Source organism: Centruroides vittatus, unplaced genomic scaffold, assembly GCF_030686945.1.
Source record: "Centruroides vittatus isolate TY-2023 unplaced genomic scaffold, ASM3068694v2 contig_18, whole genome shotgun sequence".
Lineage (NCBI taxonomy): Eukaryota > Metazoa > Arthropoda > Arachnida > Scorpiones > Buthidae > Centruroides > Centruroides vittatus.
The window spans coordinates 2,165,812-2,277,570 of NW_027121101.1; the positions used below are offsets into that span (position 1 = coordinate 2,165,812).

Here is a 111,759-nt window from a genome sequence, read left to right on the forward strand (position 1 = left end):
GATTTGTACAGATTTTTAATTTCTAAAACACTGAAATTTCAATAACTTGTAGGCCTTAATAGCCAATTGTATTTAATTAATCTTAATATAAGTGAAACACGGATAATCGATCTCGAAAGCAATAAATATTAAATTTGTGAAGATAAAAGTCACATTATTTAAATAAATAAGGTTTATTTAAAAATAAATAAAAATTCTTATGTTGTGATTATTATATAGGCCTATGTACTATTATAGATTTTTTTTATATCTGTAAGTGTTCTAGAAACGTGCAAAATACAATTCATGAACAAAAGAACTTTTTATAGAGTAAAATATTTAGTGATTGGCCATATAATAGAAATTTATCATTAATAAACCAATTTATTTCTAATTTAAATGCGTTTTTTAATATATATACCCGCTTATATACGTACTATAAAAGTGAATTAAAGTTTTAATTACGAGACAAAATGAAAAATTTCAAAAATATAAGCTCGTTCTTTTATTTCTTTTTAAGCAGATACATATATTAATTGCACTGATATTTTTTAAAAAAATAATTAGAAAAAATGTTATAAATTTCATTTTATTACAGTTATATAAAACTAGAATAGTCTACGTAAGTATAGAATTGTGAACATTTATTACTGTATTAAAATTTTATACATATGCTTTTTGTTCTTTAATTAATCATTTATTAAGTAATTAATAGAAAAAAAATCCCTATTTATATTATTTGTATTTTTTAATCTAATTTAATTAGCAATTAAGTCATTATTGATACTAAGAAAGCTTAGTTGATTTCGAGTTATGGACAAATACAATTGAACAGCCTGAAGGTTTTCTTATAACAAGTAATTGATGTAAAATGTAAATTATTATCAAAATTATTAATCTTTTCTCTGAGTTGTAAACTAGTTTTCTACTCAATATTTAATATATTGAGTTGTACAATATTAGATTACTTTCATACGCGAAGAACTTCATTAAACTAATTATAATAAGAATTATTATTTAAAGAATATTTTAAAGAAATAATTAACTTTTTAAAGATTTTCTCGCTGTAAGAATATTATTACAAGATAAAACATATTCAATAGTCTATTCTGAAGAAAGGGAGAGAGTGAGGGGATGAGAAACAGGATAAGAAAGAGGAGAGAATGTCTCATTATTGTACTGATTGCTGTAAGAAAATAATAATTAAGATATTGAGTTAATTCTTACAGATTTCTCGAGACGAACTGTATTAACAACAATATATACTCTGAATTTCTATTAAATTCTATTAAATTTTATTAAAAAGGCGTTACAGAATAATAGATTAATAAAATATGTATGCATTTAATAAACTCACTCGGACTGGAATAACATTTAAGTCTGTATCTATAACGCGACATCAATTACAATGAAAATGTTGCATTTTAATTGATAATCAAGCGACCAATTAATGTAAAAATGTAGAGAATTTAAAGCATTTGCGTAATAAAACTGCAGAAAGAATTTTAGAATTTGCGCCTAACTTGTGTAAGTGAATTACGTAACGAACGAAGAAAAATTGCTGATTAATAGATGCAGTTAATCAATTCTCTTAATTAGGCTAAGTTTCGGCAACCGTTTGGTTAAAACTAGTAAAAAAGGAAGAAAAAAAATTCGGTAGTAGCAGTTTCTTTGTAAACATTTTGGCAATGGTAGAGGAAAGAAATGATTTCCTTTTCTTAGTTGGGAGCAACAGTAAGGAAAATATTTGGAAAAGGTATTTGGGGCTATCTTTCCAAACGAAATCTTGAAAAATCACCCGAAAGACTCTTTCTAATCGCCATAAATTCCTCGCGGGCATAAAAGAAAGAGAAAAAAGCATGGTTCTGCAAACATAAATCAGATAAAAGTAGTCAAACGGGCAGAAGGCGACATCAGACAGAAAGATAAATCCAAAAATGAGATGCAAATATGTTTGAAACTCTTCTGTCGAATTACATTCGAAAGGTTCGATTAAAGAAAAATGTGTATATACAAGAATTAGGTAAAATTAACAGAAAGACATGGAAATTTCGCTACATTTACAAGAATATTTTTCTTGGCACCGTCGGATGCGGGTCGAGCACGGCTCTACCGCGAAGACTGCATCGAAATTTATTCTATAGAAGATTTTGATTGTAAGTTACGAGCGAATTATGATGACTAGAAGCCGTTTAGAATCAAAAACGGAGGCATCGGTGGGTGGACGAGCTTGTCCGGTGATTGGTTGTGGCAGAAGCAGGTTGGTCCGTTCTGCGGGACACATCACACCGTTCGGTGATGTGCACGCGAATAGTTTGGTGGCCAGCACGTCCATCCATCAATCGCTCTGCACCCGAACAAATTTCACGCTTGCCTCCGTTTTGTTAACCACAGTCCAATTATCCAATTAGAGGGCGAAAGGTAAGCCGCTTCTACTTTTAATTTTGCTTCGGTGCTACTACTTAAATGCTGCACTCATTTAGATGGACCGTTCTCTCGTATCATCACGCGATTCTCTTCAACTTCTAAGAAATTAATCTTAACTCTCTCCTTACTTCTTACGTACCAAACAAAGGAATTAAGAGAATTTATTTATTCATTTAATATTTAAACAATTGCGGAACGTTGATAACGGCATTTGACGTTAACTTTAATGTAAAAATGAGCTCTTTTCAAAGGAAAATTATCTTATTTTGTACACGTTAATAAATTTTTTCAACTTTTTATAACCGGGATTGTTAAGCTTATTTAAATTGCAGTTGTTTCTCTTTTATAAATGGGGTTAAAAAGTCGTTGTTGATAAAGTTTTGCTAATTATCAATCCAAACTCGTAAACCTCTTAGCGTTATAAATTACAGATGAAGCGCAAAGAAGATAATGAGAAAATAATGTTTCCAGTTACAATATTTGACGGAATGGCGATTCAAATAATCTTTAAAAGATTTCTTTTGCTTAATTTACAGATTTGTAGCCAGTAATGAGAAAAATCTACTCAGTCTTAAGTGTTTTTTTATCTGTCTTTTTTTCGCACATTTCTCATCCCTTCATGAATATTACATTGACGGTTTATACCAGCGGGCGTGATATTTCTGCCAATGGACTTCCCCTTCACTATTGTGAGTGAGTGGACGCGTGGCAAGACAGCTCCTGGTTACAACCTTTATATAGGCCTACATGTGGCCCCCTATACGTTCGAGACCTTCTAAATAAGAAAACTTTCCTGAATTTGGTCTCTAAGATAAGACACGATCTACAGAAAGCTTCGTCTCATTAACGATTCAACTGCACACCACCTAATTATGTGAAGTTTGTCTGGAAAAATAAAAATAGAATGTCGCTTTTAATAGCTTTAATATATATATATATTTATTGCTGAGATTGTATAACAAAAGTTCTCATTTAATGTTTATGAAAATTATTTACATTAGTTAAACTGAATAATTTATTTTTATGTTATTTGCTTTTAAAAGACATTAAATTATCCAGGCACTAGGAGGCACGAACTAAATTAGGGATCACAATAGAAATTTACTGAATCATTATCATTCTATTGCCTATTCGAAGACAGTTCTTGACAACTCTCATTGTACTCTCTACAAACAAAGTCCAACATCCAGACAAATGCTGATGCAGTAATAATGGGCTATGAATATGTATAGGTTAAATGCATACACACTTCTAGCTATTAATCGCCGGCACTTCTATCTTTCTTCTTTTTCTTTTTTTTCCTTCAACAGGACAATAGAATAACTAGGGAAGTGAGGAATTCGCAAGTTTCCTATGGTCAAAATTTGCAGATTTATTCATCTGGAAAGGTTATCACATGATAAATCTGGCAGGCTATTGAAGTAAAGACAAAATAATCATCAATTAAATATATTTACCTACCACGTTTTTTTTACGTTAAAATGTCATCTATCATCCGAACAATCGAATGGGTATAGATATTAAAAAAAGAAACCAGTGGGATAATTCCCCTCTTTTTTCGGGGTCTTAATATCTTTGTTTTCGTAAGGACGGCATTCATAAGAGTCAGAAAGAGCTCAAAAAATAGTTAGAATCTAACGGAAAAGAATAAAAGACAATTAACTACTTTCAGTTTCTGCGAGACTTTTCCATAACAAGATCATCAAACATATAAAAATGCAGTTGAGACAAGCGTGTTGCATACAGATTTGCTCGCTCTTTGTTAAGAGGAACCGGTATGGTAGATGACCCCGAGCTATAGCCTGTGAAATATAATCTGAAGATCGTAGAGGTGCTTTCTTCAGCTCTATAAATAGGCATTATTTCAGTCAAATTACCAAAAACTTACTTTTAATAAATACAACTAATGGAGCAAGTAGCATCCATCTCAGAAACGCCGACTACTGCAATATCACTTAGAATCTAGCATCCGTTAAAGTGTGATATTTAAACAGAAAATGGTTAATTTTAAGCACCCAATTTAACTTTCTTCGGAGAAGATGAAGAAGAAACGTTTTATTATCTTCAATTTATCGTGTTTTTATACCATACTTTTATCACAGACTTGAAATTTGGACACGTACGCCATTCCAGAAAAAAAAGAGAGGTGAATAACTTTTTATATATTTTTAAAAAGCAAAAAAATCATGTTTTGTTTAGAAAAGGAATAAGTGACAGACTCTGACAGGTAGTTGTGATGAAGGAAGTCACGTAAAACAGGCGCTGAGGAAAAAAAAAATGTGTAAAAAATAAATCAAAATAAATTCATTGGGATTTAACAGGATTTATTTCTATTTCTTACGTTTTAAGATAAAAATATTCCTAAAAAAATTCGGATTTCTCCGGAAACGTATCAAAATTATTACATTTAACGGCTTGGCAGATCTAATTTAAAAGAGAAAAATATCAAAATATAACAACTGTTATCATATCGTTTGAAAACGTAGAAAAACCTGTTTAGATATTTTATTTACTATACGACTTATCTCTTTCGCATAACATATTTATTAAACTATGCAAAGGTTACAGTTATCGAAGGATCGAATTGTTATTTTAAGATTAAGATACGAACTTAAGTGGTAAAACTTAGTAATGAGAACTTGCAAAATAAGCAATTCGGCTCTTAATACACTTTTCACAACTTAAAGCGTGTCTACTGATAATCAGTAACCTTTCGTTCTTTTGAATTTACTACGATTTAACACCGTATGAAAATATCCTCTCCCTAAAGATAAACATCATTTCGGTTTTTGTACCTCTTCTAATGTTGGTCAATGCCGTTTCTCGTTAACCTTACAATTCTTTTTTCTTTTCTTTTTTTTGCCATTCTCATATGTATTCTAGAGCATGAAATGTGCTACGCGAGTTTACAATCACTACCCCGACCGGAGCGTTAAAGGTAATGTTATTATCACCTTCCCCACCGAGAACTCAAGTGATATATAATGGTCCTCTTCCACTTCATCTCTTCCAGCAATTCTAGGCTCGTCGAGTCGAATCTATGGATAAATTATCTTCTATTAAGTATATTATACCTTATAACACAAACCCCCATTTTAATCCTTCATTTAGAATATTGAGAATCTCTCAACTCTGTTTTTTATCCATTCTTATCCCCAGCTGCACTTCTCAGCGGGATGGGTAATAACGTTTATCATACAACAGTGACTGTATAGTTTTCGGGATTTATACGACGTTTCGAAGTATTGAAGGCCTACTAGTAGGTATTTGGTATTTAACATAAACCCCGCCTTTTGTATACTCTACAGTATAGCGTTATTCTTACCCCGAACGAAGTAAAGAACAACAATGAAGGATTAATAAGGCTCGTAACGAATTTAAGAAAGTAGAAGATTATATGAAATGATCATTTTCAGGTAGTAACAAGTAACGCGCCTACATATACTAGCCATATTAAGCATTCGTTACGTTTAATATCAGCTTTGTACTGTACTGTACACTCGTATGCGAATGTATAAAAGCGAAGCCAAATAATTACATTTTCTGAATTTATTAATTGAAATTAATGAAAGAAAACGGACATTTTGAAAATAACAAAAACGGATTTAACGATAGAAATATTTTATTTCATAATTGCTTAATTAAAAATATTTTTAACGTTAATTTAATTAACTGTACTTAATTATTTGGTGAAATGGTAATCGGGAATTTCATTCTTGGCAAAGAAATCCTACTTTGAATTATGGTTAATTTGATTATGTTTACTCGATAATTAAATGCCTAACTAACAAACAAATAACATTTAAAGTATGAAAAAAACCTAGATTCAATTTATAATCTGATAAATTTTCTATTTAGATTTTGATATACAGTCCCGTACATAAATTATATAGGCCCTATACAATATATGCATATATACCTATATAGGCATATTTTTCTTTATATTTTTGATGATACTTGTTTATTACCTCTACAATTCTTGTAATAATAAAAGAAAAATAATTACAAATAAAATTTTTAATGTATAGCCTGCAGGTTTAAGATACGTTGTCATTTGACTAATTATAGACTTATTGATTTTGAAGGTGTTCTATAAACCTATAAATTTTAAGAAAAAAGTATAAATTTCCTTAATTTTAGAATAAACACATTGAATTAAACGTATTTAAATATATTAAGAAGCAGAGAAGTTTTAGTATTAATTTTGAAAATACTCAACTGATAGAATAGACTCAGTTGACTCTACGTTCTTTATAAGTCGAAATTAGACGTTATATTTAATAGTTAAATTTGACAATTCTTAATTTAGTCAGTTGTTTTACGATTTTTGTACAAATAAAACGTAGCCTAAATGTTGTTCGTACTATATTCAATCTCGATTTACATCTGTTTATAATCTAGGTCTACACAGACCAATATATGGCCTAATTTAGACCCTAAATTGGCTTAAACAAATAATAAGTCTAATACAGAAAATATCAACTCGAGTTCACATTATAATACTTAACTTTCGTTGCAAATTTAAAGTTATTTGTATTTAAAACAAGCGTGCTAACTTGTAATAACTTTCGTAACTATCTTGATTACAGAGAAGGTTGATGATGTTATTCCAAATAACATATTTGATGTTCCGTTTTTTAAAACATGACATTGAAAATTTAATAACGTAATATGAATAATTCAAGAGAAGAATTAACAAAATGATTTTTTTTAAAACTGCTTTGAATTTAATTAATTTCAAAGAAGCAGAACACATTTTCATAAATGTAGCTTAAGTGCAGCTGAATATTTCAAGAGGAAACAAAGTTCTACAATTAATTCTCATGCTAAGAAATTACAAAACTCATCCGGATATTTTTGAATAATTTTAAAAATTAATATTAAGTTTTTAATTTAGTTAATATGATTAATGTTTTAAGACTGAAAATATCTCTTATATAAGCTACGTTATAGCCTTGAAAGTAAAGGACAGTCGAAACATCAGTACGGAAAACATTCAAAATATTTCTTTATACTGAATTAATTCATATGCAATAACCATTTAAACTATATTATATATATTATATGCAACTTCTGAACTAATAATTCACCTAATATATAAAATTTATATCTAAAATAATCTTAGTCTTCTTGTAATAGATTGTAAGTTTCGTTTATAATATTTTAAGTTATATTAATATCTGGCACTGTCAAAATCTGTATGCAATCAAATTTACGATAAACCTAAAAATTACTTTATAATTAGTTAATAAATGCCCATAAATGTGTGGTTTATACACTGCGAAAGATTTAAAAATACAAAACTTATCAATTCGTTGGGTTACTTTAATATAGTCTAACTTAATTCAGTCAAAGCTTAAGATTTAACTGATTGATTAATAAAAATAACAATAAATCAGCAGAGTCGATGGTTATAAAACAAAATTAACTTTGTGACATAGCTTAATGGTCAAATTCAGTCTGAAATTTAAAAAAAATAATTAATTTTCACCTGTTCTTTAGGTAAAATTCTTAATTTGATGCATTATCCACTCAATTTTACACTGAAATTTTAATATAGATTATACAATTTTTATTGATGTTACATATTATATATTAAATTATAAAAATGTATTAAATTTTATATTATTACAAAAACGTGACGCCATCTTTTGAGCAGAAATTTAATAGAAATTACAAATTTTGAGCCTTAAACTCTATATTACACGTACTGTACAATAAAATTAACTATTAACATTAAAAATGTTAAATATATAAATAATAAACAAATTAATTTATTTTCAACTGACTTATATAAATTAACGACATATTTAATTATATAGCAGTTTAATATTAAACATAAGAACATGATGTAAAGTTAAGTCTAAAAAAAAAAATTTTAATTTTGAAATAAAGAAGTATTATAGCTTATATATTAAAAGTTGATTTGAATTTAAATATTTGTTACTGTTAGAAAGTTAATTTTAAAATGTTAAGAGCATAATTTCTTCTATACTAAACCAGCTCGATACTTAAAAACTAATGTTCGATTCCATTATAAAAGGTTCAACCATAATACAAACCATTTTAATAAAATTAATAATTTCTCTGTCAGTTGTATTGTTTGGTGTCACATAAACACTGTCCTTTTGCATTCTTATCTTTCTTTCCCTAGGCGATGTTTTACATTACATTGAGTTTTAAAAAATATCGTTTTCTCACGAGAAAAATAAATAAATAATCGTTTGATAAAATTATTAATTATTTTTTTTAATTAAAGAACACATCGATTATTACGTCATACCAAATAACGCATCATGGAGGAAACGGTACCACCCCCGAAGCTAACATAGGTCAATTTATAACACCTCTAGCACGCAATTGGTCAGAAACGCGTCGTCCTGTTTATACCCGGCGGTTCTATTGGTCGATGAGAAGACGGGCGGGATGGAGCGGAAAAAACGGGAAAGGGAGTGACCGTGTTTAGATGTTTTTTTTTTTCCTTGCAGCTGGAGAGAAGGTGGCCCACCGTGGATGAGTACCAGGGCCCTGGGGCCAGCGGGGACCCTTGCGCTCCCTCTCTGACATATCGGCTGTGTGCGGTGTCTTCTTCCGACTATCAAGTATCACCTCAATCTGGCTGCATGTCTTATCTGAAGTCACCTTATCAGATGAATGGACTCAGTCTGCCATCTCCTCCTATCGATTTAATTCATCCCTCGGCTGCTTATCCGGGTAAGTAATTCAAATCTTTAAACTATTCGCGAAAAGAAAATTAACATTTTCATTTACCTATTAATTAACAATAAGTTCGATTAAAGTAACCGGGTCCTGTAACCTTTGACATTGTAAGTAAAATTTTTGATATTAAAGTTTTAATAATATAACTGCATAATTTACTACAGAATTAATTAAGTCTATCGCCGTCGTAAATATAAAATTTTAAGCGTATTTTTTCCTAATGATAAATTTTGCTTGCACTCTCAAAACTTTTACCTAAAACTTATTCTTATTTTACACTTTAATCCTGTAAGATATAAACTTAACTATATTTATACAAAATTATAAAAATAAGTAAGCATTGACGTATAAGAGATTTAAATTTTATTTAGCAAACAAACAAACAAACAGAAACGAAATTATAAAAATTAAACAATTATAGACTGTGCAATTTAAACTACATAAATTACTCAGCTACATTTATTTTATTTTACAGTATTTTTGATTAATTCTAAACTTGCACACGCAACTTACAGAAAATGACAGAACCAATTAGATCATTCCTTTTAAATTTAAAATCAGTCAACGGCAAATATACTGAAATTACCATTTAAATCTTTTTATTAGTTAATTAAAAATTAAGTAGTTTTGTTTGTTACGTCTACGGTTTTCAATTTGTCAGGCATTGATTTGAATTAACCAATCTCCAATCAACCAATCTAATTCTGGAGATATCTTGTTGACATTTACTTAATCATTTCTACGTAAATCTTAACATTATAGATTTAATTAAATTAGTTATTGTAATGATATCAAGTTAATTTTTTACACAAATTATTTACAGATGCTAAGTACATTTTGTTTTTTTTTATTGTGATGAATTAAATAGGAATTAATTTACACTTGTTACTAACTTCTTCAAAGTTTTTTGCTTTATCTGGGCTTTGTATAGTTTCTCAATTAATGGAAGCCTACTGGTTTTGGGATAAGACTTTTGAAGTTAGAAAAGGCCTTAAATATTTACACGACATAAAAGATTTAGTATTTTTATACGGTTCTTAAAAGGTATTATGATGATATTATAACATGATGATAACATGGAAAGAACAGCCTCGTTAAAGAGATAAGGTTAATAATAAAAATGCTATTTAAAGGTAAATTAAGTGATATAAAATAATTTTAAAGGACGAAATTATGTAGAAATTTTATTCTAAAAACTATAACTTAAATCGTTACTAATATTAGTTAAATTATATAATTTTTTATGCAATTAATTTTTAATAAAATTTCTAATTCATAACGCTGCAGTAAACATTTGTTTATTTATTCACTTATTTTAAAAACGTTTTTATCGCCAATTAGGATCTATTAAGTCTAAACCTTAACGAAGATATTTAAAACAATGTATTTAATAAGAGAATACTTTTTATATTAATCCAAAAACTTGCTTTTTCAGAAATACATAAATCTATCCACACAAAGTACAACTGCATGACTATAAGCCTATCGTTTAAAGGCCATTAGGGAATGGAAAATCTTGGTATTTTAATACGTGGCTTCTATTCAATTTAGTCTCAAATCAACCATACAATTTGACTGCAGGAGGCTGTCTTCCAGTTGGCCTTCTATACATCTTTGCCTTCAAATGACCTTAGAGTAAAAATTACAGGATATAAGATCAAAAGGGAATGATATTTTAACAATCACCAGCCGAATCTTGACTGTGAATTATGATAAATACTTAAATGATATAGGCCTACAAATGTAGTAAAAGACTTTTTGACTTAAATTTTTTTAAATATTAGAATTTTTTTTATTCCAGAGCACTTAATAGTTATAATGAGTTTTATGTAAATCTTAATTAAATGCGTTTAAATTAAATCAATTTTAACAGATTATTTACTAGTTATTAAATATTATATTACTTAAATATATTAGTTTATAGGTTTTTATTTATATATCAATTTAAACAGGATTACAAGTCATAAATTATTTTTATTTATTTACGAGTTGGTCTATTGTAGTCAACGTTGTAAACAAAGAAAAAGTTAACTTATTTAGATTTACAAATATATTATGGTATTTAAATTAGTGTTCTTGATCCAAACATAGCTTCTATATGATAAATATGTTTATAGGCCTCACACAGGGGTTAGCGAAAGTGAAAAAATAGCTGACTATGTTGTCATTTTGAATGCATATAAAACGGGCTTACTGCTTTTCTCATGCTAAGAATTTATGAGCTTTTCCAATAAAAATATTGCTTGCAGACACGCGATTTGCAATTTTACTCCAAACAATAAAATGATTTGAAGTTTTTGTTTTGACAAACGAATATATTTTACGACGGCATTAGTTTCTGAATTTCGCACAGTCACCTCGATAAGAGTGCAACAATTCTCACCGAAATTTGACCTTAATCTGTTTTTATCTTTGTATTTTTATTATATTTCATTAAATGATAGAGACAGACTATAAAAGCATTCATATAGCTTTATTCATATCTATATCTTTTTATTACCGTAGATAAGAAGATTATCTTTCCAGCGTGCTTCTCTAGATTAAATCTCTTTAATATCTTATCAATATCCACTCTGTCAATCATTAATTACAAAATTAATGATAGACAGAAGAGCTGTTATTTTTATTGTTTTATATTAAACTACAAAATACCGAAAACAATGATAAAAACATAAATTAATAGACTTCTAATAGCCTAAAACTTCAAATTTTATGAATATAGATCGCATATCAAAGCTTACATTCATTCTAGACTATCATCTGTCATTATATAATTTATGCATAAAGTTTAGGCTATATATGCAGACAATATATTTAGAAATTTGAATTTTAAAATAATCATTATAAAATCGAATAAATTTTAATACAGTATAAAATTTATAGCTTAAGAAATGTAACGCTTCTCGAAAAGATGTTGCATCATCCGAAGGTGAGATCAGCGTTATAGTATAATTTATATTCTACCTTTTGAAAGTGTTTAATGAGTAAATTTAATAAATGATTAAATGAATTTTTTAATTTTTGAAACTTTAATAACGCATAAATTCGAATATTACACTTATTCTTCTTATCTTACCGCTATATTCTCTAATTGTAAGCTTAAACATGATATCAATGTAAACCAAATTGTTAATATCAACACCTATTTAGGCCTGCTACATGATTGACTTAATGTATCTTTTTAATAACGTTATTATAATTTTTAATCGAATATTGATATTCAAGTAGACAACGCAGTGACACTTTCAATGATGTTTAGAATATTCTAATAAGGCTATTCTTATAGGCCAAACACTTATATCAACAGCGGCAGTTTGCATATTTAGTGCCTAAATATGTCATAGGATACCATCAAAAATGATGTGCAAAGACAATGAATCGTTATACAACCAATTTACATTAAGTTTATGTATAATTATTATTATTTTTTTCCTAAGCCTGTTTAATATTATTTATAAATATAAAATTTTTATTAAGGAGTGATTAATATATTAATTCTTAATGGTTAAATATTTTTAATACACATTATTACAACTATCAATTAAAATTTATTCCAAATAATCTTATTATTAAAAATTTTATATAACACGTTTTTTATTTTTATATTTTGCTATATATTTTTAAATATTTTCTATTATATAATGGAATTTAATATATAAAAAGATAGTGAAATATTTACCAGGAGTCGAGGATTACACGGTCGAATAAATGAAGTGATTACAATAAATATTATACATTTATATTTAAAATTTTCTTTTATTTTTGAAAATAAATAATAATTTTCATTAAATATTTTTATAATATCAATTTTTACATAAAAACTTAATTTACTAATACAGTCGAACTTCCAATAACAAACGGCCATTCTTTTATTCCCGTGAATGGCCGCTATTCACAGGTTTGTTTTGTATTAGAAAATATTTAATATTTGGTATAGCTTTATTATTGCACTGCTGAAGTATCTAACAAGATATTTCAGGCAGTGAAACTCCGTACAAAGAGAAGGCCACACTAATGCGTTGAAATCTATAATTCGAGATCAAAGTGAAGCGAATCTTTTTGCTTAGAAGTTCAATACCAGTTCTATGTATCAAATAAAAATAAATAAACAAATAAATAACCTCCAGTAGTGTAGTAGAGTCCAGACGTAATGGCTCCAATTCCAAGTTCTTTTATATATGGATACATTCATAGAAGAACATGTAACCACTTGACTAGTAGACTACTTAGAAATCATTCTATAAAGCGATGTAAGTAAGGTAATTATAAATTCTTATCAGGAAAACAGTAAGTTATGGTAAGAAAATTCCAAGTCTGCGGATATATCTTTAGTCTAGGTGGAATTTGCAGTATTTGACATTGATGCGCTGAAAAATGTTTCCTTGAAAACCTATTAATATAGCCTAAGTAGATACCTTTACAAAAGGCCTAAAGTCTAAGAGTAAAGAGAAAGGCATTGTCTCTCATTATAGTACGAATGAAATTCGTAGGCCTGTCAAAATAAGAAGTATAGGCTCACATCTAGGACCAGAAAGTTATTTGCTTAATTGTAGTGAATTAAGAATATTTCTTTGTCAAAACTAAAAGTAGAATAATGAAGATTGTTGCTATTTTTATAATTTAAAGAGCACGACAGTGTTTCTTTCTAGTAAATAAATTATTTATACACCTGAAGATTTTCTACTGAAATTCTTGTTAATTAAACTTCTTTTCTGACTAGGAATTTCCGAAAAGTATTTATAAATTTATTACGCGACGACCAACGACAGATTTATGGTGACATTTTTTTCCAGATTATTTTGTCTTTTTCGAGATAGAACACAATTAACAATGACAATCACTAACAAAACATGATAAACTACTTAGAAATTTCTATTTTAAAACATTATTTTTACATTAAGATATTTTTATTTAATAAAACAAAGCAGGCAATAGTAACTTAATAGTAATTACTACTGTTAATTGAGAATTTCCAAAAAATTACGCTATAAATATTGATAAACACAATAGATTAAATTTACAGAAGAAATCACTCCAATTTTCTATTATTTTCTGTTATAATAATAATAATAAAATAAAATAAAATAAAAAACACTTAAAGCGTTTCTATGATACTAATCGCGTAATATTTAAACCATTGTTGATGCTATTTTTTCCTGTGTAAAAGAACGACAATCGACTTATCTGTAACTCAGCGTTAATACTGATTTAAATTAAGCTATACAATAGAACCATTTTTAAGCTTTCACATCCAGTATAATCGCATCACAATAAATATAAGCTTAAATGTTTACAACAATATCATGGATAACAATTTCGAAATAATTAGTTTCTTATATTTTTCCCTTGTAAACTTCAAATAAACAAATTCAAATTTTTAAATATTAATGTGTAACTTTTAATCCAAATTTTGCGTTAATTAATGCCATTTTTAAAATCATTATCGGTATAAAACTAACTTATAAATTAGCATATTCTCTCACTTGATAAATTAACGAAAAAATTTCATGTTTTATTAGTTTTAATCTAATTTATCTCTATTAAAGCTATGTTATACGATTCATTTTACGCATAAATTTACAGATTAACTCCTTCTTTTATTGTTTAGTTAAATTATATTGAAGGTGAAAAACTGGATTTACGAAATAAACTATTTAATATTTACGCTCATCATTTTTCAATGTCAATCTTTCATATTAGGAAAAAAAAAACAATAAATCTAAATCTAGCCTATTGTTTATATTTTAATTTATTTTAAAAATACTTATTGGAGGTTAAAGTATAAATTGTAACACATTGTTTATTAGATGGATCATGATAAATAGTATTAAATAGTTTATTGTTTCGATTATCCTTAAAGAAATAAAATCAATTACATTCGGAGCCTGAGAGCCTCCAGGCCTTTACATTAGTCTCCGCAGCACTTTAAAGAATGGCATATTTTTAAAAGTAACACATTTTACCGCATTATATAAGTTAAGATAAAATGAAAAATTTCATTAGCAGTGTCATAAATATTGTTTTAATCAATAAATTCACTACTTATACTAAAAGACTTTTAAAAATAATAATTATTGTATCTTTCCAAATGTAAAATGTTTATAATTTCTGTAATATAATATAGCCTACTTAAAATGTCATAAAAAAAAGTAATTTTATATTCTCTCCTAGAAACTTACTATACAGCTCAATTACTTTTGCAATGTTTCATCGTAAATATAATAAAATATTTCTGGATTAATCAATGTTATAACCCGATCTACAATAGTGAGATTTAAATAAATGTTTATTAACAATTCTACATTTAAAGATATGTTTAAGGCTCTTTGAAACATGAAAAATGATGGCAGCGTTGTTGCTGGACTTTTCCGGTATTCTTTATCTGTTTTCATCTCTAATAATTGTTACCATTACCTTTAAGTCTTCAGATTGGTTCGGGAGATATTAAAGGGCTGAGGGCCATATCTCCCGAACCAACGGTCCGATTTTTATGAAAATATCTAGAAGCATTTCCCCCTAACACACAAACCACCCTGCAAAATTTCAGAAATTTCCGACAAAAGGCACAAGAGTTTTTAAGCTTCAAAGTGGATGAAAAAAATCGTGCTCCCACATACACTAACATTCATACAAACAGAAAACAAGCATCCAATTTTTTATTTTTGAATTTCTCAACGTCTCAAAGTTCCCAAGAGTCCAAAAAATATATAAATCTTGGAGGAATAATTTTTTGACCGATCGCCATACTTTTCCTGTGTTGTTTTATAAGAGGGAAAGTAAACTGGAGTATTATTGAAAGAAATTTAAAAATAATTCGTAAATGCTACTGTTTTATATGTGATATAGTCTGGTTGAGTGTTATACAAATAGATTACAAGGGAGTAGAATTAAGAGGCTAAACAATGACAGGAAAACATTTAAATAAGGACGGGATAGATGTTAACTCTAGAGACTTTATGGAAGATAATGCTTTTTATTCCATACTTCAGTCACAAAGTAGTAGAAATATTAGTATAGTGGAGCTTTAACTAGAATATTTAGCGAAAAAAGTTTATAAAAAATAGCCCCAAATTCAAATTAAGCCGTTCAAATTCATAGATAGAACAGTCGTTTACTATTCGATGACTGGTTTCAATTCTTTCAGTTGTACAGTACTGTAAAAGAGCTTTATAAGTTTAAATAACGCGAAAATGTAAATTTGTAAAGGGCAAAAACTAATAAAAAGAGGTGGAAAAACTAGCGAAATAAATTATTATCTGGTACAGTACATACTGTACATAAGCTTATGAAATAAGATTTTACTCGTGTCAATATATTAATAGTAATGTATGAAAACGTATAGAAAGGCATCGATTCGAATGATCCTTCCAATTATTTTCAGATTTTTAAACGGTAGTCATTCACACGTACTGTACTGCGCTATACACTACAGTACATAGCAAAAAATCGATCCAGTTAAATTATTCATTAAAAACACCTCATGAATAAAACATTAGTCAAGCTTATTCTGTCTACATCTAATAAATATCTTTTCATCCCTTCTATACAATTATTATTGTTAAGAAATCCCTTTTAAAATCTAATTTCACTCATGCTTTTAATTTGAAATTATACAAGCTTATAAATAACGGAGATGAAAACAATATATATATATATATATATTCTTATTAAAAAGGCACTTACAAAGTTGATCAGCTCTACGTGAATATAATTATAAATATTTGAAACTATGTAAATTTAAACGAATTCTGTAAATTTAAGATGATGAAAGTTTACGAATAACACAGATTACGATCGATGAACGAGACAGAAAACAATTATAATCATGAATAGAAAATGGAGGTGTTTTTAATGAGATTTTAGGTTATAAAATGTTTTATTTAACAGTAAAAGTATCAAAAAATCTCATCGTAACTGTGCATTATTTATGCAAATAAAATGTTTATTTTCATCCAAATAATATACGCACCCTTCCCATATTTTCATGCTTAAATTTGCAACCTCCGTAAAGAATATATATATATATACAAACCTCGATACAGCGCTGCTTTGATAAAGAATCGGTGAATGCTTGTAAGCGAATCACATTGTAACCGTGCACTATTTATACAAACGAATGTTATTTTCATTCAGATAATAGTCTCACCTTTTGAAGAAAATTTGCAGCTTAAGAATAAGAACATACAAACCTCGATACAGCGCTACTCTGGTAAAGAGTCAGTGAAGGCTTGTAAGCGGATCTTTCGCATAAATATTAAGTAGAAAAATCTTCAGTGGTAAATTACTTAACGTACGATTTTGAATTGCAAACGACATTATATGCCTTCCAAATTCTCTAATTCAAAGTTGCGTAGAGACTTCTTTAACATATATAATTTGCATTATTCGAGATACTTCTGTTTAACGCTGCACTCGATTCAGCGCCCATTTCATAGCCTTTTAGTGATTGAGTTATATCGATGTAACCAATAGTTTCACTACTACAATTCAATTAATTGTAAGTAAATTAAGTTAATCGACTACTTTAATTAATTACCGTAGATTGAGTTTTCTTTTCGGATCATTGAATATTGCTTGGATTTCTATGACGAAAATCTATTTTACTGAATTATTATTCATTTTAAAATATTAATTAATATATTTAGATCACTTTTGATTTTCGTTTTAGCGAAATTAAAGTTAAATAAAGGCAGGTACAAGTCATAAATTTAGAATATCTCGTAAGTTTAGCGTGTATTATATCCTTTGTGTATCGATTTCATGCATAGAATCTAAATAACACGTGAGATGATTATTAAATGGCGTTAGAAATCTAATGCTAAAGCTGAAATCTCATCGAAAATGTTTAAAACTAAGCTTCAATTCGACTGAACTTTCAATTTTTTTAACCGTTTACGATGGGTTTTAGAGTCTCTGCTTCTTTAACGATGATTTTCGTATACGGTGGTCCAAAAGTAGGTAAAAGTAGGTTTTAGATACGGTTGCGAATATAAATGATAAATTGAATACAAAACAGCGTGTTTTTTTCAATCGATAAAAATATCGATTAAAATGTAATTGTATTTTTAGTTAGTTACATTAATTACAATTTAATATTTTTCCCCAAAAATAATTTCATATATGCAGGGCCAGCAAAGGGGTGAGCTAGCGATTTTTCCTCGGATCCGTAGTGGTTTCTACCCCTATAATTAATGTTACTTTTACTTAAAAAAAATTAAAATCTTTAAGACTTCTATTTATTAATAAAACAAATATTCTAAGTGTTTCATTTCTTGAAAAGAAGACAAAAGGGGCACCGTACCAAACTTTCGACGAACCTTTCTGTCTGGAAATATAGGATTTATGTAGATTTTTATTTATTCTTTTACGTATAAAGCATGACACTGAGGGAGGAGGAACAAAGTTAGTTATTTTAGTGGAGAGACCGCAATCAGCGAGAAGTGACAGAAGAATTTAACAGGCTACATCCAGACTCCAGTGTGGGAAGTCTATACGTAGCCTGTTAAATTCTTCTGCCACTTCTCGGCCCCATTAAAATAACTAAATTTGTTTCTCCTTCCTCATTGCCATGCTTTACACGTAAATAATAAACAAAAATCAACGTAACTCTTATGGGATATCCTGTGTTTAGTTCTAATCGTTATGATTTAAATATTTTAGCATGCAACATTAGTCGTTTTGCATCTTCTACGAAATGAAGACTCGTATCAATTGAGTTTGCTTCATAGATTTTTCATGTAAAAAAATGGCTTAAATTATTCGCTTTTATATATAATTAAATATAATTCTACACGTATACGCTTGTATTTTAGAAAATAAGTGAGTATTTACTATATCTTATGAATATTGAAAAGAACCAGCGACATTCTAGAAATCTATCATTTAGATTTACTTCCTTCACATTCTATTTCTATTCTACAGTATTTCATATAGGACCTATATTAAATTCGGAAATTTTTACTTCAGCATTAAACGTTGATTCATTCTGATACTAAGGAATAAAAATTGTTTAATTAATTATAAAAATATTATGTTATCTAAATTTAATTTATTTAATTGGATAAGGAATAAATTAAAACATTTAAAATATTAAATCAGTTGTATCAGTTCTTTGTAATGTGAATACATTTATTATAGTATAATTGGAATTCCTATACAATATAATTCTACATAAAGTAACATTTTACAGTATTTCTATTCTGTAGATATATATTAATATCAGGAAATATAATTTATTTTAATAAAATATTTAGGAATAAAAATAACAATGTGACACGTGTTTATCACTGTCCAAATAATGATTTATTTTATCTTTCAATTCATAATTTTTTTCTGTATTTCAATGTTTGACCCGTAAAATATGAAATATATTTATTTAGTACTTTGTCAAGGTTTTTAAACCGTTTTTTTGGCAGTTCCTACGCATTGACGTACTCATTCATGGTCGTTTGCCTTGAATTTTTAAAGGCCTTACGTCTCATTATCGATATTTTTGTTCTATTTCTGTATCTGTGTAATGCCTCTTAAGAAATTGTGGGGTCTCATAGGTGTTTAACGTGGTTCTACAAGTGCTACTTCCAAATCTGAAACTTTCGACGTACTACTGCTTAATTGCTCACTTAATTGTATTGAGAACTAATGATTATTAACCCTGATGATACCCAATTTAATCGGAAGTAGAATTTTGGACAAAATTATATTTAAAATACTTAATTTGTAAATCTTTTTTAAATGCCCAATCCGTATTTGATGGAAAATCTATTGAATGTGAATATATTCCTCGTACCGCACATGTACCGCAAAGAGGTACGCAGATTACAATTTAAAAACCAAGCTTGTAATTAATGAGCTCGTGGAAAGTAAAATTAAATAATTATATTAGTATAATTCTATTATAACTTATTAAAGTACGATTTTTAATATAGGCCTATCTTATATTTTAGATATGTTAGTTAATTCGGATATGTTAATATATGTTACTAACATATATTAACATATCCGAAAGAAATTGTATCATTTTAATATATAAATCCATACAAAAACATGTTAAAATCTTGATTTTTTCATTTAAAATGTTCAAGACTTAACCTGATTTAGTTGCTCTCTGATCCATTTCGTGCTTACTTAATTAAATACGATGTAATAAATCAAAATCTTGCCAACAGTAGTGATCAAAAAGGATCAGATTACACAGAATTTTACGATTTAATTAATATATATATATATATAATACACAAAAATGATAAATTTAATGCTGTAAACCTACGAGAAGAAGTAAATTACGTTTATCTCTTCTCATAATTTGTAACTAGAGCTATGTAATTTAAAAATATTGAAGTCAATTTAAAAGTTAAGTTTAAATTTTAAAAATTTCGATTTTTTAAAAGATTTTTGTAAAATTAGTTCGATTAATGTTCGAATTCACAGAAAATATTGCGAGAAAACACGAATTAAAAAGGACAAATTCTCCGAAAGAAGTAACTTAGTTAAGAAAAAAATAAACGAATTTCGTTCCAGAATTTGTAAATTCGGACTGGATTAAAGAATTTCCAGAAGAATTTAACTTCATTATAATTAAATACTGCCGTTCATTAATTATAATTCTATATAATTAGGTTTAGATAGAGCCTATAACCAAGAAAAAAGAGTCCTATCATCAAGAAAAAAGTTCAAAGAAAACAGTCTATGGGGAAATTAAAAATTGAAGTTTAAATATAATAGATATTAATTATTTTTCTTTAAAAGGTTTTTATAATTATCAACAAAATATTATTAATTTAATTAATAATAAATTAACAAAATGCTAAGGTATTACAATAGATCGGTACGACGAGAGGTGCTGATACAATACATTTTAATTTATTAAACAGTGTAAACCTTTCTAGTATAAATTTAAAGTTTAAATTTTGATAGAAATGAAAACTGTAATGATTAAAGCACATTTTTTAAATTTAAAAATCCCAAATATTTTTATATCCGAAGTGGAATTTGACTTCACTAGATTAACGCCTTTATAAGTGTTGTAGACAAATTAAAAATTGTTTAATTTTGATAAGTAATTTATTAATATATAAGCTTGTATTGATTATCATCTAAATATATTATCAAATTAATTAAATTATGACGAAATCAATTTAAAAAACTATCCGTAATATTTATTTCTATACACGTCGAACCAAGTTCGGTCGGACTATCAAACGTTTCGGAGGTAAAAAAATGATAAAAATAGGGATTTTTTAGTCTTTTATTCGGGATATTCTAATGTCTAAGGTATTAAATAAAACGATTTAAATATAAATATTACTTATTCTAGCAGAAATTTTGTAAAATATATTAATTAACTTCTCGAATTCGATTCTGTTCGGTCGTTAGCTGCTCTCATAAGTTGTAAAATTAATATTTTTATTTTTAAAATAATTATATTTATTATAAATATTTACATTTAATGTTTTTCTAAAATTTATTATTTTATAAAAAACGTTAAAATTAAATGTTTTATCATGTATTTACGCATACAAAACACGAGAAAATATGTTTGTTATGTTAGGCCTAAAGTCGAGCCTTCTGTAGTCCTATATAAAATAACTAATTAAAATCTAATATCTGATGTCGGTTCATTATTAAATTTGATACGAATCTAAGCGATATTTGACTTTCTGTATCAAGATCATTGCTTAAGGAGAGAAAAATTTATATAATTTTCTGTAAATAAGACAGTAGATTCGATCAGGATTTTTCTTTTTATTTACTTTTGCAAATTTCTGAATTTTCAGGGATAATGCCAAGCTGTTCTAAAAATATTAGACTTAAAAACACAAATTAATACTTTGAGATGATAAAATATAAAATAAAGTACATTTCTAATTATTTTTTAAAGAATTCGAGATGCTAAATTTGAGGAAAACGTCTATTTTTGTAAAGGAAAAAGACGTTTAAGCTACCCAATTCTTCGGTGTACCAGCTGCTTTCTGTCCTATTTCTGTCCGAAAAATAACATATATCCTAGTGGAACATTATATTAAATCATTTAAAATTACTTTATTTAACTGCTATATATCTCGAAAAACAGGCCTACGTAGAAATGATAATGCAATAATTCATTTGGACCATACAATATCTTTTTTTCTCAATATATCATACATCTAACCCCATTTATTGGATTATTAATAGACTCATATTTACTATAAAAAAAATACAACGACATAATATACAATTATCGCACATTAATATTTTATTGTAAAACCTTTTTTAAATTGATTATTTCCCGTAAATAATTAGATTAGATTTTATTTAACTTGTTTTTTCTTCGAGTAGCATCGGGGAAGTTGGAATTTAGAGCAAAAAAAATGATCTGTTTGGACAGTGTTTTAGAAGTTGCCATTAGTTTTTATGCATATTTATAGTTCTAATTTACAAATATTTTCTATTGTATCGTAATTAATATATTTAAGAAAGGTCGAGAGAGTTAAGCACCATTGCGCTCGGCCTTTTAACTATTTTTCAATATTGTAGCATCTTAACATAACAAGTAAAAGAAGTTAATGATATATTGGATTAAGGCTATTTAAAACTTGATATACCATTTACTTCTAATTAATTTGTATATTAAAAGGAACGTTTATAGAATTTCTCATGTGCTTAGAATTAATTGGTTAGAGCTAATAAATGAAAAAAATTTTGCAACAATCTGTCAAATATATTCTACAGAAACAAGAATTCTTCTTATCTTAATCGTTAAATTATCAATTTTAAAGGTTTAATACAGTTACATTTTTCAAAACAAATGATAAAACTTCATCTATAATAAATTCAGGGTATACATAAGTCCATATACTTTTTATTATTTATAGACTAAAAGTCAAGAAGTAAGCAATTGTTAAACGTTAAAGGAATAAACTTTATTATTTCTTTATACCGGCATTTAAAGAACATTTAGAATATTAGAGATTTATGTGTAAAATAAGTTTTAAAACCGAGCACACAAAACAGCTTACATGCGGTTTTTTTTATACAAGTTCTAGGCTATTTTGAAAAATATATAAGTTTAGAATTTAGAATTCCGTGTATTTACACAGAGAATTATAGTTTAGCATTTAAGTTAACGATACGCTAAACAGAGCTATTGAATCTTCTGTTATTTTTTATCCACTGGCCAATATAAGGTTTCGTATGGAAACTATTTTTATATTTTAAAAAAGCTTGCAGGCGATATATTATTGGTTTCTATCTTAATACACCCTTCGTGAATAATTTCTGAAGTAATAAAGTACAACTCTATCAATTTGTCATTGTAAAACTTCAGTAAAATAGCTAAAATACGATACAGTTTAAGCAAAGAAAAAGACTGGCACACCTACCGTGTCATACTTTCTGTATTGTTTAAATAATTCCTTTTAAAGAGTTACGCTCACCCACGATTTTTGTGCTCTTAATCCTTTTCTATATTCTTTATACCATTCTAATGGTAATGAATAGACAATATATATATAATACTTTATCGAGAATTTCATTTTAATTTAGTCTTGGGTTTCGAAACCCACGTTGATACTTTAGTACTTTATATTTACGCCATTTTCTTAAATTTATACGCATACTTTAGTTAAAAATAATAATTAAATTACACACAATGCAACAATTATAAGCTGTGAATACCGAATTATTAATCAAGCATTAAAAAGTCGAGTTCACAAACAAGATATAGAATCCACAGCGTTGTTTTTCGTGCATAGACCTAGAAATGTCTTGTCAAAAAATTAAATTTGCGTTTTCTCTAACTAATCATTTCATAAGCCCATAAACTTCTATCATTATTATGAACCTCTCCGCATGCAGCGGGTCACCGAACTCCGCCTAATTCTCTTTAAAATCAAGAACTCCACCCAAATTCTCGCCTCGTCATCATCTTTGATGGCTCAACTCCGATTTTTTTCTTTTTCTTTTTTTTTTTATTTTAATGCAAAGGTTACGACTTCTTCATCTGACAAAGTCGTGGTATCGATTTATATCGGATAACAGTAATGGACTGAGTTGGTTTAACAAGAATTTCTCTTTTTGTAGCTCAGACCCCAAGAAAACAAAGGAGAGAAAGAACGACCTTTACAAGATCCCAATTAGACGTTCTAGAAGCTCTTTTCAGCAAAACGAGATATCCAGATATCTTCATGAGGGAGGAAGTTGCTGTCAAAATTAATTTGCCCGAATCTAGAGTACAGGTGAGATAATAAATTTTCAAATTATTTTTTACCTATTTATAATCCAGTAATGAATATATATATATATATATATATGCAGTATAATATATTTTTTTAAGTGAAAAAATTATCTAATTTTAGAAAATTTAATGAATTTTCTTTTCTTGAAGTCACGCTGTATAATTAATTAATTAGTTAATATATTGATTATAATTGTTAATTCTAAAATATTATATTAATTTCAAAGCTAGATAAAAATATATGTTCGTGGAGTTATTATTTGAAAATTTCACTTGTGATGAAGTTACGCGTGTTATAATCAATCAAATTTATTTTTAAATTTTATAAAATATAAATAAAACTAGAAATGAATTATGTAGAATTTGGTTATTAAAATAGTCACACCTTTCGTTTTCTATGCTTTATGTTATAATTTAAATAGTAAATCTTATAACTGATAGAAGCTTCCGTGTATAAATTCGTAGTCGAACATTTATATAAATAAGAAAGTAAATATTAAAATTCCAAAATGTGTAGGCCATATTCATAAATCTAGATTAAGACGACTTCAATACAAACATCTCAAAAATTACATTTATTACTTTGTTACAAGTTAAGTATTATCTATCACAATAACGGGATTTCTCGGCAGAAATTTCCACAAAGTGCAAAATTGACAAGAGATCAGACCGGCCTTGACATCCTTTAAAGATTTAATTGCTTCTTAGTGGAAATGATTAATGAAGGGTCTAGTCATTCGGAGATTTTATCCCATTTTATTCGTTATCTAGCACTGAGTGGTTTTCCAGATTTTCAACTAATTCTATTGTATTTATTTATTTTTTTTTACTAAACCCATTTTGATGACGAAATTGCGTATTATCATTTTTTCCTCCTACTAGATTCGTCTTAAATTCTTAGCTTCCTTGCTAGATATACTGTAGGCCAAATATGAAATTTTATAATTCGATAATAATACGTTTCAGTATAATATTTAATGATAAAAAAAAATGATTATTTAAAGGTATGGTTCAAAAATAGAAGGGCAAAGTGCCGACAGCAGCAGCACCAACAGAATGCAGGATCCACATCCAAATCGAGACCTAGAAAGACGAAAAGTCCGGATGAGAAGACATCTTGCTGTGACAACCAATTCAAAACCGTCCCTAATCCATCAATCTGCAACAATGCAACTATATGGAGTCCGGCAATGTCCGAGCTCATGGCTAGCAACAGTTGTATGCAAAGATCCAGTTATCCCAGTCCGACTCCTCCATCTTATTCCAGCTACGGCACCACGACATATTATAGCAACATGGAATACCTACCACCCGGTATGGGTGCCACTCACAGCAACATGCCAACATCACCCCCCATGAATGCCATGACTACGTCGCCTTCACCAGCTACGGATTGTAATGACTATACCTGTGATAGAACATCTTCGTGGAGATTTCAAGTACTATGATTTATTTTAATCGAAGAAATTGCCTTTTTTTTTTTTCCTTTGTTGAGTCTATTAAGACTTTTGTGTGAGTGACATTTTTGTTTTATTTATGTTTGTATTATATCAGGCCAGTTTCTGTCTATCTTGTAACATAGCCTCATGAATAAAGTGTTTCCATTGAAATGGGATGTCGTGTTTGTTTGTTTTTTTTTTAATTGATAAATAAACTCAGTAAAAATCGATATTTTTGTCTCAGAATTATTTATTTAAAACACAATTACGTTCTTTTACTCGGTTATCAACAAATAAATTTAATAATTATTCAATGTTGAGCAGAATGAATCTATACTCATTGGTATAATAATGGCCTTACAGAATAATGATTTAAGAATGATGTTATTATAAGATTTAAAATTTTATCCAAAACCTAGTCTATACATTTTGGGTCTAAGACAGAAGAGTTAAAATGGATTCATCTCTAAACATTTTGATAACAAAAATATATTTATTTAGATTTGCCAGATACCCCGATTTTCCGGGACTCTCCCGGATTTTTCTGACTCCCATGTAATGACAGGAGGACTTTATTCTAAAAACTGTCCCTACAACGAAGTATCTGTTTATTTTTCCACATTTTAAATGTATTTCACTTACCGGCGGAATGAAATTACACGCCCTGGAATTGAAGCATCCCACTGTCTTTCGGTAAGAACTCTTCACAAATAATTTTGTTAAATAGTCACATTCAAAATTGAAATGTTGTATTCATAAATACACTTTTGTCTTTGCTTTCCGACTTGCTGACTGTATATGTAAAAAAAAAAAAAAAAAGAAAGAAAGAAAAACAGTAGCTAGTGTCTGAAAAATAGGGCCTCTTTATAAGTGATGTCTGAAGCAAACCCGCTTCATCCGTTTTATAATATATTCGGCCCTAATTTCGCTTATATTATTAGTAACATTTTTAACCTTTAATACTCAATATTGATCTACATTTATATATTCTATGTAAATTAATACTTATTTATTATTATTTTTTTAAATTAAATAATTATTATAATTAGTGTAAGAGCTGATAAGATAATAAAATGGGTTAATCTCTAGATAAAAAAAGCCCATACTTTTTAATCTAAAAAATTTATATTGATAAATATTTTGAAGTTTAGAATTTATTTAAGCTTAATATAAATTCATACGAGTTCATGCACAATTTTCGTATTAACCAAGTGGCCGGGTCTATATAAAAGTTGATACATCAACATCATAAATAAACCTCATGCACTTTTATAACTCTCAATAGGCCCCTTCGTAAATCATGAAAACTGATTTTTATCACGCTACAATGTAGAAAAAAAGGGATATAATTTATAATATTTTGAATTTTTTTCCCCGTTTAAAAAACGAGCACAAAATTCGGTAATGATAAGTTATTAAGGAAAGAGTACAAATAAATTTCTATTAAGTCAACTTTTAAAGCGATTAAGCGACTTAAACAAAAAGAAATTGAATTAAAAAGTATCGTCGATTTGGTAACATTTAAGTTTCTTACATTTAAATATGCAATATTTAATACATTGTTTGGCATTTTTAATGGCTTTCTAGATACAAATCTCGTGTACAAAGGGGATTTTTTAAAAAAGTTTTCTGTGTTAAAATATATTACTCTTTATGGCGCTTATTCTTAAATCCTCTCATACTATTTATGAGGATTTGTTTAGTAAATGTTTAATAATTAAAATACTATAGAAGTTATAGAGTGAAATATGTATTATTAATTTAATAATGTGAAGTATTATTCTCTTTATTATCCGATTTATAAAGGGATTAGAGGTATGCTGTAAAGCGCCATCTACCAGAAAGAGATGCTCTTAATTAATTTCTTTTGCTTAAAAAAAAAATAATAAATTTGTCAACATTTTTATAATATTCGCTTCGAAAAAAATAATTAAAAAAAATATCAAACAATTTAATTTATATACTTTTAAATAAAAAGCATTTTATTAAGAAAAATATAAATATAATTAAAAAAAACACGAGTAATTAATTAATAACATTTAAAATTATATCTAATTATATTAAATAGGATTATTTTACACTGTTAATTCGTAAAAATTCGAAATAACTTATATACATAATAAAAAATATTTTAAGATTATTTACGAATAACCATCTGCCATCTGTTGTTTAACACAAACACTAATCCGTTATATTGCGTAGAATTCGCGTGTTTGAATTAAACTTCATCAGGTAATAAAATATATAACGTTAATATGTAGTTTCGTGTAACGAAAATGGTGTAATATTTTAGAACCGATTTAAATAAAAATCATAGAGAAAGAAGACCGCCGAGGGTGGCGCCTACAAGCGGCGGTATTACGGTCGCCATAGTAACCGGCAATATAGCGTAAAAAAAAGGAAAAAAAAAACACGACTAGAAACTAAAATATTTTCATTAAAAATGGAGAATGGTGGTGAGTCAAATAATTAAAATACTTTCGTATTTGTTGTCTGGAATTACTGTAGAAACAATTAGAGTAAATACGCATTCGGATATTTTTGTGTATAAACGCGATGCGATTCGATATGGAGAATTCGTTCTGCAAATCGAATTTAGGGTGAGACTATGCAAACGCAAGCGAGAATATGTGGCGCGAAGAGGCGAGACGCGATAAATATCAAACCCTGTCAGATATGTGCGAGAACAAGAAATTCGCTCTCGCCAGCGAGATTTCTCGCTTCTCGCTTGTGCATGGTTTTCCTTTGCGAGAACTATATCGCTCGCTACTAAATTCGCGTCTGCATAGTTAGGTTGAGACTATGCAGACGCGAATTTAGTAGCTGGAGAAACGAGAATCTGACAGGGTTTAATATTTATCGCGTCTCGCCTCTTCTCGCCACATATTCTCGCTCTCTCGCATCTGCACAGTCGCCTCCTTAGTGTATGAAATATCCTGACAACAAATTCCGCGTTTCTCACTTTAAATCGTTATTTTTATAAACCTTATCGATTGCAAAAAATAATCATTTCGATCTACAAGATCATGGATTTGATACAGTTTAATCCTTAGAACCGTCAACTTGTAAACTGGTAACACAAGATCTGCTACATCCCATAATAGGCACACATTCTACAAGGGATTTCAATACAAATCCTATAAATACACGCTAAAAATATACAAAAAAAATAAATAAATAAACAAATATTTTTATTTATGAGATACATATCTAATATCCTTTCTTGAAGACATATTTGAATATAAATGTTATATTAGGAATGATCTTATATATTTATAAATATCCTGGTATTAAGGTTCAACGAAATCAATAGAAAATGGGAAAATATGTTAGCTTCTGTGACATACAAATACAGTGAAACCTCCATTAACGGAAACCTCTATTTAACACGAGCATTTTTACAATCTCCATAATTACCTCTAAATAGCGGACAGACTTCTCGATGTTCGCTTTCGGAGGTTATACTGTAATATAATATATTTTTATAGAGTCATGTTTGATTTATTATTATTAATTTTGTTATAAAATAGTTTATATTGTATAAAGAGAAAGATAAATATTTGCCTTCTATAGGCTATATTTGAAGTAAATTTTACTTATGGAGATTTTTACATGCTGAGTGACTACTTTTATAATTTTATAAATAATAAAATAGTGGAATACAAGATTAATAAAATATAAATCAAAAACAATTACCTCTCTGTAGTTACAATCAGTAACATTGTAAATTTTAATACTGAAGCAATCAATGATATGGTAGAAAGTAGGTACTGTAACATATTTAACTAATTTAGTTGCATAGGCGTTTCGTACATTTGAAATACTCTTAAGAACAACATATTTAATTAATATTGTAATAAACTTTTTAAAAATGTAATTAAGCAGTTTTAATTTTGCTCTAGAAACTTTAGAAAGTTTGTCAGCTGTAAGCCAACAGGATGCAATATTCAGAGGAAGTCAGAATTTGGCTATATGCTCGGTTCTTTCGTTGCCATCGACATTGGCTGAATCATTAGAGGAATTGGAAAAACCAGATGAACTTAAGATCGGTGAATTAGTTAATGCAGAAGATCAAGAAGATGTGGAAGAGAGTGAAGAATACGAAGAACTGTGTACGCCTGTAATAGTTGAAAGTGCTATTAAATCGTTGTCCTATCTTGCTAAAGAAGTTATCATTGCAGATTTTATCAGTATGTTATTATGAGCTTGATTTACTTTACTTTGTTTATTTCAGTATATAATTTATTATTTTTTTTTTTACATAGGAATTGTAAGGATAAAATCTTTGTTCGATAGTTTGAAAGTAGCCGATCGAGAAATGATTTTATCAAATATTGAAGAACTTCCATTGAAGTTGACTTTACAGCTAATTTCAGATGACATTTATTGGAAACGTTGCTGTTTAAACAATTATGCAGTAGACGATAGATTTCAGTATAAATCATCTTGGAAAAATATATATGTAGAACATTATATAAAAGAAAAGATTCAAAATTTTGATCCGTCAAAGGATAGTTACGATGAACTTTCAGATTATTTGAAATTGTGCTCTGACTTTATGAAGCGTCTTAAAATATCACAACTTAAATCAATAGAAAAAGATTTAACAATAAAGAATATAGAAAACTTTGATGATGACATTATTGCGGAAAGACTGAATTGGAGTATTTTAGCACCATACATGTCAAATTTACAAGAATTGGAGATTTCGTATGATATGAAAAGTTCCAGCAGTAAATACGACATGGATATACTTAAAACTGTTAGTAGCGATTGTATGTGTTTGGGACAATGCCTAAAAACATTAACTTCTTTAAAAATTCTCTGTTTGAAAGACTGTAACTTGGATGACGATAACGTTCTGTATTTAGTATCACAGTTAATCAATCATAAGTGTTTACAGTCGTTAGACTTAAGACATAATTACGTAAATAATGAGAGTTGCCAGGCTCTAGCTCGTCTTCTCTTATCGGACTGTCCTATTAATAAATTAATTTTAGCTAATAATCGTATAGGAAGCGAAGGCGCGAAGTACTTGTCCACTGGACTTAGATGTAACAATAAGCTACAGCATCTCAATCTGACTTTAAATAAGATAGAGGATGATGGAGGAGTTAGCTTATGCAAAGCTCTTGTTAATAATTCGACTTTGAAGAGACTAAGCGTCGCTGGAAATAGACTAAATCAAAGAGCAGGAGAAGCATTTGCTTACATTGTTAAAACTACATCATCATTAACACATTTGGATTTATCTGCTAATGATTTAGGAATCGTAAGTCATATTTTTCTTTTAATGCATATATGCCTATATTTAAATTAGTTCTTAGAGTTGGTAAGCATTATTCAGCTTCAATTCAATATTGGCTTTCGTAGATTAACATGGTTTAAACTCTAAGAGAACTGATCCAGCTGACTCGAATTAGATAACTAGAAGACCTAATTTTAGAACTCTTATTATTTTTTTCCCCATAGAAAGTCGGATTTCGGATGGAGAAAGCTATTAAATTAAATAAGAATCTCAGAGTTCTCGACGTAAGACTTTGCGGATTCGATATGAAAACGGAGAATATAATTAAGGATATAATTTTGGAAAGAATGGAAGACTGTGACGGATTTGTCATTTTATAAAAATGTTTCCTTACTCGTCTTCAAAATAAAACATGTTATAAATTAATTTTACAAAGTATTCTGGACTCGAAAATCGATATTTTTATTCATTCCACTTTTGTCTCAGAAATTTTAAAATGAAATTTTAATAATGCCGGACTTATTAGCATATAAATGAAAATTTTGTCGATTATTAATTTCCTCCCATTATTCATTTAAAATATCGAAAAGTACTAAAAAGGCATTTTTAATGCCATATTTTCTCGATATCATCGAAGATCGGTAGATGAGCGATGAGAGGAAACGTCCACTGATTTGGTGACGTCACACCGGAATGGTGCATTTGACCTTTCCTCTTCTACTTGATGGTTACCATAACAACCGACTGCACATGTGACAGGTGGCGTTAGTGTCACGTCCAATATCTGTTCGGGGTTGGTTATAGGCAGGAATCATTTCCAATAATTCCTATGTAAGTGAACCGTATTACGACGATTAATTTCGTTTACAGGCAAATTAATAAATTACAGAGCGAAATGTATAGGCATACAGTTTATTTATAAATGTACGGTACAGTACCTCTACACTACGACACCGGAGGCATTCGCTGGATACGGTTAGGCACCTGCGGCATTTACTTAAAGATTGTGTACACAATAGTATACTTACTCGAAACAATTGTACAGCAGCTACCTTTGTTTAAAAGTGTTTATACAGCGTATAGGTGTAACTTTTATGCGCTTCTGTAAATTCTGTATGGAGTATTGAGAATAACTTGTTTTATGGGTTTAATACTCTTGATTTTTTATACTAGAATGAACTTTGTTATTATAGCGCATCTGTTGTGTGTGGAATCATTACACTCCATTAAATAATGGCACACGGTCTTTGTTTGCGGAGTGATTTACATTTTAAAATAAGATTTTGCTCGAATATCCGAGTGATAACTAGTTTATTCCATACAAGTTTAACAGATGAAATAACTTGGTTTAATGTATTTTTAAAAATACAGCAATTGAGACGACTGATAGAGGTCTTCCTTTAGTGATATAATATTAACAATATTACACAACTGTATGGATATGTCCAAAAGGTTCATAACATCTGTCTTATGTTTGAGACATTACAGTCACACTGCTCATACAAGCTTAATTTTTTGAAATAATATATATGATAATATCGGTTATTTACTTGTAGAATTTATGTAAATGTGGCAATAATTTTACTTCACTAAATATAGAATGCATAATACATTATTAATACAATATACAAATAATAATAATAATAATAGCAAAAATATTTCTTGAATATAACTGCAATGACTTTATTTGAGTTGATCGGATATATTTACATCAATACTTTGCTTTTATGCACCTTAATTTTATAGCATATAGAAAGAGCATACATTTAAAATAGACGTTATCGATATTTAAAGTTTATTAATATTTTCCTTTTTTAAATGAAATTAATATTTAATTACTTTTTACAAAATTCACTTAGAATTTTTAATTTTCTGAGATTTTTATATGAGTAGATATCTTGTCTATATATTGTAAAGTTATGCTTACTTGCGAGAGACAATATATGTAATTATTTTGGAATGTTTATTCATTAAAGCGATTTGAATCTGGATGCATAGATTGATGATATCACTATTTAAGTATTATAGCAAGCATTTTTTTTCTTTTATATTTAAACATCTTATGAATTTATGACATTGACGCTGTAATATTTCATTATTATCCGTTCGTTTTCTATTTTAAAATAAATTTCAATTATATAGGCCTATACATATAAAAAATGACTTTTATTCAGTTTTCAAAATTAAAAAAAGTTAACAATTTAAATTTGAAAAAAAAATGGTTTTTGATGGATTTTATTTGAATAGAATATTTTAAATATTTGATTGAGTTCAAGTTATATTAGAGTGGAATTGATTTGGTAGAATAGAAGCTAACAGTTGTGTAAGTTCACTTTTATTGCTTTATTTGGTGAATCGTTTCCATACATTTTGGTATCTCGGCTGGAATGTGAAGTGCGCAAGCCAAAAATATAAAGAAGTAATAATAATAATCAACTGAATTGTTTTAATTCGAAAAACCTGTGCATATTGTGCCAGAGATAGGAACCATATCCGGTGTGCGTACAGAAAAAGATACAAACGTGGATGTCATAAAACTGTTTCTAAAGTAATAGGAAGATGTTGACGATTAGCTCTCTCCACTGCCACCAAATCCCTATCAGTTAGAGACCGTCTTAGCGACGTAGCTAAAGGTCGACTAACTCTGAGAGCTTCTTCGTAGGCTGGAGGTTCTCCACAGGGTGACAGAGGTGCAACAAAGTACAATAACCGACCGCCATGTAACGAAGAACGACTGGCAGATACGGGAAGACTCATGCAAGTGAAATGGTTCTGACCGGTCATGCAAACACCATTAGGAATGTTTCCATTATCATCTGTTTGTATTCTGTCAATCAAAAGAGCTTCCGAATAACTGGGAGCCAGAGAAAAGTTGTTTGTAATGTGATGCTCGAGTTCCCAACTGTCGATGGTGCTGCCACGTGATAATCTTCCCGCTCCGCTAGAAGGTGTCATATAATTAACCCCGAATAGTTTATTAACCTGATAGTGGACGTAAGCTGTTTTGAATTCGATGAGAATTCTGAGAGGCCACGATAGTAAAATTAAAGAAAAAAACCAAAACACCAAATGGGAAACGTACCAAGGGAGCTTTTCGGGATCGGCAAAAGCCACCATATACTCTTGAAAATTAACCCCCACCAGATCTAAACCTTCTCTCATTTCCATGTAATCGTCGATTCTTTCGTTTTCTTGAAAAAATCTTCTTCTTTGTTCGTCGAACTCGTTAGCCGCTTCTAGATTGGCGAAGGCAAAACCTTTGGTAAATCGAATCTTAGTGGCTGGAAATTTACCCAGATCGACCAGATTCTTTGATATATCTTTAACGCCGCATCGACTGTAAACAAAGCTCGATCCCGAAGCGTGAGAGTTAATTCTCTCGTAGTATACTTGGGTAGTGGTATAGGCATCGCCGTTTCTGTATCTGGTCACGTGTCTCGTTCTTCGCACATAATGATAACATATGGATTTCCACCAAACAATCGGTTGAGATTCTCTCATGTGTTGAATGTAATTGTAAACTGCATTAGTGTCAACTTTATACATTAATTCCAGCCGTGTACTGCAATGCCAACATTCGACTATATACACAAAATACAGCATGACTACAAAAGCGATTGGGATATAGATGTAGCCTTCGTCACAAGGGCTTACTCTTCTTCTGGTTGTGATGGGGAAGCTTTGAAAATTGAGAACTAGACGCGTCACCTCCGCTATACGACACCAGATAATGACAGCGAGACATCCGATGATAAGAATGGTGAGAAGGAAGCATTTAACATGACCGGTGCGTTTTAGACATTCTATGAATGTCTGCTTCTGAGGCCTTTGCTGAAAAAATAAAAAAATATATCAAATAAATTATCTCTTTCATGTCCGAAAAGTTTAATAATTATTAAACGTGATAAACTTTAAAAGCTATTAAAAGTGTCGACGTATATCGTCGAATAAACTCGATATTATGTGACTAAATGTTGACTTGCGAAATATCTTTTAATGTGCTGTTAAAAATTATTTTCATTAAAGTTTTATATATGTTTTTTTTTTTTTTTTAAAGTTAAAATGTTAATTATTTAAATATTGAGGGAGTAAATAAAATTTATAATCGAATAAGTCTATTTTAGTTTCCAGTCAAGTAAATTGTAGAAAGAATCCATTATAAACAATAGATTTTTTTGAAAAAGTTGAATGTATGATAAACGTAGATTAGAATCGCGTAATTTGTAGCATTTTCGAGATAGAGTGTAGCTTAAAAATAAAGCAGTGTTCCTCCATTAACATCAGTTCAATTACTTTCCTAAACTTCTATCCATTTGTTGTCATCTGCCCGGTCACGTGTTGCGCTAATCTTGTTACACCTAATCTTGTTTTAGAGTTAAAGTAAGTTTTTCAAAAAAGAAAAAAAGATGGAAAAAATTAAGTATCTTTAATGCGTTTTTAAGTTCAGAATTAATTTTTTCTTCATCGAAAATTTATTCAAAAAAAAAAAAAAAATTTATAAAGTTATTCTGCTAATTTTTTTCCCTCCTCGGCATTAATGTTTACAAATTACACTAATGGAAAAATTTTTATTTTTAATATTTTGGAAAATTTTAAAAATTACCCTCGCGTTCTAAGAACGTTTTAAAGATTCGTTAATTACATAAACAGATTGAGATTGGCACTCTCTGGAGATTTGTAAAGGAAAAAATAAATTCACACCTTGGTCGCCCATTCAACAATATTAAACAATCGATTAAAGTAAAATAAAATAAGAAATAAATCCATTTTGTCGTCATTTTCTCCAGAGACCGAATAGGTCTATTTTCTAGATGAAAATCGATTGGTTGTTGTGGATCATCAGACCGTGGTATCTCTTCGCACGTCCAATTATGCATTTACAGAATGTAAATATTTCTAATTCGTTATTAGTCTTTTGCCCGTAAACAAAGAACTGAGAATGTAAGTAATCATTTTCAATGATCACAACCAGAAGTGAATATTCTGGAGCGTTTAAATCTGCAATAAAGAAAGCGAAGAATGTGACGGATACCCGGAAAATGTACAATATATATATATATATATATAGTAATCTATTAAGGTAGTTGGAACGTATCCGAGAATGAAATACACAAGAAAACACGATTGTACAGGTAGTACTAGAAGACATTCTCACGAACGAGCGTGCCACAAGCTACTGTACCTTGCAGTAGTTCGGATCCGGGGCAAATTCTCTCAAACCCTATGACAAATTATAGTCATAAAGACGATAATGCGAATGGTTCGTGTATTTCCTTAAGATAAAAAATACTAACATTTCTATGGTCGATAGCTTGTCTCTAACTTCCTGTTCAATGGATTGTAGGCGTATAGTAAAGGTAGTAATCATTCTTTTACATAGAAAAGGGGGGAAACGTTTCAGCTTTTGTCAGAATCTGTCTGCATACAGTTAACGCCACTGTTTGTATATTTTAGTGAATAATATAAATTATTGGAAGACGATGCGACCGCATTCCATTGCCTCAAAGCAAATGTTTGTAATGACCTAGTTTCATCGCTGATTCCGTACTTTCTTATTCAAGCTACGTTTCGGAGATACAACCATGTTTAAATTTAAGTTTTAATTCTTTCGATAGGTTATCTTTTGCAGATATTAATCGTCGAAGATACTTAAAGTATCTTAAAAGATGTTAATCTCGAGATATAAAGCTAGCTGCTGCATTAATTAACATAGAGATTGCAAAAGTAAATTATAATTACTGATATTAGAAGCATTAAGATCGTAAAGATAATTTCTCTATAAGTTTTAAGTTAACAAAATATGTCAGATTAATCGATCTTCAACATTTTAAGACTATAATCTTTGTAGCTCAGTAAAGTCTAAAGATATTAAAGAATTTAAAGAATTAGCTACTAGCAGGGTTTTAACGTCTCGAATACTTTAAGTCGTTAACCCCTCAAAAAAGGATTTATGTGATTATATTTTAAGAAGTAACCTGAATATAAAAGTTTTTTCATAGCTGGTGTGTGAGGGCTTTAAAGTTACCACATTTTTTATTAAGTCTCCAAAAATCCAGTTTGAAAAAAATGATAATTACACAAGGAAAAATAACATTAAACGTAACAGAAGAACGCAAAATAAGTCTATGTATTATTCAGAACTACTTTTACACGTTGGGATGAGAGTTTTGCATTAGTTTTCTGGCCAAGTCAATTATCTACGCGACGTAATCGCGGTATATATTTTTCAGAGAAAAGCTTTCATGTTAATGAACACGAGGAGGAATAAACATTTTGTCGTCAGGAGGCTCATAACACGGTTTTGTTTCCGAGCGTACAAAAATAATTCCGTTTCGTGTCTTTCAATATTTTATATCATTTTTCTAATGGTGTTTTGACAGAATTGATAAAAACAGTTAGTGTTTTTCGAAACGAAACGTATGAAAATCGAAGAAATAATGGTTTTAAACGTGTTTTAATTTTCCATATCTCGAAAATTTATAATAGAAAAGGAATAAATTTGAAATCTTTCCTACACTCGGCAAGTGCATTTTCTATTGTAAGACCTGGCTAGGAATATATTCCGCTAAGTTTAGCTTATTCGAAAGTTATTGTTAGAGAAGGAGACTTACTTCCGTCAGATCTTCGTTGTCGACTGCACTCATGTCTTCGACAGCCACACTCAATGGACATTGTCATCATCGATATATCTGCGGTCACGATGATTTTTCTCCTTATTATCTCGAAGGAAAGTACGTTTATCTTCGCTTATTATCTCGATTCGTTCCATCCATCGCTGACAGTAAAAACAACCCCGCTAACGGCCGCTCGGGCCGAACGTATGCGGTTACTGCCAAACTCCCTCTGACGGTAACTGGTAATATTATGGCGGTCACGTGATGCGACTGAACCTGCACATCCTCACCCACTTTTAAGCAAAGTAGATCGGCCGAGAGAATTTCTCCTGTCAAAATTCAAATGTATGTGTCTTTGTTATTTCTTTAAATAATTATTTAAATAACGAAGCTGTAAAGGTAATATAACAAAATATAAATCGAATCGTGTATTTTCTCGTCGTTTTTCTCCTGTTTTGACTTGTCAGTTACCAAAATTTAAATGTAAATAAGCTTCTTTGCTCTTTCTAGTTTTACATAATTATAGGCCTATATATATATATATATAAGAGCAATGGAAAATAATAAAGGAAAAATTCCCAAATTTCTCTCTATAGTACCGCATTCTATCGAGGATACAGGATGTTTTTAGAGTTAAAATATACAGATTTGAAATTAGAATGTACTGTAAAAATATAATATAAAATCATATATTTTTCTGTTAGTTTTCGATACATCTACTCGGTATAAGTAGTGTAATGGGTGGCCCAAAGGGCATTCAACCTAGCTGGGATTATTTATGAGGATTTCATTACATCACCACTCTTTCCGCATCTTTGGATGCTCTCGGATATCTCCGGATATTTATGAAAGTTTCGGCTAACCGAAACGACTAAAAATGTTTAATTTTATCCATCTCATATTAAGCGTAATTACGGCATTGCATTCATTTAAGATTTGCATCATAAATTACAACATTATTAAAATTTCTTCCCTCGTGAAAAGTAATAAACACTTTAATAAATTCGATCTTTGTTAAATTTACTTCGATAAATTTTATTTTGACAATCTCTAACACTCCGAGTACTAATATTGATTTTCAGGATGAGGGAATTTCTTTATAAAAATCGTTTTTCTCTCCCCCTCCTCCTTTCGCTCTTACTATTGGATTTATTTTTAATACTCTTTCTTCGGATTCGAAATATTTCCGATAATAATGATACCGACACAAATTACAAAGTAATTATTTATAAATATATTAATAAGGGACGTATAGGAAAAAAACTCTCACATCAGCAGATAGCCCGCAACTGTTGCCGCTCTTCTAGGCATTATTATTAATGTATTTTGAGTGATTGATTGGGTGACACTAATTGTGCTGCTGGCAAACTCGAACCGTAACAGTTTGTACCGTACTTGGGAATAATCAATGTTGCACGGGGAAAAAAGCTTGCAGTTAAAAATGCAATAAAGTAAGATATTTCGTGAGTTACATGCAGATAGATAAGCTTTCGTCTTTGTTTATTTTCATGCCTACGCGGTCCACTTTAACTACGCTTTTATTTATTCAGATAAGGTATAAATATATATTTAAATCTTTCTTTTCCTAAGAATTTTTCTCTTATTTATTTTATTATATTACTCGAGGAAGCAATTCTTTGGCAGATTGCAATGTCGTATCGTCTTTAACGTCGCTCGGATATCGTAACAGTCAAAGAACGGTTTAAAATATAAACAATAAGCAATAAAAGTAATAATAATAACGGCAGTTTTATTATCATTTCATATTTTTTTTTTTTTAGTTCTGTTGTAAAAATTTTAAGTGCAGATTACATCAATTCTTATTTGTCTACATTAAAACACGTGAAACTGCTTCAAAAAACAATTTTAAACGCTTACTTTACAAATTATTCGATGTCTTTTATGTAAAATAATTAAGTGATTTTATTTGTAAGATCTAAATTTACGTACTAATTCATTAATTTGATTTGAAAAGTTACTCAAAATGTTTTTTTTTTCACAACTTTGTTGAAGTGCATATAGGCTTACACCAACAAACGATGTAATTATTTGAATAAAAATCAATTTAAAAAGAATTAAACAAAACTTTAAAAATTGAATTAGATGTAAAAGAGTTATTTTTTTTTCTTTAAGAACAAATATTTACTATCTTCTAATTAAAACGCAAATTTTCAAAGATTAAAACCATTCAATTCATTCGATATTTTAAACAACTCTCCACTCACTGAACTCCTTATCATATATAAACTAAGGACTATTTAAATACGAAATGAAAGAGCTAATCTTTGAGGATTTAATATATATATACAAAAAATATTATACTAACTCTCCTTCGATCTAGTCGCTTCTAGAATTACAATTCTCTCTCGTACCGTATATTTACTTGTGACGTGTATTATGTCAAGAGGTTGACGCTTGGTTTCGGTCGATATTCTTTTAAATAAATTGTTTGCAGATGATATTGATATAGCAATGTTTGTTTCAAAATTCGTTTATGAAAGTTCTCTTGTTACGAAATAAGACATTTCTCATATTCAATGGAACTTAAGTGAAAGGCCCGTCCAATATACTGTACGCTTTAGTAAGGTGACAGCGTGGAGGAGTACAGTATTCGACTGGTAACATGTGAAGTTATCGATCATAATTGAATTTGTCAATAAATCTTAATTAATATACGCTAAAAAATTAATAATCGATACATTCAAAGTGAGTGTATATGTACTGTATTTTACTATTTAGCAGCGCAATAATTTTAATGGAATTATGAATAATATTTTATTCAATGCACTTAAAGATTCTGGCTGTGAATGATTATCTTCAGCCCCGTTTCTTCTTAATTTAATATTTTAATTTTAATAAAGCCAAGTGTCTTTTTATGATAGCGTGGCTTTCAGTGTGTTGTGTGCAATTTTTGATCGTCAAAACTTTCAAAGGAAGTAAAGAAGTCATCTTCAAAAGATTGTGGTGAATATAAAAATATTTAAAAGAATAATATTGAATTTGATTAAAAATCCCCAATATTATTTTTAAAATAAAGTAAGAAATTACATAAGTTGAATTTTAACGAAATTTAAGTTACATAACACACAAAACCTAGTTAAGGTGTTGGAGAACGACTATCAAGATTGAAGTTATTAAAATCTTTCAAATTATTTTCCATATTTTGCATGGTTTTATATAAATTAAAAATGGTCAAAATTGTTCTGAGATATTTCTAAAATCATATTAATGACGTTCTCAGATGTAGTATGGATCAAAAACATGGTATAAAGCATGCCATAGATTTATTGAATTATAGATCCGGAAGACTTTTTTTAGGATGAGCAATGGTTTCTATGTAATTCCACTTTAAACTCTTAAGAATATCCTTTGAAATTCGGTTCAAACTTCATTGATTTCTTGCTTTTTCTTCTGTTAAATTTATCCATCGGCATGTAAGCTTTGTAGATTGTTATCCACATTTTTCTATTCTGCAAACAAATCACGCAACTTCATTAAATAAACAATGGGAAAATTGTTTTCTGTCCTACTTACACTATTAATCTATTTATGAAATTCTTATTTTATTCGTGTAATAAAGCATGAATAAAACTCTCTCTTCCTTCACCTAGAAATTTTTGATCGATTCTTCTCGGTCTAAATTTGATTGTCCTGTAGATAATTCGATTAATCAAGAAACCGCTTAATGATGTAAACATTATTGTTTTATTATTAATCCCGTAGGTGCATTTTTTCTTCCTACGGTTTATAATGCTGTTTAATTAACCGTACACATAATTTATCATAATTTCAACTTGTTTAAATGCGCAAAACGGCTTTTCCTATTTTCCATTTAAGTAAAAAAATAAAAAGCTGACTTTATTTATTTTATTATTTATGCATAAATTTCGCATAAATATTTTTCTCTTTCTGGTTTATAAACTTTTCACGTTGATTGCGCCTTATCTACGAGTGCTACGTACATTGTTTATATAGGAATACCGAAGAAAACTTCTTATATAATAATTATTAATTATCAAAAGAATATTTAAATAGTAATTTATAGAAAAAATTTCTATTTGTAACTTAAAGATTATAATTTAATAACGATTTATGATGACGCAAACGATGACATTAAACTGCAGCTGTTTGACGTCGATAAGTTAGAAATCTAAAAATTAAAATTCAAATACAGAATTCTGTTTTTTTCTTTTTTAATATATATATTTACATAAGATACATTTACTTTTATTATTTATTAATGCGAATAAATCGTGTTTATAGAACTGACAGCAAATTTTATGAGATTAAAAGAATAAAAACAGAGGAAGGAACAATTAAGCGAAACTTAAATACGAAGAAAACAATTTAATCTTTAAATTTACAAAAACCCGAAAATATTTCTTTGTTAAATGTGCTTTTTTCCCTTTCTTTAAAACATTTTAAACTGCATTCTATTGGATTTATACATATTTTTTGGAGAAGTTCAACTTCACGTCTTTATCAAAGCTTAATGTTTCACTTGGGTTTTGACGCATTAAATTTACACTGATATATTTACGTTTTAATAACGTGTAAACATAGATTGCATTAACTATTAAAGCAAATTTATTGATGAATAATTAATCCTACGTCGTTACTAGTTTTAAACGTTTAAAATAGGAAATTAGAAACATGGTATCGACCTTTAATATGAAATGGTCCTTCAAATGAAAAATATAGTAGTCGTTCATTACTATATTTATTAATTTAAATAATAATAATAACAATAATAATAGATACATTTTAAAACTTTCCAATGAGTTATAAGCTTAATTAGGTTCACACGAATGCTTGAATATAAATAAGTAGAATTTCTTTTGAAAAATAAAGCTCATGTTAATCACCATTCAAAATATGAGCTTTATTGTTGGATTTGAATAATCCGAATTAATTGTGAATATTTTTCTACATTTATCCACGAAAATTGCGAAAAGAGGAGGACTTTAAATGGAATTTTACGGTATCTTTTTAAAATCAATAATGATATAAAAGAGAGAAAGACGAGTGAAAAATTTGAAAAATCATTAGAACTTTAAATTCTCATTAAGTATATATTAATAAATATCACACTACATAAATATTAATTAGCCTTAAGAGCGGTCTATAAATATAGTTGTTGTATAACTTTATAATAATTGATCGCCTTACATTTAAACTTTTTAAAAATTATAAGTAAATTCACGCTCTTCACTTATTAATTCCTTAGTTATTTACGCTTATCCAATTTATTTAAACGAGATAACGGTTGCTACGTTTAATTGTTAACTTTAGAGCGGTTCATTTGAAAAAAAATTAAATATAAAATTACACAAAATTTATGAATTTTAATACAGAAAATTCGATTTTATAATTTCTATATAATTTGATTTTGTGTAAGTTGTAAACAATTATGCGTTTAGGCAGTTAAAAGCAGCGTACATTCTCGAATTCAAGTTTTCTAAACCTGTTTCTTAGATGATTAAAAACGGTCTTCTATAGCTTTTACGTAAAGCAGGCAACATTGACAGAAAAGCCAACATTAGGAAGTAAACGTGACCCACATTCACTACTGTTACACTTTGTATTGCAGTTAAGGTTCGTTGCGCTTACACTTTAGTATTCGTTTCTCTAACAGTGTTGCCTGCTGTACTGCACGTAAAACATGCAGAACACTTTTTTTAAAATCTTGTCTTAAAAATAAAGTTTGGACAAGATTTATGAAAAATGTCCTACAGTTTTTTATGCTAATATACGAAAAATTACAACTTTCGCATTGACACAAAACAAAAGTCAGTTTTATTATAAGAAATTTTAAGAAGTACTGTACCATACCGAGACATTTTTATTTATTTAAATTTTAAATATTCTAAATTTTTACGAAATTTTATATAAACATTTTCGAAACAAACCTCTATAAATTTTTAAAACAAGCGAAATGACAGCTGTTGCATTTTAAATGAAATAGTCTTTATATCAAATTTCAAACTACTTTCCGTAAATTAAGAGAAAAAATGGATTTTGTAAAAATAATTTCCAAACAATTCCTGTTAAAAATGAGAATTTAATATATGTATATAAGGAAAACAATGCTTGTGATTTTCATTATCAAAGACAAATTAATATAGATTTAGAACACGGATGAACAACTTAAGTGTCGTCTTACAGTTACATTAAATAAATATTTGTACGCAAATCCAACTATACAAAACGATGTTAAATTCAAATATATTGTGTGGATTTAATGCTAATACAGTACATTCATAAAAATATTGTTACCAAAATTAAGCAGCGGGTCTTTGTCGGATTAATCATTATGCAAGATACGCAACTGCGTAGGGCCACCTTCCTTTTTCATTTTAAAAATATTAATAACTAATTTTATTTTATCGTATTATAAATAAACGTTTTTCCTGCAAGACTTTTAAATTCTTGAAAAGTAAGTATCTATTATGCAGGAGCCTACGAATCTTGATTGTGTTGGCCCTACGAGTCATACAAGTGCATTCATGATTTGTACATTCTTGACAACATGCATTACTGATTTATTATATATTACACAAACTTACTTATCTGTAAAGATGAGTTAACAGTTTTACAATATATTTCAAATTAGGTTTGCAATCAAGCAATATTAAGCAATATTATATATACTACTAACTTACTTTATGAACGTGATTTAACTGATGAATTAAATGGAAGACATTGAAAAATCAAACCTAAACTAAGCTCAGATGATTTATTTTGAATCATTTCGGGTTCACAACTTTGAGATCAGTTTCATTACACAACTAGCAGCTAGCGTACTTTAAAATAGTAAAAAAGTCTCTCATTATAGCTATAAGTAAAAGTAGCTACTTCAATTAATTACTTGAAAACAAATGTTAATTCTAAGTTAGCTGAATTTTAATTTCTTACCATCAATAAAATTTCTGGTACAGGTAGGCCTCTTACAACGCGGTACCATTACAACGCGTTTTCGCTCCAACGCGGTTGGAAAAACGCGGAAATTTTCTTACAACGCGGTTTAGAGTATTTAGAAACGAATTATCTTTCACATAACAGAAAAATCGCAACTGATCACATAAGTGCAGTGGAACTTGATGAAACAAGCTCAGATCTTGAAATAAGGCCAGTCAAACATTCTCGAACAACTATAAGTGACGATGAGGACTGAATTTGTGGGCATAACATTATGTTTCTTTTTGATTTTGACTTGAAATCGTAATGTTTTTAGTTTTTATATGACGTTGAATTTTATTTAAGCTTTTTATGTACATAAATTTAAAAAACGATGAAAATGTTACACTATAAAAGGCAGTTTTTCTCTTTTTAGAACTGAATCCCAGTTTTTGTATTAAGTTGGTGTCTCCTATAACGCGATTTCCCACAACGCGGTATTTTCAAGGAACGTATCTACCGCGTTGTAGGATGCCTACCTGTATTATTTCCTAGAGGTCCTAGCAATTTTATAAATGTAATTTTTATCTAGAAAACCAATGATATAGCGTATATAACGTCACTAATATTACTTCAACTAGATTCATGAGCAATGGAATTCCGTATCCGTTGTAAATGAACGATTCTTGAAAACCATCGTAGAAGACATCATACTTGGATATAACAGAGATGACATTATTCCGCAAATAGCATATAGTAAACGTGTTTAGCTGCAGTAATAAATTATGGTTTAGCAAATACTGTATAACTTTTGGATCTATTGCCTCTATGGATTAGCTTTTGAGCCAGAGATATAAAGACGAGTCCCGAATCAACATGTCTGTTTTTAAAAATACCGAAAAGCATTCTCGTCCTTAAATCGATTGATAATGAATGTCTCAACAGAATTCTAGCCTGATTTAATGGGTCCAATACTAGCTCGTATATAGAAACTTCAATACTTTTTAGGTGACGGCATTGGATAAATTTGAAAGGAACATAGTCTCGATAACTTATCAAAATAAGTTAATTTCCCATATAATCCTTTAACAATATAAACTTTAGACATTTTATTAAATAAGTTCATTGTATAGTTTAGTTATATTATGAATATATTAGTAAGCCAAAAATTTTAACGATGGTTTTTAAATGATTAAAATCGAAATATTTCCATAAATCACCGAGATTCAAGTCATTTTGAAATTGATAAGAATATCATCAGTTCTATCTTGAGGAAACCGTGTTTTGTATTTTCGTTTCTTTTCTTTTCTTTCGAAGACACAATGTAGTGACGTAAACTTAAACACTGGGCGAATTTTTCATCCTTTTTATTCGGTTGGTTTTTATTCGCCAACCGAATAAAAAGGATGAAAAATTCGCCCAGTGTTTAAGTTTACGTCACTACATTGTGTCTTCGAAAGAAAAGAAAAGAAGAATATCATCATTTAGCAATAATTGAGACATTTTATCTGTACGAAGTGGCAAGATTGGTTGAACCGTCTTGAGACGAACGGCATTTTTAGCCATAAAGAATGGCTTATCCTTGGTTCTTAATCCTATTGACAGGTCTTAACACTTTACAAGAACGTGTTGCTATTCTTAAACTTTCTCCTCAATCTCGTAAGAATTTAAAAGTTTTCTTTAGTGATTCAGTAGACATATTTGCTAAGAAAGCCACTAGACAGTTCATAAAAATGATCACCAGTGGCCAAAAGATAAAACCATTGAACGCTGGTAGTTGGTGGCAGGTTTGGGCCTGGCCAGCGGATTGGCCGCATGAAGTTTTCTTCAAGCGTCTAACACCTAAATAGGAGCCAATTTTCCATAGAAAGTCCTCCTGGGAGGCACCCGCAGATGGGTAAGGACCCATCAATCTAATCCAGTTCGTAAAAATGATACACCAAATTTATAATTATATTGTCCGAAGTGACAATATTCCTCATTTGATTCATTTTTATAATGACATTTTAAACGTTTCTTTGCAGGTTTGATAATTTTGTTTGAGAAATTGATAGAGTTAGGAGCACAATACTAGATAAATTGCCTATTAATTGTAGAGACGAATGCATAAGATGAATTATTGAAAAAATGATTAATTCTTTCGAACATTTTCAAAAGAAGCTTCATGTAACAACTAACTGTACATCATGAATTATTGAAATATTCTAATGTAGTTTGTTCTAATGTGTACAGTACAGACTATAAATAATACTCGTGATATGTAATTAATCCATATTTTAGAAATTTCAGTTTGAAAACTTTAAGACGATTTTCAATATAATTCTGAATTAAATTTCGATTTAGAAAACTTATAATTTCTTTTCTTACATGCTGTAATCTATATATATAATACTGCTTCATAATAACAGAGTATATTACATGATTTACCGAACAGATGCTGTATAAAGTAATGAACATCGTTATGGTATCTTTTAATCTTTTTACGCTGTTTAGATCTTTATGACTTCAGAAATTCAACTCTCTTTTTAAAAATGTCTGAGTTTTTATCTCTGCCTTTTGTACTTATACCTTTTTGCAGTTCTTCGAGTTTTTCTACATCATTTTAAATCTCTATTTTTTCCCTCCCGAAATTAATTTTTAAAGATCTTCTAACTAAAACAAAGCGGCTATAAACCGATGTTTTATTTTCGTTTTTTACTTATAAGATACAATCAGTTTAATATATCTGAAAATTGAATGTTCTAATGGATGTTTTTAGTTAATTTGAAAGAGCAAGAAAGGCGTAAAAATGGAATTAAAAAGAATTTTTTAAATGTAGATTCTGTTTTCTTAATTGATAAAATTACGTAAAAACTTAAAAGATGATGATGTTCTACATTTATGTAATGTAATAAATATCCCGCATTTATTAATCTTTAAATAATAAAAAAAATTCTCTTTTAAGAATTCCGAAAATTCCAAAATAATTATGATGCTAAGAAGTAATTGAAAAACATATTTTTATTTTTTTTTTCCTTTGTGATATTTACTTTTACTTTTTATTCTGGTTTTTTAAGTGTTCTTTTGAAAATAATGAAGCAATACGTTTTATGTAAGTAACTTTAATTGAAATAAACATTTTTGTAATTTAAAAGAAACAAAAAAATATATATATATATTAATATTATGAATTTTTAAATTAATTAATATCATAAAATTGAGTAAATGTTTATTTAAAATTCTGTGGTAAAGAAAGAATGGATAAGTTTTTAATTAATATTAAAACAATCGAGATATTACTTTAAAAAAATATATATTTGTATAACAGATTGTAGTGGTTCTTCGGAGTATTGGTGTGCTACAAACTTCTCATAAGAATGCCACAAAATCATTATAAAATATTATTTTTTTTTTTGTCTACTTATAAGTGTTATTTGTATATTTATTTATATAAAAAAGTAGATTTTCAACGCTTTTTCTTTCTATATATAAGAGCATCTCTGATGCGACACTGGTTTGTCGGTGTGCCACTAAGAATTCTGAATGTGCCTCGATCTCGAAATAGTATAGAACCACTGATCTAATGGAAAATAATATTCGTTTCAGGAAATGAAGTAATTTATATAAATAAAAAATGTGAATATATTTGCGCATATATTTTCTGAATTTGTATATGAATATAGGCATACATAAGTTTGTTCTTCTATCAATTATAGAGTGGTGCAATGTTATCTTCACTTTCATGATTTTTATGTTAGTCTGCAAGATTTATTTCGGAATTTATAAGAAAATTAATGTTTTTATGATATTTTTCTAATTGTTAAATGGAGTGTTAAGAGGAATTTTTGAGAGTTATTTTTATTTGGAAGTTTTGTTTATTTTCAGAATTCTTTACATAACATAAATTCTATGAATTCCAATGGAATTGAATAAATTTTACAAACTATATTCTAAAATATATTTTATTTTAAGCCATAGAAACAAAATGGCGACGGTCTGAATTTTTAATGTAGAAATAAATTTTGTATAAAGTCACTTCCAACTCAGGAATTTGGAACAGATTTATATAAAATATATATTATATATAAATTAATTATTGTACTATAAATATGTTATTTATTTTCGTGTAGTTTAAATCCATCTTTTATCACAATTATTTTAGTTTAATGAAAGAAAATGGCGTCCGATTAAAATTTATTATAATCAATTTCTGAAAATTATCTATATAAATTTTTAAAAATTAATTTTTTTATTATTAGGTTTGTAATTGAAAAATGCTTATTGGATATTTTTTTCTTTCTTCATTTTACATGTTTAGAAACTAAAATCAATTTTAAGTAATTTAAATTGACTTTATTTAAATAAAATTATTTAAAAGTAATTGTGGGAATGACATATATATTAGTAAAAAAAAATTAAAGATAACCGAAACGAACAAATTTATTAAATTATAAAATTTATAAAGCTTTTTCTTTTGATGTTCTTATCGATTTTCTATTCATAAAAAGCTCCATTTAAGAAATTAGAAAAAAAAATTTTTAAATAAATTTTAATCGTTTACCTTTTATTATCTGTATAAAGAACAATTCGACTTTATCCAACATTGGATCAATAAGAAAACAGTTATGTCGGATTTCGATCAAAAATCCGACCTACCTTGGTATTGTAATAGTTAGATTTCAGATTGCTGTTTTTCTATATTTGTCCTGTAAAATGTCTTCAAATAACAACCAAACTGATTGCTATACGAGACAAGAGGAAACTCTATACCGAATTTATTACTACTCTTTTTTTATCGTTTACGAATAGATCTTGAACGAATTTTATAAAAACATATAAGTTCAATAAGATACGAATGAATATAACACTATAATAAAACATATGAAAACTGATTCTATAACAAGATTCTACCGTTCTTACAAAGCAATTTATTTTATTATTTTTTTAAAAATAAATCTATAATTTCAAAATTTAATAAAATATAAAAATAAATAAATAATTTTCCCTGCCGGATTCACTTATAAACCGTATATTAAATTTTATATACATAAAATCTAAACATTAAGTAGACTATACATACATAATATATTATAATAATATATAATACTATAATTCAATTATAAACAATTTGATCTATGGTGTCTGCCTACTCGCTCTGGGTGATCCAGGAATGAATCCCGATGGGCAGGAATTTTTCAGGAACTCCAGAATAAAAGGAAATCTCAGGAAAATTTCCTAGGCTTCTCCTGGGTCTGCCCTTCCCGCTTCGTTGTGGGTCCGGCTGAACCCACAAGTGTGAAAAAAAGGCCCACTTAGTTCCCACAGGGCGGAAAGAATAAAAATCAAAGAGAAATTGATTGATTTTTATATCATACGAAAATTTAATTTGATAGTAAAATTTCTATTTTATGAATACGAAGGATTATATCTACAAAAATATATTACAGAATACAGTAGAGCGTCGATAAGTGGAACGTCGGTAAGTGGAATGGCCGGAAAGTGGAACGATTTTCAGTCGGACTGTGTCGTGCTGAATCGAATGTTTTTGATACTAAATTTACTTCTAAAGTATAATTTTCATGTTTTTTTATATTCTTTAATATATTTATTTTGTTTGTACAAAATGCAGAAATAATTTTTAACGATACGATAGCCTCGATGATTATTATAAACATTTTCGTTAGGCTTAAAATCGACGAAAATTCAACACGAAGCGACACGCAACGGAGAAAAATTTGAACATCGGACAGGTTAATGTATTTTTTCGTACAAAGTCGGAAACTGGAACAAATCATTAACTGGAAGGACCCCAGTCCCCAATTGGTTCCACTTATCGACGCTCTACTGTACTAAAAACAAACGTTATATAAAAATATATTGATTATATAAAAGTGACCTCTTATAAAAAAAAAATATTTTGTCATTTTCTGGAGATGTTTTATATTTTTCAAATGATCCTTAATTCATATAAAATTTAATTCCATTGTGTATCTATGACTAATGTTATCGATTTGCGGCCATTCGGGTTATACAGAAGAAATCTGATCCTAATTATTTTTAATAAGTCGAATCTTGAGATCATTATTGAAATATTATATTCTTCTTTCTGGTTTAATAACAAGAGAAATACAAAAAGATATGACTCAAGAAAGAGATTTTTCTCTAAGGAATTTCGCTCGAAATTAATTCAAGAATACCTGTAGTTATCGATATATTTGATTAAATTTAAATCTACTGAAATTTCTCGTAATTCAGATAAGGTAAGATATATTACTAACATAAACAAAATAGTATTAAAGTTTTATTAAACATTTGATCGTTTATCTAATCTTTTAAAATATATTTCAGGTTTCTGCAAAGGGTCCCAATATCCATATGAGGTTTTATCGCATGCAAATTTGTGAATTTGGAATTAAAATGGATTTTCCTTGATCGTAAATGTTTTTCGCCTAATATTCTGCAAGTAATAAAAGCTATTTTCGTTCAAACTTTCTTTTTTTCCTTTTAAATTAAGAAAGATTTTTCGATAGATAAGTTAAAATTGAAATTCCTTAAGAGTTCGTGCCGATATGTAATTTCCAAGACGTAAACTACTTTTGGCTTTTATAAAATAATATATTTTTAATTTGCATATTTAAAAATAAGCCCCGAAATATTTATATTATCTCGAATTTTATTTTATAAATACCGTTAAATGGATCGATAATAGATGCTTCTTTAAACTAACACGAGATGTCGCTCTGTTCTAAAAACAAATATATAGTATATATATATTTTTTGTTTGATGCCGTTACTACTGGCAACTGTTCTGTTATTGCCTGAACTAGAAACGGTAATGGCGGAACAGTTAGTAGGAAAAAATAAGCTCCGTACGGATTTCGGATGTATTAACAGAGCCACTGAGTTTGTCGCAAAATTTAAATCCACTACTCACTCTAAATGACATCGTGCGTACGTGCTATGGACCACGTGGTCGTTTGAAATTGATCCAAAACAAAGATGGAGGAACGGTTGTTATCACGTCGTCTTCATCTATTTTATTTCATAGAATATCGCCTTCTAACCCATTTGTCCGACTTATCTTTGCCTGTGTCAAGTCTCACTTAAGCAAGCTTAATGATTTTGGTTTATTAACAGCATTGACTATAACGACGCTTTTATTAAGTTCTTTGCGCCTAAATGTGCCTAAAATTTTGGTTGCTGACGTAAACGATTACATCGTAAAGCTGTGTTTTGAATATTTCAATTCGGAGCGGTGTCCCTGTAAGGTGAGGCTTCGATTGGATGATGTTTCGCAGCTGCTATCTGCGATAAGAACTGTGATAAATTCAAAACCTGGTTGTGTGTTGAGTAAAGATGAGAAAAATCATCTCGCTTTGTTGTTACTGAAAGCATTCTTAAATGTCGTGCCGAATATGGGCAAAATTTTGGGTAGAATTGAAATTATCACTCAGGAAGGAGTAAATGTATTAAATTCGGATGTATTTTGTGGTCTCTTGATACCTTGTCAATCAAATACCAAAGCAATCTGTGATAAAAATGGGAAAAGAAATTTAAAATTGCTTCTTTTTGCTACGTCTCTTTCGGGAGATGCAAAATTTTGTGTTGATAAACTTGAAGTTCATGGAGATGTATCGGTTTGGAATGAAGTATTTTGTGAATTAAATAATTTGCTTGCAAAAATTATTGAAAATGACATTGATATTGTAGTTTGTCAAAAGGTGATTCACCCTTTGTTAAAAGAACGATTAGAAAGTGCTGGAATTTTAGTATTTGATCGTTTGGGTGCCGATCTTTCACGTGCACTTCAGGAATTAACGAGTAATAATTTTTAAATATATTATTACTTTAAAACGTCAGTTGAGTATTATATTAAGACTTGTTCTACAATTATAAAGAACAATTATTAGATGTTCATATAACCATATTGTAAATTTAATAAGTCTTAATATATATCGATAAGTATTGAATTTCAAATAAACAAACAACTGGCATTAGTTAATCCAATATACAGTAGTTTGAGAAAACTAGTTTTAAATTAATTTTAGTGCAGATAGAAAACTTTGTATTATAAAACAAATGTTTTTAACAAAAAAAAATTTAATTTGTATATTTAATCAAATATGGCCTTTTTGTTTGTTTATTGCAGTTGTGTAAGTCATTTAAGAAATTAACTTTTATGGTATAAATTGCTTTTAGATACTTTTTATGTACATGGTGTCCCTAAAGTCTGGACACACAGGAAATCTCATTAACTATCATTTTTAAAGGATAAATGAATGAAATCACAGATGTAACACACTTGGTTGAACACATAAAGAGTGAATGTACCAAAATTGACGGCAGTGTGGATTTATTAATTGAATTCACGTGCAAAGTGCATCAACCTTTGCGTTGCAAATGATGGAAATCATCTTGAAGACATTATTTAATATCCCAATTGAATAAAATGTTGTTGTTAAATTTTATTTCTTGAAAACATGTATTTTTGCTTACATTTCCAGACTTTAGGGACCCCTGTATATATATACAAGTACGTAAACAAATTACTTGAAATTCTACCATTCTACCACTTTTATATATATTTTTATATATAATACCAATTTTATATATAAAAAATAAAAGCATATCCTCTAAAGAACCAGATTGTAAACAAACATAACACGTCTTCAACCTGTAACGAGCCCTTCACTTCACTTCTCGACTTTTCCAATACACTCAGGATTTGATATATTGAATCCTGAGTGTATCAGAAAAGTCGAGAAGTAAGGTATATACCATTCTGCCAAATTCTTATAAGTGTGTTATATTTATAAAATATATTTTATACTTTTATATAATGCATCTTTTGCTCCATTATTTTTAAGTTTTTCTTTTTAAACTTTCAAATGTAATATATGACATTTTTGATAAATGAAAATAATTATTTTTTATTTATTTATTGCTTTTTCTTTATCCAGGGCTATTGAGAGCTTGTATGGAGCCCGGGGGTAGAGTGGGTCCCTTTTGCTATTTTTTCTTTTGAACAAATTAAATACATAGAATGTTTCTTTATTAATAAAAAGTATTCTTAATGATTTTATTTTTAGTAAAAATAATAATAATTTATAGAGGTAGAAAACAGTATGGGCCCTTAAGTTTTCTCTAGGCCAGGAAAAAATCCCAGCTTTCTTTCGATAACCCTGCTTATGTCACATCACACACTGCATTGTACATTTCAATCATTCACTGTTATGGACTATCTTTTGATCAGCAGTTTCTATTTTTATCTGTATTGTGACTATTCAAAATAAATACGGCTTCTTCTTTTTTTTTTGTTTATAACATTCCTGCTTTGAATTAGTTATGTATTTATATATAGAAATATTTCATTCCATCAAATATTAGTAAAATTACAAATTGTTTTAATTCTTTGTTGGAAATTATGCTTTAGTAGTTAATGCTACATGTTTTGAAAAATGAAAATCATCTCTATTTATAAATTTAATACATTAATTAATAGAATAATTTAGAAGTTAATTTTTACTTTCTTTCATTAAAATATTTTTAAAAATGTTTTTTCCTTGTTAACAAATTATTTATTCTGTTAAATTAATTTTACACAGTTTTAAGATTACAGATTTAAAATTTGTAATTTGTCTGTTTTTTGATAATGATTTTAAAATTTTTCAAAATGTTTAAATTAAAAAAAAAATTACTGTGCAATTTTATAATTAATTTGCTGAAGTTATATATGTAAATGGTTTCATTTTTATTCAATACATAATTCAAGATTTAGTATAATTAATTTTATAATAATGAAAACTTTATTTATTTAGGAGCTTGTCCAATAGAAACTTTACTTTTTCCAGAAGATTTAAATGTTGTAGGTAATGTAACATCCATTGAAATGAAAAAAATTAATAAGAAAACATATGTTAATCTGCAGTCTAATGATACAATGTGGACGTTACTAATATGCCATAACATTGAATCAGCATTAAATGAAACAAATGTAAGTATAATGTAATTTTTAATAAAAATATAAATCTTAAAAAACTCATGTAATTTATGTGCTGTTCAAATGCATTTTTATTAATATATTATTAAACTTATTTTTATTTCTATTGTTAAAAACTTGAAATTTGACAAAGAATATGACAGCTTTTAATTTACATTAAAAATTTTTAATAACTTTTTGTAAAATACTTATTTTTTTATTTATATTTTTCAAATAATTAATTTTAAGAGACTTTAAAGAATTTTTAAAGTCTCTTAAAATATTTAATATGTTCTTTTATATGTGAATTATTTTTCATATTTAAATAGTTTTCTTTATTTTTTAATCTTTTTCTTCAGTTTCTTTTTACATGCTATTGAGAATATGTTAGAAGATGATTTTGTTTATCTATGTCATGTTGATCTGCACATTGATATTCTGAAAAACAGAATATATTTTTTTCTAGCATGTCACTTAACATAGTAAAATAGTAATAATTAAAATGAAATACATAACTGCAGAAATGTGTAAGTTATTTTCATATTTATCATAGATTAGGATAAGATAGGGAGTAATATATAGCAGTACAAACTCAACAAAATTTGTATGCTGACATTTCTAGACAAGCAGAAAAGATTTTTGTAGTAGAAAAATTTAATTCCAAAACTTTCCACTATAGGATCTGTTGCCTCTGCAAGTGGTCAAAAAAACCTTGGTGCATTTTCTTAAGGTGTAACTCTTGAAGTGCACTGACAGCATTAGCACTGCTTTCATTAAACAGCTTTACAAGAAAGATGCATTTAGGCATAATATAAGCATTGATGTTGATCTGTAGTAATATGAGTGATATTTCAAATGCCATAAGCAGTTTTATACCCAGAAATTGACCATAGCATATATATGCCTGATGTCTATGCTATGTATTATTTTGCTGCTCACTACAGTAATGAGTTTTGGAACTAAATTTTTTTCCTTGAAAATTTCTTTGCATGTCCAGAAACATCAGCATATCAAATTTGGTCAAGTTTTGATTGCTACATATCCTGCAGATGTTGAATAGGGATACTTTAATTATGATCATCCAGTATATGCTTTATTATGTAAATCTAATATATTTATCAAATATTATTAAAAAGTATTAGATTTAAAATATGTAGAAATATAAAAATAAGTTACTAAAAACTCAAAATATAGAAATATTAATGTTTTATTATTAATGATCTGGTCTTAACATTTATAGGACTGTTCTGTTACAAATCTATTTACAGATAGATGTGTTTGTCTCATAGAGCCAAAAACTGTAGTGTAACAAATTCTATTGTATTGGTTTAAAAAATGAATTTCTAACTTCATTTCTTACAATATCTGTAAAAAGTTAATATTGAAGGGACTAATTTTATCTAGTGTATAAAAGATTAAGATCTGTGTATGTATGTCTCTTTAATCTGAATAAATATTACGTTCGGTAGACTATCACAACAACTTTCAGATTAGGTTCTTCTCAACTATCACTCTTAGGTACTGGAAGTTATAATACTTTTTTTAAAACCTTTCTATTTCCAGTAAAACATAAAAAATATTAACGTGTTCCAACAAACGTTTTCGTATCTCTATTGAGAACTGCTTCAGGTTCATTAATGTTCTAAAGTTGGAATGCACAGAGTTTAAAAATTAACTGCCAATCAATACAGGTGTTTGAATTATTTGATGTAAATTAATTTGGCTATTTATGCTCCTCCCCATTATAGGCTTTCACCGGCTGCATATTAATACTCTAGCCCATAATTCCATGAGTAAGATGTCACATCTGTTGTTGTTGTTGTACGAAAACGTTTGTTGGAACACATTAATATTTTTTATGTTTTACTGGAAATAGAAAGGTTTTAAAAAGAGTATTAGGTTCTTCTTTTATTGTTTTTCCAAATGCAGATTAAGATCATTCATAAAATGTCATAGTAAATCCAAAACAATAGTAAAGGACAATTTTTTATTACATATTAAATTAGCGCATATACTTAATTGTTTAGATCTTCATCAGATCTCTATAGAAAATTACAAATTATTGCTTTACAAAACATTGAAATACAAAATATATTCCATGCAGATATCAGGTAAGGTCCAAAGGATCAGAAATCTTAGGATTGCCTAAGCAAAGTTAAGATTGCCAACAGTGTTTTATGCATTATCTGAAATAAAGTTTTACGTTGGATTTTGCCTGAAAATGAATTAGGCAAATTTAAGGTTGCCTAAAAGAGATCTTGGCAACGTCCAAATATTGATATTTTCGTTCATATGTTACCCTGACAATCTTAAGTTTACTCAGTAGCATGGATGTCTGAAGAAAATTTTCCAGGAGGAAAAGCTTGGAGACAGATAATTACATCAATAATTTTTATTTAATTAATTAATTTTCTGGATTTTTTCAGATGTACATAATCAAATGCCAATTTAACCATGCTCAGCTGAATTAGGAAAGTCTGATTTAAAAAAGTCTCAAGCCTGATACTACAGGATGCAGTTTACAACTTTTTCACCTTATAACTATGCTGTGTATCAGAGGGCACCTTTTATTAAAGGGTGCTGTTTATTATAATAAATACAGTATTTCTGGATCCATCAAGTGTCATTGCATAAAAAAGTGCAGAACAAACACATGAAAATGTAAAAAGGCAAAACTGCTGTATGATTTTTGATGCCATAATTCAAACTCTTGTACTAATAATTCGGCCTCAGGAAAAGTGATTCATAAGTTTTTAGTAAGGTATTGAATTTTTGTTTTTTCTCTTTTTACTGACATATTTCAATTCTTATAAGTAAGGTTTATTCTTTAATAAAGTATTTCACAAAACACTTTCTTTTTTTAATATTTTTATCTCATGCCTATTCAGCTTGGTAAAGTAGGTAACACGTGAACAAAAATATCAATATTTGGACATTGTCCAAACCTCTTTAGGCAATTTTAAGTTAATGTAGCAAAGTCTGAAATAAAACTCCATTTCAAAAATGCATAAAACGTTGTCAGCAATCTTAACTTCGCCTAGGCAATTCTAGGATTACTGATCCTTTGGACCTTCCCTGTAATGTATATAATATATCTAATTTTATGTAAAGATCCAATTAGGAGTTATCTAAAATGCAGTCTTTAATCTAATAAAAAATCTTTTATGCTGTTTTAGATTTATTCTGTCGTCTTTATTATACTTACTTTATTTTTAGATATTATAAATTCACTACTCTGTCAAGAAACTGTAATGAAGTTTTCTGTTATCTTATTTAATAATATATTAAATTTTGTTGTTATTATTATATTTATTAAATTTTTGTAATAAAATCATTATTCAAAATACAAAAAGTTTTAAAACATGTTTACAGAAATTTTGCTTTCATTGTTAGATGTTTTTTTTTACCTCTTAATATTTTGGTTTAGGAACATGCTATATGAGCTAACAAGTTATATTTAATTGAGCTGAGTTAAAACTGTTATTAATATTATTGTACATGAAAAAATTTTTAACTGTCATCAGTTTTAAGAACAAAATGACAATATTTATTTAACATCAAATCAGCTCCATTATTAAACAAAATGTTTATTTGGTGTAGAATCCAAAAAGCAATTAATAGATATTTAAATAAATTTTATGGACATAATATATTTGTGAAAACTGTTTAAGCTGCTGAATGATTTGATATATAATACAATTAGATACAAGTTCTTTGATTCATTTACTATTCATTACTGAAATGTACTGTACTTAACAATTTATGGCTATCCTGTAAGTCAATTTTAATAAAGATACTGGATGCTTGAGGCTGTTAAGGCATGCACTTTCTGCTCTGAGGAATCTTGAGATTCAAGTTTGGGTTCAATCCTCAAAAACTTTTATAGATGATCAAGGTGTTAGGTGCCATCCCCCACCATCCCACTACTTTATTTCAGATCTGACTGAATCCATGATGGGTGTGAATCAAAGATCCTCTTATTGAACCTGAGGCAGAAAGAATTTAAAATATTTAATAAACAAATATTTCAAAAGTAAATTAATTTATTGATGTAGACCTGATGAATTCATAATTTGTTTTCATTGATATGTGCAGAAGATATGCAATAATAAAAATAAATTATTAATTTCAGTTTTTGTGAATTGCTTATAAAGTACTTTTTCATAATTAACAGATATTTTTATTAAGTTTAGTAACTTTCATGTAAAAAAATACAGTCAAGCCATAAAAACAAAAATTTAAATGAATTATGACCTTTATAAAATTATTTATTGAAATCAAATAATTAGATTCAAACTACCTTAATTATAAATTTATTCAGTTTATTCTCAAAAAGTTATTGTTGAGTGCTGATAAAAGAATTTAAACTCTAATGAAACTGAGAAAACATTTAATAATGAAAATACTATAAAATATACGTTAAGATAATGATAGTGATCTTTAAAAACTAAAATTTTGTGTGTTTAAATAAACATTACTTATATCATTACAGGAAAGTAAAAAGTATGTAATTTAATATTATGAAAGCAGTTAAACATAAGTTTAAGTAAGCTGAAATTTTAATGGGTTTAAATAATAATCATAAAAACATAATATAAATATTTTTTAACTTTTGAAATTAAGTGATATATATTGAACTATAAATACAATTTAAACCAATTTTAAAAATACTTTTTCTGCTTTCCTATTGGAAATATTTTTGTGTTAAGAATAAAAATTTTAATTTTTGATTGAATATTTTTATACATTATTAAATTAAATGTTAGTATTATACAGTCAAACCTGTTTTTATGCGCTCTTTTTATGTGCGATTTTTATTTGTGCGATTTTTTTAATGCGAAGTTTTAATTTGTGCGGTATAGTTGGCGACTAGTCTCGTGCGATTCGTCATGTCTCACGTTGACTTATTATAGCTAAATAAACTTATTATAGCATAAATGCACTTATTATAGTAATATTATTGCATGAATATGCAAAAAATGAAATAATTTACTTTTTAAGTCAACAAAACACCACCTGGACAAAAATATGTAAAACAGACGATAGACCAGACGATGCAGTCAAGTGCTGACATCTGTTGTCAATAAATTCTATTTCGTACGGTTTTGAGTTATTTTCTATGTGAGACTTTTTTTATGCGGTCCCTGTTGACCGCATTAAAAAAATATTTTTTAATTGTGTTGCGAAAACTATTATTTACAGCCATTCGTGAAGTTTCGTGAGATTTTTTTTAATGCGTTTTTTTTAATGCGGTCCCTATCCCCCGCATAAAAACAGGTTTGACTGTACTATAATAAAACAAACTCTATATTTTTAGAATAAATGTTTTTATGTTCAGAAAGTGCAAAAGCATATTAATGTGTTAAATAATTTAAGTATTTGTTCAAAATTAAAAATCTTTTGAAAATTATGAACTTAGAATATGTCAAAAGGACACTAAATGAAATAGTTATAGTTTCTTATTTATAAATCTGTATATTACTAGTTTCCACCTTATTGGAAATTTATTCTTCTTGTTAAAAGCAAATAATTTCATCCAAAGTTGCATCATGATGGAATTAAATTATCAAAAATTTAATGCATTATTCTGTTATCATACTGACTATATTTATATTTGCTTTGAAAGTTATGTCATAGACTAATAAACATTTCCATTTTTCAATTACTTGTTGCTCATTTCTACATCTCAAGATGCTTTTTAGGTTGCCAAAGAAAATACATATTGATAATGTTAATTTATATTGGTAGTGTTAATGTTAATGTTATAAGCAAATAAGGAATTAAACAGAAAGTTAATAAATTTATTAACTGTGATTCAACTTTCCATTTAGATAACCAATTGGATGCATAAAAAATATCAAGCAGGGATAACATATCTTTTTGTATTTATAGCTATGTTACAATTAATGGTATGTTGGTAAATTTTTAACAACTAGGTCACTAAAAACTAAAAAGAATATATGCACATATATTCATTATAAATTTTACTGATTTACAAGTTGGAATAAAATAGTTTTACACAGTAATAAAACATTAACTTTTTATTGTAATTTATTAATTTAAAATTGATTATTACAAAACTGATTAAAATTAATGTTACACGAGCTGGTGCAAGCAGCTAATAATAATGTAGTTTTTACAAAATTCTTGTTTTTGTATTACTTAATGTAGATGAGTACTCCTATCATCAAAATGTTTGATTATGAAAAGTAAGTTAATTAAAAGTAGAGACATTGTGGGTAATTACATTTTGTTTATTAGAATTGATTCCCAATATATATTTTTTAAATTATAATGTTTTAAAAAAATTATATTTAACAAAATTTTAAAAAATTATATGAAAAATCTTAAATCTGATTAAATTATTATAAAACACATTGCACTTTATTGTGATTACTGATGAACATGTATGGTAAGGAAAAGGACTATTTAGACAATACATCACCAACTGCCGTAAATAATCGGGCTAACTTTTTGATATATACGATTAAAGATTAGAAATAAATTTGGCACTTGAGATGGGTGTTATGCGCCATCTCTTATTAAAATTAATAATTATAATAATTTAAATAATTTAGATTAAACTGGAATAAAAGAATTGGCCCAAAGCGGGATTCAAACCTGCAACTCCCGCTTACTGTGCGGTCTGTTACCAGTTACGCTACCCAGACCTTCGGTCTGATCTCTTCCAGCTTATATAAGCCAAAGACATAACCATCGACGGACATATAAGCTGGAAGAGGAGAGGAAGAGGAAGAGGCTTAATGTTATCAGGTTTAGTGTGATGTTTATTTGGACTATTTAGAAATGAAAATTTTACATATAAAAGCCTAAAACAGTTTTTGTCTGGTAATCAAAAATTTTTTTTATTTCTTAACTAATGTATCAAATTATAGATTCTAGAATGAAATAATTGTTTAAAATAACTTTTTTTTTTTTTTCATGTTTCAGATTGAAAATATAAAGTGAAATGTTTTTTAAAACTCAAAATGTAAATAATACAATGTTTTTGAGAATGTTATATTATTTACATTTATGATTATTCTTTGAAATGTATTCTAGAGTATTCTAGAAATCTGTAATTCAATATATTAGTTGATTATGATGCTGGATGGTTAACCATCCGAAAGGTCTTAACTACCGGTAATAAAATCATGTTGATTGCTAGGGAGAAGTTGTTTTGGGTATTTTACATGATTTATATTGATGAATGAAGGTAAACATTCAAATTGTGAAAATTTTATGAACATAAAAAACTGATAGTATTTGTCTAATGCTGAACTGTTTCAGAGTTCATACTTTAGATAAGTATCACTGTTGACAAGTATGATTGATAAATATAAATGAGTAAAAAGTATTTTTAAAGGCAATATTACAAATCAGAGTGTTTTTGTGAATGGAATGTAATATTTTTCTACAATTACAGTCTGTTTTATTGTATGTGAATATATTATTCAGCATATTTTGAAAAGTTCAATAAATTCATAAAATTTATTATCTTTACCTTCATTCATCTTTTTAAATTTTATATATCTAAATCAATAATAATAATAACAGAAATATATTTTATTTACTAAATTATATATGTTTACCAAATATAATACATTAACTGGAAAATAACAATTATTATTATATAAGAATACAATATATTAAATTGATATATTTATTGTAAAAAAAAAAAGTAACATTATCCTGGGAAAATAGAATAAAATTACAAAAACTGAAAAATATTTACATAGAAATAGAAATCTGTCACTAATGAAAGAAAAAAAAATAAATAAATGAAATGTGATAAACTGAATTTTTAGTAAAAATTCATTTATATGTTTATTTTTAAATAACAACAATATTTTTTGTAATTTACTGGGATGCAGAGAAGTGTTTATTTTATTATTTGAACTTTTAAAGCAGTTTTAATAAATAATTATGTATGTTTATTCTGGTGTAAATGAAGTTTACATAATATACTAACAGATTATTAGCTCATTGAATTCAATTATAAAATAAATATTAATTCAATAATTTAATGCTTGACTTGAAAGTGAAATTAATGATATCGCATTTACACAGCATTTTAGTGAATGAAAGAAAGAAAATATAACTATTTTGTAAAGTCAGTTTATTTAAAGCAAAAAATTTTCAAAAATTCTATTTCTATTGCCATTTTTTGATAATTTAAAAATATGAATCTATGAAATTAGAAGCATTTCTACCAAGTAGAAAAACAATTGAATCAAAAGTTTAATTAAAATGCTTTTCTGCTTCTTTTTGTTTTTTATTCTTAAAGCAAATTAAATTGCTGATGATAATAGATTTGAATTTGTTTAAATAATTTAACTTTCAGGAATGCTGCATTTTCTGTCCTCATGTTGAATTGGATTTTACTACAATAATAAACCAATTTAAAAATGGAAAAAATATCTATTGTTATAAATTTCAATCTAATTACTTTTTTGGCTAATATAATATATTTTCTGACTGTATTGAAGTATCTATTTTTTCTTTTATAAATTTTATAACTGTAAACATCATTTTAGAACAATAGATTTAATGCATTTACAATTTACATTTATTCAAATATATATGAATTATTACAAGTAAAATTTATATATTAAATATATAAATTTTACTTGTATTAAACACTTTAACAAGCATGAATTAGCCATTTTAGTTAATCTGCTGAATTAATCAATGCACCTTTAACAGTGAACAGTGGATGAACTTCAATTTCACCTAATGTTAAAGGTGAATTGATTAATTCAGCATAAACACTGTATTTAGTGCTTATACATTTACATATTCTTCACTTATATAAATGTAATTTTTCTATTTTAAGGTAAAAATTTGAACCCAAGTATTAAAAATACTTAAATTAGGGAAAATAAGCAGTAATAATGCTTATTTCTGCAATTTTATTCATTTATGTTTCCAAGTTAATATATTTTTCATCTATTCTACATCCTTATACATTTATTTTAAGTTATTATTTATTTAAATTTTAAAGTAGACAGTCTGATAGTAGTATATTGATATGAATCTAGTTAAGAAACAATCCTTTCTTTTATTTTTTATTGAAAATGTAAAATGCAGCAATTAAAAATATAAGTTTTTGTACTTACATTTTTATACTATAATTATTGACTTAATTTATGTCTTTAAATGAAAACAGGGTTGAGAGTTTTTCTATACTGGATAAAATAGCTTATAATATAAACCTCCTATTTTAAAGATGTATTGATGATTCAAGGTGGCTCTATATAATTATTATTTCATTGAAATTTCCTTCTTACAAAAATTAAATTATTATTATTAAAATTTTAGCTGGAAGGTGTAATTATATAAAGTAATTTATTTATTTTTTATTTAAAAAGAAAAAGAACCGTGGTTTTAATAATTTACAAATATTGTAATTATTATAAATTTAATTTATTTTAATAATATAGTACTAAAATAATATTATAATTAACATTTATCAGTAGTTATCTTTAATAATTTTTTGTATGTTGACATTAAATATAATAAATTTTTAACAATTATTATGTTATTTTTAAGGGATTTTAGATTTAATTAAAAAATTAATCAATAGTCTATTATTTATTCATATTTATTATATGAAATATTTTAAAATTTATGTTTTTTGCTCTTATATAATAAATTAATTTTGTAACGTTATTTTTAGTTTTAAAGTTTTAGAAATTTATAAAAAATAAAATTATAATTTCAAAAAAATCTTAAGTTTCTTTCCAAGAATATGTGAAGAGACGTACAGTGGAATCAATATTAATAAATTCCATACAAATTTCTGAAGCATAAAACAATGAATATATAACTTTGAAACATTTTATAATTTCAGTTTGAACACACACAGAATATACAAATCATTTTAAGAATCTTGTTTATATCTTACATATTTAACCAAAATATACACTGTTGCTTGAGTTTGGAACATATTTAAGCACTTGATATATAAAATTTAAAAAATTTCCTTGCAAAAAAACAAAATATTGAAGTTGATAAAGTTGACAGATGATAAATAAAGACTATTTTTCTGACTTTGTTTACTTAATTTGCAGAACCAGTTATCCAGTATAATAAGCCCTAATAATGGATATGTCCTAGTTGACAAATTAAGTTTAAATTAATAAATTAAGGACACAAAGGCATATAAATTAAACGAAATATTGAAGTTGTTAATTAAAATTGAATTAAAACTCATTTCAATATAACTTGAATAACACATAAACTTGCATTTTGAATCATTAATTCTTTTAATTTAAAATATAGAAATTTAAGATTTTCATATATATTAAGATTGAAAATTAAAAATGGAAATTAATATATTATAAATAAGACCAAATCATGAATTGCTTTATAATGTTTATAATATTTATTAGAATCTAATTTTTAATATTTTTTATTCTATTAACACATTTAGGTATTTTCCTTTTCTATTTGTAGTTTATTTTGAATCAAAATTTTTAAAATTAATATTATAATTTTTAAGAAATACATAATTATATAAAGTAGAATTCAATTGAAAATTTTTTAGTTTTAAAGTTTACAATTATATTTTTCACTGGTTTCAATAGAAATATTGTGCGAGCCTGGGCCTGACGTAAAAATTTATTCAAACAAATTTTTCGAGAGAAAAATCATCCAAGAGACAATTAAACTGTTTCCCACGGACTTACATCCTTATTGAAGGTGACACATTGAATGTGTCACCCGGAACCAATGAGTGAACATTTAACTATTGGTCCCAAAATAATAAAAATCTTAACCAAGTCATGGGAAAAACCCAGGAGGATCCCCCAAATAAAAGGGAGGGGGTGATGACAATCATTCGGGGCAGTCGTCATTAACCTTTTCCTAAAGTGTGTGTGTATGTGTTCTGACCCGTTCTAGCTGTCATCACTCGCCACCGCCCAAGAAGACAAAAAGGGATTATTCTCCGAACTGAGTTGCCAAACTTTCACACCTACATCGCATCGATATATCTAGGACTTACGAGTATTTTAAGGTATTTATCATCTCGTGAACTTACTGTGAACTCTCTGTCGGGGTCGTGATAGGTTTAGCTTTCTCTTTTTAGCCATTGTTCTAAGCTTCTGAAATGTTGTAGAATTTGTAAATAATATCCATCAATAAACAGATATTTTTGTTAAGTGTTGTGGAGTGTACTTCTTCCAGTACTCTCCTTCCGCCTCCATTCTGAATCCGGAAGCCTACAAGCACAACCGCTTGCGCAACGAAATTTGCGGCCAACTCGGTTTCTGTGTTGTCTGTCCAAAAAGACACAGTGGTATCAGTCTGACAAGGTACCAAGGAGGTACTGACCCTGCGGTCATATATTGTCTTCAAAATTGAATAATAATAACAGATCTTATCTACCATTGCAACTTTATGATAAAACTGAATAAAGCCATTTGAAATTATTATTGTATGCAGACCTATTGAGGGCAGGAACTGGAGAAAGCTTAGGGGCCTTTAGTGATTTTTATAGGGGTTATATAATTAATGTCATTTTTATTAATAGAAAATAAAATCTTTATGACTGCTTTTTATTAATAAAGAAACATTCTAAACATTTCATTTGTTCAAAAAAACAAAAGGCTAAAAGGGCCTGCTCTACTCCCAAGTACCATACAAGCTCTTGGCAATCCTGATGGTAGGCTTTGTTTTGCATAGAATTGTTATACATGGATTCATGGTTTTGTGGATGGTGAATGGTTAGGTTAACTCACTTCTAGTGCCACTGAATCTGACTCTTATGTTAGTAAACAATATTTCTCCAGCTTATGCTAATCCATGTACAGAACAACTATATGCTACCCACTGTGGTGTAAACTCTGATTTGCTTGTATTTTTCTCAATTAGTATATTTGATACAGTATAAGAAAATTTTACTTTGCATATTTAGAAACATCAGATTAAAATGTTATTCATTACATATCATTAAAATATTTGTTAAACATTACATAGAATGCTAGATACATATGCAATTCCTATATGTATCTAGCATTCATCTGGGACTACTTGGGGTGGAGCACAAATTTTCATTGAATTCTGTTTTATGTATAGTAGTACCTGATGACACACACAACCCTTGTGTAAAACAAGACCATACTGTATATAATATTGTTTTATATTTTAACTGATAAAAAATTGAAAATTTATTTTAAAAACTATTTTGTTGTATTTTTTTGCAGAATATATTATTTCTAAATATATTTTTTGCTCTATGCAATGTCTTTGAAGTGAATTTATTTATTTCTGCAATAAGAATTTATTATGTAAAAAGCTTAAATAATGCAAATACAAAAATAAATTTTCTTCCTCTCAGTAGTAGTATTGTATTGTTCACATTTTCAGTTTTACATAAAAAACTTTTGTAAATTTTATTTCTTTAGATAGAAATATAAATAAAATAAAAATATGAACAACATTTTTAAAGCTATGTTCTCGAAATCCAAATTATTATTTGAAAACTTTCAGAAAAAGTTTGAAATAAATTTTAATTTAAAGAAAATTGCATTTGTTTTTTTTTTAATTTACTTTTAATGAATATTTAAATAATATCTGGATATTTTCAATAATTTTATAATTTAAATTAAATAATTTAATTAAATTTAAACAAGATATATTTACATTTTCAATTTTTAATACTGTTTTTAATTTTTATTTATAACTCATCTGTAATTTATTGAAAAGTTTTAAAATAAATATATAAGACTGAAAATATTATGAATTATAATTTATTATGTTATTAATTTAGTTTATAAGGGATTAAATAAGGAATTAATTTAGTTTATGATTCAATTTCTTTCAAATAATAATTGTATAAGAAAAAAATACTAGCTAAGTTTATTTTAATGTAATAATGAAATTAATTATTTCTAAAAACACTGTTGTGGTATCTTGCATATTCTTGCAAAAATTGATTTATAAAGAAACAAGATCAAATTATTTTCTTAATGATATTAAATTAATAAAGGAAATAACAGATTAAAAGATTGTCTGTTATTTGTAAATTGACCATAAAACTGTTATGAACAAAAATTTATATTTATTAAATTATATTAATAGTTAAATGTATTTGTTAAGTTCTTATTTATTTGCAGATTGTATGTAGACAAGCAATAGATACATTATATAGACTAATTAATAGTCGTTTTATGTCCTTTGGAGCTGGATGTACTGAAAGTTTATTAGCAGTACATTTATACAAGAAGGTATGTTGTTATTATATTATTGATGTTTACATTTTCACTTAAATATTTTAGACATTATCGTTATAGTATTATTTTGCATATTTCAGATTAATAATACAATTGATGAAATGAGCAACATTTTTAGATGTTCTAAAGAGCAAATACTAATAGTAGCAGAAAATTTTGTTTCTGCTATTTATGAAATTGCAGTAGGTATGCATTCAGGTAAAAAATGTGATTTTAAGATAGATAACATACATAATCATTTATGGAATTTTACAAATGAACTATGTATGTGTGGTCAGTTTTCTAAAGTAGAAGTTCCTACAGCTACATGGATTGATCTAAGCAATTTACATTTTCATACTGATGAAAATATTAAATCAGTTTCAGAAATTAAGAAAGATATTATTTTAGATGAATTTATTGGAAAAAAGCAATCGTATTCTTCAGCATTTGAAATAACTTCTTTATTGTTGAGGACAGGTATTTGTATAATAGATAGAAATTAGAAATATTTTTTTCTTTTTAAAACAATATAAAATACTAGTATATAGTTGAAATTTTATTTCAATATCAAAAGATAATTAAGAGAATCTGTTAAATATTTTTACAAAATGATTGATATGATGATTAGATGAATAATTCTGTATACAGTAGGTCTTTCATTTTACAGACTAATTGGGAGAATGAGGTCTTCAATATTGTTGAATATCCATTAAATTCAATGTGTTTTATAAACATATATTAATAACGAACTTACGATAAGATATATTAATATTTTGGTATAATATATAAGCATGAATTAAATATTATTATATCTTTTAGCATGTTCTCTCCATGAATAAAAAGGTTATAAATTTTTCCTTTAGGACAGGAATATTTTGTCTATTAAATTCAAAGTCTGTTAAATTGAGGGTCTACTGTATTGTATAACTGTTTTTTACATCTCATATTAATGTGTTTTCACATTATCAAATACTGAAATTGTACAATAAGAAATAAAATATTTAATTATGTCATTTAAGTTTTTTTTTTACATTAAAAAAATTCATCAATTCAAAAAAAAAATACATTAAAAAAATCCTAATTTATATATCATTTAACATGAATTTATTATATTATGCTAATTATAATTTTATTATATTCAAATATTTTTTACAAAATTACATAATTTATATTTTTGTAATTAAATCTTAATTTTGTTATTCTGTATTTTGTTGTGTAAAGAAGTTTTTTAATTTGATAAATTATCAGAAGTTAAGGATGTTTAATTTATTTCATCAGTTATACTTGCATTATCTAATTATTTAATTTTATTTTATTGTAAGAATTATAATTGCTGTTTGATTAAATAAATTCTGACTTATTATTAATTAATCAATTCTACTTCAAAGGAAATGAAAACTGTAATTACTTAAGAATAGAAATACTGGAGAATTATTTCTTATTCTTCAAAGTATCTTCGGAAGATTAAAATATATTAGATAACAAAAATTATAACAAGTTTAATTAAAAATAGATTTGTTTTAATTTGAAATTTAATAAAATTATAATATATAACATTAAATGAAATAAGTTAATACAGTTTATTAAAATTAATGTTTTTTTTTTTTTTTGGAATAAATTATTTTCTAATACTTAATATTAAAAATTTTAAAAGATGTTTGTTTTACATTTTTATTATTGTTATCTATAAAATATATTTTAGTAGCAAAACTTTATTTAAAATACAGATCTAAAATCAGATACAGATTTAAAATACAATATTTAAAATATTTTTTGCTTATAAAAATCATAACAATATATTTATATTGTAATTAAATTTATAACAATTTTCCATAATATAATAATGCTGTGATTCAATAGATTGTTAAATATAATCGTGAAAAAACAAAATTATAGATGCATGTCTCAGAGGCATATTGTACTTTCTGAAGGCCTGGGCTAAAAATAATTTGAGATCCCATTAGAAAATGGTCTACTCTTAAAAATATTTTCATCCTATAATATTTACAATGTTTGTTACAGAAATCTACAAATTAAATAAAATTATAAAGACGAAAAATGATTACAATAATTAAACAAATACTAATTATAACCTTAACTTATTTGTTTGACATGGGCCCCAAAAGCTACTGGGCCGACAAGAGAGGAGGATTAGGGGGTAAAATCCCCTGGGATTCAAAATATTTTTCCTTTTAGTATATTTACTAATAAAAGTAGAAAATTTATAATTTTTTATTCGTTATAATATCAATATCAATAGGACATCATCCCACAATTTATTTTACGCGCTAATTAACGGTAAAAGGACAGTGCTGAAAATTAGTCCAAAGCGGGTAATAAATTGCCCCAATCTTATAATTAAAAATACGTAGAAAATTGGGAATTTACTCCACCTAAATTTTTTTCTCAGGCCCCTGCAACCTCTCAACGCCTCTGGGGATACAGCTCTTTTGCTGACCTTAGAGTTTGCTTGTAAGGACAGCCACTGATGTTACTGTAAACTAGTTAATAAAAAGTTACAGATAAAGAGAACAAATAATTCTTTGGAATTATTTGTTCTTCTTATCTTGCCTAATAGTTTGTTGTATCAGATGCTTAAAGAGATTTTTAAAAAGTTTTAAATTTAAACAATGAAACTCATTCTTCTTTACCTTAAGTTGTTAACTGGAGAAGTTTAATAGTGACGAAAAGTTGTTACTTTAGACCCATGTATTTTTATTAAAAACTTCCATTACTATACGTTGATGGTGACTTTATTAACTAATTTTCAACTCATCGTAAATGAATTAAAAACTAGTTAAATTTTCGTAATGCTACACACACTGCTACAATTTTGTTTTATTGAAGTGTGTGATATTGCTCATAAATAAATTTTTCTGACATTCTTTGAGGAAATATCAATAGGTCATTTTGAATAAAAACAGTAGATTCATAATTTCTACACAGATAAGCGAATTTCTTTTCATAATTGTATTAATTCCATTTTCTCATCATTTTATATATGAATTATTTAAATTTAATGATATATTTAGAAAAAATGCAAATATATTATTATCCTATAATTTATATTATTCTTCCTAATTTATATTTTTATAAAAATTGCCTACATTTAAATACGTTTATTTATCAAAGGTATAAAATTTAATAAATTGAATATATAAAATTTATTGTCGTTGATCTGTTATCGGTTAGCTATTTTTAAACAAAGTTTAGAATTTTTCTTATCCAACAGTAGGCTGATATGAGAATTTATCTGTGTTACGTAGGTATAAAGTACTTTTTAAAATTGTAATTACTATTCTAAGGTTTGATATTTCTTTTTTAATTGAATAGCATCATTAACAATTTACTTGAAATATTTTAAATGTATTTACGTATTGATAAGATTGCAATTGATACTTTTATAGATCATTTTATAAAGCGAAATTGAAGAAATACCGGCGTATACATATAGAACTGTGAAATTTTGTTCTGCTCAGTGAAAACCAAATGATCTGTAGAAATATTCGCTCTTTAAGTAGAGAGATTTTAATTTATGAAATTTATTATATATCATAGATTACCCAATAAAATATCAGAAGACAATGTCGAAGCTTGAATCTCTGATGCTTGAAAATCACCAAAAAATAGTGTGTGGAAATTATAAACTGTCGAAAAGACTTTTCTATTCAGCCAGTTTCTTATTCTTATTTCAGAAAATTTCTTATAGTGTATAATAAATTTCCCGTATTTTAGATTTTTTGACGTATTAGATTTTCTTCAAATTCATACTTCAATATATTGATAGTTCGATTTTCGTTTCATAGTTGTCAGTGACTTAGAGAGTTTTGCAGAGAATAGATATGACAGAATCCAAAATTGCTCATCATACGGTAAATAAATTTATTAAAAACGTTTACTAGCATTACTTAATGATAAAGAACGCTAGTAAATATTTTTTAAAAATAGAATCGAAATGTACTGGATGTCACACAAAAGTTTGAATCCATTGAAAAATTAATGATTGATATGAAATTTCAAAAACCTTTTCTATGGAAATAAGAAAACGATTAAAAAGTAATGTTCTTTTGTAAATTGGGAAATATGTGCTTGAACAAGATGTATTTACTAATTTTATAAGTAAAATAAATAAATAAATAAATGTTTTGAATCCCAAGCGTTAACATTTTCGAATCTAAATACCGAGAACAAGTCAGAATAAGAAATAAAAATCGAAAAATTCGAGACCCAATAGTTTCTAGTTTTGCCATTCAAAATATTTTTCCTTTTAGTATATTTACTAATAAAAGTAGAAAATTTATAATTTTTTATTCGTTATAAACTCTTTTTCGAACTATAATCATGAATATTTTAGCAGCTTATCAAAAATTCAAATGGAAGTGACGAAAAGTAAATGAAAAAAATTAGATTGCACAAACTCTGGACGTATGCTGTATCAAATTATAATTGACCTACGAATCGGACAAGCAAATTCTTATTTCTTTGCGAAGTAACACTTATTTTGTTACTTCTGTTGTAATTTCGTTCATTTATAACAGCTAAGCGAATGGGATTACAGAATTATCTTAGAGAAGTTGTGATTATTTTGCGGGGGCGTGTACAGGTTACACTCGTATGTAAACAATTGTGTAATTATTTTGTAGAAGAAAAATTTGACACTTACAGAATTTCATATGTAAATTTAATTTCAATATATATGAAAAAATAGTTTCTTCTAACTTATGGAAGAATATTAACTCTACAGAAAATGTCTATAATTTAACTTCAAGAGGTTACACAAATAGAAAAATGGTTAAACGTTGAATGCATAAGTGTAGACCTTTTAAACTATTTATTGAAATAAATTTTAAAAAGTGAAACTACTTTTGTAGAATCTATTTTCCATATTTCTATTAAGTCAAGAAAAAATCTGATAGGTCTACATGTACACATAAAAATTTAAAAAAAATTGCTGAAATTGATTAACACGAGTAACTAGCACGTAGGCTATGTCACCTTTACCAGCTAGCTGTTCTGCAAATGCTGAGAGATGGGGACAATGCCCATAATAAAGTGAAGGAGTGACACCGTAATGAATCGGGGTTGAAACAACACCGGTGGTAGATTAAATGTATGCATCCCGAAATGCCACTGGAAAACTTTCCGGGCAAAGGATTTTGGACTTGTGAAACAATGGATTTGTTAACTCAAGCAGAGCTGATGTGACTAAAAAGTTCTTTCCTACTATATTTGAAAGATTGGCAGCCGAAAAATTTTTTCCACTAATTTCAAACTAACCCAATTCCTCATCGACCATAGAACTTTCGCGCTTACTTGGAAAGATTTAAGCTAAGATCCACAGATTTCTGTTCCTGCACTGTAGACGGTCAGCAGGATTATTTTTCACTGCTCCAACATGGGAAAAAATTCTCGCTGAAAGCTTGAGAAATTGGGAAAAGACATGATCATTAAAAATTTAACTTAGTTATTTCGACGTAACGCGTGACGTTTTGTTATGACCTTCGATTTAATCAACAACAATTTTAAAAGTGTTCGATTTTAATTGTCGGTAGCCATCTTGGAATAGGCGACTTTCCGAAAATTCTGAAGTTTATTCACTCAATTTCGTTATATGTGAAAATTTTGATGAAGAAAATGTCATTAATGTAAATAATTCTTGTTTTTTTGGGTTGACTTTTGATATGCAAACATAGCAATCTTATAATCGAGATGGGTTGATGATGATGATGATGATGATGATAATAATAATAATACGCGTAGAGCCCAAACGGTTAGAAGTTGAAAGTTAAAATTTGGTACGCAGTAGCGAGGTTGCGGTCGAAGTTTTCAACGCGAAAACGTGTACATCTGACGTTCAGCGCCGCTTTCCTGTAAGCCTAGAAGTTTGACAATGGCGTTTGAAACGTCGAGCATGATTCCACTGCTCGACGTTCCAAACGTCATTGTCAAACTTCTAGGCTTACAGGAAAGCGGCGCTGAACGTCAGATGTACACGTTTTCGCGTTGAAAACTTCGGCCGCAACCTCGCTAGTCAGTGTACGTTCTCATGACGTACCCTAAGACAGGATTTTTCGAAATTCTCCCTCCCGCGGGGAAGAGGGAGAGGGTTAAAGATTACCCCGAAGAACTGCTTCTACTGTACTATTTTAGAGGCCATTTTTGCAGAAAATCGAACATATTTTAGACCCTTCTACAAATTTTAAACGATATTTAGTGTTCCGCCAGTAAAGAGAAGTTGCAACCGACGTTTTCATTGCGAAAACGTAAACGTCGGACGTCGAGCGCCGCCATCTGGCAAGTCTAGAAGGTTGACAATGGCGTTTGGTACGTCGAGCATGGTGAGTAGAAGATCGGCTTAATATCACCGCGACCCCCAGGTTGAGAAACGCTGCTCTGTTATTTTATCTCGTTTTTAGATCAGTACCTAATGTTGCCAGATATTAATGTTTAAAAAATACTTATTTACTCGTAAAATTTAAATGTATTTAAAGTAATAATAATCTGTGTATTTATTAATATATGAAATTTAATAATAATTATAAATAATAAAACAAGGAGTAAAATAATAAAACTTGAATACACAGAATATCGCATTCTAACCGCCGATCCGCCATATTTAGTTCACACGATATCGCTATATTTGCTACGGAGACGGTAGTAATTGTGTTCTCGTTATACATGTTTTTTTTTTAACTCTTTCCGCCCTGTGGGCACTAAGAGGGCCTCTTTTTGCAAGCCATTATGGGTTCGGCCAGGCCCACAATGGGGCGACCGGGTGGTGAGGGACGGGGCCCGACATATCCGGACGGACCACCCCCCGAAAAATTCCTGGGGATTTTTCGACCCGTCGGGATTCGAACCCGGGTCCCCCAGAGCGGTAGGCTGCCACCTTGACCGCTCGGCCATCCGGCCTTCGTTATACATGTTGAAGTAATTTATATTTAAAATATTCCCTGATGTGAAAGCGGATAAAATACATAAACATGTATTCGGAAGTATGAAATGTAAACATTATATATTAAGTGATGATCAAATATAGCCACGTCTTTCTCGCATGTATTATACAGAGTGTCCATAAAGTCCGTGTGCAATTTAAAAAATTTATAACTATTAGTATTTGTGATAGAAAAAATCTATAAAAAGTATTATAAAGCTTAGTGTACCTAGTTTCAAGTAAAATTATTTAATAAGTCTTCGACACAATAATTTAACAATTTTTCGAAACTTTAAAAATACTTTTTTTTTCAGAATTACGTGTGACCCATGGCTTTAGACGGCCGGATGGCCGAGCTGTCAAGATGGCAGCCTACCGTTCTGGGAAACCTGGGATCGAATTCGGACGGGTCGAAAAATCCCTAGGAATTTTCGGGGGTGGTCCGTTCGGATATGTCGGGCCCCATCCCTTGCCATTCCGCCGCCCCATTGTGGGCATGGCCGAATCCATAATTGGCTTGCTAAAAAAGGCCCTCTTAGTGCCCTCAGGGCAGAAAAAGTTTAAAAAAAAGTCCCATGGCTTCAACTGAAGAAAAAGTAAACTGTGTCCTTTGGTTGGCTGAACTTGGCTACAATAAAAAATATAGATTTTCTTCTTTCCAATATATTCTACATAATTTCTGTATCACAAATACTTTTTTTTTTTTTTTTTTTTTTTTTTTTTTTAACTCTTTCGCCCTGTGGGCACTAAGAGGGCCTCTTTCAGTAGGCCCATTATGGGTTCGGCCAGGCCCACAATGGGGCGACCGGGTGGTGAGGGACGGGGCCCGACTTATCCGAAACGGACCACCCCCGAAAAATATCACAAATACTAATAAAAGTTATAAATTTTTTAAAAATGCACACGAACTTTATAGACACCCTGTATATATTTTAGCTAGTATTTTAAAACAATTATATAAATCACGATGTCTTAAGTAAGAACACCGCCATTACATTTTTTAACTGATATTAACATTATGGTACTAATATCGTTTGGCGTATCGTCTACGATGGCCATTTTCAAATATCTATAAAGACGGACATTGCATACATATTATTAGGCTGCTATATACACAATAGCAGTATGCACAATACATACATGAGAAAACACAAAGTTCATTTACATGCGGCGTTTTCAAAATCTAGACAAAAATTTGCAATGTCATATTAATAATTTTGCTGCATATTTCATCAGTTTACAAAGATCAACATATTTTATATAAAGTCGTTTGCAAAAGTTTAAGACCACTGGCCATTTTCCAGTTTTTTGCACATTTCATCATTGTCGTAGATTTTTATATCACCTCATGTGTTGATTGCATCAGACTCATTCCGCTGGTATAAATAAATGTGCGCGTGCGGTTTATCGGCAGTTTTTGACTCGATTTTGGCATAGACAGTGCTGTACTGTAATTACTATAATACGTAAGAAACCTTCACTCACTGTTGCAAAAAGGGCAGAAATATAGTGCATAAAGTTAGTTTTTCTGAACGTCAAATAAGTTCTAGAGAATACGTGAGCACGACAGCTGTTCATCAAGCTATTGGTAAATTTAAAAGTTCTGGAGAATTCACTGACCGAAAAGGGAATGGTCGCTCGAGAAAACATCTCCACGTGATAAGAATTGCTGTACTGTACGATCAACAAGAAGCCCCTGCAATAAAATTCCATTAAATCTGCTTTTTCTGTATGTGTGGTTTTAAACTTTTGCAAACGACTGTACTGTATGTAATAAAATATTTTATGAGCGCATGCCACAAATAAAACTTGCATCAACAGATTTCATTTGTATATCTTACTAGCAGCAGAAGACAAAGAAAAATCGTACAGGGTAGTTTTAAAATTAAAGTTGCCTTACTCAGACCTGTATAGAGGCCGTTCTCTTTGACGTATTTTGATGAAACTTGGTATATACGTTATATGGACCACGCGGAAAAGGAAAATGCAAAAAAAATAATTAGTTCAAATTTTTATCACTAGGTGAAAAAATGACGCATGAAGAACAAGAAACACGCAAAAGGCTTTTATTCACGGCATTTGTTTAATGTGCAATCCATTTGCGTCAATCACATGTTCAAAGCGCCTTACAGCGTGTTCAACAGTAGCCAGATAGGTTTCTTGAGAAATTGCAGCAATATGATGTGTTATGCTTTCAATTCAGGTAGAGTCCGTATGGTCGTGGGGATATCTGAAAGATCGTGTCTATAGAGGAAGCATACGAACTCTGCTTAAATTGAAAGCAAGCGTAACACGCCATATTGCTGCAATTTCTGAAGAAACCTATCGGGCCACTGTTGAACATGCTGTAAGGCGCTTTAAACATGTGATTGAAGCAAATGGATTGCACATTGAATAAATGTCGTGAATAAAAGTCTTTTGCGTGTTTCCATTTTGTGTTTCTTGTTCTTCATGCGCCATTTTTTTCACCTAGTGGTAGAAATTTAACTAATTATTCTTTTTGCATGTTCCTTTTCCCCATGGTCCATATAACGTATATACCAAGTTTCATCAAAATACGTCAAGGAGAACAGACTCTATACAGGTCTGAGTAGGGCAACTTATAATTATAACCACCCTGTACAATAAGTAATAAGATAGATAATTTGATTAAGTTAATTGATAAAGTGATAAAGACTGACTAAATATTAAAAAACGAAATTTGGCATGGTGGCTTGTATGTGAGGGGCATTGATGCTATTAAATTTTAGTGGTTAAAGATCGAGGGGTGATGAGATAGAGGATATCATGTTTTATATCCCGAGAGGGGTAAGACTTAATGAAAATTTTATTCGTTATTAACATTTAAGCTGATTTATAAAATCCATCCCTACCTTCAAAATTAAGGTTTTTGCCACTGTATAGTAATTAAATATATAAAATAGTTTTATAACAAAATCTCATAACAGATGGCGCCACACAGAATTGTATTTATAATACAGTTAGTAACATAACATATATATAATAAACATTATTAACACGTTTTCTAACGTGCAGTTTCTGGGTTTTTTCATATATCTAACACGTAAATAGGATCCAGTTTTTCGTATTTTTGTACAAAGTCTTCTAAAGCAGTGATTCTTAACAGGGGGGCCGCGGCCCCTGAGGGTCCATAAGAAGTTTGCCGGAAGGCCGCCAAATTATGCAAAATTTCCTTCAGAATATAATAAAAAGAAAATTGATGTATAACAGAATATCATATTGAAAGGTAAAATAAGAAAGATAAAGTTTCCCTATTTAGTTTTTTTTATTTATTTTTTATTTCTTCCTACATACAACTTTGTTAGTACAGAAGAAATAAATGCAAATATGCTTCTTACACCGCAGTATTTACTTCTTTTATTCCAAAGCAATTCTAAGAAACTATTAATGTTTGGAATTTTAAAAATACAGTAGAGCATCGATTATCCGACTTAATTGGGGATTGGGGTGGTCGGATAACCGAAAAGTATGAAAAAATACATTATTAGTATAGTGTATTAAGCCTGGTTTAAATACTAGCCTCCCTTTCATGGTCGAGCCAGTGCTGCCAGCTAAAACATGCAAAAATTTAACAGAAATGATATTAAAGTAGCCAAGACATAACCGAATATTGTAGCGCCACATCACTAGCGGACATTTGAATTTGCCGACTAGAACGAGGTCGGTTAACCGATAAGTCGGTTAATCGGGGGGTCGGATAATCGATGCTCTACTGTAATTAGGAAAAATAGTAGGCTTAGTAGTAGGCTTTGAAAATTTAAATATTTTTGCAAAAGATATGCAAAATCTTTACGACAAGTTGTGGGTGTTTTAGTTTTAGTTTAGTTTTAGCATCAACTTTGAATCGATTTATTGACATGTTTCTTATTTTATTTTTTGTTAAAAATTACTGAGTTTTCGTGTTTAATTGTGAAGTTTGAATGTTATTTAAATACAGTAGAGCGTCGATAAGTGGAACGTCGGTAAGTGGAATGGCCGGAAAGTGGAACGATTTTCAGTCGGACTGTGTCGTGCTGAATCGAATGTTTTTGATACTAAATTTACTTCTAAAGTATAATTTTCATGTTTTTTATATTCTTTAATATATTTATTTTGTTTGTACAAAATGCAGAAATAATTTTTAACGATACGATAGCCTCGATGATTATTATAAAAATTTTCGTTAGGCTTAAAATCGACGAAAATTCAACACGAAGCGACACGCAACGGAGAAAAATTCAACAGGAAGCGATACGCAACGGAGAAAAATTTGAACATCGGACAGGTTAATGTATTTTTTCGTACAAAGTCGGAAACTGGAACAAATCATTAACTGGAAGGACCCCAGTCCCCAATTGGTTCCACTTTTCGACGCTCTACTGTAGATAATGAAATAATAAAGTTATGATTTACATTTATTATATAAAAAATAAAGCAATAATAAAAAAATCAATTTATTATAGATAATTTAACAAATATAAATTATTGTTTAAAAAATAGGGGTCACAAAAAAATTATGAAATATTTGATGGGCCGCGAGTATAAAAAAGTTAAGAACCACTGTTCTAAAGTGGTAGATCGCCCAATATCTTGTGTAGCATATTCCACCAAAACTAACAAACCTTCCAGCATCCGGTTTATATGTTTTTGTAACAATAAAATATGCGTTTTAGAATATAAAACAAAGTTCAGTTCAATGATTGATAGTTATAAGACACGCGCCAAACCATTTTTTGAATTCATGAAAAAGCTGTGTTCTTTGAAATAAACAATGAAGTGGTGTGAATAATTTATGTGAAAATAAAACTGGTCATTTTTTGCCGTTATAGAAAGTAACATTATATAAAAAGCGATAATGGTTGATGAAATAAGACGACGTAAAGGTCGCCGCCTACTAGGCTATGCCGTTGCTTTCGACTTGACGTCAGAGGCGATTTTTATGGTCCCGTGACTGTTTTGCTTTGACATCATTAATGTTGAAAAGTATTGTATTTTCGTCTACAAACTTTGGAAAAACGTGAAGTCCAAAGTGATTAAATTATCAGTAGATAAATTGGTCACTAAGAGGATCTTTTTAATCGTATCCATTGTCAGACTCGCAGTGGAGACAGCTTGGTGGTGAGAGAAAACCAGACAAATCCGAGACTGACCAAATAATTACGTCAATAAGTTTTGATTTAATTATTTTTGGGTTTTACTTTTTCGGCTGTTGTATGTATATATGTCGCAGCCAAATTGTTAGTTTAGCCGCTTTACAAATCGTCTGTTTGATTAAACGGCGCTGTTTAACAAAGCTAATTAACGTTCAGCCACTTTACAAAAAGACTAAATTCCGAAAGATTGAATGATGTTACGTTCTACAATACGATTAGCCAAACAATTAGCCGCTTTATAATATCCAGATTGTTATATTAACTTCCGATTCTTAGCACTTGAGAAGCAACGGGGCGTTCACCAATATGACGTCGTGCATTACAGATTTATTTCATTACTAATTATTCCAAACTTTATTTTATTATAAACAGTTTAATGGAATTATAATCACATTATACACGCTTTAAAGCAACAGGGGAAGGCATTGTGATGTGTAATGAACGTACAGCCAAGTGTGCGTTTGAAAACCGAAATATTGCTTTATTAAAAATGACATTTGGCACCGGTACCAAAACTGTATAAAATGAAAATTCTCGACACCACTGTTACGGCTTTTGACGTCCGAACGACTACTTGACATCCCCGATATCACGACTTTCCATAGCCAAATAATTAAGAATGTAAAACGTAGACGTTGAATGAAGGTTTCATACTTTATTGTGTTTCGTGTACATATAAGATAAAACGGTAATCATTTGAAAACGATTGACCTACGCACGCTTGATGGCAGTTTCTATACCTGTAATGTTTACATGTATGTTTTCGGGGATTTAATATTAATTCATTTATTGTTATCATTAATACGTTTTGGTATCCGTTTCGGTATTATTCTGAATTGTCATTCATAATTATTATTGCTATTAGTAATATTAATCCTTGCTATTTTTATTTTCCTTAACCGAAATTGCTGTAAAACAATTGATTCTTTTTCCATTGCGAGGCCATCGTCTACTACAGACCCTGTTGTAAGGTATAGTCGAGGAATTACAGCCTTGCTGCTCATGCCAGTAAGGCTAAACCTTAGAATGACGTCCGCGTGGCGTTTTAGTGATCAAATATGGTAATTTACTGGAAATATTTTCATATGTTTTTCACATTTTAACAGGCCATGTTATTCTTAATTTAACAAAAATATCGTGCTATCGCAATCGCTTTGTTGATCTGTAGATCTAAGTTACACTTATTTTATATCCAGATTTGTTCGCATGTGTCTCAATTTTTACTTTTCTTGCTGTTATATATAACAGAAGGAAAGTATGGCGATTGTTTAAAAAAGTACCCCGTAAGTTTTCTACACGTGTGTGTCAGGGGCACGATTTTGTTCACCCTGTTTGAAGCTCAATAACTCCTGTGCTTTTTGTCGGAAATTTCGGAAATTTTGCAGGACGATTTGTGTATTAGAGCGATTAATGCTGTTCAATTTTAGTGATTTAAGCTCGAGGGGGTTGGGAGATAGAGGGGGTCGTGTGTCATATCTCGAGTGCGGTGGGACTTAATGACGATTTTACTCGCTATTAGCATTTATAATTTTTTATAAAACCCATCCCTATCCTCAAAATTAAGCCTTTTGCAATTTTATAATAGTTTTATCTTGAGGAAACCGTGTTTTATGTTTTCTTTCTTGCGAAGACACAATGCAGTGACAGTAGATTTAAAACACTGGGCAAATTTTCATCCCTTATTCGGTTGGACCGAATAAGGGATGAAAATTTGCCCAGTGTTTTAAATCTACTGTCACTGCATTGTGTCTTCGCAAGAAAAAAATTTTATAATAGTTAAAAATATAACAGATGGTGTCACCAAAGTTTCCGGGAGAGTTAAGCAACTCGTTGCTGGATTAAAAATGTTTTTTTTTTATATATATATATAAAGTTCTCTACTGTTGAAGAGATTCGTAAATGGGAAGAAATGCGCAATTTTTATGATAGTTTTTGATACATATTTCTTTTTGATTTGTTGTAAATTTTACACTGTACTTCCACGAATGCGTGAAGCAGAGTCAGTGTTACAGTGTCAGTGTAAGTTCAGATGTTACTTGAAATATATACAGTAATACCCCGAACCTACGCGATAGGTGGGACCGAGCGATAACCGCGTAAGTCGGGGTATAATTTCGCATATAAATACGTGCAAATTATTTTTAATTGGGGCCGGAGACTAAAGAAAACAATAATTTAGAAAAAAAAACATTTAATAAAATCTTAGATAATACATATGTATAACAAATTATGTTATTAAAATCGTAAACCGAAGTTATTTTGACGTAGAAGGCTTCATAAGATCTAACAAATTCGTCTGACGGCTCAAAGATTATTTTTTCTCCCGCAAAATTTCTTCATGATAATAATTTTTTTATTTCTCGTTTTGTAGAAGAAATGCACTCTGCATATTTTCTAAAATTTGTAACCCCTTTTCAATTGAACTGAGGCCTTCTGTCAAGTTTTCACAGCTTCGAGAATTTTTTCTTTACCTTTTATAATTGTTCTGACCGTCGATTCTGGTAGATCAAACTTTTTTGCCAATTCACAAATTTTCATTTTTGTATCGAAGACATTAATAATGTTAACTTTACATTCCAAAGATAAAGTTTTTCTTTTCTTGTTTGATGCAGAAGAATCAGTTCTACTTTGTTTGGATGATATAGTAGAGTCTCTCAAGTCTCCGTAGATATAACAAACACAGAAATAAATAACACAAAATAAATTGTAGCTATGCGTCGATTCCGCGCGACATGTCCGAACATGTAAGCCGAACAATAGTGTGAGGGGGAGTGAGTAATCAAGAGTTGCGTGGCGCTCAAACAAAAGACGAATCGACGAGATTTGAAAATCGCGTAACTCCGTGTTCGTGTAAGTCGAGGTATTACTGTAATTTAATTCCAGAAATTCTGATCATGAGATTACAGTTATATAAAAAATTTCAAATCCATTTTTATCAAATATATAGTAATATAGGCCTATATTTATTACTTCAAATTCTAATTATCTTTAATCAACATTATCAAAATTAAGCCAAAATTATTCAATCTAATTATCGAAGATTGATCTATAAGAATACTAACACGAATAAATTTTTTAAAATTAATATAAAATATTAAAAAAAAATTAACAACCAGTTGCGTAACTTTCCCGGTAAAAACGTTAAAATTGTGTGTGGCGTCATCTGTTATGACATTTTATTTAAAATATTCTTATATTAATAATTATAAAATAGCAAAAAGCTTAATTTTGAGGGTAGAGATGAGTTTTATAAATATAAATATAAAAATATATATATATAAAATCTTCATTAAGTCCGACCGCACTCGAGATATGACACACGATCCCCTCTATCTCCTCACCCCTTCGACCTTTAACCACTAAAATTTATCAGCGTCAATTCACCTGATATACAAACCACCTTGCAAAATTTTAGAAATTTTCGACAGAACGCACAGGAGTTGTTATGCTTCAAATTGGGTGAACAAAACCGTGGCCCCACACACAATACACACCCCAACATCCATACATACAAAAATAAAACCGCAACATTTTTCACTTCTCGACGTTTTTCAAGGGCCTTTGAGGCCAAAAATGTAAAAATCTTGGGTAGGGTCATTTTTTAATCGATTACCAAACTTTCTCTCTGTTATACGTAACAGCCAGATAGCTGAAATGTCTCAATAAAATACCAAACTGTTGACTCGCATACAACTTATAATTTGGACATTTTATAAATAAGCAACTTTGCTATCGGAAAGAGCTCCCAGGATCTAAAAAATACTCCTTTTTTTTACCTTTTTTAAACCAATATTTATAGGTAAAAAAAGTATTGTTTTTACCCATAAATAATGTATATTTTGACCTTATATTAAAAAAAAAATATATATCGAGGCAAAAAAAATGTTTTATAAAATTTAATAATTTTTGTACACGAAACTAATTAAATTTAAAGTAAAAATTATGTAAATTATCGTTATATAATTTTAATTCAATGAAATGAAAAATAAAAGATCTTTTATTTATGAATTTAATAAACTTAATTACTTAATTTTCATATATAATAATTACATTAATGAGATATTTATATTTATTCAAACGAATTTAGAATGATATTAGTTTTAGATTCAAGGTCCACCGAGAGAATGGGAGAACATCGGTGCAAAGACCATTTTGGGGGCCCCTGCTTATACAAATAAGAAATAACATAATGATATTGAAGTAGAAAGATAATCTAGTATAAATTTTATAAATGTTAACCTTATTGAAAATGTTATTTCATTATTTGCTAAAAACTTTAAGAAAACAGACAATTCTTAAATTTCTCTCTCTCTCTGGTGGGCCCCCTAAAGATCATAGGACCCCTGCTGCACTCCCCGCCTAGACTAATACATACTTCTTTAAAAATGTATTTATTTCATTGGGGATTTAGTTCAAAACTATAATTAATGAATTAGAAATGTAATATTTTATAATAAAAAGTTTATTTTTTTTGATTTTTTACATCTATTCGAACTTAAAAATATATTTAAAATTTGTAAAATAAAGGAAAAATATTCATGAATAAATATATTTACTTTTCTATTTAATTTTAAAAATAAAACAAATTGAAAATTCAAATTTTGTAAATTAAAAACGTTAAAAAAAAGTAGACTAAACAATTCTGCCATTAATTACATTTTCTTATTTTTAATAATTTTTTTTATACCTTTCTTTTTAGGGAAAGTTTTTCTCTAAAAATATATATATTTTTAATTATTATTCAGATTAAATTTTTAACAAGAGACTGTAACTAAATTAATTTCAAAAGACTCTCAGTAAAAATCAATTTAGTTATTTACTCGTTACAAAAGATAATATATATATATATATATATATATATATATATATATTCAAAGAATGATAATTAAATTGGATGTATTAATCTTATTATTTTAGAAAATTTTCAATTATAATTGATTTTTTTAAAAAAATATAAGTAGATAAACATCAATAAGTAATGGTTTAATTTGTGTCTTAGGGTTTTTAATAATAAATATAATTAATTTTTTTCTTCATTTTTTTTTATTGTAAATTGAAAATAATACCTTATTAACTATAATGAACAACTTTTTAATAGTTTTTTTTAAAAAAAATGTTTGTAAATCCGCTACGGCATAGAACGTAATTCTCAATGTCAATTACATAAAACAATTTAAAGATATTATCCGGTAACGGTAAAGTTACGGCACAATACTTAGAAATTGCAAGCTACTGAACCGGTTTCTGAAGTAAAGAAGTGAACAGAAATCAGGTAGATGCAACGTTTAGGTCATGAGGCTCTCACTCCTGTATTAAAGAGGTGGACGACCTGCACTTTTATGCTTTTTAACCGTTGAGTTGTATTTTATTTTTTAAACGTTATCGACGATATATACAAAGTTTAGCTTTAATATGTGGAATCATGTTTTGGTACATCGTATTCTTTATCGTTACTCCTGTTCGTACGCAGAGATTTCAACCCGAACAAATCCATCTTGCAATCGGTGGTATGATTTATTTTATACAATATTTTCGATTTTATATACCCCATTTTTTTTTTTAATAACAATTCTTGTTAATGCAGTTATTTTTATTGTGTAAATGCGATTTAATGTTTATAACGATCCTTTTCTAGACATTTTTCTTTCCTTCTCTCATATTTCTTAATTTTTTTTACATCAATCCATTTTTAAATACTATTGAACTGCAAACATTTTCTGTAGATAATCTAAAGGAAATGGTAGTGATGTGGAATACCCCCGATAATCCTAAACTTTCATTCGTGCAATATGGTAACTCTAGATCTTCCTTGGATAGACAAGCTGTGGGTACCAGAAGAGTTCTTAACAATGGAGCTCTGATTGTCAGTAAACAATACGTTCACACTGTCCGTTTACAAAACTTACAACCTAATTCTACTTATTGTAAGTAAATTTCTTCACTCCTCTCTTCCCTCGTAATGATTCGTTTTTACTCTACAAGTTGACCTTACAATGTTATTTTTATCTTTTAGGGTACAAATGTGGTAGCATTAAAGGATGGAGTGACGTGTACAGTTTCGTCACAGTTCCCGAGGGATCAGAATGGAGTCCTAAAGTAATCGTTTTTGGTGATTTGGGATTAGAAAATGCTCGATCCGCGCCTAGATTACAAAAAGAAGCCGAATCTGGACAATGGAATTTTATGATACATAATGGTTAGTTTATATGTACAATATATATTTAATAAGATACAAATTAATCTATTGTAGGATTAGTAATAACCTATGTCGCAACTTGTGTATAGGTAGTAAATTTACGTCATAAGTGACGTGTCGGTGACAGTTCCATCGTATATAACTTTATCGGAGACGATATAAAAACTGGTAACCGGTGACAAAATATATGGCATAATAAATAATGCCATCTCTATTATAGATAGAAATTTATGACTAAAAATCCCTGTTCACTCCATGTATTTGATAAGTATTAAACTTGACCTTGCTCTCTATTTTTAAACGAAATTAATTTTACTATAAATTGGGAAATAAGAAATTTAAACGATAAACTTTTACCTTTAATAATGTACTTATAGATAAATTATTGACAAGAACCGGTATAAAAACTTATGAGGTTTATTCAATACTTAAATTTCTCCCTTTCATCTCATTAAATACTAAAATTTAGTTTCAAAGTTCGAGTGTTCAGTGATTAATATTAACTTTTCGACCCTACCATTACGTAAGAGATGTGTTACAAGTCTCCTGATATAAAAATTAATTTTATTTTTATATTACAGGAAGAATAAAGGAAGAAAATTTTTAAAATACTTTTTATTAGGTTTAAAAAGTTTAATATTTTTAACAAAAGGCTCCACTATAGAACATAGCTTATTCTTTAGCTCTCTCCTTTCTTTGTTAGTCTCAGATATCGCCATTAAAGCATAAAAATTCCTATCTGTTTTCTCTCAAATTATTAAACTTTTTGACATTTTTTTTGCGAAATTAAAGAAAATAATAAGTAATTAAATATAGTTTAGATACTTATTTAGTCTTATATTAAAATTAAATGAGAATTATATCTTCTCATAACACTTGACGCCTGCCATTCCGTCAAATCTTTAGATAGTTTCGGTGTAATGATATAAATATTACACGTGAATATAATTAGAATTTTTCAGCCTATAATTATGTAGTTAATTTCGTAAAGTCATTAATTAATATTGAAAAATTCTTATAAAATATAAAAAAATTTAAATAAATGTACGCCAAACTTATATCGATTTGATGACACGCGACTTTTTAAGCTTTTATATATATATATATATACAAGTTCTTTCTATCACAGATTATATACAAGTTCTTTCTTCACAGAATTATTTACAGCTTGATTTTCTTCTGGAGATAATGTCATTCTGTTGAGAATATTTTGTTCGTTATTGAATTCTTATCGTGTCAAAAACATGTTCATCTGCATCTTCTCTCTTCTTTCCTGTTTCTCCTTGTCATTCCGCCATTCATTTCTAGATTTTAGCAATGATAAAGCCACTCTAAAATGACAAGAAAACAAATTGACTTAGTTATTTTAAAATGGAATGTTCCCCTTTTTTTCACTTTTATTTTTTGTTTGAACAGTAGAAATTTACTTGCATTTTTTATTTATTATAGGTGACATAGCCTACGATCTCAATTTGGTGAGTATAAATTATTTTATACAGGACTATATTGATATAAAGATTATTTAGATTAAAGATATATTTAAACGATTTTATTGTTTACAACAGGTACTAGGGAAAGTGGGTGATCTTTTCATGCGTTTGATTGAACCTATAGCAACACTCGTACCGTATATGGTGACTGTTGGGAATCACGAGTCTTTTTGGTAAAAATTTATTTATATAATTATATAAATACATAAACAGCATCGAGTTAAAATAATACACGTTTAAATATAGGAATTTTAGTAATTATAAAACACGGTTTGACATGCCAGGAAACGAAGATAATATGATGTACAGGTTTGTTTATTGTTCTTTCTCGCAAATTAAATGAAAAAGCTTGATAAATAATGTGTTAAATAAAAAAAATGCATATCTAGCGATGGTGTTTCCACAGCTTGAAAGTTGGACCCGCTTTATTTATTTTTTTATCCACTGAAGTCTATTACTTTCTGGAACTTGGTGGGATATCTGCTATAGAACGGCAATATGTTTGGCTCGAAAACCTCCTTATTGTAAGTGAAAAACTAATAAAATTATTCCGTCTTAGTACTTTAATAACCTTAAAATCGGATTAATCCACGATATAAATTAATTTAGGAAGCTAATTTACCAGAAAACAGGAAAAAATGGCCGTGGATTATCGTATTTGGACACAGACCCATGTATTGTTCCAATAACAATATTCGTGATTGCTCTTGGGATCAAACTTTAGTGAGTAAACGATCAGCTTCGGTATTCTGTGATTTGCATTATACTTAAAAGAGTTCTATCTGCAGACACGAGTCGGTTTGCCCATCAGCCGAAAATACGGTTTAGAACCTTTGCTGTATAATTACGGAGTCGATTTAGCATTTTGGGCTCACGAACATTCTTACGAAAGAATGTGGCCTCTGTACAACAAAAGAGTAAGTTGTAATATATATATATATATATTATAAATATTAATGTATCTTTATATATGGACATTTTATTTCCTCATCCTAGGTTTATAAAGGCAGCAAAGAATCTCCTTATTTCAATCCTAGAGCCACAATTCATATTACAACTGGCTCGGCCGTAAGTAATATATTTACATTTATTAATAATAAACGAAAAGAATCGACTTTATTCTTTATATTTTCAGGGAAATCGAGAAAAAGTGGACTTTTTTCGTAAACTTTTACCTCGTTGGAGCGCTGTTCGAAATAGCGATTATGGATATACTCGTCTTATTATTCAAAATCGCACGCATTTATATTTCGACATGGTATCTGACGATAAGGTAATTATTATTATTTTTTACAATTAACTATAAATGATACACACTGTAACAAATTTACTTCGAAATTCGTTCACAGGATGGCGCTGTAATAGACGAAGCGTGGATCGTCAAGGAAAAGCATGGTCCATTCCCTATACTTTTTCCTAATGATGCTTATTTCGAAACGTCTTCAGCCACCACGCAATCACCATAAGCTTTTTTAAACGCTTGATAGACATCAATATAACTAATATTTTTTAATCATTTACTTACTAATAAAGTTTATTTTTTGTAAATTATATGGTTTTCATGTAGCCTACTAAATTTAGGTTTAAAGATAAGTATTGAATCCAAGGAATCGTCAGGATTTTGTTTCGCGGGAGCAAAACTAATCGATTAAACACGAGCAACTAATCAATCGATTAATTCATTAAAATCGTTTCGTTTCTATTATACATAGAACTGCCCTCCTTTCTCACACTGCAGTTCTCTTACGCCATATTTGCTGTGATTAAGATGGTACTCGCACATTGATGAGTAAATAAATACAGTGCTATTAACCCCGTGATTTCATTCTTTACGTGTTAATCCACATATCCAATTTTCGACTTTCTGCATCACCTGCAGAACGAATCAATTCTACGGCACTAACTTCATGTATATTCACTCTCGTGAATAACAAACGTGTATTAAAAACACAAGTGTCTTCCAAATTAACACAGTTATTCTATACGGCTTATAGGATAACTCATCGCAGTTAATTGTAGTTACACTGAAGTAATTTTATATAGCACGTGGACTGTAGTTACGTTGAAGTAACTGCAGTTCACGTGCTTTATAAAATTGTTATTTGGAATAAAAACAAATAAAAAGTAAACAATAAAGCAAATCTCACGAGAGACGTTTACTCTTTCTGGCCTCTGTCTATGGCCTCTTTGATGGATTCAAGAAGATTATAGGAAGCGCAAAAAGCACGAAATTAAATAGGCCTATGTATATATATTTTTTTTATTAAAATAAAAATATGTTTTCTTTATTTTATAATCTAATATTTGGTATTGGTATTTTTAATAAAACTGAATTGGGTTTTTCCATTTAAATACAAAGGTAGCGTATTGTTTGTTTATATCGAAATTTACATTTATCGATTAAAAATAATATGTATTTACAGGTTCTCACTATCTTTTGATATACAATGTATGTACAGTTTCCTGAGAAAATTTTCTCCTCTCATAAGTTATTATGTTATCGATAAATATTATTCGGGAATAACTTAGGATAAGGTCCGTGTTTATCCTTTTTAATCAAGAAATGATCGATGGTATCTCCAAACTGAAATCAGATATGAAAATATATATAATTCTATGAGTAAATACAGATCAAACTGTTTGTAATTAAGAGTTGTAATTACCTGATCTGCCGACATTTGTTCTAGTTCAAGATGGGATGCGTTGTGTACTACCATACGAAGATAACCGTAAGTACTACTTCTGAACGCACTCCAGTGAGGTTTGTGCTCTTTAAATTCTAATACCCTTTCTTTATTACCCTGAAATGATTTTAATATTTATAAGTATGCAATATGATAGCTTGGGTTAGCATTAATAACATTAGTTCAACATACTTACCGCGCATCCGCTCGTTATGTGTACGGTAGCTTTTGGGTTATGATAAGGCAACCATATACTTCCATTATATACCTAAACTCCAAAATAATAATAAGAAATCAATAAAGTTTCATTCAGTTTCCTTCCTAATGATGTATGTACTGTACTGTACCAGTTATGGTAGGTAGAAACGTCCTTAGTGATAGCGCCATTAATGATGAACTTAAGAAGTTTAAAGCAGATAATATTAATTTATAACTTTGATATATACCGGGTGGCCCATAATTTGCATTACCATTTAAAAATTTCACAATGCTTTGCTATTACGGTAAATCTCGGCAACCCAACCATTTGCTAGTTCAACACGTTCAGTAATCGGACACTAGTCGACTCTAGGATATCACCGCCGCTGTTGCCAAGTCGTAGACGAGCTTTCCTCTAATTCAAACTCCAGTTTCTACTAAATTCTGCATAATATCAAACCCGAGCATGAATACTCGAGCTTAGGCACGATATTAAATTAAGAGTTGTTATAGAAAATGCCGTACAAAAAGCTCATTCTTGCGAAGCGAAAAAGAGGAATCATTTGACATTATTTTACACACACAGTTTGGAAAATCTTTATTTCTGTACTGATAGAAATTATTTACAAACAAAAATATTATTTAATTTTTAAATAGTTAAAATACTTATAGGCTACTCTTTGTATATAAAAAGGAAAAAATCAAGCAATTGGTTGTGTAACTTTCCCAGCAAAAACATTTAAAATTGTGGCGCCATCTGTTATGATATTTTATTTAAACAATTTTTATATTATTAATTATTATAAAATTTTAAAAAGCTTAATTTAAGGGCAGATATGAGCTTATAAAAAATTGTAAATGCTGTCTGACCATACTTCAGATATGACACACGACCCCCTCTATCTACCCACCCCGTTGGCCTTTAACCACCAAAATTTAATAGCGTCAATCCCTCTAATACACAAACCTCCCTGCAAAATTTCAGAAATTTTTGACAAAAGACACAGGAATTATTAAGCTTCAAAGAGGGTGTGCCCCCACACACTAACACCCATACATACAGAAAAAACTCCAGAATTTTTTGCATTTCTCGGCGTTTAACTGTGCCTAGAGTCCTAAAATATAAAATTCTAGAGGGAGAGTCATTTTTTGACCGATCTCCATACCCTCCGTTATATATACCAGCCTCGGAAAAGTAAAAATTGAGAAAATTTGATATAAAAGAAAAGGAAATTCTGTTATTAAAATATAAAAGAAATATTAAAATACAGACCTTGTTATCGTAAAGTGGCCAAGTACGTTCGTACGAATGCTGATGTCCCCAAATAGCTAAATCGACTCCATATTTATATAAAATTTCTTCCAGGCCGTAATTTAATAGAGGAAGTCCATTACGGGTCTTAAATTTGGTAAAAAGAAAAAAAAGTTAAACGTTATTAATTTAATTAAGTTCATTTTAATAAAATTAATAATTACCAATGTGAAATCCCACGAGCAATCTCGGAACGTCTTGTTTGAGCAATACATAGGTCTGTGGCCGATGACAATAATCCACGGTGTTTGAGCGCGATTATTTGGCAAATTTGCCTCCTAAATAACAGAATTGAATGTTTGCAAATTAGTGGGTGATTGTTTTACTATTAAATAATCATAATAATCAAGAATTTTATTATATTTAAATTCAAAATTTTTAGTAATTTGGCTAGAACAGTGCCGCCGCTCTAGAGGAACCAATCTCTGGTTTTGTCATGGGTATCCACTCATGAAACTGGGCCTCGCCCTTCTCACTCGGTCACCTCCTTTAACAGGTTGACCGGACCCATTATGGACATAGAAAATAAAGCTTTGTTAATCTCTTAATATTAATTAAATCTACTTACTGCCAGTATTTTATTAAGCCATTTATACTGTGCATCTAACTGAGGCAAACGCAAAAAGTAGTAAAATTCAGTCGATATTACTACAAATAAAGCTGGACCCATTTTAAAACTACAAAATATAAAAAAAGATATACTTATATTTTGTAAATTTAAAAATTTCTGATAAATATATTCCTTAAAAATTGTAATTTATTAGGAAATTCCTTGTTACCTATACATCATATTATCATGCTCTCCAGGCATATCAAACCGGGCTTTATAATCTCTAAAATCTCTGAAATGTAGAACAAGTTATTCTTACTCGAAGAAATAATTAACATAAATTCTATAAAAATTACTTTTAGTTTCGCTTAAAAAAAGAAAACTAACCCAAAAATCTCGTGGTTTCCCACAGATACCATGTAGGGCATCACACTGGCTATGGGCTGTATCATATTCATGAAATCGTCGCCCACTGTTCCTAATCTCTGATTAAAGATCACAGCATATTTAATTAATACTTATAAGATATTTTGTGTACAATACTTAATATAATAAATCATTTTACCGAGTTCATATCGTAGGCAATGTCACCTGAAATATAAAATTTACTGATAAGAATCCATTGCTGTAGTTTTAAGCGTACTTCGATAACCGAAAATGAATGATTTTAATAATGAAATACCATTATGAAACAACAAATTCCACTTTCCAGACCAAACTTCTCTCTCTAAACTTGGCATGGATCGAGCATTTCTTAATCCTAAATCACCAAAAATTAATAACTTTGGGCTCCAATTATAACCACGTGGATGCGTTGTGAATTTATAAATTTGGCTCCAATTTTTATTATTTCCACATCTGTACCCTATTCGAGTTTAAAAAAAATTAAGTGTCAACGACCAAGATTTTATAACATTTTAAATGTTTGTCACATTTCTAATGTAATAAACGAAGAGAGAACACTTTGACCTACTTAAAAATCATTCTTAAATTAGATCAATCACCTAAAGAATACGAATAATTTGATAAAAAATGTAAATAATTGCTGTTATTTTTTTCTTATAATAATTTAATAACATAATTATTATCTCAAAATACTATTCTGTATGCTTAATTAATATCAAAGACAGTCTAAATACAGAACTTAATCGCTTGCAAGTTTATTAACACTACTGTTTCCTGCGTAACTTTATTATTTTTACGTGTTGAATACATCAGATAATTATTTCTATGCAGTTTTAATCTTATCGTAGTGATTATTGACCTTTACAATAACCTTGGAGTGGCCCCATTTGCGCTTTATTTCGATGCTGCGAAACTCGATCGTACCTGTTCCAGTGAGAATTCATTCTTTGACAGCATAAACCCGTGGCATTGATCTCTACCAGCATTGACAATCTCCATCCAGTCATTAACATACGATAAACGCCGAGTTCTAACCTATTTTTTCCTACTTAACTGTTGTGTTAGTCATAGATGACTGCCTACATACGAAGATGGAAGTGTTATTTCACTTTCACCTATCACCTCTTTCAATAATTAAATTTATTGATTTCGTGTACTAAATTTTCACTTTTGTACTCATTCATTTTATTATAGAAGTTCGACGGACCATATTTAGGACACACTTTCCTGTTTCTATAATTTCCTAGCTTTGTATTTTCCTATTTTGCACATGTTCGATTTGAATTATTGCTTTCGTATTATTAAATAACACATTTAAAAAAAGCATAAATTCTAACGTATCCCAATTCGTTCCAGGTAAGTTTTAGTTTTGTACAATTCGGTGTACACTAAACAAAAAATATAGAAATAACAAGGAAGGAATTTAAAGTCAGAAATCATAAAAATACACTTTAAAGCTTAAAGCTATTCACGCAGCAAGGAAAACTTTGTATTACTTACAATATGTGACGTTAGGTAACAATTTTTGCAGTCGAACTTTATGCACAAATTGTCTCGTCAGCCTTAATAACAATCCGTGATTTAATTGTTCGCTAATACCAATCCCTAAATAGATTAATTTCGAAGGGGAAGGGCCATATTCTACTTTCGCAACTCCCGGATTATCTTTGGTGTTCCACATGACTACCATTTCGTCTGGATTGTCTGAAATTGTTTCCCAAACATTTCGTTAATTGTCTAACAATAATTATATGAAATGTAAGTGACCTACCTCCTAACGATAGATGAATCTGTTCCGGTTGAAATTCGCTAGCCAAACACACTTTTAATATTATAAAGAGAAATATTAACATTTTAAAGGATTATCCTGAAAATAAAAGTAAAATTCTCAACAAAAGAAAAAGAAATCTTTAAAAGATAATAATGAAAACGGGTTTATGTATATATTTGGGTCATTACAAATAGTTTCATTATTAAATATTCAAAAAGTTTACAGTTAAATTGACAACTGTATACATTATACACATTTATTGTTTATTAAAATAATGTGTTTTCACTTGAAATTGTTTAGAATTAATGCAATAAAAAGTTGAAAATTATCAATTAAATCTAAATTTCAAAAAAATCATCATTACTCCTCGAAATTCATAAAAAAATAAGCAAGAGAAACAATAAAAAAGTTAGCCTACATTTATTAATTGTTGTAGAAATTTAGAAAATAGCATTTTTCAGGCGAAATTAGCTGCGAAAAATGAAGATTCTCACCTGTTTAAAGTATGGAGTGAAAGTGGATGAAGCTACGTGGATGGTGGATGGCGACACAATTTCATCTCGCGCTCTTTCCTGAAAAAGCGGAAAAAAATTTGTCTATAAGAATATAAACGTCGACCTCAATACATGTTCCCTGGTTGGCTGCAGGCTAAATCGTTTGTTTATTTTAATTTCCAAAATGACGACGGCGTACGGGAACGATTTTAATAATATTGAGTTTTATAAAATGTCGTATATTTATTTTTATGGGAGAATAAATAAACACTAGAGTCGTTTAAAGTTGTAATTAGTTAGATTAACTAATGATACTTTAGTTGAGTGACGATACCCGTTAAAAGTGTCATTTATTACTTCCTACGTCCATAGTTCTGATAATTTAGGTAAACGAGGTTGGCATAAAGTACTTTTTTTAAAGTTTAGAAATAATAGGTTGAATGTGTAATTTATTAATTTTCCTGGCTGATGAATGAGAGAAAAATCTCGTAAATGAAATTAATTTCTGCAGTTTTCGTACATGTAATGAATGATATACCGCTGAACCATAAACAAACGGTGTCCAAATTACTTTACTTTATAAATAATTTAAAGCAAAGAACCGATTTATACAGATTTATAGTAAAATTACTCGTTTCTTAACAGGTAAATAAATTAATTAATGTTATCTTGTGTATAGAATTGAAAATCTATAAATCTTCTTTCTATAATTGTAGAAATAAGGCTCCAATATAATATAGAAAAATTGGCAATATTGTTAACTTAAACAGTGAATTTCTTTCGAATATGATTAGGCAATTCAAATTAAAAGAATAATATCGATTTTAGTATAAAATAATACTTATTGTGTGTTGGAATAGAAGAATTTTCATAACTCAAACCATTCAGCAAGCCGCAAACACGCAGAAAATGTGAAGGAGAAACATAAAATTCGGCTGTGTTGATGATTAATTGTTTATTTGTTACATTAAAACAGAATTCTAATACATTTATTTTGGATTTGGTAACAATGCAAGACTAAAATAATTTCGTCACAATTACTACGAAATCATAAAAAATGAACTATTAAAAATTCAATTTATACTCGTAACCCAATGAATATTTCAATTATTTTTATATAATATTTTATATAAATAATTATATTCGTTTTTATTTTAAATTGTAATAAGAATATTACTTATTTTATTCACGAGATAAGTACTTTGTCTACGTATATTTTCGAACGTACAAAACACACACACACACACATATAAATCAATATACTTAACTATTCAATAAATATCAAATTATCTAGGAAATGATATATATAGAATTACTATTTTAATAATGTATAGAATATTTGTATTATTACGGAAAGGAAGAGTAATGTGGATGAAATGAGGAAGAACAAAAAAAAAGGGGGAAATGAACAGAATATATCCTATATCAGACGCATGATTGGCATTTTAGGACTTCCCATAAGTAAATTTATATGGCACGTTCAGGTTTTTCCTCTACAAGCGTAATTTTTAAAGATTTGAAAGAAATTATTTATAGATTTATAACGCTAAATCGAGTAATTATAACTCATGCAATTTTCGTAGCTCTTCGAATCTTTTAATGCGATGATTTACAATTAGTTTAATAGGATACTCGTTACAAATTACTCATTTGAAATGTATGTAAATATGCATATTTTATACGAGAAAAAAAATTTATTTAAACCCTACAGTTTAATGTATTATTTATGAAATTTTATTCTATTTGTTTTTGTAATTTTTATGAATTTTTTTTTTTGAAATATTCCAATTTACGTATGAAGCAAATTAGCGAGGAAGAAGGAAATGCGTTATATTTTTATGATAAAATATCATTTCGTTAGAAAGATTTCGGGTTTAGAGACGTTTCTGTGGGTTTTCAATAAGTTTCTTAAAGCCAATGAAATGTTTTTAAATATGTTTACTTTGATTTTGATAACACGTTATCATAAAATATATGAAAATTCAATATTTGCTTCGTAATTTCTTCAATGAAAAGCGTAAAAAAACTGAAAAAAAAATAGAAATTTAATTGTACCGGTTGAAGTTAAGAACATATTTTAGTTTCTTCGGTATGCAATACAAAAACTAAAATAATATAAAATAAAACATATCCATTTTTATTTAAATTTTTAAGAATATAGTCAATATTTAATAAACACTTCTATTTTTATTGCACTCGTATCGAAACTTAGCTTAATAAACAGCGGTTCTCAATTGGTATGCAGCGAATTTGTCGTAGAAGTGCTACAAAATTTCGAAATTAATAATAATAAATACAAAATACTAATTTTTTCTTTAATATTATTCTTTTCTTAAATATTATTTGTTTATATTATATATAAAAACTGAAGATTTCGACATTATTTTCGTTTGTAAGAGCATTTTTAATGCGATATCGTTGATGTGCCCCATCAAATACGGAAATGCCACTAGTTTAAATAAATTTCAGAATTACTGATTTAACTATTAGTATTATTATTTATTGGATTGTACAGGGGGGGCATCAAGTACTGAGGCATAAAAAGCTCATTATGCAGAGCGAGTGTAAGCTGAGAAGCGGAAATCGACCTATCTGGTACCCTTAAATAATAAGGATTTACTATATCTAATTAAGAATTTTTACTTTATCTGGTACCCTGTCCACTTGAAGATGCAAGAGGGAAGTCGCGGCCTCTTGAACGGGATTAGGTAGTAGCTATAACTGAAGTCCTGAGACAGCAGCCAACTCATTCTCAGTCTTTGAATTCAGATATTGGGAAAACTAGGAGAAGGAAGCTAGCGCTGGCAAGTTTCCGGTAAAAACAATTAATTTTAATTTAATACGTACATTAAATAAAATAAATATTTAAATAAAAGCAATACTACAGCAATTATATATTGTTCAGTTGAATTCACTGAACTACATAATGTGTTTTAATTGCCCTATCTATATTCCTGTATTCTTACTTTAAATTATAATTTTAAGAAAATTTGTAAATGTGATGTGGCCCGCGTGAAACTTACCAGTCGCAAAATGGCCCTTGTTTAAATGAGTTTGATACACGAATAAAACCTTACTTTTTAACTCCAGCTCTCATTCCGTTTTAAATAAATGGATTAGAGTCTTGGAATTTTTTAGCCTCCGTAAGTCAGAAAGGATTGGAGAATTATTTTTTCGTGTACTGCTCAATAGTACAAATAAGTAAAGACTGATTATCTGATTCCATTGTTTTTAAAATAATTTTTTATTTAAGTAAACGTGTTTTTCATGAATTAAACCAGTCAAATTCAATCCAGTTAAGTATAAAAGAAAGCAAAACATCAATAATAAAACTTGAAAAGATATGTAACTTTAATTTAAAAATTAGACTGGAGGGGTTCTTTCTGGGAGGATTTTCTGTGGGAAACTCGCTCCTATTTGGATGCTAAATCAGACACGTAAAGAAAATCCAGGAAATTCTATCTAATACCCTTCAGAGGAAAATGTTTAAGTTTAAATAACATGATTTTCGGTTAGCACCAGAAGTTCTTATATAGATAATCGGCGCCTTCTCCCCCGAAGGTTTCCATATCTGGTCTTGTCTTTCATCTATCTAACTCCGTTCTCGAGATTAAAGAAGGACAGATAGACAGACAATGGACGACAGTGGGAATTTATAGATCTACAAATTGTTTTTTTTCAATTTGTAGCCCAATAACAGTAAAATCTTCATTCCGACCCTACTCGAGATGTGATAAGTTACCCCCCTCTATCTCCCCACTCTCTCGACCTTTAAACACCAAAATTTAATAGAATGAATCCCCCTAAAATACGGTAATCCCCGTAAAATTTCAGAAATTTTCGACAAAAGGCACAGGAGTTATTAGGCTTTAAAGTGGGTGAACAAAATCTTGCCCCAAACACTAACATCCACACGCGAGGATTAATTAGAATACCAGACTTACAGCATGAATCAATTTAAAGAATATACTTATGAATGACTCACGGTATGACAACTGTACCAGTATCATAATATGTGCTTCTGAAACATGGTATTATTTAATACAGATTTTTCCACCCTGGAATTCTTTGCGAACCAGCACCAGTCCACAGACTACCACTCTGAGTAGCATTGATTTAACATCTTCTCACAGGTCATGGTTGAAGGCATTTCAGTTAATGGGGCTTGAAATAATTCATTCAATGTATTGTAACGCTTAGTGAGTTATTGAATATATTTTTATTAGGTTAAAAGTAACATTTTCGGAGCGATTTTCTATATCTGTTCAAACGAAAACCTGTCAAACCGGAAAAAATATTCGGTACCTTGCGATTCTGGTTTACACAGGTTTTACTGTATTATCATTTAGATAAGGAATGGGTGACCATTTTAAACAGAAAGCCAAATAAATTGTGAATGTGCATGAATTGAAGTCAAATTTTCTCGGTTTTACGATTGCGATCGACCAGTTGATTGAAAAAAGACGTCGAAAAGAAGGGCGTACACAAAAGAATAATACTTCAAATAACACACAAAGAATTGGTGTATAGTAAAAATACTGTAATAGTAAAATTATATTTATTGTATATTATATTTCCCGTTTACTATATATACTTTGTTACGGTTTACGTATATTCGGGAACCGGAGTTGGCCGCTGATTTAGACTATTGTCCAAAATTATTCAAAAAATAAAAATAAAAATTACTCAACAAAATTTAAGATATTTATTCTACAAATTTATTTTAACAAGTAAAATCTGTGTTTGCTGTTTAAATTTACAAATTGATCTCCAACGTGCAAATGAAATGACCTATTTAAAGCAGATACAGGATGAATAAGGCTTCTTCCCCTTCACAATTTTCATCTATTGAATAAATAAACTAAACCGAGGGGTTGCTCATTCGAACATTTCGAGTTATTTGATGATTTATTTCATCCTACATTGCGTTCTTTATCTTTCTTTTCCTAAGATTCTTCAGGATCGGCGCATTGTTGTCATCATACCGGTAGTGTTCAGAATTAAATCTCGTACGATGCATCGTTCCAACATTACTACTTTACTGCTAATGGACTAGGCTCTCTTTATATATTAATTTATTTATTTATTCTTTTTTACAGATTTGTTCTTTCCGTGTTTTTATCTGACAAGAACAAGAAATCTGCAAATCACCAATTACCTGATAAGATTCACGTTTATTCGGAGACAGATTGGGTTCACATTCTATTAGACCCTTTACTTCATACAATAGAAATAATTGACATTTAGGTAATAAAAATTGCGTATATTTTACTTAAAACTTGTTAAAATTATGAGAATTTGATGAAATATGTAAAGTCTACTTCTCTCGGTGATCCTGTCGGCCGTCGTAGAACGAACTACGAGCATTGCTTATTCGCATGGCTGTTCAAGTCTATTTGAGTCTTCTGCAATGTTTTTCTAGGATGCTATTCAATCCAATTTCTTTTAAAGAATCAATAATGATACCTGTACAGGAAGGGCTTAGGACTTGTATTGACTTGTGAGTATATTCGAAGGATGAAGTGGATAGCGAGATCTCCTTTTAAACCTTGTTACATCAGGTTGACGCCCCAATGCCTCTAGAATAGTATCTTGAAATGTTATAGGAACACAAATTTCAATTTATAAGCTCCTCCACAGAATCCTCCACGAGCTAAAGTCCTCATTGAAAAATGGAGCTAACCAAAAAGCTTGTAATCAGCGTAACACGTCGTTGTGAGAGTTGTTTGACCGTGAGAATTGTTCATTTTCCCTATTAACCCTATGCTCTGATGACATATGACTTCTCAGTTTGTGATATTTATGACATATTAAAACAGGAAGTCGTCGTTATTTTTAACTGAAATGTTTCTTTGTGTTCTGATTATGCGTATGCACACACTAAATTTAAATTATTTTAATCCTATTTTAATTATATATCAATACTAATTATTGCATTTTAAAAATAAGCTTGTATATTTTTATTACCCAAATTCTTATGAAGTTCACCATAAGTATACTCTATGTTCTGCTAATTCTGATCACAGAAAAAGTAAAGTAAAAGCTTCAACTGAACTCTTTAGATGTTGAACACGTGAAGAGAACCCAAAACTCCACGTGGCCAGTCTGTTTGTGAGGCTCGAACCCGTGATCAACTACTAGCGTTCAGTTGGTTTATCCATTCGGTCATTGGTAGACCTAATGCTTGATGCTAGTTTTATAAGGATCTCAATAAAGTAGCTATTATCATTAATATCACGGGTTCCTAACCGCGAGAGAAAGAGTTCACAATAGTCAGCGAGTTGATAAATACCTTAGTTAAATCGAGTTTGGTTCCTTTGAAAATCGGAGGATCGGCGAATCAATGAACTTCTGGTCCGTAAGATTGTTCGTTACGATCTTCGACGAGTCGAATTGGAGCGTTGATAAGATAACTTGTTAGGATCGGCAGGATGAGCGATGTATCCGAGATGAGTGACGAACAGAGAGTTTGTCCGTCTCCAAAGACGGACAACCTCTCTGTGTCGTCATCTAACATTCCCTTTTATTTGGGGGTCCTCCCTCTTTCTTCTCCTGCCCATTTTTGGTAATGCTGATTTCTCTGTCCAATAATGATTTCTGTTGTTAGGTTCCTGGTGACATTTGATGTGTCACCTGGGAAAAGAAGTGATTCCAGCGAAAGATACGATCATATCATTCGACAATTAAATTATTTTTTCGATGGAAAAAATTGTTTTTACCTCGAATATTTCGGAAGAATTTAATTTTTCACGCCCAAATTTTTCGTCAAATCCGGGCTCTGACAATCTCATAGAGGCGCCAAAAATTTCAAAAAATACATATAAAAATGTTGATCATTTCACTACTTTTAAATATTTGTATATTTTTATGTAAAATGTGAATTGTAAAAGTTTAAACATAGAATACGTTTCTAAATACAGTAAAATAGTTCATAGAAGCCATCTTTACGTTTCAAATAATCGCATTCATTCTTGTTAACAATGAGTTTACTGTGACATATTTTTCAATAATTTTATGATATAACTATTTTTATTAATCAAATTTTAATTTGAAATTAATGTTGAGAAACTCTGCTGCCAGTTTTTCCTTAGGTTATGTATGACGTGGGTCAGCAACTTTTTATGATTGATGTGCCAAAACGGTGCAATGGCTCAATGTACCAGTTCTCTTTTGCAAAAAAAGTCCTCTCCTAACTTTTTAACATTTGAGAATACATAAAGTATTCGGATTTAGAATAATCATTAATACATTTCATATATTCTGAATTACTAATATTACAAAAAGGAAAAACTTACAACATAAACCACTATTAATCAGTAAATTACAAGATTTATTACGTTATAAGTAATAACTTAGTTACTAAATCTTGTAATGAGCTTTGAAATTTGAGGTTCTGTCACAACTCAAAGTGAGATTTGAAAATATATTTTGTACGAATTTTTATTTATTTATTTCGAATTAAATTCGTGGGAATCGGCAAACGTTTCATTACAGACCGATGTTTCGAAAACTCTAATTGATGGCATACGAGAAATATATGAAATATTAAAATAATTTTAAAGCGGCTGAATGGATTAGTTATCTTCGATCTATACGATTAAATTTTACAATAATAAATAATAGAAGATAATACACTATTTTAATAGACCGAGTTCCGTGCCTACGACTAGGTCTTTAAGGTCGTTAAGCGAGAAGCTTAATTGTTTTATTTGTTCTTGATAGAGAAATAGTATAAAGGAAACTTCGACTTGATAGCCCTTTTAAACTCCTACCCTTTTACTTCTATTTTTTTTCTCCTCTTCCTCTTCCAAATGCTGCTACGCTTCCAACTTTGTTGTCCATCCTTCGATTCTTGGCGCTTCCTTCAGGTGAAGTCACGCTCTTTCTTTTCTCCTACATCTTGTAATATGGGGTGTACAATAAAGTACACATTTATAAACGAAATGTGTAGTCTTAGAGATTACGAATGCTTTGTGTAGCACTGAACGACTGCGGAAAGAGACTAAGACTACGAAGGGGATTTCTGAGACTCATTACTAATTATAACTACTTAATAGTAATTCATCCTGTATGTTATCGAAATAAGATAAGACAAAAATTTAAATTTCTACGCTGCAAATCACGATTAAAACGATTAATGCTTAACGTTTAAGACACTGGTTAAGTCTGATAATGCGGAGTCATTATCAGTTATCATTATCAAACATATATTAAGGCCTATACCTCGAAAAGAGCTTTAAAATCCCTCCTTACCTGAAGATTATTAATTAATTATCGTTAGATAAATAGGCATTTTTAAACCTTCAGATAACATTAAGCGTGATTAAGAAATAAGAATAACCGTCATTATATGATAAAAAACTGTTTAAAACGTCGTACATAATTCGTATATTTTCAATTGTTTTTGTAAGTTTTAATTTCACGATAAATTATATTTATTAAATATTAATTTATATTAATTTTAACTCATATAAATTAATATTATTGTTAATATTAATTTGTCAAGAACCTGTTACACTTCAAAACTGCTGTCAAAACTATGTGAAAGAGCCAACCTAAACATTACTATCCAAAAAACTGTCACTATGCCCTTTTTTTGCTAAACAGGAACCATCCTCTTCCAGCCTTTATTATTTATAATAAATAAGTTAAACATGTCAACTCCGTAAATGATCTCGGACAATGAACTCTATAAATTCTATAAAGAATTCTATAAAAAAGCTTTAACAAAATATACGTAGATAAGTTCTGTAACTTACCGTCTACTAGTCACTCGAAAGTTGTTAGGTCTTTATTGGGACTCACCTCATTTAATGAATGGATTAAATACTTCGATCGATTAATGTATTATAAATACCACAATGGCCACGTGCGGTCAGACAGGCTTCGTTTGAGAATTCTCTCGCGAAATACTCGAAATTTAACCTTTATCTTTCCTTAATCAGATACATGACAGTCAAGACCAGGTATAGAAATCGTAGGGGCAGGGCCTCCTCATGTTATTTTAATTCAAACATTTGTCCCTGATAGACGACCGGCAAAACTCTATCGTTAAAGGAAAAGTATGATGTACAGGTGCAAGCCACTACTAATTTGAGGTGGAAAGCATATGTTTAAAATTAAATACATTAAAACTGTGATTAAAAATTGTAACCCGGCATTGTGACCACGTCACAATAAATAATTGCTTGTTATTTTTATTGTATTGTACTTTTTAACTTTTACGTAAAACTTTAATTATTTTACCTTTTTTTGTATTTGTTCGGAGTTTTTTTTTGTTTGTTTTATTATTTATGGAGGAGAAAATCCATTGTCAAAGACATTTTTCTACTTAAATAAGATAAATGAATAAATAAATCAATTAATTAACAAAAAAATAGTCTTTAATACGGCTATTTTATTAATAAAGAAAAAACATTTTCTATGTATTTCATTTGTCCAAAAAAATAAAAAATAAAAAGTAAATAGCGGAAAGAGGGACCAACTTTACAATGGGCTTCATACCAAGCTGAAAAAAAAATGGCCGCTGTTGGGAGGCTTCAAGGTTCGATTGAATATTTTATTTTTTATGAGAATAGAATTTATTTGGTTGTAGAATTTAGCATTTCATTTTGTAAAATATATATATATTTTTTATTTTTAAATTAAGCAATTTATAAAGTAAACAGAATAAAATTAATTGTAAAACGAAAAAGGTGAAGAATTATTGACTATATTAATAAAATACTCAGATTACTCATTAACAACTAAACGAATTTTCATTAATTTTCCATTTATCGTTATTAACGATCTCATTAATCGCGTGTAATGTATACGATATAGGAATTTAAAAATTGCGTAAATTTCATTAAACGTAACATAAAACTATTTGTCTAGTTTATGGGTTAAATATAATGAATTTCCGTTTATTCGGCTTCATTTTCACATAAAATAAGATGGAAAATATTATGTATGATGTGTAATTTATTTCGAAAAAATTAAAGTATTTAATTACATTAAATGATTATATAAAATTGAATTTAAGTCTGTCCGTTTGTTCGAGTATCATGTGAGAACGACTGAACCAATTTCTGTGAAACTTTGTACACATATTCAGGCTAGCCCTGGCTACTTTCGAATCTATGGATGATAGAAGAACGTTCTGTACAGTACATTATAACGTCGTTTCAGTCTTTTACGTATTTATGCAGCAGCTTCGTGAATTCGATTAATTTAAAAAGCTTTACGATTAATTAAGGAAGCATTATCGCAATTTTGAATGTAAGAGAGTACACATTTTCCTTTATACAACCCAGAAATAAAATGGTTGGGCTACAATCTTCAAAGATTGTAGACCTATAAATTCCCACTGACGTCTGCCTGTTTGTCCTTTCTTAATCTAGAGAATAAAGTTAGCTATATAAAAGACGAGACCAAATATGGAAATATTAGGGGCTAGAGGCCCTGATTAACCATATTTGAATCTCCGAGACAAACGGAAAGTCAAGTTATTTCAATTCAAAAAGTTTCCCCTGAACAGAGTTAGATGACCGGCATGACTCTATTGTTGACAGGAGAAGTATGATGTACAGGGGCAAAACACTACTAAAATTGAGAGCATTGTGAGGAAAAATTGCTGCCAGACAATGTCACAATAAATAATTGCTCGTTTGAAATAAAGATTTTTCTTAGTAACTCTGATATCTTTGAGAATCGACAGGGGTGTATTAATAGTTTTTACTGTAAATTTAATAATTGATCACCACTTTAACCCACCACTTTTGAATCATCCTGTATGTGTAATTTTCTTTTATGTGTACTGTACTGTACACTTTCGGTATGTAACCTATAATACATTACAGGTTACAGTATTGTGGTCTTACGAATCTCTTTGAAATGGGTTGTGGTATTCTAATTAATAAAGGTTTTCCATTCGTGAATTGGACAATGTATAATAATAAATGTATTTTCTGCTTTTATTGACACAGTTTTACACTAATACTTCTGGTTTTTATGATAAAACCCAACATGATTTTACTAAGTCACTTTCAATTGCTTAGTCTTATATTGTCATAACTTTAAATTATATTTCAGTGTTGCAATCAATTTTTAATATTATGTTATGCTACACTCGGGATATCCGGAACAACATAATTTTGTTACTGAAAGTCTTCCTGTCTTGCTTAATTTTGTTGGATTTATACAGAATTTTTATGATTTATTAATGACGATTTTATAAAGTTATGGAGTAAATATAAAAAGGAATCCTTTATTTCTCTTATAATTTATTTTAAAACTTTGTAAATATTGTCATGAATAATAAAGATTTTTGGACGAAATATATTGTAATATATAAAGAGGTATGGAAGACTTCGGATTTCTTTTAATATCCTGAAAAAATAAGTAATTATTTATCTTATTAACTTACTATTTTTTAAAATATAACTAATTCTATTTATTACTTCTATTAAAATTCTACTTCCTATAAGTGAAACATATACAGTGATGTCTCGTACTTCGAATTTAATTCATTCATGGCCGCCAGATGCCACGTGTAGTATCTGGCGGCCATGTTTAATATGTCACGTTTTTGTGCTTTGCGATAAGTTTTTTTTTTTTTTATTTTTTTAATCTGAATCTCTTCGATATTACACTCCTCTTCTTACTTGTTACACTTCGTTGCTTCCACACACTTCTGGCATGCTGTGATTAATAAATAAAAGTTATATTTATTGGATTAAACAGGTAGTTTTTGCGGATTTTTAAGTTACTTAACGTAGATACGCTATTTAACTATAGCAGTTATGCAATTTAACACGTTATCGATAATTTTAAGATTGTATTATTTATTTATAAGCTTATTTTACGCTTCGAGCGCATTTTTTCCGTTCGAATTTCGAAGCATGGTTCCAACTCGAAATTAGAGTCGTTCGAAGTAGGAGGTAACACTGTATATATACAATACACATATACATATGTATATGCATATTTACAACATTGTGTGCATTATTTTATATATTTTAATTGTTTTTCTTACTCTAAAATAAATATTAATACAATTTTTCGAAGATATGATTTATCAGGGGACAAAATATATATTAGGGCCCTAGAGCAAATTAAATGATTACATTGAAGTAAAGGAAATAAATGAAAATCAATATACGCGCCCCAAAACTGTTTTAAATGTAAAATTCCAGAAATTTTTTACTCATTTATTTGTTGGGCTGCAATTTGATAAAATTGTTGCTTCCACACACAGGCGGACAGGTGAACAGATGGCTGTCGGCTATCTGTTCATCTGTTTGCCTGTCTTTTCTTAATCTCGAGAACGGAGTTAGATAGAAGAAATCCAAGAAAAAATGGAAAGCTTAGGGGCAGGAGGCCCCGATTAACTATATACAAACTTCCTACGTGAGCCGAAAGTAATATTATTTCAATTCAAAGTTTGTCCCATTAAAGCAGTTAATAGATGACTGACACGACTCTATTGTTAAAGGAAAAGTATGATGTACAGGGGCAAGCCACTACTAATTTGAGGTGGAGAGCATATACAGGGTGGGCCAACAAAAACGAAACGGCAGAGTGTTCGTGTTCGTCCAAGCAAATCGCTCGGACAGGTCGATTTTATTCTCGAGGGGATATCTTATGCAATAAAGTTTTTGCGAATCTGAATATTAACTAAACAAACATTTTTTTTCGAAATAAATGTTTGTTTAGTTAATACAAAATAAATGAGTTTTTAAAATTTTTTGTTGTCTGTTGTATTCAGAATCGCAAAAACTTTATTGCAAAAGATGTCCCCTCGAGAATAAAATCGACCTGTCCGAGCGATTTGCTTGGACGAACACGAACACTCTGCCGTTTCGTTTTCGTTGGCCCACCTTGTATTTTAAATTAAATAAATTAAAAATATGATTAAAAATTGCAGCCCGCCATTGTGACCATGTCACAATAAATAATTACTTGTCTACAATATATATAAACTACATTTAGTTTGTAAATATTTTTTGAATACTGTTTATTTTTTAATATTTTATTGGATAATTTATTCCTTTTTCACCACTTCTACATGTCCTTGTGATTTTAGCAGGTGTTTCTAATCTGGTCGCTATCGACTCACGTAATATTTTACATCGCTTAATTTTTATTATATTAATATTTAGAAATGTAATAATTATTGATATACAGGGTGGGCCAACGAAACGAAACGGCAGTGTTCGTGTTCGTCCAAGCAAATCGCTCGGACAGGTCGATTTTATTCTCGAGGGGACATCTTTTGCAATAAAGTTTTTGCGATTCTGAATACAACAGACAAATAAAAATTTTAAAAACTCATTTATTTTGTATTAACTAAACAAACATTTATTTCGAAAAAAATGTTTGTTTAGTTAATATTCAGATTCGCAAAAACTTTATTGCATAAGATGTCCCCTCGAGAGTAAAATCGACCTGTCCGAGCGATTTGCTTGGACGAACACGAACACTCTGCCGTTTCGTTTTCGTTGGCCCACCCTGTATGCTTAAATTTCAGTGAAGTAAAACACACTTTTGAACTTCGATCTATGTTTAATTGAAAAGACAAAGTATTGCAATTCCTATTAAGTTTTTATTTCCTATTTGTAATTTGTTTTTATGTCTGTTAAAAGCAGAGGAAGAATGAAAAGAAATATGTGAAAAGTTAGAAACAAACGGTAGATACCACTTTATAGGATCAAAGTATAGATAAAGAAGATTGTTTCCAACTCTTAAGAGATCTCTTAATACCCATCTTTACTTCGATCTTTTCTTTTTTATATATGAAATCTTTTAGACAATAAGAAGAAAATAATAGCTGCACCCTAATTACAAGAGTTGTCACCATGAATTTGGGTTTTAATTTAATTATTATTTATTTTTAACAATTTAATTTAGCTTTAGATAATATTTTATACTTGATATTATTTATTTAAGCACTGTTACATTTAGTATTATTAAATTATATTTAAATAGAAAGTGTTAAAACAATCGCTTTTCAAAAAATTAAAAAATTAAAAATTAAGCTCTTTTTTTTAACAGAAAACGTTTACTTTTATATTACTTTATATTTAGAAATTAATCTGACATTTATTTTAGATCTAAAAAGATAAAAACGATATAAAAAAATGTCAATTTGAAAAGAAAAACAGGATTAATTCTTTTTATAACAAATAGTAAAAAGAAGAAAACAATAGTTAACGTTTAAACTTAGAAAATTAATAAAAATAATTCTAAAAATTCCTTTTTTATCAATAATTAACGAGTTAAAGCTTTAAAGATTTTTCTACAGCAGAACCTTCGATAAAGGACACCTCTAAACAGGAACATTTCATTTTGAAAAACATAAAATACCTCCGAAAAATGGCCATTTTTATGCTTCCGTCTTTGGCCGTTGTTGATTTTGACTGTGTTTATAAATTTATTATTCAAATATTATTTATCAACAAGAGATCGTATTGTACTATTTATTTGTCTTAAATCACCAGATAAGTAATTTATTAATGAAACAGCTGCACGGTTCACGCCGATAAGAATTCTAAACGTTAATACAGATAATTTCCGAGCGTATAAATTATTTTTATATACGTATGAAATGATTATATAATATTGTTTACATTGTCATCACGTAAAATAAGTTTAATTTATTTAATTACAATTAATTATCGTTACGTTTAATAGACGTGAATTGGCTTTCATAGACACCAGGTAGACTCATTAGGAGATAAAGGCAAATCTATTTCTTTATCAAATACTCGAGGAAGATGGTTTACTGAATGTTTGATCACATGAAAAATACCTTTTAAATGAGCATGCGTTAGATCTGATGGTATAAAATGATTGAGTGTGAATCAATGTTACTATTATTTTCATTCTCCGTCATGAAACTGTTTACAGTCTTCAGCTTATTGTTAATAACTTTCGTGGGTATCAATACTCACCCCGAACAGATTCACTTATCACCAACAGGTAAATGCTCTTATATTAATCATTTCATTAATTATGAAAATTTAAATGGATAATATCATTTAGAAGAACGATATTTTTAGTCATCTTTAATGTAATTCAATTGTTACGTTATCGATAGCTGATAATGTAACAATCGTTTTCGAGTTCAAAGTTCATTTATAGGGGGATTTTGAGATTATCCAATCGATTTCAATATCCATAAAGGTTTAAAAATTAAGAATTACTCGAGGTTTTAGATTTTTCGTGTTTTGTACAATTTAAAAACATATTTGAATTGGGTCGGTGGAATAAGGCGAGGCATCATATAGACGTTCTGCCACATTCTGGAAGGATTTTCTATGGGATACTCACCCCTATTTAGGTGTTAGACACGTGTAGAAAAGCCACAAAATTCCACGTGGCCAATCCACGTGATCAGGTGCGAGTCCACGACCATTCATTCTCCCATAGGTTTAGGTTTAAAATAACCACTTTTAACATTAAGTAAAGGCGGTGATTTCTTTATTAAAAGTGGCACAAATGTATTTAAACATGAAAAATTTGATCGAAAGTTTTCAATTTTCGCGAATTTAGTACTAATTTACGTAAGTGATAAGAATTTTTAATTTTATTTTATATACTTGATTATAAATAATGAATTATCTAATACCTAAACAATTAGAATTAAAGACATTTAATTGTTTTGATACTTGACGAGATAATTAACAATATTTTAATTATTGTTAGACTGTGTTTTTTTAAAAAATATTACAAATTATTATTTTGAAAATCGGTCATTTCCGTCATTCAATAAAAATATCGCACTTCCTGTTGTCATTATTCATGCAATTTCCTTTGATTCATTTATTAACAATTCGATAAAATGTAATTTGAGAAATAGAGTCATCGAGTAATTTAATTAAAACTTTAAAAATAATAACAATAACGATTAAAATGGACTTGCGTAAAAAGTCCAAAATGTATTTTGTCTAATTAGAATTAAAGCCTGTTAGTCGTCAGGCCTGTCCGAACCCGCGACAAGTATGATTAAAAGTGCCCCGTGGCACTTTTAATCATACTTTTTTTAGTGGCCACGGGGTTAAAAAAATGGGAAGAAAAATGTGTTGGCAAAATTTTTAATATCAGCAACTGATAGCATTACTTATAATTCTTATGTTTTATAATACCCCGATTTAATTGGTTAATTCGTTTTAACTTTAGTTACTAAATAAGAATTCTCAATTAAGGGAAAAGATAGATTTTACACTTGTTAGGCTGCAATTTGAAAAAATTGTAGACCTATACATTACTATTGTTGTCTGTCCTTCTCGAGAACGGAGTTACATACATTAACGTCAAAATCAGATATAGAAAGCTTAGGGGCAGGATGCCCCGATAAACTTTTGATGTAAGTCGAAAGTTGCGTTATTTCGATTCAAAATTTTCCCCCTGAAAGGAGTTAGATTATGGGCACGACTCTATTGCTAATTTTAAATAATCATGTAGAATTGTCTGTCTTTACCATCGACAGACAAATCTACATGTATGTCAAGTGCTAAGCTTCCAGCAGTAGCGGATTATATTCCTTTGAGAGCCTAGGCGCAATTTTCTTATAAGGTCCTTTGTGTAAGTGTTTTTTTTTCAATATTAAAAAGACAATAAAATCCCTAAATAACAACAAGTTTTTTTTATAATACAGTTTTTAAACCTTTCCTAATTTCTAGAGGCACCTTTCCTAATTTTTTGAGGCCCTTCGAGACAACGAGGGCCTAAGTGCGCGCTTAATGCGCCTATTAGCTAATCCGCTACTGACCTCCTGCCAACATCGTCGGTTTCGATTGCAATGGCGCCATAACAGAAACATGTACTATAATGAACTAGTAGCTTACCTGGATTCAGGTTAGAGTGTGAAAACCATA

General features: G+C 28.9%; 7 protein-coding genes across 8 annotated transcripts in view; 5 read left to right on the forward strand and 2 right to left on the reverse strand.

Annotated features, from left to right (window-relative positions):
- Positions 1-2,315: 2,315 nt before the first annotated feature.
- Positions 2,316-26,006, forward strand: LOC136969691 (homeobox protein OTX2-like). The gene is made up of 4 exons (XM_067263969.1): positions 2,316-2,400; positions 8,895-9,120; positions 24,184-24,338; positions 25,342-26,006. Exons 2-4 carry the CDS (start codon positions 9,030-9,032, stop codon positions 25,783-25,785), a joined length of 690 nt encoding a protein of 229 aa, XP_067120070.1. The 5' UTR covers positions 2,316-2,400; positions 8,895-9,029; the 3' UTR covers positions 25,786-26,006.
- A 2,101-nt stretch (positions 26,007-28,107) lies between these two features.
- LOC136969512 (uncharacterized) lies at positions 28,108-32,843 on the forward strand. The gene is made up of 4 exons (XM_067263686.1): positions 28,108-28,232; positions 29,679-29,966; positions 30,042-31,048; positions 31,249-32,843. The coding sequence occupies exons 1-4, from the start codon at positions 28,220-28,222 to the stop codon at positions 31,402-31,404; spliced, it is 1,464 nt and encodes a 487-aa protein (XP_067119787.1). The 5' UTR covers positions 28,108-28,219; the 3' UTR covers positions 31,405-32,843.
- Positions 32,844-33,343: 500 nt separating this feature from the next.
- On the reverse strand, positions 33,344-37,873 carry LOC136969513 (transmembrane protein 151B-like). The gene is made up of 2 exons (XM_067263687.1): positions 37,636-37,873; positions 33,344-34,855 (listed from the first exon to the last, which is right to left on the reverse strand). The coding sequence occupies exons 1-2, from the start codon at positions 37,666-37,668 to the stop codon at positions 33,554-33,556; spliced, it is 1,335 nt and encodes a 444-aa protein (XP_067119788.1). The 5' UTR covers positions 37,669-37,873; the 3' UTR covers positions 33,344-33,553.
- An 8,233-nt stretch (positions 37,874-46,106) lies between these two features.
- Positions 46,107-68,228, forward strand: LOC136969704 (molecular chaperone MKKS-like). Its single transcript, XM_067263983.1, has 5 exons — positions 46,107-46,322; positions 51,369-52,335; positions 54,333-54,508; positions 67,615-67,725; positions 67,812-68,228. Exons 1-5 carry the CDS (start codon positions 46,107-46,109, stop codon positions 68,214-68,216), a joined length of 1,875 nt encoding a protein of 624 aa, XP_067120084.1. The 3' UTR covers positions 68,217-68,228.
- A 16,849-nt stretch (positions 68,229-85,077) lies between these two features.
- LOC136969708 (acid phosphatase type 7-like) lies at positions 85,078-89,028 on the forward strand. The gene is made up of 12 exons (XM_067263986.1): positions 85,078-85,307; positions 85,524-85,724; positions 85,814-85,996; positions 87,446-87,471; positions 87,562-87,659; positions 87,733-87,795; positions 87,893-88,010; positions 88,096-88,209; positions 88,275-88,403; positions 88,483-88,554; positions 88,622-88,759; positions 88,836-89,028. Exons 1-12 carry the CDS (start codon positions 85,223-85,225, stop codon positions 88,950-88,952), a joined length of 1,344 nt encoding a protein of 447 aa, XP_067120087.1. The 5' UTR covers positions 85,078-85,222; the 3' UTR covers positions 88,953-89,028.
- A 750-nt stretch (positions 89,029-89,778) lies between these two features.
- Positions 89,779-94,970, reverse strand: LOC136969692 (acid phosphatase type 7-like). Its single transcript, XM_067263970.1, has 13 exons — positions 94,901-94,970; positions 94,407-94,502; positions 94,136-94,339; positions 92,913-93,095; positions 92,796-92,821; positions 92,618-92,715; positions 92,460-92,522; positions 92,249-92,357; positions 91,845-91,958; positions 91,642-91,767; positions 90,367-90,438; positions 90,150-90,287; positions 89,779-90,070 (listed from the first exon to the last, which is right to left on the reverse strand). Exons 2-13 carry the CDS (start codon positions 94,486-94,488, stop codon positions 89,984-89,986), a joined length of 1,302 nt encoding a protein of 433 aa, XP_067120071.1. The 5' UTR covers positions 94,489-94,502; positions 94,901-94,970; the 3' UTR covers positions 89,779-89,983.
- A 14,733-nt stretch (positions 94,971-109,703) lies between these two features.
- The window catches only part of LOC136969693 (acid phosphatase type 7-like), an 11,493-nt gene continuing 9,437 nt past the window's right edge, over positions 109,704-111,759 (forward strand). For both annotated transcript variants that reach the window (XM_067263973.1, XM_067263971.1), the window contains exon 1: positions 109,704-109,861. In XM_067263973.1, coding sequence (XP_067120074.1) covers positions 109,729-109,861 — 133 coding nt within the window. In that variant the 5' untranslated portion in view covers positions 109,704-109,728. The remainder of the gene's footprint in view (positions 109,862-111,759) is intronic.

Coding starts and splice junctions, on each gene's coding strand:
- LOC136969692 (XM_067263970.1), bottom strand. CDS start 94,488: ATGTTAATATTTCTCTTTATAATATTAAAAGTGTGTTTGGCTAGCGAA. Junction 94,340..94,406: donor GATTCATCTATCGTTAGGAG/GTAGGTCACTTA, acceptor AAACAATTTCAG/ACAATCCAGACGAAATGGTA. Junction 93,096..94,135: donor GTTACCTAACGTCACATATT/GTAAGTAATACA, acceptor AAACTCGAATAG/GGTACAGATGTGGAAATAAT.
- LOC136969512 (XM_067263686.1), top strand. Junction 29,967..30,041: donor TATCATTGCAGATTTTATCA/GTATGTTATTAT, acceptor TTTTTTACATAG/GAATTGTAAGGATAAAATCT. Junction 31,049..31,248: donor CTGCTAATGATTTAGGAATC/GTAAGTCATATT, acceptor TTTTCCCCATAG/AAAGTCGGATTTCGGATGGA.
- LOC136969708 (XM_067263986.1), top strand. CDS start 85,223: ATGTTTTGGTACATCGTATTCTTTATCGTTACTCCTGTTCGTACGCAG. Junction 87,472..87,561: donor TAGCCTACGATCTCAATTTG/GTGAGTATAAAT, acceptor TGTTTACAACAG/GTACTAGGGAAAGTGGGTGA. Junction 88,011..88,095: donor GGCTCGAAAACCTCCTTATT/GTAAGTGAAAAA, acceptor AAATTAATTTAG/GAAGCTAATTTACCAGAAAA.
- LOC136969513 (XM_067263687.1), bottom strand. CDS start 37,668: ATGAGTGCAGTCGACAACGAAGATCTGACGGAA. Junction 34,856..37,635: donor ACAACGAAGATCTGACGGAA/GTAAGTCTCCTT, acceptor TTATTTTTTCAG/CAAAGGCCTCAGAAGCAGAC.
- LOC136969704 (XM_067263983.1), top strand. CDS start 46,107: ATGGCTTATCCTTGGTTCTTAATCCTATTGACAGGTCTTAACACTTTA. Junction 46,323..51,368: donor ACGCTGGTAGTTGGTGGCAG/GTTTGGGCCTGG, acceptor AACAGTTAGTAG/GAAAAAATAAGCTCCGTACG. Junction 54,509..67,614: donor CAGCATTAAATGAAACAAAT/GTAAGTATAATG, acceptor ATTTATTTGCAG/ATTGTATGTAGACAAGCAAT.
- LOC136969691 (XM_067263969.1), top strand. CDS start 9,030: ATGTCTTATCTGAAGTCACCTTATCAGATGAATGGACTCAGTCTGCCA. Junction 9,121..24,183: donor TCCCTCGGCTGCTTATCCGG/GTAAGTAATTCA, acceptor CTCTTTTTGTAG/CTCAGACCCCAAGAAAACAA. Junction 24,339..25,341: donor TGCCCGAATCTAGAGTACAG/GTGAGATAATAA, acceptor GATTATTTAAAG/GTATGGTTCAAAAATAGAAG.